Source organism: Hemiscyllium ocellatum, chromosome 3 (genome assembly GCF_020745735.1).
Source record: "Hemiscyllium ocellatum isolate sHemOce1 chromosome 3, sHemOce1.pat.X.cur, whole genome shotgun sequence".
Taxonomy (NCBI): Eukaryota; Metazoa; Chordata; class Chondrichthyes; order Orectolobiformes; family Hemiscylliidae; genus Hemiscyllium; species Hemiscyllium ocellatum.
Genome location: NC_083403.1, coordinates 44,539,352 through 44,661,247, shown reverse-complemented (window position 1 = coordinate 44,661,247; position 121,896 = coordinate 44,539,352). Strand labels below are relative to the sequence as shown.

The window sequence follows — 121,896 nt, the reverse complement described above, 5'->3', positions numbered from 1 at the left end:
CCTAAAGCGCTCTGCTAGGAGGTGCCCAGTCTCTCCAATGTAGAGGAGACCGCATCAGGAGCAACGGATACAATAAATGGTATTGGTGGATGTGCAGGTAAAACTTTGATGGATGTGGAAGGCTCCTTTTGGGCCTTGGATAGAGGTGAGGGTGGAGGTGTGGGTTGAGATATCCGGTCGGCATGGACAAGTTGGACCGAAGGGTCTGTTTTAGTGCTGTGCATCTCTATGACTCTATTTCAATATACATTATAAAAGTCTGTTAGGCTCCTGTAATTCTAAAGTTCCTCAAGGGGGTTTCAATTTAATATGACCCCGGCTGTGACTGCTATCTTCAGCATCAAATAGTTCAACCAATTTTATTCAAAGCCTCAAAATTTATGTTTTTCAAGTAACACATAAAATATCTGCAATATCGCAACAGGAATTAACATCAAAATTTATCTGCTAGAAAGGTTATCTTCAGCTATAGCATTTTAAAAAACACATTTTGGGAACTTTCTTTGGAGCTTAATGCTAAATTTGATCAATCAAGACAACATAAAGTGGAAAAATTGATTTATTAAATTCGTTGTCAGGGACGTTCAGTTTTATGTTTCATCTACTGCTCTTGTCAAATTGTACTTGATCACTCGCGTTGGTTCAGTAATGTTTCCTCCACGCAAACCAGCATAGAAGACCTGTGGTTTGGGCACATTGCTGGAATTGTCTCGTTTTGTTTGTATTGACTTGTTTTTTGGTAGGTAGACTTGGGAAGTGTTGTCTCTTCTCATGTGACTGAGGTTTGTCTGGATATAGCGTGTTACCTTCTGTCGCAGGTTCGCCTGGAGAAACCAAACAATTTAAAATGCCACTTCTCTCAATCACAATCTTGTTGATAATATTTTACATGGAAACAACATTTGTCTGACAAAAGATCACATTCATTACTTTGTAGCTGGTTTTGCAATTGATATTTACCATCACTCACAAGCAGTGCTTATTCCTGCTTACAGCAATAAGGATCTACTTGTATTTTCATAAACATCAATGTAAGCCAATCAGTTGTCAGTAAAACACTTATATCCTGGTTCAGTAACCTTCTGAGACACAGCTGCTGCTGCGGAAGTTGTTTTATTACAGTTGGACTATGACAAGATATGTCAGAAAAAGTGTGTCAGATAAAACATTAGGGTGCACAGACAACATGAACACATTATAGATATTATTTATTGTTCTCCCACTGTGTCTGGTAGCATGCTATTTTATAAAATCTGGAGTAGTATAGAAAAATGTATTATACAGTCTGCTAAAGCCAAATAAGTCATTTTGCTGCTCAGCAAAATCAAGTAAAATCCACCTTGAGATTATCTGTTTTGGAAACAGACAATGGAATGTTGCTTGTCAGTTTCAAGCTGCACCCAGGAAGTATTTGGTTTTTTAAGATGACATCTATGATAAACTGACATGTGAGTACAGTGTAGCTAGTCACCCGAACAAAAAACCCCAAGCTCTTTGGATGCTGGGAATCATAAACAATATCAGAAATTGCTGGAAAACCTCAGCCAACTTCGGCAAGGGGGTCTCCTAAATGTGCGACTTCTTCCTCAACCAGGGCTTCCCCACCACAATAGGGGGCCTCAGCCACGTCTGAGACAGCTCCCATACTTCGGCACTCATCACTTCTCTTCCCTCGCACAACAGAGATAGGGTCCCCCTCATCCTCAGCTACCATCCCATCAAAATCCACATCCAGAGGAACATTATCTGCCATTCCTGCCAACTCCAGTGGAGGCTACCAGCAGACACTAGTCCCCTCCCCTATTTTGTCAGCCTCCCTCTGGGCCACCTTGGTCCACTCTTAAACCACTCCCAACATCTCCCTACATCCCCTTGGCACCTTCCCATGCAATTGCAGAAGGGGTATCACCAATCATTTACTTCCTCCCTTCTCAGTATCCAAGGGCCCAAACACATCTTCCAGGTGAAACTCAATGTAGTCCACTGTATTCACGGCTCACACTGCATTCTCCTCTACACTGGGAAATGATCACTTCACAGAACACTTACATTCTTGCTGCAAAAAAGACCCTGAGCTTCCTGTTACCTTCTGCTTCAACACAGGACCCTGTTCCCAGGTGAACATCTCTGTCTCAGGCTTGCTGCAGTGCTCCAGCAAAGCTCAGTGCAAGCTGGAGGAACAGCACCTCACTTTCTGCCTGGACACCCTGCAAGCTCCAGGATTCCATATTAAGTTCAATAATTTTAGGGCCTGAGCAGCTTTTCCCACGTCCCTACCTCAACCCCACACACCAAGCCTTGTCATCACATGGGCTGCTACCACACACAACCCATTACCAGCCACTAATATGTTAGCTGCTATTCATTCTCTCAGGCTGATGTTTACCCATTCCTTTGTCTGTCTAACTGGTTTTCCCTCCTCTGGGCTCCATTTCCACCTATCACGTACTCCCTCCCCTCCCCCATCCCTTCTTGAGTATACGGTATACATCCTTTGCCTAGCTACAGTCAATTCTGAAGAAGGGTCGCTGGACCTGAAACGTTAACTCTGCTTTCTCTCCAGTGATGCTGTGTTTTTCCAGTAATTTCTGATTTTCTAGCCAGTCACCTGTGTGAGCCTGGTGTACCTTTAAAGATGTAGATATCATGAACTGATGTTAGCTTTGGTTGGAAGGTTACAACTTTAAAATATTGGCAAATAAACTTTTCTAAAAAGGCACACCTACCAATTTAATTGCTTTTCTTCTTAACTCCCACTCATTCCATTCATATGATTTAACTATATTCGGTTCCAGGATGTGAGTGTCAGTTTGTGTGCAGTTGTCATACTTTTCAATGGGTTTTAAGCATCTGTCTGCCTAAAGTGTAGAAAACAAAGAAAAAGACTTAAGCAACACATTGTTGTTTAAAATGATTTGTTCTGCAATATTTGAATACTAAAAAATGGTTTACTAGTCTTCTTCCTCAACAAATTTCCTCCCCACCACAGAAAATATTATTTTAAAAGAAAATGTTGTAGAATTAAGTATATTAAAAGTTTCCTCCTGGCCTGAAGGATTATTTTGGCAGTACTTATAGTACATTGTGAGCAACTAGGTAGGAATAATGCAAGATTCTTATCTTTCCTAATGCTGATGCAATAAACTCAAATACGCACCCTATCTGCTAACATAAAACTTTATTGTCGAAAGCTACCTTAATCAGTTTATTAGCATGAAACACTTGCATTATGGTAAGAATGAGTTTTCTTTGGCATCAGAGTTGAATTCTGCTGGAGCTGCGATGGTTTAAAGGTTACAAAAGGTAAATGTTGTTCTATGCTTTGGAGTTTGGACTGTTTCTGCCTGCATCTCACCACTCCTCCCAATTGACATTCTGAGCTGGGAGAACCACCAGGCAGAAAGTTAGGTATTTTGTAAAATATGTAAAGGAGTAAGCCACTCAGTCACTTTGGATCTGTTCCATCACTGAGTAAGATTACAGGAGATCTGTATCTCAATTTAATTCAATCACTTTGACTCCGTTTTAAAAAATATCCCTGATTCGCAACTACCTAACACTTAATGTTAATTGAGCATCTACTGTTTGTTGGGGATGAGAGTGGAAGCACACATCCAACTCTGCTTTCTCCCAACTTCTCTCTGAATAAAAAGAAAAAAATAGCTGGAGAATTTCATCAGCTCTAGCAGCACCAGTGGAGACAGAAACAGACATAACATTTCAAGTCAGAAATGGCTTCGTTATGCTGTTGACTGAGTGGGAAGAAGGGAGGGATCCAGATCAAAAGAGAAAGGAAGCGCTAACATTGAAGGTTAGAGATGTAAAATTGAAAGTACATGTTAATGATAGGTGTGCAAAGGAGAAAATGGGGTTCGCTATGCTGAGAGTAAAGCCAACAAGGCACAAACAAAGTATGGTTTGCAATCAAAATGGTTTTATAACCATCACTTCACTTAATGGAGGAGCAGCGCCCTGAAAGCTTGTGATTTCAAATAAACCTGTTGGACTGTAACCTGGTATTGTGTGACTTCTGACTCAGAGGTCATTCCCTGAAGTTGTTAGACATAACTTTGAGTCCTCTGGGCTCTAAGGTGCTTAAGAGGAAATTGAGGGGTGGTCCTTCAGCTTGAGTTGAGCTTTGTTGGAGCACTGAACAAAGAGCAGTACAGCACAGGAACAGGCCCTTTGGCCCTCCAAGCCTGCACCAGCACATTGTGCCTTTCCATACTAAAACTATCTTCACATACAGGATCTGTTTTCCTCTATTGTCTTCCTATTCATGTATTCGTCCATAGTGACGAAGGATGTAGTAGGTTGCAGAGAGACATGGATAGGATGCAGAGCTGGGCTGAGAGGTGGCAAATGGAGTTTAATGTGGACAAGTGTGAGGTGATACACTTTGTATAGAGTAATCAGAATGCAAAGTACTGGGCTAATGGTAAGATTCTTGGGAGTGCAGATGAGCAGAGAGATCTCGGTGTCTTCTTCCACCACATCGCCTGGCAACACAGTCCAGGCACTCACCACCCTTTGTGTGAAAACCTTGCTTTGCACATCTCTTTTAAACTTACTCCCTCATACCTTGAACCTGTGTCTCCTTGTAATTGACCCCTCCGCTCTAGGAAAAAGTCTCATGATTTCCACTCTATCTATTGTGAGCAGCGAGTACAATAGGCTAGATTGAGTAAAGTATAGGTAAATCACTGCTTCATCTTGAAGATGTGTCTGGATCCTTGGATAGTGAGGAGGGAGGAAGAAATGGGTAGGTGTTACACCTTCTGTGATTTCAAGGGAAGATGCTGTGGAGCAGTGGGTAAGTGTTGGGAGTGAAGAAAGTGAGGAATGGGATTGTGGAAGACATAGCAGTTTGGATCAATAATTGGCTTGCTGAAAGAAAACAGAGGGTTGTAGTTGATGGAACATGTTCATCTTGGTGTCCAGTACTAGCAGCAAGGGTCGGTGTTGGGTCCACTGCTGTTCGGCATTTTTATAAATGACCTGGATGAGGGCTTAGAAGGATGGGTTAGTAAATTTGCGGACAACACTAAGGTCGGTGGAGTTGTGGATAGTGACGAAGGATGTAGTAGGTTGCAGAGAGACAGATAGGATGCAGAGCTGGGCTGAGAAGTGGCAAATGGAGTTTAATGTGGACAAGTGTGAGGTGATACACTTTGGACGGAGTAATGGGAATGCAAAGTATTGGGCTAATGGTAAGATTCTTGGGAGTGCAGATGAGCAGAGAGAGTCCATGTACACAGATCCCTGAAAGTTGCCACCCAGATTGATAGGATTTTTAAGAAGGCATACAGTGTTTTGGCTTTATTAATAGAGGGAATGAGTTCTGGAACGAGGGGGTTATGCTGCAGCTGTACAAAGCTCTGGTACAGCCATACTTGGAGTATTGTGTACAGTTCTGGTCACCGCATTATAAGAAGGATGTGGAAGCTTTGGAAAGGGTGCAGAGGAGATTTACTAGGATGTTGCCTGGTAAGGAAGGAATGTCTTATGAGGAAAGGCTGAGGGCCTTGAGGCTGTTCTCGTTAGAGAGAAGAAGGTTGAGAGGTGACTTAGATTAGATTAGACTTACAGTGTGGAAACAGGCCCTTCGGCCCAACAAGTCCACACCGACCCGCCGAAGCGAAACCCACCCATACCTCTACATTTACCCCTTACCTAACACTACGGGCAATTTAACATGGCCAATTTACCTGACCCGCACATCTTTGGACTGTGGGAGGAAACCGGAGCACCCGGAGGAAACCCACACTGACACGGGGAGAACGTGCAAACTCCACACAGTCAGTCACCTGAGTCGGGAATTGAACCCGGGTCTCAGGCGCTGTGAGGCAGCAGTGCTAACCACTGTGCCACCGTGCCGCCCACTTAATAGAGACATACAAGATAATCAGAGGGTTAGATAGGGTGGACAGGGAGAGCCTTTTTCCAAGTATGGGGACGGCAAACACGAGGGGACACAACTTTAAAGTGAGGGGAGATAGGTATAAGACAGATGTCAGAGGTAGTTTCTTTACTCAGAGAGCAGTAAGGGTATGGAATGCTTTGCCTGCAACGTTAGTAGATTCGCCAAGTTTAAGTGTATTTAAGTTGTCATTGGACAGGCATATGGGCATACATGGAATAGTGTAGGTGGGATGGGCTTCAGATTAGTATGACAGGGCAGCACAACATCGAGGGCTGAAGGGTCTGTACTGCGCTGTAATGTTCTATGTTCTATAAAGAGTGGACCAAGGTGTCCTGAAGGGAATGGTCCCTGAGGAAGGCTAACAAGGGAAGGGGAATATATGTCTGGTGATGGCATCCTGTTGGAGGTGGCTGAAATGGTGGCTCAATTTTCTTTGGATGTGGATGATGGTGGGATGGTAGGTGAAGATAAGGGGGACCCTATCGCTGTTGTGGGAGGTAAGAGAAGGAGTGAGGGTCAAAGTGTGGGAGATGGGTCAGACCGAGCTGAAGGCCCTCGGTGAAAGTGAGGACTGCAGATGCTGGAGATCAGAGTCAAGATTAGAGTGGTGCTGGAAAAGCACAGCAGGTCAGGCAGCATCCGAGGAGCAGGAAAATCGATGTTTTGGGCAGGAACCCTTCATCAGGAAAGCTGAAGGCCTTGTCAACCATGCTGCTGGGTATTCCTCAGTTGAGGAAGGAAGTGGACATTTCAGAAGCCCCCTTGTCAAAGCTGGCATCATCAGAACAGATGTGACGGAGACAGCAGAATTGGGAGAATAGAGTGTTTACAGGAAGCAGGGTGTGAGGATGTATAGTCAAGGCAACTGTGGGTGTCAGTGGGTTTATAGTGGATATTGTTAGCCAGCCTACCCTCAGAAATAAAAACAGAGATGTCGAGGAAGAGAAGTGAGGAGTTAGAGATGGACCGGGTGAAGGTGAAGACAGGGAATTGGAAGGAAAATTGATGAACTTTTCCAATACCAGAAAAGAGGGAAGCAGCACTGATGATATCATCAATGTCTTGGAGGAAGAATAGTGGGTGGGGACCGGATTAGAACTGGAACAAGGAATGCTCCATGTACCCCACAAAGAGTCATACGGTACCTATGGCCACCCCTTTTACCTGAAGAAAGTGAGAGGAGTTAAAGGAGTTCTTCAAAGTCGGATGAGCTTGGTCAAATGGAGATGGGTGGTGGTGGATGGGGTAAGTTCTTGGAAGATGGATCCACAAGAGACACTTAATTCCCAAAACATCTGCATTAGCTGAATATTTTTTGTATTTGGCTCATTTACTACAATATTAACGTTATTTTCTGTTTTGTGGGCAGAACATTGAAGGTTGGAATCATGAACTGCCTGAGCTACAATGAGACTGTGAGCAGTGTGGGTCGTTGTCACTTTTGTTTTGAGAATCAGCTGTACCTGTGTGTAAGGAGTGATTGTGGAAAACTGCTGGTGGAGCTCTAGCAACTGAATGAGTTCTGCAGAGTGCTTAGCTTCCTGTGCTGCCATAGCAATGTAACATTCAGGCTTTTGAGCAAAAGCAGTTGCGGCTTCCTTTGAGGAGAATGTGTAGTATTTTTCTTGATATTTAAGTATACCAATATTTGGATTTCCTGGAAAAAATAAAGGATAGATTAATTTTTGACATTCGTATAAAATAGTTTACATCTAATTATTCTGCTGTGTCTGTGTGATGCTGTCTTTTTAATCCACAATGTGGAGATGCTGGAGTTTTGACGTTTTAACCCACAGCATCCCCATGTGTGCTGAAATGGCTAACAGTCCATATTACTTCCTTGAGAGAATCGTAGCACATTAAGGTCAATAAAAAGAAATTGTTTCCAATGGCTGAACCAGAGGACACAGATTAAAGATAACAGGCAAAACAACCAAAGGCAACTTGAAGGAAATCTTCTTTAATGGAATCTCTAGGAATGAAAATACATTATCTGATGGAGTGGTGGAAACAGCTTCAATCATAGCTTTCAAAAGCAAGTTAGAGACATACTTGAAACAGGAAAAAAATTGCAAGAATATGCAGAAAGAATTCAGGAACATGACTCCTTGGATTATTATTCTATAATTCGATGATATCAAAAGAGAATGATAGAGATCTAAAGCACAGAAAAAGGTCCTTTGGCCTATAATGCAGGCTCAAGTTAAAAACAATCACCGTTATAATTCTGTTTACCAGCACTTGGCCTGTAGCCTTGTGTGTCTTGGCATCGTTTTGAGAATCTGGATCAGTGGTGCTGGAAGAGCACAGCAGTTCAGACAGCATCCAAGGAGCAGTAAAATTGACGTTTCGGGCAAAAGTCCTTCATCAGGAATAAAGGTTGACAGCGTGGAGAGATAAGCTATAGGAGGGTGGAGGTGGGGAGAAAGTAGCATAGAGTACAATAGGTGATTGGGGGAGGGGATGAAGGTGATAGGTCGGGGGCGGGGAGAGGGGGGAGTGGATAGGTGGAAAAGAAGATAGGCAGGTAGGACAAGTCATGGGGACAGTGCTGAGCTGGAAGTTTGGAACTAGGGTGAGGTGGGAGAAGGGGAAATGAGGAAACTGTTGAAGTCCACATTGATGCCCTGGGGTTGAAGTGTTCTGAGGCGGAAGATGAGACGTTCTTCTTCCAGGCGTCTGGTGGTGAGGGAGCGGCGGTGAAGGAGGCCCAGGACCTCCATGTCCTTGGCAGAGTGGGAGGGGGAGTTGAACTGTTGGGCCACAGGATAGTATGGTTAATTGGTGCGGGTGTCCCGGAGATGTTCCCTAAAGCGCTCTGCTACGAGGCGTCCAGTCTCCCCAATGTAGAGGAGAACGCATCGGGAGCAATGGATACAATAAATGATATTAGTGGATGTGCAGGTAAAACTTGGTGGATGTGGAAGGCTCCTTTGGGGCCTTTGATGGAGGTGAGGGAGGAGGTGTAGGCGCAGGTTTTGCAGTTCCTGCGGTGGCAGGGGAAGGTGTCAGTATGGGAGGGATGTAGGGGGGTGAACCTGACCAGGTAGTCACGGAGGGTACGGCGTTTGCGGAAGGAAGAAAGGGGTGGGGAGGGAAATATATCCCTGGTGATAGAGTCTTTTTGGAGGTGGCGGAAATGTCGGTGGGTGATTTGGTTTATGCAAAGGTTTGTAGGGTGGAAGGTGAGCACCAGGGGTGTTCTGTCCTTGTTACGGTTGGAGGAGTGGGGTCTGAGGGCGGAGGTGCGGGATGTGGACGAGATGCGTTGGAGGACATCTTTAACCACATGGAAAGGGAAATTGCGGTCTCTAAAGAAGGAGGCCATCTGGTGTGTTCTGTGGTGGATCTGGTCCTCCTGGGAGCAGATACGGCGGAGGCGGAGGAATTGGGAATATGGGATGGCATTTTTGCAAGAGATAGGGTGGGAAGAGGTGTAATCCAGGTAGCTGTGGGAGTCGGTGGGTTTGTAAAAAATGTCAGTGTCAAGTCGGTCATCATTAATGGAGATGGAGAGGTCCAGGAAGGGGAGGGAGGTGTCAGAGATGGTCCACATAAATTTTAGGTACCATTGTTTTGCGAATGTTTGCCTCTGTCAGCCTTACAGACAGTGAGTTCCAGATTCACACCACCCTCTGGATGAAAACATTTTTCCTTACCTTAAATCCGTGCCTCCTGGTTATTAGTGCTTTCATCAAGGGGCATCTTCTGTTGCTCCTGATGTGGTCTTCTCTAACTTGGGGAGACTGGATGCCTCCTAGCAGAGCGCTTTAGAGAACATCCCCGGGACACACGCACCAATCAACTCCACCCGCACCCGCCCTGTGGCCCAACATTTCAACTCCCCCTCCCACTCTGCCGAGGACATGCAGGTCCTGGGCCTCCTCCACCGCTGCTCCCTCACCACCCGACGCCTGGAGGAAGAATGCCTCATCTTCCGCCTTGGAACACTTCAATTCCATGGCAGCAACATGGATTTCACCAGTTTCCTCATTTCCCCTTCCCCCACCTCATCCCAGTTCCAAACTTCCAGATCAGCACTGCCCTCATGACCTGTCCTTTCCACCTATCCACTCCACCCTCCTCTCTGGCCTATCACTCCATTCACACCCCATTCACCTATTGTACTCTATGCTACTTTCTCCCCACCCCCACCCCTCTCTCATTTACCTCTCCACTCTGCAGCTACCCTGCCTCTATTCCTGATGAAGGGCTTTTGCCCCAAACATCGATTTTCCTGCTCCTCAGATGCTACCTGACCTGCTGTGCTTTTCCAGCACCACTCTAATCCAGAATCTGGTTTATAGGATCTACAGTCCTTCTTTTTACCTAATCTTTTCTTCCTGTCTATCCTAACTTATGCCCCTCATAATTGTTTACATGTCAACAATGTCTTCTTTCAATCTCCTCTTCTCCGAGATAAACAATCCAGACTGTACAATCTTTCTTCATAATTGAAACCTTGCAACATTCTGGTAAATCTCCTCTGCACTGTCTCCAATGCTATCACATCCCTCCTATAATGTGGATTCTAGAAATGTTATAATACTCCTTTAAATTCTTTCATAATCCCTTTGAAGTCCTCCTTATAATTGACGATGCTTCCAAGTCCTGTATATTATCTGCAAACTTTGAAATTGTTCCTTGTATACCAAAGTCTAGATCATTAAAATATAAATCAGGAAAAGCAAGGGTTTTACGGCATGTTAAATCAATGGAAAAAAATAATAGGGAACCTAGGAATGCCAGGAAATTAAACTTTCATATATGAGCAATAAATTTGTTTTGTCTTATAATTGCCGATTCACAGGCATCCGATACAATTGGCTCGAACAACTACAGTTAATTAGAAAGGGAAGAATTGAAAAGTAGGAGGAAGTGGGAATCTTGCCCAGCAATCAGTTACTTTTTTTTTGCCCGTTTTGTTTGAAGTCTGTTAATAGCAAGGAGCAATAGTTATGAGCTTTCCTTTGTTAAAAGAATAATAGCACAAGGGAAAATTCTAAGCTAAATTTTAATATTACCACATGTCCACAACCCAATGATCTCAGCTAATACAGACAAGCACATTCCAAACAAAGGAACAACTGAGCTTCGGAAACATTCTCTTTTGATGCGTACATGTAGCTCCTGATACTTGGTTATAAAGTTATATCAATAACTCCCCCTCCCACTCCACCGAGGACATGCAGGTCCTTGGACTCCTCCACCGGCAGAACACAACTACACGACGGCTGGAGGAGGAGCGCCTCATCTTCCGCCTGGGAACCCTCCAACCACAAGGTATGAATTCAGATTTCTCCAGCTTCCTCATTTCCCCTCCCCCCACCTTGTCTCAGTCGGTTCCCTCAACTCAGCACCGCCCTCCTAACCTGCAATCCTCTTCCTGACCTCTCCGCCCCCACCCCACTCCGGCCTATCACCCTCACCTTGACCTCCTTCCACCTATCCCACCTCCATCGCCCCTCCCCCTAGTCCCTCCTCCCTACCTTTTATCTCAGCCTGCTTGGCTCTCTCTCTCTTATTCCTGATGAAGGGCTTATGCTCGAAACGTCGAATTCTCTATTCCTGAGATGCTGCCTAACCTGCTGTGCTTTGACCAGCAACACATTTGCAGCTGTGATCTCCAGCATCTGCAGACCTCATTTTTTACTCAATAAAGGTTTTGTCAGCTCAGCTGGGAATAGTGTGTCCTATGTTCCTATGTCTTTGATAACCCATGCTAGTGGTTCTGATCACTTTTCCATGGTGAAACATCTGAACTTTACTCAATGTTGAATTTCTCCATCTTTTTGCTAGAGCTCTATTAAGTATCTTAGACAATTTTGTAACAAGTTCTTCTCAATAGAATTTGCTTGTCATATTTTTGGATTGGAGCAAAATTAGGACCCACAGAATGTTTTAATGCATAGGGCTATCAAGGCTGGGACATGAAGTATATTCAAGGCTCGAGTACACAGTTTTCTAAGCATTATGGGAATGAGGATAAGGGAGAAAACTAGAGTTAAGGATTATCAGATCAGCCATGATTTTATTGAGTGGTGGAGTGGACATAATTGGTGGAATGGCTTCTGCTGTTTTGTCTCACGGTCTTAAATATATAAGTTTAAAATCACACTGATCACCATAAATGCAGTAGATATTTAGCCCACTTATATCTTCCACCTAAAGTATAAAGTACTCTAATAATGCACTCATTGCAATCAAATCAGTGACAAAGGATCACGTTATTGGTCATACTTGTTAAGGTCAGATTTTGAAACAAGAGACAAGAAACACAGGTCAGGAAAATTCCCAAATTCACAGCCACGTCTCTGTGAAAGGGGCCCCCGCTGGTATAATTTTGGTCCAGGCACACAAGCCCATCTGTAACCTCAATAGCTAGGCTCACAAGGTCTTAACCTCATCCCCCTAGCCAGCCCTTATGCTCCCTCCAAGACCTCCTTCAGATACCCCAGAGCCCTTCCCTGTGCCAGCCACCCCTCCTCGTGCTTTCTTCACATCACTTTCGGTATCCACTAGGCACAGAACCAATGGAGCCAATGGTCAACAGCTTGAAACTACGTGCTGGCTCTGTAAATGCAGTCAGCCAGATGTTAGCAATACCTAATATTCTGGCCCAGATCCTTGTGGACAGCACAGACTGAGAAAACCATAAAAGTGCTGAATTAAAATTGGATATGGCATTTTTATGCATGATTTACAGGGTACCTCATGCCTGCACCAGAAACAGTTTTTGTAGAAACATAGTCCCAATAAAATGACTGTTTTTCTATGATAAAAATCAATCCACCCAATGCGTTGCCATTCTCATATTAGAAGAGCAGAAATCCTTACACAGCAGGGGTATGCTGTCATAGAACATAGAAGATTACAGCACAGTACAGGCCCTTCGGCCCTCAATGTTGTGCCGACCTGTAAAACCAATCTGAAGTCCATCTAACCTACACTATTCCATTTAGATCCATATGTTTATCCAATGACCATTTAAATATCCTTAAAGTTGGCGAGTCTACTACTGTTGCAGGCAGGGCATTCCACGCCCCTATTACTCTCTGAGCAAAGAAACTACCTCTGACATTGTCCTATATCTAACACCCCTCAATTTAAAGCTGTTAAACAGTGTATATTAGACAGCAACCTTTCGATTTCTATGTTTAATAGGGCACAGCTGCTGGAAATTGCGGCCCAATTTAGATTCACCAACATTCCCGTTACAAAATCTAGCCCATTATATTTCAACCCTTTCAGAAGGCTATTGGATCTTCTGAGGGGGATAACTCAATTTACAGATTTTTTTTGGCAAAGTGGAAAGTACATTCCCTTTGAATTTAACTAAATGATAGGATCGTTATTTGCCAGAACAAACTGAAGGAGGCCTAAAAAGATAAGGATCAGCACAATTAAAGGTGACATCCAGTGACATAGTGACAAAATGTTTTGTAGCATCACCCCTCTAGCATCCCTACATTGCCGAGTTTCCAATCTCTAATGCCTTCATGGGACGATGCCAAATAAAGTTCAGGCTTTCCCTAAAGCACTGGCAACATGGACCGTTGCTCTCCTTTGCCCTACTTGCTGAGGCATTATGCTGTGGAATTCCCTCCCTAATACTTTCTGACCCTCTATTTTCTCCTATAAGACAAATTACAACGTTAACTTTTCACCAAGCTTTTGGTCAGCTCTGCTAATATTTCCCCAGATTCCTTGGTGTTAAATCTTATCTGATTACAATCCTGTGAAGTACTATGGAATCAATGTACAGGACATTGGTTAGGCCACTTTCAGAATATTGTGTGCAATTCTGGTCTCCTTCCTTTCGGAAAGAATATTGTGAAACTTGAAAGGGTTCAGAAAAGATTTACAAGGATGTTGCCAGGGTTGAAGGATTTGAGCTATAGGGAGAGGCTGAACAGGCTGGGGCTGTTTTCCCTGGAGTGTCGGAGGCTGAGGAATGACCTTATAGAGGTTTATAAAATCATGAGGGGCACGGGTAGGATAAATAGACAAAGTCTTCTCCCTGGTGTGGGGGAGTCCAGAACTAGAGGGCATAGGTTTAGGGTGAGAGGGGAAAGATATAAAAGAGACCTAAGGGGGAACTTTTCACGCAGAAGGTGGTGCATTTGTAGAATGGGCTGCCACTGGAAGTGGTGGAGGCTGGTACAATTGCAACATTTAAGAGGCATTTGGATGGGTATATGAATTGGAAGGGTTTGGAGAGATATGGGCTGGATGCTGGCAGGTGGGACTAGATTGGTTTGGGATTTCTGGTCAGCATGGACAAATTGGACCGAAGGGTCTGTTTCCGTGCTGTACATCTCTACGACTCTATTTACAACGTTACAGAAGTTAGTGAAATGCCAGCTGTTGGGGTTACCACTACCATCGAAGCAGAGCTACTAATAACCAGCTTTTCTGCACCACCGAGCAGTCTGTTCATGTGGCAGGAACTGAGCACTGGCTATCTGCTTTCCTTGTCAGACACTCAGATGTGCAGCTGAAAATGTGTTGCTGGAAAAGCGCAGCAGGTCAGGCCGCATCCAAGGAGCACGAGAATCGACATTTCGGGCATGAACCCTTCTTCTCCCTCCACTCAGATATGCAGACCAAGGAGAAGGTTTTTCATGAATTAAGCAAATTGTTTCAACTGAGCAGATGACTGGTGAATCTTACATACCTCTCAGAAGGAGACCATGTCTTGCACCAAGTGTGTAGGCACAGAATCCTCGATACTGTAAAGTTGGTTGACAGTATGCTAGTCTGTCTTCTGGGAAGACCCACTCTCGGTTCTTGAAGTCTGATGGGTTAATTCTTTGCCCTGAGTACCAAACAATTCAAGGAACAATTGGTGCTTTTGCTCATCACTAAAGATACATAATTTAGTAATCACCTCAATTACATCAATACAATCAGAACGTTTTTTTTCTCTTACTATTCCTGAACATATACCTGAGCAAAGGAGAATCAGATAGAAAGGACTGTACATCTAATAAGGGAGCCTGACTCAATTTTCCATTCATTAAATAATGACTGCACAGAAATATCAGGACACTACTATTGTTCATTCATAGGACATAGGTATCACTGGCCAAAACAGCACTTATTATCTATTTATTGTTAAGAGTCAACCACTCTACTGTGGGTCTGGTGTGATAAGTAGACCAGACTCCTTCCTTAAAGGACATTAGTGAACCAGATGGGATTTTCCTGACAATCACCAATGGTTTATCGGTCATCATTAGACTATGATTCCCATTTTTTTATTGGATTCAGATTCCACCATATGCCGTGGTGGGATTCAAACCCAGGCCCCCTGAACATTATCTGGGTGACTGGATTAATGCCTAGCCACTGGGCCATTGCCTCCTCCTCTATCATTATCCATGTCTCTAATTCACTGTGCCTGAGCAATATAATGCTCCTGGATGCAGGAAAAATAAAACCTGATGACAACATTTTTGGTTGATCTCCCACTGTACCTCCCCTGGTGTTGCTCCTGGGCAGACCAGACATTGACAGGGGCGTGGAGCAGCTGAGAAAGAGATTAGCACAAAGAGCCAAGACGTCCAACAGTTGTGTAGGTGTTTTCTGAAGAGGGACACCAGTTGAAATGGGATTGATATTGGATTGGTTTCTCATCCTCTGAGAATACTGAATACAAAACCTGGAGCAATAGAAGGCAGAGATCTCCCCATACAGGCCTGAGAGAGGAAGCTCAGGACACTGTAGAGCAGGCACAGAAATAAAATTACTGTTAATTGGCAAATTTAAGACATCTGGTATTTAAATTTAAAATTGATGAAATTTAAGCACCCTGAATGCAGAAAGAATAAAATCTGATGATCAAATTATGTATGACAGTTATTGAAGAAAAGGAATCAAATTGAATCTGTTCTTTTAAATTGGGCATGATCATTATTAGGCAGGGGAGTTTGATAAATATATTCCTTCGTGAATTAGTTGTGAGTAATTATCATTTTCAGACTGATGAAGGATAATATTTGTAAACCGTGACAGTTAATTTTTATATTGGTCATGTTAACAATTACATGATTGCTAAATTGGGCATGATACCTACTAAGGATTAAACTTGATTGTTAAACTTGGCTGGAAAACAAATTATTTGAGGGAAAAACTTTTTTGTGATAATTATGAGATTGGACATGATTAAAACCAAAGGGAAAATAAAGTTACTGTTAACTGTGAGCTGGCACATAATGGAAGGTGCAGGCATGAGGGTGGGACATAGAGAATTGAAGAAAGCCAAGTATTTTTTAATGTTTATAATTTTCACACCAATTATCTCCACCAATTGACAAGATACGATTCCAAAGATACCTAGTATTTTCTGGTACCTAAATGAATGGCCTTTCTTCAGATGTGAACCCAGACAATGAGAGTTGGCAGCCTAAGTGATTATGGCAGGATTTTCAGAAAAAAGCTTTAATTAGATTAGATTACTTACAGTGTGGAAACAGGCTCTTCGGCCCAACAAGTCCACATCGACCCGCCATCCACCCATACCCCTAACCTAACACTACAGGTGTAGGTAAGGGGTAAATTTAGAATGGCCAATTCACCTGACCCGCACATCTTTGGACTGTGGGAGGAAACCAGAGCACCCGGAGGAAACCCACGCAGACACGGGGATAACGTGCAAACTCCACACAGTTAGTCGCCTGAGGTGGGAATTGAACCCGGGTCTCTGGCGCTATGAGACAGCAGTGCCAACCACTGTGCCACCGTGCTGCCCACAAATTAGGCATCACCAATATTCACATGCAAGTATTTTCTTGGCAATGTGAGTGAATTAACAATCAGAATGAGCTCATTACAGCATCCCTTCTACAGTTTCACACTTGGATTAGCTAATTCAGCAAAGACTGGAGCTTAACACTTGAGGGAAAGGAAGTGTTTTATACCAGCACCTAGAATGCCTCACACCATCAAGTAGATCTTGGTGTGTTCACATATCGGAGTTGACTTCAAGTTCTGTATTTAATACCACCTCTACAGAATTCTGTGTAATAACTCCTTAGGAACAGTTTTTCAAAATTGTTAATCCCAGTGGGGAGTACTGTCAAGAGCTGTGAATGTGCGACCCTGGATTTATCCATCCATAATGCCCTGATGGTGTTATGGGCACGGTGGCTCAGTGGTTAGCACTGCTGTCTCACAGTTCCAGGGTCAATTCCAGCCTTGGGTGATTGTCTGTGTGGAGTTTGCACATTCTCCCCCTGTCTGCGTGGGTTTCCTCCGGGTGCTCCGGTTTCCTCCCATAGTTCAAAGATGTGCGGGTCAGGTGAATTGGTTATGCTAAATTGCCCCAAAGTATTAGGTGAAAGTGACGACTGGAGATCAGAGCTGAAAATATTGCACGAAAAGCATAGCAGGTCAGGCAGCATCCAAGGAGCAGGAGAGTTGACGTTTCGGGCATGAGCCCTTCTTCAGGAATCCTGAAGATTCATTCTTCATTCCTGAAGAAGGGCTCATGCCGGAAACGTCGACTCTCCTGCTCCTTGGATGCTGCCTGACCTGCTGCGCTTTTCTAGCAACACATTTTCAACCATAGTATTAGGTGCATTAGTCAGAGGGGAATGGGTCTGGGTGGGTTACTCTTCGGAGGGTCGGTGTGGACTGGTTGGGCCAAAGGGCCTGTTTCCGTACTGTAGGGAATCTAATCTAATCTAATGATAAATGCAGCTGACTAGCGAGGCTCCCTAATAGCAGTATACACTTGTACAACATTAAAATAAAAATTAATCTTATAGGCTGATAGATGTACAACCTCAATCTTCTTTCTACTTACCATCACTCTCCTCACTCCCCAACCTCTACCCTCATCCTCATCCTTTCGAATTGATTTGGGATACCTTTTGTCTAATTTGTAATGTTGCATGAAGCCAAGGAGTGAACAGATTCAATATTCAACATAGACTTTTAAAGATTACTGTCACTGAGAAAGGGAATCTTCAGGATGCCATAACTACTGAACACCAAGAATGGACCTTGAACCCAGTCACTGGTAAACTAACAGGACTGGATCAGCTACCAGAGTTAAATTCTGCTAATTATACACCTAAACAAAGCCAATAGAGAGTACAAGTGAATATAAAACAGGCCACCAATCATGTTCTGTTAGTGGTCCACCAGTAGTTTGCCTCAAGAAAGTAAATTTTATTCTGTTGACCCATTTCGATTTCATTTGCTGTCACATGCTGACATTGCAAGTTGTGATAGCTGAGATGTTTCCATAGATTCACATTAGCAATTCTCAAGTTACTTGCTCGGAAAGAAACAAGAATCAAAACTCCGATAGGATTAATTTTATGAGTTCATTCTCCCATATTCATGAATGGAAAGTTTTGGTACACTCACTGACTCCTGTTTGGTGATTGATGTTTCACAATTAGTTTAGTTTACTTATAATCATAAATTCATTGATTAATCTAATACTATGTAATTCTGCTTAATTGTAAAGCCTATGTAGATGCAATATTTTAATATCACACAATCTGTTTAACCTCACTTGACAAAGAAATGCACCATGGGATTATTAAACAGAGTGAGTGTAACACACTAACGAAGTAATGTTGAGAGGCCCCTAGCTATAATTTATTTTCACCTTACAATGCCAGATTGTGAGAACTTATAATCTTTACTATTGAACAAACTCACACCCTCTCAACTTGTAAAATAAAAAAAATTGTTTTATCAATTGAATTGAATTGGACTGAATTAAATTTACTGTCATGTGTATCGAGGCACAGTGAAAAGCTTTGTCTTGCGAACAATACAGGCAGATTACAGAATTACATAGCACAGATAAGTAAATAATAGGTAAACGGTGGCAAAACCAAAACACAGGTATAGGCGAATGTTAACAGTTTGTGAGTCTACTCAATATTCTCACAACAGTAGGGTAGAAACTGTTTCGAAACCAGCTGGAGTATTGTTCAGGCTTCTGTACCTTCTCCCCAATGGTGGAGGTTGTAGAAAAGCATTGCCAATTTTCTTGACAGTGGGCCTGGTAGATGGATTCTGTAGATGGGAGGTTGGCCTTTGTGATTGTCCGGGCTGAGTTCACCACTCTCTGTAACCATCTCTGATCTTGAATGGGACAGTTGCCATACCAGGTGGTGATACATCCAGACAAAATGCTCTCGATGGTGCACCTATAAAAGTTGGCAAGGGTATTCGCCATCATGCCAAATTTTCTCAGCTGCTTGAGGGAGAAGAGATATCTTAGGGCCTTTGTAACCAGTGCGTCCATATGAAGAGTCTAAGAAAGCTTGTTGCTGATGACCACTCCCAGGAGCTTGACACTCTCCCCTCGTTCCACCTCTGTGCTGTTATTGTGTAGGGGGGCATGAGTAACATCCTGCCGGAAGTCAATAATGAGTTCCTTGGTTTTGCTGGCATTGAGAACTAGGTTGTTGTCAGTGCACCATTTTTCCAGGTCTTCCACCTCTCATCTGTAGTCTGTTTCGTCACTGTCTGAGATTCGACCAGCTATGGTGGTGTGATCAGTGAACTTGTAAATGGCATTTGTCTGGTATTTGGCAACACAGTCATGGGTATACAGTGAGTACAGTAGGGTGCTGAGTACACACTGACTGTGGTCTGTGGGGCAGGAAACTGAGGATCCAGTTGCAGAGAGTGGGGCTTAGTCCGAGATCACTAAGTTTAGTAATCAGTCTCAAGGGGATAATAATGTTGAAGGCTGAACTGTAGTCAATGAGTAGGATTCCTAGATAGCTGTTCTTGGTGTCAAGATGTTCTAGGGAGAAGTGAAGGGCAAGTGATATCGTACCTGACGTGGATCTGTTAGTCCAGTGGGCAAATTGGAGTAGATCAAGAATAGTGGGGAGGCTGGAGTTGACTAATGCCATGACTAGCCTTTCAAAGCACTTCATGACCCCCGAAGTTAGGGCCACTGGGCGGGGTAGTCATTGAGACATGCTGCATGAGCCTTCTTAGGCACAGGGATGATGTTGGCCCTTTTGAAACAGGCAGGGACAGTGGCCTGCTGCAGGGAGGGGTTGAAGATGTCCAAGAATACCTCTGCCTGTTGATCTGCGCATGCTCTGAGTGCATGGCCTGGTATTGCGTCTGGCCCCCATTGCTTTCCTTGGACTCACACGAAGGAAATCTGATCTGACCTCTGATGCAGTGACTGTTGGGATAGGTTCGTCAGGACTTGTCAGAATAGATGTTACCGCTCTACCAAAATTCTGCTCAAAGTGAGCATAGAAGGCATTGAGACGATCTGGGAGGGATGTGCCATCGCCTGCTATCTTGCACTGTCTCTTTTTAGAACCTGTGATGTTATTCAGTCCTTGCCATAATCGCCGGGTTCTGTCTGGGTCTCTAGTTTGGATCGGTATTGGTCCTTGGCTGTCTTTCCAGCCCTGCGAAAGTCATCAATTATGGAAAGATAGGAGTTTTACTGCACGATGGGAGGGGGAGAAAATAGCCATTGTGTTCCACATTGAACTTGTTTTGGGAGTCAGTGTTTAAAAGAGAAACAATTACATTTGGATTTATATTAGAGTTAACAATACAATATTTTAGACTTTTATAACCTCAACACTATTGACTGAATGTGTAAGGATATATCTCAGTACCCCCATTTATACACTATTCATTGTGAATTTATAATATACACACACTCTGTATAATCTTTACTACCTACTTTATAATTTCAGTAATAGTAGTTTGTGATCTTCTGTATTAGCTCCATATAGTTCTACGCTTCCTTCATAACGAGTAAGGTTTGCTGAGTTACCTCACCCATAAAAATACTGATTGTGGGATTTGGGTTTAAATTGTAACCAAAAATCTACACCGTGCTCAAATTCCAACTGTGCCTTTCTGAAAACCAAAGCATCTCACCAGTGTTTCAAATTTGTAATTTTGTTTCAAACTTCTGTCCCTGCTGGGCATACCTGATACTTCACTTAACCTCTGCTCATCCGTTTTCACAACCACTCCTTCCAGTAAGGGCCCAATGACCCCATCTGGAAACAGCTGTGAGTGAGTTGCCAAATATGGATCCAAGTTGGTTACTAAGTTGCTGAAGACACTGAGCAGTACCAACTCATCTTGGAAAGAGGTCCACAGGTTGGAGAGAGCAATAAAATGAGGCTGTAACATAGGTAAAACAAAATTTACAATAGGTTTAATATAGATTCGAAGGATTTTGCAAGCTTATAGATTATGTTTTAAATGTATATAATTTGCCTGGAATGTGTAGAATTTGCCTGGATAGCACCCAGAACAATACTTTTCCACTGTATTTTGGTGCATGTGACAATAATAAATCATTAGTGTTAGTGCTATTGTTAAAAGCTTCATCTGCTGTTTAATAATCCTCTTTCTGCTACGTTAGTGGAGGCATTACTGTTTTACCTTGATTTGTAAAGTAGAATACATTGGGCTGGATATTCCCAAAAAGAAGTCAATTTGGGGTCTTAGCCTGATGCCAAAGTGAGTGTCTGTGTAGAATGTGCTGATGTGATCATTTCTAAATTAAAGCTTATTTGGTGCCATTGGCATTTTCCCAATTTATCACATTTGGGTATGTTGGGTTTCGAAGAACATTAGCAAGGGAACAATCCTCCTTCCACCCAGCTTTGCCATTTTCAACGGTGTATATGTTAGGGAAAGGGTGAGGCCTTTTCCACTCTTTGTCAGGGGCATCGACGGGAGGGGCCTGACTTTCTGAGCTGTGGCGGTAACACATGTGGCTCCTCATGGCGATTGCTGGCAGCAATGGAGGCAGCAAAGGGGATTGGATGGAGCATGCCTCAGGAGGGGACTCACTGAGACCTCAGGCCAGTGCTAGGCCCAGTGAGATAAGACTTTGAGGTCTGGATGTTTTCCTTTTCATTTGGCTCGGTTTCTTTTATTTCTTCCCCTGCTTTATTTTTAGAAATTCTGGCTTTGCATTTTAAGATGTGGCCAGAAAATGTCAACTTTGTAAACTTCTCACTGCACTCCTGTGTTTCTGTACTTGAGTACATGTGGCAATAACATCTAATGCTAATTCCATTAACATTTTCCTGTCTCTCTCACCATTCTGTACCATGGCCAGGAGTGAAAAATTTATGATGACAAACTATCATTCTCTTTTTCACATGATTCTTTTCTTCCTTTATTCCACAAGTTTAAAAATGGGAGAAACAAATTTCATAACAAATTTCATAAACACTCACATAGACTTGGGCGGTGGGTACAGCTGCCTTTGATTTGACTATATCATTCAGCTCCAATATTTGTCTCTCTAACTGATGCTCCAGCATTTCTACCTGTTTAGCGCATGTGACAATTTCAGTCTGTGGAGGAAACAAGCACCACATAAAATTATTAAAAGTCAGAAGGGTCTATACGATTGTACGGTACTTCTAATCATACACCAAACCAGCAAAATCTTTGGATATATGAAAGGGAAGGGGGAGGTATTAGGTTTTGGGCAGTGGGTGGGGAACAATGTCCAGCTGAAAGGCTTGCTGTGATGTTCATGCCATATTCATAACCCGACATTACACCACATTAATTCAGAAAGCTGACAGTGTAAAACATGCCCCTGTTGCCAGCTTGGTATTTCAGAGAGTACAAAACCCAGCATGGCAGCTAGTATTGAAGGGCAGGCTAAGGCAATCTGAAAAGGAAAAAATTAAAGCGTTTCAAATGAAAAAAAAACATCAGCTTTATGAAAAGAGCAAAATTATAGCTGTGCTTACATAGATAAAGCTGGACATGTAAACAGTTGATCTACCCACTTTTCCCCGACTACACGCAAGACTCCTTCTCAATATTCAAATACTGGTCTAATGTTTGTGACGGGTGGAACCTGATTAAATGTTTGAAGATGGAAAAAGTGCCAAATGCATTGGGGTGGCAGCCATGATGTAATTTGATGATAAGGGCCATAGTTATCACTGATGGTTTGGATACAGAAAAGTGTAATTGGGTTGTTTTAGTCAGGGTTAAGCATTATGATCTGTGAGCCTGGTCTTTATCAAAGTTATAATGTAACTGGAATCAAACAGATGATTGTAGATGTCTTGCCAAGTGGACTGACCAGGGGGTGCGTATCTAAGACTTTTTCTTGGAGAGCAATGCAGTGCTTTTTGTTGAGGTTCATTTCGAGAAGCTCCGTGATCCAGTACTCTGTGCTCAACAGGTTGTTCCCTTGGAATCACATTAAGACAAACATCAATTGCACCTCAAGGACCATCAACTCATTGAAAGATGGTCTGTCTTCCAGTGCAAGGAGCTGTTCTTGATCAAGTGTTGCAGGCTGCCATATTTCAAGATCCAGAATTATATGCTGAGGGACTAAAGCCGGGGTGATCATGACCAAGAGGCAGTAGAGAAAGGCCAGAATCTGAGCTCTTTCTGCCAAGATATTCCTGAGACGCTGTTTCTTTTGAGAATCCCTCAAAGTTTCTATGGGAAAGGCTGTTGACAAGGTTCCACATGGGGCAGGTAAGGAAGGTAAAAGCTCATGGGATCCAGGATAACTTGGCTAGATGGATCCAGAACTAGGATAGTATTAGGACATAGAGGGTGGTGATAAAAGCTGTTTCTGTAACTGAGCCATCTGCGCAGTGCGGTACTATAGGGATCAGTGCTGGGTCCATTGAAGATGATAAGTAAGTTTGGGATGACACAAAGATTGGCTGGATGGTTGACAGCAAGGAGGAAGGTGTTAGGTTATGGGAGGATATAGATGGATTAGTCAGATGGAATTTAACCCTGATGCACCTTGGAAGGAGGAATGAGACAAGGGAATACTCAATGGATAGCAGGACTCTAGAAAGCCTAAAGGAACAGAGGGATCTTGGGTGTTACTTAACAGATCTTGGAAGGTGGCAGGACAGGTTAATAAGACAGCTAAGAAGGCATACGGGACAGTGGTGGCATAGATTATGTGTGCAGGGAGGTCATGTTGGAGCTGTGTAGAAGTCTAGTTAGGTCACAGCAGAGTAAATGGCTGTGGTTCTGGTCACACACTAAAGGCTGGAGGGGGTGCAGAGGAAATTCACTGGGATGCTGCTTGGGATGGAGCATTTCAACAGTGAAGAGAGGTAGGATGAGCTCAGGCTGTTTTCTTTGGAGCAAAGAAGGTTGGGGGGGGAACTGATTGAGGTGTAGAAGGTTATGAAATGTACGGACAGGGTGAATAAAAGAACTGAAGGGTCATGAACAAGGAAGCATAATTTTAATTGGAAAGGCAGGAGTTTCAGAGGGGAGTTAAGGACAATAAGGAAAACACTTTTCACCCAGACTTGGGTTGGGAGCTGGGGTGTTTGCAATGCATTGCCTTGGATGGATGTTGAGATAGAAAACTTCATAATCTTTTAGAAATATTTCGATTAGTACTTGACATTCAAGACTATGGGCCATGTGCTGGAAAGTGGAACTAGTCCAGGTATTTTTTGGTTCAGACTCAATGGATCGAAAGACCTTTTTTGTACTGTATTGACTCACTGATCTATGATCTATAAAAAGCCTTTTGCCATTAGGTGGAAAGTATATGAAGATCTCTGCCCGAGGGTAGATTGCGACCTTTATTAAGAAGGCAGAAGTAAAAAGAATCAAATGTCTCTCATTGAGGAGAGAGAAAAAACAAATCAACACTTCCCCACTGACTTAATTGGACATGAAAGGAAAGACCCTGAATATGGGACAATCAGCAAAATTGACAATTTCTTTTGCTTAGAGCCAAGGAGAAAGCTAGAAAAGGTGGGGAATGGCATAACAGAGCAATTACATACGTTTTACAATTTATCTTAATTTTGATTTAAGTTGTACATTATCATCTTCATTTCCTTTGGAGAATCTCAATAGGTGCCAGAGTGGAAATCCACCCGCCTCTTCAAAGGTAGTTCATTATATCTCCTGGGAGATCCCCAACCTTTTTCCAGGTTCAAGAAAAGATACTTCAGAGAGAGATTCAACTCCAAAGGGAGACTGTGAAGGCATGCTGCCTTTCAAAAGACTTTGAGAATGCTGTTGAAGCCTATACAGGTGGAATGAAAGCAATTCAATAGACAATAGGTGCAGGAGTAGGCCATTCTGCCCTTCGAGCCAGCACCACTATTCATTATGATCATGACTTATCATCCTCAATCAGTATCCTGTTCCTGCCTTATCCCCATAACCCTTGATTCCACTATCCTTGAGAGCTCTATCCAACTCTTTCTTAAATGAATCCAGAGACTGGGCCTCCACTGTCCTCTAGGACAGAGCATTCCATACACCCACTATTCTCTGGGTGAAGAAGTGTCTCCTCATCTCTGTCCTAAATGGCCTACTCCTTATTTTTAAGCTGTGTCCTCTGGTTCGGGTCTCACCCATCAGTGGAAACATGTTTCCTGCCTCCAGAGTGTCCAATCCTTTCATAATCTTATATGTCTCAATCAGATCCCCTCTCAGTCTTCTAAACTCAAGGGTATACAAGCCCAGTCACTCCAATCTTTCAACATAAGATAGCCCCACCATTCCAAGAATTGACCTCGTGAACCTACGCTGCACTCCCTCAATAGCCAGAATGTCTTTCCTCAAATTTGGAGACCAGAACTGTACACAATATCCCAGGTGCGGTCTCACCAGGGCCCTGTACAGCTGCAGAAGAACCTCTTTGCTTCTATACTCAATCCCTCTTGTTATGAAGGCCAGCATGCTATTAGCCTTCTTCACTACCTGCTGTACCTGCATGCTTGCCTTCAATGACTGGTGTACAAGAACACCCAGATCTCTTTGTATTGCCCCTTTACCTAACTTGACTCCATTTAGGTAGTAATCTGCCTTCCTGTTCTTGCCACTAAAGTGGATAACCATACATTAATCCACATTAAACTGCATCTGCCATGCATCTGTCCACTCACCTAACCTGTCCAGGTCACCCTGTAATCTCCTAACATCCTCCTCACATTTCACCCTGCTACCCAGCTTTGTATCATCAGCAAATTTGCTAATGTTACTATTCATACCATCTTCTATATCATTAATATATATTGTAAAAAGCTGCGGTCCCAGCACTGATCCCTGCAGTACCCCACGGGTCACCGCTTGCCATTCTGAAATGGAGCTGTTTATCATTACTCTTTGTTTCCTGTCAGCCAACCAACTTTCAGTCCAAGTCAGTACTTTGCCCCCAATACCATGCGCCCTAATTTTGCTCACTAATCTCCTCTGTGGGACTTTATCAAAGGCTTTCTGAAAGTCCAGGTACACTACATCCACTGGAGCTCCCTTGTCCATCTTCAAATTTACATCCTCAAAAAATTCCAGAAGGTTAGTCAAGCATGATTTCCCCTTCATAAATCCATGCTGACTCTGACCTATCCTGTTACTGCTATCCAGATGTGCCGTAATTTCATCCTTTATAATTGACTCCAGCATCTTTCCCACCACTGAGGTCAGACTAACTGGTCTATAATTTCCTGCTTTCTCTCTCGCTCCTTTCTTAAAAAGTGGTACAATATTAGCCACCCTCCAATCCTCAGGAACTGATCCTGAATCTATCGAACTCTGGAAAATAATCATCAATGCATCCACGATTTCTCGAGCCACCTCCTTCAGTACCCTGGGATGTAGGCCATCAGGCCCCGGAGACTTATCAACCTTCAGACCTAACAGTCTCTCCAATACCAATTCCTGGCAAATATAAATTCCCTTCAGTTCAGGTCCTTTAGCCACTGTTATCTCAGGGAGATTGCTTGTGTCTTCCCCAGTGAACACAGATCTGAAGTACCAATTCAACTCTTCTGCCATTTCTTTGTTCCCCGTAATATATTCTGTAATAATTCCTGGCTGTCTCTTGCACTGGGGGGGGGGGGGGGGAAGATGAACTACCCCCTCCATTTCCACTAGAAATCATTAACCTCCAGAAGTGGAGTAAGCAAATTTAATTCTGCCCTAAATTCCAGCCATTGGTAAGAGCTCTTCTTTGCAAAAAAAATCAAAACAACAGCAGTTTAAAAGTGAGAAGAGCAGACAAAGGAAGCACATGGTGAGGACAGTGCAGGAGAGAGAGAGTGCAGTTACTGCCTTTGCTGTTTGAATTTATGTATCGCTGGACATCGGAGTGCATCTGGGAAAATTAACAAACAGTGAAATTCACAACTAATCTTGGAGGAACTGTTGGGCGAAGTTCACAGCACAGAATCAGATAAGTTAATTGTTGTTTTAAGTCTGTCCAAGAGAAAGGCTGCAGTAGTGAGTATAGTGGATTCTTTCTTGATTATATGTTTTTTGGAGATAAGTGTCTTGATTAAACTTAAAATATAAGCCATAGCTATTAATTTAACCTGGGCCAGTGTTTGTAGAGGCATAAGACGGTGTTATTTTCTGGGTCTGTAGATTGTGAAGGAGCAAAAATGGCCTTTGCAGTGATATGTACTTCTTGTCAGATGTGGGAGTTTAAAAAGAGTTTAAGGGTTACTGCGGATTATATCTGCCATAAATGCTGTTGGATGCGAATCTTATCAGATTGAGTGGATCGGTTGGAGAGACAGATAGAAGTGATGAGGAATTTGCAACAGCAACAGTATGTGATGGATGGCAGTTATAGGAAGAGGGGAAAGTCTCAGATACAGTCACATAGATGGGTTAAATCCAGGAAGGGTAAGAGAGGTAGGCAGCTAGTGCAGGAGTCTTTTGTGGATATACCCATTTCAACAGGTATGATGTTTTGGAAAATGTAGGGGGTGATGGATTCTCAGGGGAGCGTAGCACGAACAGCCAAGTTTCGGTATTGAGACTGGCTCTAATGCAACGAGGGGTATGTCAACTTCAAAGAGATCAATTGTGTTAGGGAATTCTGTAGTCAGAGGTATAGACAGATGTTTCTGTGGCCAGCAGAGAAAAAGCAGAATGGTGTATTGCTTCCCTGGTGCCAGGATCGAGGATGTCTCAGAGAGGATGCAAAATGTTCTCACAGGGGAGGGGGGCCAGCAAGAGGTCATTGTCCACATTGGAACCAACGATATAGGAAGGGAGAAGGTTGAGATTCTGAAGGGAGATTACAGAGAGTTAGACAGAAATTTAAAAAGGAGGTTTTCAAGGATAGTAATATCTGGATTACTCCCAGTGTTACGAGCTAGTGAAGGCAGGAATAGGAGGATAGAATTCTATTCATTTTAAAATAGTGATGGAAAAGGATAGACCAGATCTAAAAGTTGAATTTCTAAATTGGAGAAAGGCCAATTTTGACGGTATTAGGCAAGAACTTTTGAAAGCTGACTGGAGGCAGATGTTCGCAGGTAAAGGGACGGCTGGAAAATGGGAAGCCTTCAGAAATGAGATAATAAGAATCGAGAGAAAGTATATTCCGGTCAGGGTGAAAGGGAAGGCTGGAAGGTATGGGGAATGCTGGATGACTGAAGAAATTGAGGGTTTGGTTAAGAAAAAGAAGGAAGCATATGTCAGGTATAGACAGGAGAGATCGAATGAATACTTAGAAGAGTATAAAGAAAGTAGGAGTATACTTAAGAGGGAAATCAGGACGGCTAAACGGGGACATGAGATAGCTTTGGCAAATAGAATTAAGGAGAATCCAAAGGGTTTCTACAAATATAGTAAGGACAAAAGAGTAACTAGGGAGAGAATAGGGCCCCTCAAAGATCAGCAAGGCAGCTTTTGTGTGGAGCCACAGAATGTGGGGGAGATACTAAATGAATATTTTGCATCAGTATTTATTGTGGAAAAGGTTATGGAAGATATAGACTGTAGGGAAATAGATGGTGACATCTTGCAAAATGTCCAGATTACAGAGGAGGAAGTGCTGGATGTCTTGAAACGGTTAAAGGTGGATAAATCCATAGGACCTGATCAGGTGTAACCGAGAACTCTGTAGGAAGCTAGAGAAGTGATTGCTGGGCCACTTGCTGAGATATTCGTATCTCAGGTGAGGTGCCAGAAGACTGAAGGTTGGATAATGTGGTGCCACTGTTTAAGAAGGGTGGTAAAGACAAGCCAGGGAACTATAGACCAGTGAGCCTGACCTCGGTGGTGGGCAAGCTGTTGGAGGGAATCCTGAGGGACAGGATGCACATGTATTTGGAAAGGCAAGGACTGATTCGGGATAGCCAACATGGCTTTGTGCATGGGAAATCATGTCTCACAAACTTGATTGAGTTTTTTGAAGAAATAACAAAGAAGATTGATGAGGGCAGAGCAATAGATGTGATCGATATGGACTTCAGTATGGCGTTCGACAAAGTTCCCCATGGGAGACTGATTAGCAAGGTTAGATCTCATGGAATACAGGGAGAACTAGCCATTTGGATACAGAACATGCTCAAAGGTAGAAGACAGAGGGTGGTAGTGGAGGGTTGTTTTTCAGACTGGAGGCCTGTGACCAGTGGAGTGCCACAAGGATCAGTGTTGGGCCCTCTACTTTTTGTCATTTACATAAATGATTTGGATGCGAGCATAAGAGGTACAGTTAGTAAGTTTGGAGGTGTAGTGAACAGCGAAGAGGGTTACCTCAGATTACACCAGGATCTGGACCAGATGGGCCAATGGGCTGAGAACTGGCAGATGGAGTTTAATTCAGATAAATGCGAGGCACAGCATTTTGGGAAAGCAAATCTTAGCAGGACTTATACACTTAATGGTAAGGGCCTAGGGAGTATTGCTGAACAAAGAGACCTTGGAGTGCAGGTTCATAGCTTCTTGAAAGTGGAGTCACAGGTAGATAGGATAATGAAGAAGGCATTTGGTATGCTTTCCTTTATTGGTCAGAGTATTGAGTACAGGTGTTGAGAGGTCATGTTGCGGCTGTACAGGACATCGGTTAGGCCATTGTTGGAATATTGCATGCAATTCTGGTCTCCTTCCTATCAGAAAGATGTTTGAAACTTGAAAGGGTTCAGAAAAGATTTACTAGGATGTTGCCAGGGTTGAAGGATCTGAGCTACAGCGAGAGGCTGAACAGACTGGGGCTGTTTTCCCTGGAGCATCGGAGGCTGATGGGTGACCTTATAGAGGTTTACAAAATTATGAGGGGCATGGATAGGATAAATAGACAAAGTCTTTTCCCTGGGGTCGGGGAGTCCAGAACTAGAGGGCATAGGTTTAGGGTGAGAGGGGAAAGATATAAAAGAGACCTCAGGGACAACGTTTTCAGGCAGAGGGTGGTACGTGTATGGAATGAGCAGCCAGAGGATGTGGTGGAGGCTGGTATAATTGCAATATTCAAGAGGCACTTGAATGGGTATATGAATATGAAGGGTTTGGAGGGATATGGACTGGGTGCTGGCAGGAGGGATGAGATTGGGTTGAGATATCTGGTCGGCATGGACGGGTTGGACCAAAGGGTCTGTCTCCATGCTGTACATCTCTATGACTCTTGCCAGTGCCCCAGACCAGAATTTCCAGCATAAACATTTCTTTCTAAAAGGCAGATTTCCATAACACCACTTTACACAGGAAGAGGGATGCAGGGATAAAGGCAAAAGAGGTTGGGGGGCAGTGAGTGGTGAAGACAAAAATAGAGAAAAAAAAATTTACACAAATTTTCATTTATATTTCTTCCATTACAATGGTAATAAATGTATAATAACACTTAGAATAATAACCTACCACAATAATATGTAGAAAGACCTCATGTTGCCTCACATTGTATAAAGCCTCCTTCAGTTTATCATGTAACCCATTTTCTTCATACCACTGTGCTCTGTTTTTCTCCAGCCTCTCAATAATAGCCGTATAGTGGTAGATAAGCTGCTGCGTGGCTTGTAGCTCAGACTCAACATTTTGTTTGGTTGCTGGCACAGCTTCATTTAGAATGGCAGGCACTGTGTTTGCAAATGTATTTCAATTACACAGAAGTAACTTAAGATAATGTCAGTGAGAGTTAGCATGAGATGAACAATTTGGAATAAGTTGCAGCTGTCGCGAGTTTACAATTTATAATAAACTCCTACCTCAGAACTTGATTCTAAAGGAGAGGTCAATGGGTTTTCGGTTTTATGCGGATGACATTTTGTTCAAAGAGAATCGGAAAGTACCTTTTAAATTGTGGGTTAAACAGCAATTTCCAAACTACCATGTGACTTAAGCTAAATGACCAGCCAAGCTATTTGATGATGGTTGATGTGTTTTCTGAGCTGAGATTTTACAACCCAGTGGGAGACAGATGGAGAGGGCAGAAGCAGAACCAGGTCCAGTTCAGAAGGAAAGATCCACATCAGCCGGGTAAGTTGTTTAGCCTAACAGTATTCAAAGTAGGGGGACAAGACCTGAGATTTTCTTAGAGTTAGTGAGGAAACATCTGTGTGTGTCTTGGGAAGGAAATGATTATAAACAAAATCATAGCTGGTGAACGTGCAGAAATTCGTTGAAAGAACACTGTTTGCGACTTTGTCAGTTGAGTCAGAAATTTTAGAGTAGTGAACTTGGGTTTGATGAGGTTGAGTATCCATAAAGAACATTGTTGGGGATAGAGGGTTGAATCTTTTGCTCATTATGATAACAGCTTTCCAAACCATCTCAAGTGGAAATGACTTTATATACTTATTGATTTTTTAAAAATTAATTCATTCACAGGATATGTGCATTGTTGGTCAGACCAGCATGTATTGCTCAGAGGACAGTTTAGAGTCAGCCACATTACTGTAAACTTGGGAGTTACATATAGGCCTGACAAAGTAAGGATGCAGTTTCCTTCCCCAAAGGATATTAGGGAATCAGATGGGTTTTCCCCAACACCAACAATGGTTTCATGTCATTATTAGCCTATTTATTTCAGAATTTTGTTTAAATTGAATTCAAAATGCCACCATCTGCCATGGTGGGATTGAAACCAGATGTACCAGAATATTACCTGGGTCTCTGGATTAATAGTCTAGTGATAACACCACTTGGCCATCGTGTCTCTTTGTTCTTTTATTAAAAGTATATTTGCAGCTCTTGTGTCTATCAAACCAGATTTCACTCTTGGAGCTGACTTGTCCAATATTATCACCAGCCAGGATCATAACACAAGCTCACCGAAATACAGAAGGATCAAGTTAAAATAGATGCACTTTACCGCAACCAACAGATCAGATTAATGCTTCACGATCTGATCACACTCAGTTATGTGTAATGGTAGACAATTCAAACAACGATAAGGAGCAGGCACCTCCATAAATACTCCCTCCTGAAAGCTGGGGAGTCCTGCACATCTGGTTTGTGTCGTGTAGATCTCGCTCTGGCTTTGGAGATACAGGAGTTGAGTTACTTACTGCCAAACTCCAAGCTTTTGGCCTACACAGTATCTATACAGCTGGTCCAGGTCAGTTTCTGATCAATAGTTACTCCTAGGATGCTGATGTAATGAGATTCAGCAGTGGTAATGTCATTGAATCTGAAGCAGAGATAGTGGGTTTGCTATTGTTTTCAGAAGGGAATTGTCTGGTGCTTGTGTGGCATTGATATTGCTTGTCAGTTATCAGCTCAGGCCTGACTGTTGTCGGAGACTAACTAATTGTAGACACACAGATTGCTTTACTGCCTTAAAGATGCAAATGGTACACAAGCTACCTCACTTCTGACATTATGATGGAGGAAAGGTTACTTATGGAGAAGTTGCAGATGGTTTAGCCATGGACCCCTGCAGTGATGTTGTGTGCCTGAGGTGATTGATCTCCAACAACCATAACTATCATTCTTTATGCTAGGTATTGTGTTACAATAGCACACAAAGTTTTGTTATTTAGGGTCTCTTTAAAATCAATATTTCCTAGTATTTCCCATGTAACATGAGATTTTTCAATGCTTTTACAGCAGAAATTAGTTTTAATCACCACGATTGCCAAGGGCACAATATTGCATTAAGATGACATCAAAGAACTATGTAACTCTGTACATATCCTATTATTGATGCAGTGTTTTGGGAAAATAGGAAGTTTCGTTCTTAGAAGAAATGGCAACTAACAGTCAGACATAGGTGGGTAAGGGGACAGCACTCATCTGATGTCATGTGGAACATGTGATTGACACAGCCCCTAGAAATAGGGTATTGCAACCCAATCACCCCGTGGCTCAACACTTTAACTCCCCCTCCCACTCCACCGAGGACATGCAGGTCCTTGGACTCCTCCACCGGCAGAACACAACTACACGACGGCTGGAGGAGGAGCGCCTCATCTTCCGCCTGGGAACCCTCCTACCACAAGGTATGAATTCAGATTTCTCCAGCTTCCTCATTTCCCCTCCCCCCACCTTGTCTCAGTCGGTTCCCTCAACTCAGCACCGCCCTCCTAACCTGCAATCCTCTTCCTGACCTCTCCGCCCCCACCCCACTCCGGCCTATCACCCTCACCTTGACCTCCTTCCACCTATCCCACCTCCATCGCCCCTCCCCCTAGTCCCTCCTCCCTACCTTTTATCTCAGCCTGCTTGGCTCTCTCTCTCTTATTCCTGATGAAGGGCTCATGCTCGAAACGTCGAATTCTCTATTCCTGAGATGCTGCCTAACCTGCTGTGCTTTGACCAGCAACACATTTGCAGCTATTGCAACATGTGCTCAGAGTCAGAGGGCAGTCCTAGTCACGGAACAGTCTTCTTCAGTTGCAAGGTGAACCAAAAGTAGTTGAGGGTGTTTCCCAGCTATTTTACTTTACAACTTGAAAGAGTTGCTTTCATAACTTGAAAGAGATTGACACATTCTGTGCCAATTTCAAGTTTCTCCCTATCGTGGGTGGCATGGTGGCTCAGTGGTTAGCAATGCTGCCTCACAGCACCAGGGACCCAAGTTTGATTCCCACCTCGGGCGACTGTCTGTGTGTAGTTTGCACATTCTCCCTGTGTCTGCGCGAGTTTGCTCCGGTTTCCTCCCACAATCCAAAGATATGCTGGTCAGGTGAATTGGCCATGCTAAATTGCCCGTAGTGTTAGGTGCATTAGTCAGGGGCAAATATAGGGTAGGGGAATGGTCTGAGTGGGTGTCTGTTTAGAGGGTCGGGTTGGGCTGAAGGGCCTGTTTCCATACTGTAGGGAATCTAATCTAATCAGTGAGCCATACTCAAATATCGCAGGTTGTGTACTTTCTTTGCTTAATTAAACTTATGTATCATATCAAATCACCGCTGCTCGATAAGCTTAAGAATCTGAAAATTCCTTATAAATGATCAATTGCATATACTTGGACAACTGTGATCATGGAGCCTTAAATTCAAACAAATGAAATTTTACATCAAAATTGGATACAGGGTTGACCTATTGATATTCAAAATGTGGAATTTAGGGAAAATTTTCTTTAGAATTTTAACAGTCAAATCTAGAAGCCTAACTACATGGTTTGGAATCTTTTTCACAATACAGTACTTACAGTCATCAATGCCTTCACCACCCTTCTTACAGTTCTTATTGAACAGCCGAATGCCAGTGACAATCATGCTTAGTTCATTCAACTGTCGCTCCTTATCCTTTTTTGTGAGAGCAAGAAAGGTACCCAGTTCCACTTGTGGAAAAACACTTTGCAGAGCAGCTAAGTAAAGAAAAGTCGACAGGAAAAATAAGGTGCATTATGTCATCAGCAAAAATACTTCATGAAGGATACTATTAGCAGAGAGAGAGAGTGCAACAAAATCTGCAATCTGGAGTCTGCTCGTTGTTCAGTTCCTCGTCACTTTGAGGATGATGGCATTGCCAGCCGTCTGGTCGAGTGGAAATCTTACCTTTAGCCTGCTAACACTCTCGGAGCACAAGCAGTTTTGTTCACTATTGGACAGCAAGCATAGGTGGCAATTGGTGTTCCCCGTCAATGCTTTGAAAAGTGTGCCACCTAAAAAACGTCTGCCCTAACTTGTCAAATCACAACCTGGAAGCAATATTTGAATAAGATTGCAGCTTTGTAGTTCTCACTAACTGTCCAGTATTCTCAGTGAGTGGCTTCTCTCAGTTAAGGATCATCCTTCCTACTTGCTCACGGTGGACCTGTGAGCACTTTAAAACTCCATACTTGGAACACTCCTTGTCATCCACATGTTGCTCCTTGAGCACATTGTCCATTGATGACATCCAGAATATTTTTCCAACTAGCCCTGACCTCAGGATTCGCACTGAGATGAGTCATTGGACATTTGATCAGGCCCCAAAGTCACATGTAGGTAAGAATTTGCTCCAATTCAGTCTCCACACTTTATCTCATCCCAATCCTGGCATGTTTGTTTCAGCTGGACACAGCAGGGCACAACCTTAGTGTCCTATATGACTCCAAGTTAAACTTCAAAGCTAAACTCAGCCAGGATTGGAGGTTCTTATTAGGCAAAACTGCTCACTTCGAATATTGACTGATCTCAAATTCTACCTCAACAACTTTGGTGCTCAAATCCTTCCATTGTTCTTTCATCACTTCTGGGTTTGGGTGATCTAATATTTTCCTTATCAGTCCCTCATATTCTGCAAATGTCTGAATAATTAAAGTTCTTCTGAAATGACACTAAGTTTCATCACCTCCAGCATTAATTCCCTATCCATTCAGTGCATCCATAACAAAATCCTTAGCTTCATTTAAAATGCTGCAAACGCCTCAGATTTCCCCTTCCACTGCAATCACTGCAATTACGTTAATACATAAAATCCATTCTTTTGACCATAGCTTTCCCTTCATCCTGTGACCTTTGCCTTTGCTTCTCATGCCTTCATCTAACTTGATCCAAACTTTGAAATGCTTCCTGTAAACCACTGCTTCTGAAACCTTTCCCTTTGTGACCCTCATCTCATGGTCAAAAAGTTGGTGTAAACTCTGCCTTGGAAATGTCAGAGCAGGGGTACAGCTGGGATTACTTGCTCAGGATTCCATGTCTATCATTGCTTCATCAGAACCTCCAAACCACCCCACTTGAGGTCCTGGCCTGAACTTGAGGAAGCACTGCCCTAAGCCTTTCTGCGTGCCTACCTATCTCACTCCTTTCAAAATGCACCACTTTGGGCATGCTTCCAGTCACCTCTCTGAATACATGGTTCCATGTCAGTTTTCACTTCGATGGAGGGGGTTAAGAATATTTGATTACATTCAAGTTTTTGTTACATATTAAAAGATGAAGAGAAATTACATCACCTACCGGTTGCCTCTCTCACTACACTTAGTTCAGTGGGAGAGCCAAGGCCTGAATGGAGCAGCATGTAGCTTACAATTTTACGGTAAAGACATTCAAATTCATCCCGTGTCCTAGCGCGACTGTCTGTGATTTCTCTGCATACTGGGGCCAACCTAGATTCCAAGACACTGCGATGCTCAGCGAGAAATTCCGCTGTAGTGGGGTAATGAAAACAGTTCAGTGCTAATTTTTAATTCCACAAAAACATAGGAATGATATATAGAAAGATATTTGCAACTTTTTAGTGTCATTTCTCATGGTCTCTTTAGTTATTGTGTGGAAAGTGCGAACATTAACCCAATAAGTTTGAGTGAATTTTTTTTTGCGCTCAGCCAAGGATTCTCTGCTACTGTTGTTGACAGACTCCTCAACTGTGACTGTGTAATTTCCCACATTTCTGGTCTCACCATCTTCCTTCCTTTCCAGAACTAGGATAGGGTTTCCTTTGTCCTCATCTTCCATTCCCATAAACCTCCACATTTATCAGATCTTTCTCTGCTATTTCTCCTGCCTCCAGTGTGATGCCAACACCCAACACTGTTCCTTTCTTTTTCCACTCAATATGTTAAATGCACAACTTCCTCTGTGATAAGTTGACTCCTCAGTCACCCCTGGCACCTTCCTGTGCAAGCGCAGGAGATACATCATCTACATTTTATCCATTTCCTTCTCACTGTCTAAGGCCTAAACATCCCTTTCTGGGTGACACAGCTACTATTTGTACTTCTGTCAATTTAATATACTTTATTTGATGCTTATGGTATGATCCCTATATCCCAGGGAAGACCAAATCCATATTTGGTGCCTGATTTGCAGAACACCTATGTTAAGTCCACAGCTCATGTTTGTAATGGCTGTCACTTTAATTCTCCCCCACATCCTCACCGTGCCCTCTCTGTTCTCAGCATCCTACATTGTTCCAATGAAACTCATTGCATGCTCAGAACAGTACCTTCAGTTTTGATTGGACACTTTTCAGCTTTCTTGAGTTCAACAACTTTAGATCTTAACTTCTGCCACCATTTGATTAGAGAGCATCTGCTGGTGATCATACTGCTATTCTAGTTAAACCTCCTCCTGACTCATCTTTTGTTTCTCTTTTGGCTCCTTACCACACTCTTTTGCTTGACTGTGGGTGGACTCATGTCTGCTACTCCCCAGTGGGTAGACAAGTGCCAATGTGGGTTGGTTAGAAGGTCCACTTTTATTCTCTGGAACTTTTCCCCAGTTGCTTAGAAGATTTTAGATCCTTTACACTTCCCTCACCTCACTGGACATACCCTATATCAACCCCCCAACCCCACCCCAACCCACCATTTGTCCATTCTCCATGGCCATTTATACTTTCCAATATACGCCATATCATGCACACATTCCCCTCATCTCTGCCCTTCCCATTAAATACCTCCATGGCCCCTTGTACTCTCCATGCCAACTCAATGCTGACTGAAGTCTCCCTAAATGTCTACAATGGTCCCTTATCCTCTCAAAATGAGGCTTGGCTGTGAGCCCAAGCCAACAAAAGAATTTGCTCATCATGGGTATCTGTTTAGAAAACTAAAGTCAATTGTTGACTTTTCTTGATTGACATCTCCAGAGGTATGAAATTGATGAGGCCGCTGTTATTGATGTTTCAGTGGACTGTCTAATTGGCACTTCTATCAGGGTGTGGGCACAGCATTTTCAAAAGGAAGATTAGTGAATGAGTGTTTTTGTTTTGTTCCACACTTGCCATTTTTATTACATGGTTCACTGCTTACACCTTAATGGGCTTGGAAAGATTGGGCATTGGCATTTTGTATCAAGTAAAAATTATATTCTAAAATTCTAAAAATAAAGACTCTATGACCTGGAATAACTTCACAAGTTTGTACCCAGGTCCTGTAATGGCCCTACACTGTATACTTTAAGCAAAAGGGCTATTTACAACTGATTTGTATTACATCTGAAGGGGCATGCATTCTTGTATATAATTCTTAATTGAAAAACTTTAGCCCAACCTGCTTATACACACTGATGGGAGTATTTCCCATATTTTCCGACATGTCACATTTGAAAGTGAGTCACAGGCAAATTCAATATAATTTTTAAAAGCTTTTAAAAAATCCCTCCTGCTTCATTTTGTTATTACTTCCTGTAGATTTATAGAATATTTAAATCATCTTTATCTCTTTATGACTTTTCTTCTTATTCTTTTTGCTCAGATTTAGACAATTATTTCCAAGTTTACCCTCACACCAGCCTTATAACATTCTGAAGAACTTTGATTGAGTGAATACAGAAAGTCAATTCCCTGTGACGGGGGAGCCTTGACTGAGCAATTGTCAATGAGACAGTGAGAAGAGGTTAAGAGAATATTCTTTCCAGAAAGAATCGTAGCACTTTGGAAGACACTGCCACAGAGAATGGTTATAAGGGACTGGTAAATCTTTAAAGGGAAGAATTTGAGGTAAAGGTAGAAGCAGGGCTCAAGAGAGTGAAGGGAGCATTGGGATTTATTCTCGATCCCTTGTGCAAAGATGTGACTCAATACTTAAAGGGATGAATGAGCTCCTTCTGTGCTCTAACCATCTACAGTTTCAAAGTCTTTTAAAACCTCCTTCAAACCATGCTTGAAACCTCACTGCAGCAGATGCCTCTGAAAGCTCACCCATTCTACCAGGATGTGGAATAGGTTATTTGAGGATTAGATTGTTATTATTAGACTGTCAGAGTGGCAGAGAAAACAGTTGAAGCAGAAAATGTCACTGGGTAGACATTTTGTTTGTGTCTGTGCAAAAGGGTATGTTTAAAGGGGTATCAGAATGTGGTGTTCATATCCAACCACAAGGTACAGGTACAAGTTCATGACAAGTTCACTGCAAAATTCTCTTGAGAGAAGGGACAAATGCTTGACACGTTTACTGCTGATGTTTCTATGGATGTCACTTGACCTACTAAGTACTTCATAGAGATAAGGTTTTCTTGGGTTTCTGAGCAATTTGTCTCTAACTTGTCTGGTACAGTCTGAAACAGCTAAAAGATATGGGGAGTACATTTCTTTTCAAAATGCTTGACCTTTGCAAATGTAAAATGGACAGATCAGAATGCTGAGAGAGCCCAAAAAGATGAGATGTAAAGAAAATACAGTCCAATGGAAGGTTGACTTCAAGCTTAGCAATTTCGATCAACCTAACTTTTTAAAGCAGTTTGCCTGAAAAAGGTAATAAGGGAAACTGACCTCTACTTGTGTAATTCATATCGAAGTAAACTTGCATCTTGATTGTGTCAAGAGATGACCGTTGTGTTTCAAGCAATCTGTCCACACAAGTCTAGAAAATAAGTGTTGATGGTCTTGTTAAAAAGCAAAATTGAAATTAAAAATATTCTGAATTATCCATTTAGGACAGAAAATCCACAGTTGTACCTCTAAAGTTCTGGTTTATGGTTCAACATAAAGATGACAAGATGCCGGGAACATGCAATAGAAGGACACAAGGTTAGTTAACTTATTCCTCGCTGTGTGACAAAAATGGCCAACTATTACATCCAGGCTTGTGAGTTCAGGTTTTATGATGAGGGGGCCCATAACTTATAAGCATTTGATGGACCGAATGTTATCCTTTTATATCATTATGAATACATCATTCTATGTATGCACCAAAATCAATGACTTGCATTTTTATAGCACCTCTAACATGGTAAAAGGTCAAGTGAGTGAATAAAATTTAACAAGCAAGAGCGCATTGACCCTATTTGAATTTCTTTCCCACTTTGTTATTGCAACCCTCATAAGACCATAAGAAATATGAATAGGAGTCTGCCCATGAGTCTGCTCCATCATTCAAGAGGTTCATGGCTGATTTGACATTCCTCACATCCAATTTCCTGCATTTTTCCCCATAATTCTTGATTCCCCTATTGATCAAGAATCTATCACCTATCTCACCCTTAAATACACACAAGGACTCTGGCCCCACAGCTGTCTGTGGCAAGGGGTTCCAAACACTCTGAGAGAAGAAATTCCTCCTTGTCTCAGTCTTAAATTAGTGTCCCTTTATTCTGCAACCCCTGGTGCTGGACTCTCCCATGAAGGGAAATCTCCTCTCAGCAGTTACCCTGTCAAGCCCCTTAAGAATCCTTTATGTTTCAAAGAGTGCAAGCTGGCAATCCCTGTGGGGTCCTCAATGGTTTACAACAAGTGAAAAGTGTAGTTTGGTTCTGCCATTCTACGGCAAGCAGAAAGACGGTAATCTGGGAATATCGATTTCTGCCTCAACCACAACATGTCTCACTTCCCTGGTCAGCTAATCAGAATATTATTGGGAAATAGAACACCAGTAAAGGGAAGGGAACTCCTCAGGGCTAAGTGGGGCAGCACGGTGGCGCAGTGGTTAGCACTGCTGCATCACAGCACCAGGGACCCACGTTCAATTCCAGCCTCGGGCGACTGCCTGTGTGGCGTTTGCACATTATCCCTGTGTCTGCGCGGGTTTCCTCTGGATGCTCCCGCTTCCTCCCAAAATCCAAAGATGTGCATGTCAGGTGCATTGGCCATGCTAAATTATCCACAGTGTTAGATGCATTAGTCAGAGTGAGTTGGGTCTGGGGGGGGGAGGGGGTGGTGTTGCTCTTCGGAGGGTCGGTGTGGACTTGCTGGGCTGAAGGCCTGTTTCCACACTGTAGGAAATCTAAGCTAAGTGTTCCTGAATCAGAAAGGGAAGAGACAGCCTGGGAAAATGAATGCAGTAGGGACTATTTAGCTGATTTGGCAGGAAGGGCTGATGTTAGGAAGGAGGATGTGCTGAAAATTTTGAAAAACATAACGATAGATAAATCCCCTAGTCCAGACAGGACATACCTAAGGTTGATATAGGAAACGAAGGAAAAGATTGCTGCGCCTTTGGGTATGATCTTTGCGTCCTCATTGCCCACTGGAGTAGTACCGGATGATTCGAAGGTGGAAAATTTTATTCCCTTGTTCAAGAAAGGGAATAGGGATAATCCTAAGAATTACAGACTCCTATGTCAGTGGTGGGCAAAGTATTAGAGAGGATTCTGTGGGACAGGATTTATGATTACTTGGAAAACCATAGTTTGATTAGAGATAAACAGCATGGCTTAGTGCGGGGCAGGTCAAGCCTCACAAACCTTATTGAATTCTTTGAGGATGTGACAAATCACGTTGATGAAGGTAGAGCAGTGGATGTGGTGTACGTGGATTTTAGCAAGGTGTTTGATAAGGGTCCCCATCATAGGCTCATTCAGAAAGTAAGGAGGCATGGGACACAGGAAATCTGGCTGTCTGCATACAGAATTGGCTGGTCCATAGAAGACAGAGGGTGGTCGTAGATGGAAAGTATTCAATCTGGAGCTTGGTGACCAGTGGTGTTCTTTGGGGATGGTTCTGCGACCTCTGCTCTTTGTGATTTTTACAAATGACTTGGATGACGAAGTGGAAGGGTGGGTTAGTAAGTTTGCTGGTGATACAAAGATTGGTGGAGTTGTGGATAGTGTGAAGGGCTATTGTAGGTTGGAACAAGACATTGACAGGATGCAGAACTGTGCTGGTAAATGGCAGATGGAGTTCAACCTGGAAAAGTGAAGAAATTCATTTTGGAAGATTGAATTTGAATGCAGAATACAGGGTTAAAGACAGGATTCTTGGCGATGTGGTAGAACAGAGGGATCTTGGGGTCCATGTCCATAGATCCCTCAAAGTTGCCACCCAAGTTGATAAAGTTGTTAAGAAGGCGTATGGTGTGTTGGCTTTCACTAGCAGGGGAATTGAGTTAAAGAGCTGTGAGGTTATGCTGCATCCCGATAGATCCCTGGTTAGACCACACTTGGAATATTGCGGTCAGTTCTGGTTGCCTCATTATAGGAAGGATGTGGAAACTTTAGAGAGGGTGCAGAGAAGATCTACCAGGATACTGCTTGGACTGGAGGGCATGTCTTATATAGAAAGGTTGAGAGAGCTAAGGCTTTTCTCATTGGAGCGAAGATGGATGAGAGGTGGCTTGATGTTGAGAGGCATAGATAGAGTGGATAGCCAGAGACTTTTTCCCATGGCAGAATGTCTTTCATGAGGGGGCATAATTTTAAGGTAATTGGAGGAAGGTTTGGGGAGATATCAGAGGTAGGTTCTTAACAGAGTGTGGTGGGTGTGTGGAATGCACAGCCAGCGGTGGTAGTAGAATCAGATACATTAGGGATATTCAAGCAACTCTTGGATAGACACATGGAAAATAGATCAATGAAGGGTATGTAGGTTAGTCTGATCTTAGAGTAGGATAAAAGGCCGGCATAACATTGAGGGCCGAAGGGCCTGTACTGTGCTGTACTGTTCTATGTTCTATGGAACTAGAAAAGGTCAGTAATCGCCAGAAAAATGGCCAATAATTACTTAACATTAATTCAGTGGTTTGTATAGCATAGAGGCAGGAAGGCCATTTGGTCTACCTGGTTCATGCTGTTTCTCTGCACAAGCAGTTTAGCTAATTACACACCTCTGTTTTTAAACAAGGGTAATGTTTCCAGGTACTGTAGCAAGGTGATGGAGATAAAAGTTACTTGGAACCACACCCACGTGGGCTGCTCAGTGACATATCACTTCATTTCATCCTCATAATCAGAATGTCTCACCACAAGTACTGTACCTGTCAGAGGTAACTTAGAGCAGTCGGGATTGTGAGGATTGGAAAAGACTGGTTCAAAAATGCTGCATTTTTGAGTGGGCTAAGTCAACAGTCAGGGAACAGTCCAGACACAATCAGTTTAAAAAGCTAGAGCAGAGAAAACTCAAAGGATACATTCAGCCTCAAATATACACTGCCTGCTTTTTACTCTTCAATGCCAAACTCAATTTGCCCTCCCTATACAGGGTACCTGCTAGACAGGTTAAATTAAATTTAGCCCCTGAGAAGTTAGGCAACACCAGGCATTCGACTGTTCATTCTTATCAATGACCAAAAAAAAGTGTGACAGTCATGTGTTTATGGACCTGATATCTTAATTAACTGGTAACTCTGGATTTCTGCACTTTTTTGATTTTACCCGTGTGATGTAGGAACCACTAGCTGGATCAGCAATCGTTACCCTTCTTGAACTATTATAGTCCACGTGCTGTAGGTAGACCCACAATGCCATTTAGGGAGGGAATTCCAGGATTTTTACCAAAAAGCACTAAAGTGACAATGATAGATTTCCAAATCAGGATAGTCTGTGGCTTGGAGAGCATCTTACAGGTGGTATTGTTCCCATGTATTCGCTGCCCTCGTCCTCTGGATTGATTTGGTTGTGGGTTTGAAAGGTGCTGTCTAAGGATCTTTGGTAAATTTCCACATGCATCTTGTAGATAGTACATACTGCTGCTACCAAGTGTCAGTGGTGTAGGGAGTGGAAGTTTGTGGATGTGGTGCCAAACAAGCAGATTATTTTGTTCTGGATGATGTCAAGCTTCTTGAGTATTGTTAGAGCCGCACTTATCTAGGCAAGTGGGGAGTATTCCATCATATTCTTGACTTGTGCTTTGTAGATGGTGGACATGATTTGGGGAGACAGGAAGTGACTGTAAGATTCCCTGTACTTAATGCCTCGTGCAGTTCATTTTCTGATCAATAGGAACACCCAGAGTTGATGGTAATGCCATTGAATGTCATGGGACAAAAGTTAGATTGTCTCTTGTTTAAAATGGTCACTGCTTGGATTTTGTGTGGCTCAAATCTTGGCAACTTTCAGCCCAAACATGGATGTTGTCCAGGTCTTGCTGCATTTGGTCAAGGATTGCTTGCTATCTGAGGAGTTGTGAATGATGCCGAACATTGCGCAATTATCAGCAAATATCCCAACTTCTGACTTTATGATGGCCATTCTTGAAGCAGCTGACGATGTTTGGCTTTTGGGCTTTTTATGTTTCTACAAAAGGCTACAGCACATAAACTTTGCAAGCACAAGCTCTCTTTTTAAAAGGTTTTAAAAGATTCTTGCTTTTAAAATACTTTGAACTCATCTGCTATCTTGGTTAGTAAAATCACTCTGTTGTGCTGTACTGCTGAATGTACACCCGACAGTTATACCTTTGGTATGCATTCAGTGAGTTGAACTCAATGGAAAGCAACAGCTGACATGCTAAAATTGCCCTTACTGTGATCCTGCATACAGTGACCTACAGTGACCTCTGGTGGGACTGGAAGCATGTCAACCAGGGAAAAGGTCAGCTGTGTTAGCTTCTTGGGTGAACAGTTCATCTCCAATCATTACTTAAGCTTACATACAAAATGATCACCTAAATAATGTATGAAGGAAATGGGACTGTAACTCCGCATGAGTTACCACTTTATTGTGAAGGACAAGAAAAGGAAGAAAACCAATGTGGGCAAAATACAGATCATTGTTTAGTTTTCACACAGACAACATTAGCATAGTTAAACAGTTACCGTGATGAGTTTGCGAACATCAGTCTTCGTGAGGGTTCTGTCAACATTGAACTCATATCTTGGATCCAGAACAACGGCTTTAACCTATTAGAAAATAGATTCATCATATAACTTCTAGGTGTTTGCCATTCTGTTTATTTACAGAGTGCATTGTTTTCTGCATATTAGCTTTTAAAGAGACAGCAGGCTGCTTTGTAAAGCAACATAAAGAAAGATATGTAACTCAGAAAAAAATTTCAATCACCAGAGGAAATTTGCATCTTTAGTGCTCCCAATGCCCAGTGTATCTTGCCAGGATTACATATTAGGAATTCAGGGGCATTCCCGTAACTTGCTTCCACAAACACATACAATATACACTTGATTATAAACATGTTGTTATAGCTGTTGAAGATAGCTATCTGTAAGAAAAATAGGATGGTTATGGTAGGGGATTTTAACTTTCCAAACATAGACTGGTGCAGCCATAGTGTTAGGGGTTTAGATGGAGAGGAATTTGTTAAGTGTGTACAAGAACATTTTCTGATTCAGTATGTGGACGTACCTACTAGAGCAGGTGCAAAACTTGACCTACTCTTGGGAAATAAGGCAGGGCAGGTGACCATAATTCTATTAGATTTAAAATAATGATGGAAAAGGATAGACCAGATCTAAATTGGAGAAAGGCCAATTTTGACGGTATTAGGCAGAACTTTTGAAAACTGATTGGGCACAGATATTTGCAGGTAAAGGGACGGCTGGAAAATGGGAAGCCTTCAGAAATAAGATAACGAGAATCCAGAGAAAGTATATTCCTGTTGGGATGAAAGGAAAGGCTGGTAGGTATAAGGAATGTTGGATAACTAAAGAAACTGAGGGTTTGGTTAAGAGAAAGAAGGAAGCATATGTAAGGTATAGACAGGATAGATTGAGTGAATCCTTAGAAGAGTATAAAGGAAGTAGGAGTATACTTAAGAGGGAAATCAGGAGGGCAAAAACGGGGACATGAGATAGCTTTGGCAAATAGAATTAAGGAGAATCCAAAGAATTTTTACAAATACATTCAAGACAAAAGGGTAACCAGGGAGAAAATAGGGCCCCTCAAAGATCAAGGCAGCCTTTGTGTGGAGCCGCAGAAAATGGGGGAGATACTAAATGAGTATTTTGCATCAGTATTTACTGTAGAAAAGAATATGGAAGATATAGACTGTAAGGAAATAGATGGTGACATCTTGCAAAATGTCCAGATTACAGAGGAGGAAGTGCTGGATGTCATGAAACAGGTAAAAGTGGCTAAACCCCAGGACCTGATCAGGTGTACCCTAGGACTCTGTGGGAAGCTAGAGAAGTGATTGCTGGGCCTCTTGCTGAGATATTTGTATCATCAATAGTCACAGGTGAGGTGCTGGAAGACTGGAAGTTGCTAACATGGTGCCACTGTTTAAGAAGGATGGTAAGGACTAGCCAGGGAACTACAGACCAGTGAGCCAGACGTTGGTGGTGGGCAAGTTGTTGGAGGGAATCCTGAGGGACAGGATGTACATGTATTTGGAAAGGCAAGGATTGATTAGGGATCGTCAACATGGTTTTGTGCGTGGGAAATCATGTTTCACAAACTTAATTGAGTTTTTTGAGGAAGGATTGATGAGGGCAGAGCAGTAGATGTGATCTATATGGACTTCAGTAATGCATTCGACAAGGTTCCCCATGGGAGACTGATTAGCAAGGTTACATCTCACTGAATACAGGGAGAACTAGCCATTTGGATACAGAACTGGCTCAAAGGTAGAAGACTGAGGGTGGTGGTGGAGGGTTGTTTTTCAGACTGGAGGCCTGTGACCAGTGGAATGCCACAAGGATCGGTGCTGGGTCCTCTAATTTTTGTCATTTACATAAATGATTTGGATGCGAGCAAAAAGGTACAGATAGTAAGTTTGCAGATGACAAAATTGGAGGTGTAGTGGACAGCGAAGAGGGTTTCCTCAGTTTACAACAGGATCTGGACCAGATGGGCCAATGGGCTGAGAAGTGGCAGATGGAGTTTAATTCAGATAAATGCGAGGTGCTGCATTTTAGGAAAGCAAATCTTAGCAGGACTTAAACACTTAATGATAAGGTCTTCGGGAGTGTTGCTGAACAAAGAGACCTTGGAGTGCAGGTTCATAGCTCCTTGAAAGTGGAGTCGCAGGTAGATAGGATAGTGAAGAAGGCGTTTGGTATGCTTTCCTTTATTGGTCAGAGTATTGAGTATAGGAGTTGGGAGGTCATGTTGCGGCTGTACAGGACATTGGTTAGACCACTGTTGGAATATTGCATGCAATTCTGGTCTCCTTCCTATCGGAAATATGTTGTGAAACTTGAAAGGGTTCAGAAATTATTTATAAGGATGTTGCCAGGGTTGGAGGATTTGAACTATAGGGAGAGGCTGAACAGGCTGGGGCTGTTTTCCCTGGAGCGTCGGAGACTTAGGGGTGACCTTATAGAGGTTTACAAAATTATGAGGGGCATTGATAGGGTAAATAGGCAAATTCTTTTCCCTGGGGTAGGGAAGTTTGGAACTAGAGGGCATAGGTTTATGGTGAGAGGGGAAAGATATGAAAGACACCTAAGGGGCAACTTTTTCACACAGAGGATGGTACGTGTATGGAATGAGCTGCCAGAGGAAGTTAAGAGGCATTTAAGAGACATTTGGATGGGTATATGAACAGGAAGGGTTTGGAGGGATATGGGCCGGGTGCTGGCAGGTGGGATATTGTGTTGGGATATTTGGTTGGCATGGCTGGGTTGGACCGAAGGGTCTGTTTCCATGCTGTACATCTCTATGACTCTGGTAAATGTTAGCTGCTGTGCTACAGGACCGAGGTACAGAAGGCCCTGATTTCAATCTACTAATTGAATCTTAGCAAAGGTGCTCTCGAAGTTCTGCCTTCCCTCTGCAGATAAGTGGTGGCTGGATTGGAAATTGAGTTATGTTTTGAGGTAGGATCGCGGGATCTAAAACGTTAACTCTGATTTCTCTTCACAGATGCTGCCAGACCTGTTGAGCCTTTCCAGCAACTTTTGTTTTTTTTTGTGTACTTGCTATCCTGTGTTCACTGTGGGCATGTGCAAGTCAGAACAGGTTCTGACTCACATATGTATTAATATTCAGGGGCCTGGTTTCGTGGCTGGTGAAAAAAACATTGAGGATAGGATTTGTAATTTCTCTCATATCTCATTAAAAGTCCCTTCCACGGTCTCTTACATTAAGATCATAAGACAACAAGATGTCAAAATAGACCATGCCTTTATTGGTCAATGCATTGAGTATAAGAGTTGGGATGTGATGTTGCGGCTATACAAATCTTAGTTAGGTCACTTTTAGAATTTTTCAATTCTGGTCTCCCTGCAATAGAAAAGATATTATTAAACTTGAAAATATTCAGAAAAGATTTACACGGATGTTGCCAGGGATTGGAGGGTTTGAGCTATAGGGAGAGGCTGAATAGGCTGGGTTGTTTCCCCTGGAGGAGCAGAGGCTGAGGGGGTGGCTTTATAGAAATTTATAGAATCAAGAGGGGCATGGATAGGGTGAATATCCAAAGTCTTTTTCCCAAGGTAGGGGAGTCCAAGATGAGAGGGCATAGGTTTAAGGTGAGAGGGGAAAAATATAAAAGAGACATAACTTTTTCACACACAGGGTGGTGCGTGTATGGAATGAGCTGTCAGAGAAAGTGGTGGAGGCTGGTACAATTACAACATGTAAAAGGCATCTGAATGGGTACATTAGGTGGCACAGTGGTTAGCACTGCTGCCTCACAGCACCAGGGTCCCAGGTTCGAATCCAGTCTCAGGGTGACTGTCTGTGTGGAGATTGCACATTCTCCCTGTGTCTGTGTGGGTTTCCTTCCTCAATCCAAAGATGTGTAGGTTAGATGAATTGGCCATGCTAAATTAACCACAGTGTTTGGGTTAAGAGCATTAGTTAGGGGTAAATGTACAGTAACGGGGTAGGGGAATGGGTCTGGGTGGGTTACTCTTCAGAGGATGGTGTGGACTTGATGGGCCAAACGGCCTGTTTCCACACTGTAGGGATTCTATGAATAGGAAGGGCTTTGAGGGATATGGGCCAAATGCTGGCAAATGGAACTAGATTAATTTAGGTTATCTGGTCGGCATGAACAAGTTGGTACGAAGGGTCTGTTTCCGTATTGTACATCTCTATGACTCTAAGTAGGCCATTTAGGCCATCCTCTCTACTTCACCATTCAATGAGAAGATGGAAAATAATTGTAATCCAAGTGGCATTCCACTAGTTACAGGTTGCCACCTTAAAGGTGCCTCCTTTATCTCAACTCTCTGTCTTCTATTAGTTAGCCAGTCTCTACCTGTGCAAATGTACTTCCTCCAATACAATGGATTCTTTTGTTATTAAGTAGGTGTTAAGTAGGTTAACATGTGTTACCTTATTGAATGCCTTCTGAAAATTCATATATATTACATCAACTGCTCCCCCTCTATCTGTCCTTCTTGTAACATCTTCAAAGAATTCTAAGAAATTTGTCAGGTATAGTTTACCGTGCATGAAGTCATGCTGACTCTGCTTGATCATGATGGGCATTTTGAAATGCTCTGCTATCACATCCTTTACAATACGCTCTGATGTGTTCCCAATAACAGATATGAAGCTAACTGGCCTAACGTTGCCTACTTTTTGTCTCCTTCCCTTTATAAATAAAGGTGCTACAATGGCTGTTTTTCCAATCCTCTGAAACTTTTGCAGGATCTAAGTACTCCTGAAAAGAGTGTCCCCAATACTTCTCTCTCACTGTTTCTTTTAAAACCTAGGACGCATCCCATCAGATTCAGGGGACTGACTATTTTTAGCTCCATTAGTTTCTCTAATGATAGTTTTTATATTTAATGGCATTGTGTGAATGCAACTCTTTACAAGTCACATTTTGTACCAATTGATTGAAACGTATAGTACTATATTGATAAAGACACAAAAAGAAAACAGTTTAGAAGTGATTTACTCACCCATTTAGCTTCATGGTGGGAGAAGTCTAAAATTATAGAGATTTTGCCTTAGTAATTCAAAAACTGAATAACTGTTCAGACTGGTGCAAAGAACTATTGCTTTGGTGGTATACTAGATCCCACGGCAGAAAAGCCCCAGGCAGATGGGGAGGGGGTGGTGAAAGACCTACTGTAAATTAATGAAGATTGCTCCCAGCAAATTAGTGCTGTGGGGCAGTTGGCTTTAGAGTTGGCAGCCTCATCCTCCTCACTCAGGGGCTGGCAAATAGTTTTTCACATAACATGCAGCAGCTCACTGAACCTAACAGACAAGGGTCTTTTCAGATCAAACAAACTGTATAAGGAGATGCAATTCTTCAAGTGTTGTAAAAGAGTATTGGATATATAGAGATGAGGTGTTAACACAAAATGGCCAAGTGAGAACCCGCAAACAAACAAGAGCCATTTTCCCTGAAGACATAAGGAAGGATTCCTGAAGCATATACATACAAGCCATCAAGGAATTGACTCCACCTTGAGGAAGGCAAGAGAGTGCTCAATTGGTCAAAGAAACAACGAGATGAAGAACCATAACAGCCAGTGCTGCACTTGTCATAGATATCAACAGACCTTCCCCGGATGGGAATAAACCACTTTCTGGAACAGCTTATCTTTTCACAATCGACGATTCATGTTACTGAGCAGCTGACCTTAATAACTACCAGTCAGTTTGTAGAAAGGCTGAAAACACATTTCCGATGTCAATGCCTTCCTGAAATCCAGTTTCATAGAACATCAACCCTCATAGAAACATAGCAAATAGGTGCAGGAGTAGACCATTTGGCCCCTCAAGCCTGCTCCACCACTCAATATGGTCATGACTGAACATTGAGCTCAATACCTTAATCCCACCCTCCCCCTATTTCCCCTGATCATTTTAGCGACAAGAGCCATATAAACCTTCTTGAAAACACAAAATGTTGACAAAATTATCTGTATTCATGAATAATTAGGAGGTTCGGCACTACACATCATCTCTATATTCTTTTTTCTTCATTCACAGGGTGAGGACCTTGCTGGCTGGGACAGCTTTTATTGCCCATCCCTAATTGCCCAGAACAGTTAATGTGGTGCTGGAAAAACACAGCAGGCCAGGCAGCATCCGAGGAGCAGGAGAATCGACGTTTCGGGCATAAGCCCTCGGATCTGCCTGGCCTGCTGTGTTTTTCCAGCACCACATTTTTCAACTCTGGTACTCCAGCATCTGCAGTCTTCACTTTCTCCCAGAACAGTTAAGAGTCAACCACATTGTTGTGTATCACTGTGGGTCTGGAGTCAAATATAGGCTAGACCAGGTAAGAATGGCAGTTTCCTTCCATAAAAGACATTAGTGAACCAGATGGGTTTTTCTGACAATTGGCATTCCCTTAAGAAACCCTGTAGAGATGTCTGATCTCATGGTCAGCATTGGATTCTTATGTCCAGATGTTTATTTGTGGGTGGCATGGTGGCTCAGTGATTAGCACTGCTGCCTCACAGCGCCAGGGACCCGGCTTCAATTCCCGCCTCGGGAAATTGTCTGTGTGGAGTTTGCACGTTCTCCCAGTGTCTGCGTGGGTTTTCTCTGGGTGCTATGATTTCCTCCCAGAGTCCAAAGATGTGCAGGTTAGGTAAATTGGCCATGCTAAATTGCCTGTAGTGTTCGATGCAGGGGAATGGGTCTGGGTGGGTTGCTCTTTGGAGGGTCGGTGTGGACTGGTGGGGCCGAAGGGCCTGTTTCCACACTGTAGGGAATCTAATCTAATCTTTATTGAATTGAAATTCTTCCATCTGCTGGAGCAGGATTCTAACCCAGGTCCCCTGGGTCTCTGGATTAACAGTCGAGCAATAATGCCACTATGCCATCACCTCCTCATATACTATCCCAAATCAAATTGAAAAGGCCGAGGCAGCAGTGAAAATTGCCAATGGGATCATTGAAATTGATTAAATCCAGCATTGGTGTTTACAAGGCAATCTTAATAACAAGGGATATCAAAATCAGTTCCAAATTCTTCATACCATTGCTATTAGAAAAAAAAAGGGAGGCCAGGGGCACATTGAGCACTGTTGGAAGCTGATAACAACAAGATTGTTGCTGAAAATAATGCAATGCTTTAGCTCAGTTGTCTGGTTTGTTGGTTTACAGAGCAGTGTGATGCCAACAGCATGGGTTCAATCCCATCCCTTGCCTGAGTTATGGTGGCCCGCAGATTAAATCACCACCAGTCACTTCTCTGTAATAAGTGAGCAGCCCCTATGGTCTGGTAAGACTATGGTGACACACACAATGGTGGACATTTTGAATCATTACTTTACAAGAGTATTTACAGTAGACGATGTTAGCATTCTAAAGAAATTAATGCTGGATCATGGGTAGGAACTAAAAACATGAACACAAGCAAAATAACAGAACTAGAGAAACACAGCTCCTTGCGGCATGGAAAGTAGTCTAACCCAGTGACTAATGCCACTCTGCACTTACACCACCTTTCGAATAAATGAAAATTTACTGAACCATAACTAGTAACAGAAGTGAGTGGCAAGATCAAAGTGAAATGACAGAAGGCCAAATTCCACTTTGACAACACAACCAAATTGTTGAGATTTGGATAGCTGGTGAGAGTGCAAACACTCAACATTCTCAACAAATATCAGCCCACTTGATAACTTGGGGACCTGTGTAAAGCAGTTATCATCTCGATTGTACACAGTGAAAGTGAACAACAAGATGTATTGTTGCAAGTGTGGGGTATATACATGAAACAAAAGAAGCTTTACTTTCCCAGCAGACAGCTGCAAGGCAAATTTAATTTCACCAAAAAGAAACTTAACAATCAATCACAAAAACAGGGCGGACTTGGCAAGATGGCGGCGATTTTGTAGAACTGCTGTGGACAGCTCTGCTTAACAGCCAAGGCATACTGGTGTTTTCTGCCATCCCTGGCCAACTTATGTGGTGGAATTATTAGTTTAAAACCTAACAGAACACATATTTGTTAATATTTGGGAGTAGGAAGGATGCCAAAGGGAAAAGGAGCAAGCAAACAGCAGCAGTGAGGACACTCCCCTGCAGCACCTACCACACCAGAGACTGCAGCAGCAGCAACCTCTCCTGAACTCCCTGGGGACCTGACAGACTCACAGGAATTGGCTGCGGCGATGGAGAGACTTACCTTGAACGTTGGGCCTGCGATTGAGGAAATCTGTGGGGAGATTCGTGCCCTGGTCCCACCTATCGCATCCATGCTGCAGGAACATGAGGAGGAGATCTAGGGCCTTGGGGAGCAGCTGGAGGAGGTGGAGGGTCAAACTAAGGCCTCAGAAGCTGCAATGGAGTCCTCATCCGGTTGGATCCAGGTGCTGGAGCGAGAGGTGTGGGCCTTGTGAGACCATATCGATGACCTCAAAATCAAGGTCAGAGGATAAATCTCCGAATTGTCGAGCTCCCTGAAGGTGAGGACGGTGAGAAGCCAGTCAGCTTCTTTGAAAACTGTCTGCCGAAGTTTTTGGATCTTCACATCAAATCCAGCAGGCTACAGATTGAAAGGGTTTATTGGGTTCCAGTGCACAGGTCAGGGCTGGTGCAGCACCCCTGCTCGATCCTAGTGCACTTCCACTCACATCAGGACAAGCAAAAAGTCATAGAAGCCTCTCGATTACTGGGAAAAGATCCACAGGTGCTGCTGTACAAGGGGTCAAAAAAATCAAGTTTTTCCAGGATTTCCAGATTTAATTCGAAAGAGCAAGTCCTTCGATGAAGTTAAAAAGAGGCTGAGGAACCTGGGCATCCAGTACTCTATGAGGTACCGCGCAGTGCTCCATTTCAGCCACGAGGACTCAGATTATACATTTGATTCAGCGGATAAAGCTAAAAACTTTGTAGACACTTTAAAATAGATGGAGTGGCCTGAAGAATATTGTTAATGTTCATTCTCTTTTCCTTCTTTCCCCACGTTTTCCCTTCCTTTTTTTATTCATTTCTTTCTCCCTAATAATTTCTTTTTTTGGAAAGGGAGGAAAAAAACTTGGAATAAGTTTTTTTTTAATAACTGGGAAAATTTTGTGGATGTTCTTTGTTGTCTCCCTTTTTTGTTTCTCTTTTAGTCACAAGTAGGGGTGACATGAAGGCAGGGATGGGTGGAGTGCTCATCCTGACTTTGTCTTTTTTCTGTTGATTTAAGGATCATCTCCCTGTTTTTTTTCTGGCCTAAGGCTGGGACACGGTCTGAGTTTGAAGGAGCTGTGAAGGAGGGGATGGGTAGGGTGAATGCCCCCTATAGACAAGGGGAAGAGTCTTCCATTCAAGGTTTTATAGTTGGTTTTCTTTGTAGGTTCTTGGTAGTAATAGTTGTTTATAGTTATATAGAGTAGTTTTTGTATACATAATTCTTTGAATCTATGAGTCTTTACTTTCTTGTGCTCAGCGCGTTGGAAGCAGGGTTCTCCCTCCCAGGGATTCATGGGTCTCTGAAAGAGGATATGGCTAAGTGGCTTATTAAATGGTGCTCCTGGAACATCAAGGGAAGTCATTCACCTGTTAAAAGGAAAAAAGTGCTTTCTATCCTTAAGAGGGAAAGGGTTGATATCGTTTTATCACAGGAATCCCATCTTGATGATGGGGAACACCTGAAGTTACAACAGGGCGGTTATGACCGAGTATTCTTTTCATCCTTTACTACTAAAAGTAGGGGAGTGGCTATACTTATCCAGAAAAATCTTCCGTTCACATTATTAGAGCAAGTGAAAGATGAGCAGGGATGGTTTGTGATCCTTAAAGACCTGCCACATGGGGAAGAATATGGCATTTTAAATGTCTACTGTCCTCCGGCGCATCCCTTCAAATGTTTGATTACTGCTTTCTCTAAGCTGAGTGCCTTTGGAACACGACACATTATTATGGGGGGGGGGGATTTTAATTGTCTTTTGGATTCAACAGTGGATAAGAAGCCTTGTGGGCCCCCAACTATTTCTTCGCAGGCCAAGCAGGTGGCTGCCTGATGCAAGGAGTTGGGGCTGGTGGATATTTGGAGATGTCTTCACCCTATTGGCAAGGACTTCACCTTTTTTTCAAGCCCACATAAATGTCACACAAGGATTGATCTCTTTCTGGCTCCCTCGGCTCTTCTGGATTCGATTATGGAGTTGCAAAATTGGGAACACAGCTATCTCTGATCACGCTACAGTATATTTGGAAGTTAAGGCCAAGAGTGAGGGGCTAGGTTTGTGGCACTGGCATTTGGACCCTTTTCTCCTTGAGGATTCCAAATTTGTGGAATACTTTTTGAAGGAGTTTCAGTAATTCTTGACTATCAGCTCAGGCATGGCTAGTAGTCCGCCTATGCTATGGGAGGCCGCTAAGGCCTTTGTTGGGGGATTAGCTATTTTTTTATTCGGCCGCCAGAAAAGACAGAAGGAGGAACAGCAGTGTCTACTTGAGACGCAGTTGAAAGCCGCGGAAGTGGCACATTTTGCACGGCCTTCAGTGACTAAGCTACAGCGGATCATGGCCCTTTGGGCTGCCTTGAATTCAATACTGACACAAAACACAAAGAAAGAACTTGCTTTTGCTAGACAGAGGCTGTTCGAATACGGGGATAAGCCAGGGAAGGTTTTAGCATACCTGACTAGGAAAAAGCGTACTTCCCAATCCATTACTGCAATCAGAGATAGTGCCAGGGTCCTTACATACGATGTTAAAAAGATTAATGAGGCTTTTCGGAGTTTTTACTCTGAATTGGACCGGTCTGAAGGTTGCGAAGACAGGAGGGCTAAAATGGAGACCTTTTTTAAGAACCTGGACCTCCTGGGGTAACCTTGGAACAGGCCTCTCTCCTTAATGCCCCCCTTGACAGTTTAGAAAATACAGGAGGCAGCTCGGCAACTTCAGAGTGGGAAAGCGCCTGGCCCTGATGGTCTCCCGGGTGAGTTTTATAAGGAGTTTATAGGGATTCTGTCAGGGCTGATGTTGGAGATGTACAATCACTCCTATATGCATGAATGCCGACCACCATCTTTGATAGAAGCTAATATTTCCTTAATTCTTAAGAAGGGGAAGGTTCCTGTGGAATGTGCCTCTTACAGGCCTATCTCTCTATTACATTCAGATTTCAAGATTCTGTCTAAGATCCTGGCGCTGAGATTGGAAAGGGTGTTGCCCCATATTATTAAAGGGGACCAGACAGGCTTTATAAGGGGTCGTAGGTCCTCTAATAATATTAGAAGGTTGCTGAATATGGTCCAAGTTTGTCAGCAACGATCGATTCAGGGGTTGGTAATTTCCGTAGATGCAGAGAAAGCATTTGACTGGAATGGCTGTATCTTTTTTATGTCTTAGAACAGTTTGGGTTGGGTGGGGTCTTTGCGAGGTGGGTGGAGGTTTTATATCGCCACCCTCTGGCCGCGGTCATCACCAACGGGAGGAGTCTGGGAATCTTACAATTGGTAGGGGTAGTTCCACAAGCTTCCCCCTCTCACCGTTATTGTTTATGTTGTGATAGAACCGCTGGCAGAGGCTATTCATCAGAACGTCCACATAACCGCTCTGGAAGTGGGATCGAGGGCAAACAAGATTACGTTGTACGTGGATGATGTCCTTCTGTTTTTATCGAACCCGATCACCTCCGTACCCATTTGATACAATGTATCAATTCATTTGGGACTATTTCAGGATATAAAATTAAGTTTGCAAAATCTGAAGCTATGCCTTTGGGAACCTTAAGGATGTACCAGAAGTTGAAGGTGGCTCTAAGTTCCCTTTTAAGTGGTCACGGGCAGGGTTCTGGTACCTCGGCATTTTTTATTACCCCCAAGTTTGATCTGTTATTTCAGACTGACTTTGTTCACTTGCTCGACAATATTAGGCGAGATCTCCAGAGATGGGAGGCTCTTCCAATTTCATGGCTGGGCCAAATATCTCTCATTAAGATGGATGTTCTTCCTCGTTGCTTTATCCCATGCGTATGCTCCCTATAATGTTTCCCAGGTCAACGCTGCGGTAGCTTATAGGGTGGTTTGGTTCCTTTGTCTGGCATCGTGGGAACCCCTCATCAAACTTACTCAATTGCAGTTGCCTCAAGGAGGTAGTGGGGGAGTTGATGTCCCAGACATCAGAAGGTATCAATTGAGTTCCCTGCGGTTGGGTGGGTAACGATCCAAACTCAATATGGCTGGATATTGATGACTCCCAAGCAAAGTGCCCTCTTATTAACCTATTGTTCATGGATAAGATGAGGACAGATATGGACCACTGCCGGAACCCCATTGTCATTAGTACAGTCAAGGCATGGTGGGCGATGTGTCAGAGTGGGGGTTGTTTATCCAAGACTTTGCCACTTAAACCTATAGTTGGCATGCCAGGGTTCCGACCAGGGATGATTGACTCAGGGTTCAAACTATGGGCAGTGAGAGGAGTTTCTAATTTGGCAGACTTGTTTGAGGGGGGGGGAGGGAGGTTATGATGTCTTTTGAGCAACTGAGCCACAAATAGGGGTTGCCCAGCAGAGACCTTTTGTGTTTTTTTCAGATTAGGGATTTCATCCAGAAGAAGACTACACTTCTCACTAATCCCTATAGGCCCGATACAGAGAGGGTGTTGCTACGTTCCACAAGCATCATTTCGGTTAGTGCTCTCTATCACCTGCTGAGCGGCAGGGCCTGGCAGGATATTAACCGGCTATGTGAGGTCTGGGAGCAAGAGCTGGGAGTGGAGATCTCTTCTGAAACATGGGACAACATATGGGAGAATGCTCGAAAGTTCTCAATCTGTGACAGGACATGTGCCATGCTGTTAAAAGTTCTGCACAGGGCTCATCTGGCACCGGACCATCTGGTGAAGTTTAAAAAAGGGGCATCTTCAGTGTGCCCCAAAGGTAAAGGAAGTGTAGGTACGCTTACTCATTGCTTCTGGACATGCCACAGGCTCCATGTTTATTGGAGCGCTGTGGCGGGAGAGATCGGGAAGGTATTGAGGACTGAAGTCAAAGTAGACCAAATATCTCTCCTCTTAGGTCTACCGAATTTACCATCTTTAGACAGGCATGGGAAGAAACTATGTAATATTCTTGCACACTGTGCACGGAAGAATATTCTGATGAATTGGGTGTCTGAGAACCCGCCGGGCTTGCTGGGATGGCAGAAATTAATTATAGAGCACATTCCCTTGGACATTTTTACAAACATGGTGCACCACACAACAGACACATTTTATAAGACATGGCAGCCCTACTTGAGTTATTTGGATATAGATTTGTCAGTTATCTTAACTAGGGTGTTTGTTTAACCAGGATGGTTGGGTTTGCCAAGCCCTGGAGGGGGTCTCCTGAGTTAATATGGGTATATATACAATGCTCCCATTCCTTTGATTAGGAGCTTTGCACTGAGCATAGCTGTTCTGTATTCTGTGTTTTTTTTCCTCTTCTTTCTTTTTTTATTAGTTATTTACTTATTTATTGGTGTTGCTTTCCACCATGTTAGGGTTTGTTTTGAATTATAGGGTAGGTTAGTAGTTAGTAGACAGTAGTTGTATTGTAATTTGTGTTTTGTTTTCTTTTTATTATACTGATATTTGTGATTGATTGTATTTTTCAATAATTTTATATGTTTGTAAAGTTAAAAACATTTGCTAATAAATACAACAAAAAAGGTCAAATATCTCGTGACAAATGCAACAGATCAACAGCAACAAATACCACAGCAACAACTCTGCATGGCGACAGCATTACTCAGAAAGGTAATGTCACTCTGGAAATGAGGAGACACCACACCAACAGCCAAGTACAAGTCAAGTGCATATGGTTAGAAGAACTGAACATTATGTGTGAAATGGATATGTAGGCATGGTTGAAATTGGAAGAGCTGATAGAACAAGCTGATGTTTGTTCATGCAAGAGAATGTTCTTTATAGACTATGTATGATAAGTAATCTGCAAGTTATGGTGTATACAATTATTTTTTTTCTAAAAAGGCGGGGGCATTTGAACAAATACTTTTATTATTTTGGCTTACATATTAATGCATTCTCTGATGCCATTTATGTAAAGTAGTCATTTTAGACACCAAATTGGGACACTATGCATAATTTAATTCAGCTTGGGTGTTTCTGGTGATGCAGTAAGCCGGACTACACAGCAAGATTTTGCAAGCTGTGCTCCTTTCTGGTTGAAGACGAACTGAGTTGAGGTATTTATACAGTACTGTGATCTGTACTGCTTGTCCTAAATCAATGGGAAGGTAATAAGGGCGCCAGAGGCCAGAGGCCAGCACCCAACCTCCCTCACCGGCAACACTGATCAACACAGACTGGGATCGCCGGCGCCACCACCTGGCAGTGCTCTTCATAGCAATAACCAGTTTGAAAGTTGATGTGTTTTACGCACCGTCGGAGTATGCGCTCCTGCCTTGTGACGCTCTGCGCCAGGGTTTGCAATAGCACAGTTACATTTTCTTTAGCTTTATGAAGTTTAACTTGTTTTTCATTGCTGTTGTCCCAAACAGTAAGCAACCGTTGCTGCAACGAAGAATATATTAACTTGAGTAAAACGCTAATAATAACTCATCGGATTTACAATCTCACTGCACTCACCATGAACGCTACAAGAGTCTCAGAAATGGAGTGTCCTCTATCAGCGCACTCCTGGGCTATTTCCCGAATGATATTCTTAATCACACATTCGGCCTGAGTGTAAGCCATTCTGCAGGTTTCAAACAAGAAAAAAAGACATGTGAGGGTTTGGATAATGGAAACATCAAAAAGAGGACACACATTAACTGTAGGTAGCAGTTTGCTCAGGTCAGGTCACAACCTGCTTTACAAACAGTCACATTGAGTTGACAATGTTCCCAGTTTCTGCTCCTTTCCCGGGGGGATTTTACTCCTCTTCGTTTCCCTCTTCCTGTTGTTTAATGTAACGATCCCGTTACCCTGGAAACAGACATCAACCGACCGGCCTGATTGGTTGACGTCAATCCCCTGACGTTCTTACGCACGCGGGACCTTCTGTGAAAGATGTTGCTCTCAGTTCACATTCCAGCATTCACAGGAATTTGCTTTTATTCGGTGTTTAACCCACTGCCACCTCTCCTCCAACCCTGAAGAAGTACTGCTCTTCTACTCCGACCAGCTTTGATAAAGGGTCAGTTAGACTCGAAACGTCAGCTCTTTTCATCACCTGACAGATGCTGCCAGACCTGCTGAGACTTTCCAGCATTTTCGTTTTTTTGGTTTCAGCTTTGGCTGTGCCTGTCTCTGAGCAGCGGCGAATATACACTTACTGGATAGGTCTTCAGTCAGAGCCAGTGGTGAAGTGTCCGCAATGGTTAGCCACCTGACAGCAGCAACAACAACAAAAAACTAGCCTAAAGTTTGCTTGCTCTTTTTCAGAGGTGGTCAATTGAAAGAAATACTCTGGAGCGCATAGTTTTCTTGCCTGACTTAACGGAAAATGTGAACAATCTAGCTTGCAGTTCCAGTAAAAAGGGTTGTAGATAGGTCAGTCAACAGGAGACTTTTTGGAGCCGACAAACCTGCCTAGCTGCTGAAGTGAAGCTAGTTTACAGAGTGCACTGAATTAGATGCTCAATTTTTCTAACCAAACAGAGTTGGCCACAGAAGTGCTACCTTTCATTCATTTGTGTGAAATGCACGTTACTGGGGGGGAGGAACCAGCATTTATTGTCCATCCTTAAATGCCCTCGAAGTGGTGGTTGTGAGCTACTTCCTTGAACTGCTGTGGTTAGACTCTCAATGCTATTAGGGAGGGAATTCCAAGATTTGACCCAGTGACACTGAAAGTACCGTCTTATACAGTAAAGCCAGGATGGTGAGTGGCTTGAAGGGGAACTTGCAAATGATGATGTTCCCATTTATCAGTTGCTTTGGTTGGGACAAAGACTAAGAGCCTTGGTGAATATTTGTACTGCATCTAGCAGTTGGTACACACTGCTGTTACTGAGCATCAGTGATAAATGAAGTAGATGTGATGCCTGGTATAGTACATCCTTTACTACTATCAGCAAGGAAAGAGATCAATGTGTCCAATGTGCTCCAGGACAGAATGCCAGGAGCAGCACCAGGCATACCTAAAAGTGTCTACCTGGTGAAGCTACTAGATATAATTTTATGTAAAACAGCAGAAGCAGATGCAATAGACAGTGATCCAAAAATCAGGTCTGCATCCTTGCCACAACCAGTCATGAATGAGGATGGAAAACTAAACACTGGAAGAGGATGCTCCACAAATATCCCCATCCTTATTGATGAGGCCAGTACATTAGTGTAAAGAACATGCTGCAGTCTTGAGACAGTCTTCACAACATGTGCCACATAAGTGGATCCATCTTGATCTCCCCTGAAATCTTTAGGTATGTCCTGTTCTTAAAAAGCAGAACAAATCCATCCCATTCAATTAACAGCTGACCAGTCTACTCTCAACGATCAAAGTGATGGAATATGCTATTGACACTGCTACTATGTAGAAATAATCTGCCCTCAGATCCTCAGTTTGTGTTCCATCATGACTACTGCTGACCTTTTTGCAGTGTTGGTGGATCAAGTGAGAGTGACTGCTGTTGATATTGAGGCAGAATTTTACCAAGTATGTCATCAACAATATTGAATTAATGAGAATCAAGGGTAAAATTCTTCAATTGTTGGGAGTCATAGCCCACATAAAGCAAAATGGTTGTATTTGATGGAGGCCAATCATCTCAGTCTCAGACATCTCTACAGGGTTTCTTAAGGGAATATACAAGGAATAGAATAGAATCACTACAGTGTGGAAATAGGCTCTTCGACCCAACAAGTCCACACCAGCCTTCCAAAGAGTATCACACTCAAATCCAATCCCAGTTAGTCTACATTTACCCCAACTAATGCACCTAACGTACACATCCCTGAATATTATAGGCAATTTGGGATGGCCAATTCACCTAACCTGTACATCTATGGATCTTAGTTGTGTGAAGGCTCAACTATCTTCAGTTGTTTCTTTGATGACCATCATAAAGGTCATAAGTGGGAACATTTGCTGATGATGGCACATTATTCAACACCATTATGACTCCTCAGATACTGAATCTGATGGTGTCCAGTAAGACTTGGACTGATGTGTGTTATGAATGTTACTCCCCATTTAAGTGTTAGGCAATGGCCATCTCCAACAAAAAAAATTTAATCATTGTTTTCCTGAGTTTATCTTAATGGAAGGGGTAATGTTTTAAGGAAACTTTATAAATATTTCCCAGTTAAACATGAATATTGCAACAAGGAGTCCACACAGGTATCACTAAAAGCAATGTTTAATTTAAAAATACTTTTATTTAGAAGATAAACTTATGCATTGTACAATATTTCAGTCTTATTTCAGATTATTGTACAGTCTAATATTTTACAGTTTTAAAAGGACAAAAAATACAAAGGTTCTGCTAATTATGCTTTTCTCACAAGCACACATTTTTGTACAAACAATCCAACACAATGAAACAATACATCAGGTCAAGTAGTAAAGCCATCAACAATACTGGGACTTATGAAATTGTGATAAACACAAATGGAAAAGGATGTTGGGATTTCTACAAATGAGAGATATTAATGATAGTTATTCTTCTCTGCAGATCACACCCATGTGTGCATTTATAATAAATACCAGTGACCTTCAGTGACTTTGCTTATGGCAAGTTGAAGAATATACTGACTTACAATGGCAGTACATATTACAGCAGTTCATCTCCAGTACTTTGCTCCTGAACAAATAAAATGTCTTTACATACATCATTCCTCTGGCTATGTTTACAGTTACCAATTTTTTAAACTTGTTTGTATTTCTCCTTTTATCAGACTGCCTATTCCTCCTTTACCCTTGTGACCCAATGTCCCGACATGGCTCTTGTGCATGATCCTTTAATAACAATCTATTCAGCATCTCATCAAATTGCTTTAGCCATGTATGCAGATAAGAATGAAAAATGAAAGTCACGGCTAAAAGCAGGTTGAAATAAAACAGTTGAGGGATTCAATGCTTTATTTTGTAGCAGTTCCTTGTTCCTGACAAGTAATTAAAATGATTGGATTGGTTCATATCAATGCTGATGAGCAATGCTTCTGCCAGATATCGGAGCACATGAGCATGGTTAACCGAACAGGAAAAATTTAAACACTGCTGAAAAGAGAGACACGTTTTCAAAGCTTTTATCTTGCACTCATTGGGACAAGTACGAGAAGGCTAAATTTCAAACAGTCTCAACAATTCAAGCTGCAGAAGGTGCTGAGTGGTTGGTAAGTTGACTCGGTTTGCCAACTAATCAGCAGCCTTTTCTCCTGTAGCGTAAACGGTTGTGATCTTCAAAATTTGTTTTTTGTGTCATTGTCCTGCTGAGTGTAAGACAAAAAGCTTTGCAAAGTGTGAAGACTTGCACTTGGGTAAGAAGAATCAAAAAGCATACTATTAATTAAATGGAGAGCGCTTCCCAAAAAAAGTGCAGAATGGCTGTTTGATGCATAATATGTAAAAAGCACGCGGGTGCAGTGAATGGAATTATGGCCTGTATTGATATATGGTTGGAGCTTAAAGGACAGGAAAGTCTTGTTACAACTGTACAGGGTGTTGGTGTGACTGCATTCCAGGAATCAGCCCAGTGAACCTCTTTTGAACAGCTTCCAATTCCAGTATTTCCTTTCTTAAATACAAGGCCCACCACTGGACGCAGTCCTCAGGAGGAGCAAATTACTGCAAATGCTGGAATCTCTGCTGAAGCCAAAAAATGCAGGAGATCACAGCAGGTATCCAAGGAGAGAAAACAAGCCAGCTTTTCAAGTCTAAATGACTCTTCATGTTTCACGTCAGCTCTGATGAGGAGTCATCTAGACTCAATGTTAGCTTGCTCTGTCTCCATGGGTGCTGCGTAACCCGCTGTGATCCCTAGCATTTTTTGGTTTCAGCAGAGATTCCAGCATTTGCAGTAATTTGCTCCTCCTGAGGACTGCGTACAGTCGTGGGCCCTGTATTTAAGAAAGGAAATACTGGAATTGGAAGCTGTTCAAAAGAGGTTCACTGGGCTGATTCCTGTGAGAAAGGGATTGACTTATCAAGAACGGCATAGTAAGTTAGGTCTTTATTCATTAGCACTTAAAAGGAGGAGGGATGATCTTAATGAAACGTGCAAGATTCTAAGGGAGATTGACATGAAGGATAGAAGTGGTTTCTGAGAGTGGAGAAATCTGGAACCAGGGAGTCATAGTTACAGAATATGGAGACACGCATTAAAAACTGAGACGTGAAGGAGTTTCTTCTCTCAGAGGGTAGTGAATGCCTGGATCTCTGTACCCCAGAAAGTTATGGAGGCTAGATCACTGAAAGTATTTAAAGGGGAAATAGACACATTTTTGAAATATCAAGGGGTTGACAGCTATGAGGAGCTGCCTTGAGCGGACGTGATCTTCAAATGGCCTTGAGGGGTAAAATGGTATACTCTTATTTCTCATGACTTTATGTTCTTGATGTTGCTCTGTTCAGGCTCTGCACTAAAAATGACTAAAATAATTTAAGCCAATTGTCAAAATAATCCAACTTTGCCTCCTTTGTGTCAGACTTGGTTTGATAAAAACAACACATTAACTATTGCATTTAAAAATATAAACAGATGGATGTGACTGGCAGAGAACTGGTTCCCATTCATTGCATTTTCTTTAGCATTACCTCACTGACGATAGCAAACGGTATCAACCCTGTCGACTGGAATTTAAGAAAATGTAAACCTATTCCAAACACTCCTGTGATTCAGCGGTTCTGTTTCAAGTAGGTCTCTTCGCAAATCTGATTCACATTTAACAGGTTTTAACGGCAATACTGATGTAAAAGCAAACGAGACTGAAATGTTGGAACAAGAATTGTAATAAAAAGCAGTTCCCCAAATTATGATCATTGCAAATTTCACATTATCTTTTAATAATTCTTTCCAAAGGAGTATGAATTTCATCATGTCAATGGCACATAAAAACACATCCTAAAATGCTCTAAGGCATGTTTCTTTTAGAATCAGCTATTAGCTTAACGCAACATTACAAAGAATTACAGTACAAAGTTTCAGGGCAATTTATAAGAAATAAAACATTTCATGAAGTGAATCTCCCAGAAAAGGACCTATTATTCCTGATCTTAAAAATCAATAAAATATCTTTTGTTTTAAAATTTGAACTGATTTTTTAAAAAAAAATGTTTTTACATATGACTGGCCTCGAAGAGAGAACCAGTCTTTTGCACAGAACTGAATTCATGGCACTATCTCAATACTCCTAAATTAACCAGTAATTGTATCTCTGACAATGATACATAATGAGGGCAGAAAATATTTCAAAATTGTTTGTCATACTACTTAAAATCTGGGACAAGGTTTAATAGACAACACTATGTATTCGTGTAAACAAAAATTATTTACTACTCATAACAGCTCAAGTTCCTTTCAATGTAGAAACAGAATACTCAAAAGATGCATTTTCTTTTTATTCACTAAAAATTCCTTCAAAATTATTGAAGATATTTAGTTCAGTTAATAGCAAGTCTCTCCTTTGCCCTTATAATGAGTCAGATGAGTAGCTTGCAATTTAATGTTCCAGCAACTCATCTCCCTTTGGATGGCTGTCCAAATTTGTTTAACATATTTAATTTTCATCTGCTTCCATCTCTTCACTTAACGTAGATAACGTCAACAGTTCCAAATTTTCAAAGTTTGTTATATAATATACTATTTATTATACTATTATAGGACAAGCCAAATAGAGAACAGCCAGGGAATTCCTAGAGGCATGGCACTCATCCACAGATTCAATCAATAAGCACATCGACCTGGACCCAATATACCAACCACTGCAGCAGACAGCTGGAATTGACAACTGGAAGTGGCAGATTCAAACCACTACAAATGCCGGAAGAAAGATCACAGAAGCGCTTCACACATATTATATAACAAACTTTGAAATTTTGGAAGCTCCCAAGCACTGAGGATGTCACCTAGACAGGGACGAAACATCTGCAACACAAATTCCCAGCTGGGCTAACAGAACCACAACAGTTCCAAGTTTAGCAGCTTCTCCTGTTCCTTTGCCCCCATCCACAAATACAAAATTAACATATGGGGGATCAACATTATAACCACATCCTCCCACTGAGACCAGTGCTTAAACATACAGTATTGTTAGGATGCAGCATTTTTTTCCCCTCTATCTGCAATACATAGTGGGAATAGAACTTCCAGTAACAAACATCCAACAGTAAGCTTCAGGCATTGGAACATCAACATTTATATTACCCCTTGCAAAGAAGGACTAGGTAAAAAATTATTGTTCTGGTCATAACATAACTGACCAGAAGCTAAAATAGAAAAGTCCCTGCTATGTAGAAGTATAGGCCTTATTTGGGAATATTGCTTTCAATTAACACTGGGGTTACATCATTACTGCATTTATGATTAATAAAATAAAAGTTTTTAAAAACTTTATCCAGGAGTGTAATTTAAAAACACTTCCTATGAACAATTTTTGGACCAAATTCATAATAGTCTTCTCGGCTGATCCAGGCATGGTCAATGACAGATGAACTTGCCAGGGCAGCACCCCCACTCCACACTGTGAAGTCCCGGTTTGCCGGGCTTGAAATGTGTACATACTTTGACAGGTCCAGGGGCAACATGGAAGAGATTTCTTTTTGTACTCTTGCTCCAAATCCAGACAGCAGAGTGTTTCCTCCTTTCAGAAAATAAACATAATTAAAATGCAATTTTTATGGCAACAGCAATTCCATTTTAAGCATCGTTTAATCCTAACCCTAACTCAAGTAACTTTCACCTTCCTGAAACAATTTGGGAAACACTGACTGAGGTCGTGACTAGAATCAGTCAGCCACCCAAGCAAGGAACCTGGAATGTTTTTGAATCTTGGAATAGTTACTTATTGGAAAAACAGTAATTTCATATCCCAATGGGGGGGGGAAAAAGCCTAGAAAATTTCTTTTAATTGTACTTTTATAACAAAATACTACTTTTACTGACACCAGAAAAAACAACTGAACACGTACTGAAGGTTATGAATCTTCTAAAATGAGAGATATGAATGAAGATTGTATGAAGCAATCAAACAAGAGTGAAGAAAATACTCTTGAAAGCACTATTCTTTTGGGTTGTCCAGTTATTCAATTGATTTCACCTATTCCTTCAAATGTAACCACATTTCACAATGAGTTACCATTAAATCATATAATCGCTACCATTCAACCCATTGAGTCCACAGTGACCCTCCAAAGAGCATCCAACCCTGACTCAACCACTCCGAACTTCTGTAACCCTGCATTTCCCATAGTTAATCCCTTTAGCCAGCACATCCCTGGACACTATGGGCAATTGACTAGTCCACCTAACCTGCACACCTTTGGACTGTGGGAGGAAACCAGAGCAGTGTAGGAAAACCATGCAGACACAGGAAGAATGTGCAAACTCCATGCAGTTGCCATAGGGTGGAATCAAACCTGGGACCCTGATGCTGTGAGGCAGCAGTGCTAACCACTGAGCCACCCATCCTCAGTAAAGTTAAGCTTGTCAATATTCCATATTTTTTTAATTTAAATAGCTAATAGAATGGCTAAAGAAGTGGCAGAAGTATGGCAACTTAATACAGCAAAGTATGAAGTGATGCATTTTGGCATGTGCAGTATTTTGCTTTTGGTACGGAATAACGAGTATTCCACCACAGAATGAGGGATTTTTCAATCACTTCTATGTGTTAATGAATCAGTTAGTACCTCGGGAAAAATAACTTCCGCAACCACTTTGCTACCCTTTACTGGAATGTTTTCACAAACTGCCAGCTCTATCAGGGGATTCTTTTCCCAAATACATTAAGATGATCATTAAATCTTGAAACACGACAATGATATTCAGTGGAGCAAGGTGACATTTCAACTTAGGTGTCAATCAAGCTCACTTTCAGACTGTCCATAAAATGTATTGCTCTTCACTTTGCTCACCAGGCCATTGATACCACAAGCTGCTGAAAAGTTATAACAAAATAAACCCATCCACTGCCATATTAGGATATACAATTTCAGTTCCAATTTATTTTGAAGTAGTTGGCCAGTCAATTTACCTGAGAGAACAATATTTCCAACAAAGGTTTGTCTCAGGTCCACATCACAGAGAATAATGGCACGGAGAAGACTCTCATGAATTCCATAGTGATCTCTTCCGATCACCTCTGGTTTAAACAAAAGCTCTGGAGCTCTGGAGATTTGGGAAAAAAAACACAATTAGTTTTTAAGTGGTCACAATACAGTCAGCACTCTGCCTAAATGGGTCCCAGTATCAGGAACGGGGGAAGTGTCAACAACCATATAAGTCAGGAACAATAGTAACCCATTCAGCCCATTGAATCTGTTCTGCCATTCAATGAGACCACGGCTGATGTGATAATCCTCAACTCTAGTTTCCTGCATTTTCCCCATAACCCTTCATTCCCAAATCGGTCTATCTGAGCCTTGAATATATTGAGTGGCCCAGTCCTGACAGCCCCCAACAATAAAAACAATCCCACAGATTCACCACCTTTCGACAGTAGAAATTCCTCTTCGTTTGTCTTAAATAGCCTACGCTTTATTTTGAGGTTATGCCCTCCAGTCCTGACACTCACACAAGCAAAACCACTCCTTGCCTATGATACCCCATCCCCTCTTTCCTGTGAACACCCCCAACCCACCACCAGTTCGTAACTTGCACCCTCCCCTCACCCACTTTGCTTTGGTGCTTCACAATGTTCCTGGGCCTGTGCTGAGTACAGTGTCACCTGCAGCCACTGCTCTCACTGGCAGTGCCAAAGAGTTATCTATGTCTAATTCACCAGCAGCTCTCAGTGGGTTGGACTTGTGCTGCTGTGTGTCTCAATCACAAAGAGACTCCACAGCAGTCACTTAAATATCTGAAAGACACTTGGTTCCACTGGGCATCCAGCACTGCTTCTCCAAACTGTGGGTGACACCCCCACTAGCCCAACAAAATCCAGTCCCTCATTTCCTCTCTCAGTTGGATGTAAAAGATCCACTTCATTATTTTGAAGTGGAGCAGGGATATTATCCCTCATTTCTAGACCAACAGTTATTTCACAAATAACCACCTTGAAAACAGATGATTTGACCATTTTCACAGCGCTGATTATGGCAGCTTGCTGGGCAGTTCAAAAGTGCTTTACTATGACTCTATAGCTTTATTCTGTGTACAGCAAACTGCTCATTCATAATCATTAATAATCCCAGTCACCTGGCGATTCAGTGACAATGCCACACTCTTGTTTTGAGTTTTTTGCAGGTATTCTGCAACAAATGGATGAGCACCTTAATTGCCTTTATGTTATACAAGAGAATCAGGAGGCCATGCTTCTCAGTTACTGCCAGATAGCTGTGCCTAACCTGATGGGAGCTTCATAGGTGCAGATAAAGTTCCATAGTCCCAGAGGACCATAGAGCTACTCCCTCATTAGAGTTTTCAATAGCAGACCATGTTCAAACGCAACAAGATTAGGACAATATCCAGGCTTGGGCTGACAAGTGACATGTAACATTCACACCACATCAATGCCAGGCTATGACCATCACCATTAGGAGACAAATTAACTATCTCCCCTTGATATTCAATAGTGTTACCATCACTGAAACCCCCACTATCAACATCCTGGGGGTTATCATTGAGCACAGAACAATGGCTATAAGAGCAGATCAGAGGCAAGGAACACTGCGGTGAGTAAGTCACCTCCTGACTCACAAAGCCTGTCCACCATTTGCAAGGGACAAGTCAGGAGTGTGATAGAATACTGGATGAATGCAGCCCCAACAACACTCGAAGCTTGACACCATCCAGGACAAAGCAGCCCGCTTGCTTGGCACTACATCCACATGCTCCATTACTGATGCTCAGTAACAGTAGTTTGTACAAGATGCAACGTAGAAATCACCAAAGATCCTCAAACAGTACATTCCAAACCCACGACCACTTCCATCTAAAAGGACAAGGGCAGCAAATATATGGGAACACCACCATTGTCAAGTTCCTCTCCAAGCCACTTGCCATCCTGACTTGGAAATATATCACTGCTCTTTCACTGTTGCTGCGTCCAAACCTGGAATTCCCTCGCCAATGGCATTGTGGGTCAACCCACAGCAAGTGGACTGCAGCGATTCAAAAAGGCTGCTCACCACCACCTTCTTGAGGGCAACTAAAGGATGGGCCATAGATACTAATAACCAGCACTGTCTACATGAATTTTTTTTAAAAAAACATTACAGTAGGAATGGACAGTACATTCCTGATTCCATCAACTATCTCTGATGATTCATATTCGCTCAATCTCAGTACACATTTGCTGTGGACATAATGTTTTATGGCATCATTTCTTTCTAGATTTTGAGGAATTAGGTACTCTGAATGGCTACTGATTGTTAAAAAGGATCTGATATGATGCTGCAATGTTACGAGCCTCAGACAGTGCATTGTCAGCAACATCCAGATGTAAAGAACAAAAACGCATGAAACAATACCACATACTGTTAGAATAAGCTCCATGTCTCTACTATCAAAGGGTCTAACAGAGGCACCAGTGAAAAAAAACTCTTACCTCATTCAAAACCTTTCAGAGCAAACTGACAATATAACTATAATCTTCTGACTCATTTGGCCACATGATGGCAGGAAGTAATTTACTAATTACTGGAGAGGATTCATTGGAGATAAACTTCAGTCCCAGGAATGAAAGATGGCTTATTAAAAAAATGGCCTTTTTTCTTTGGAAAACGCTATCATCCCATTTACTGCAACTGAAATGGGCATTGCCCACAAAAATTAAATTACTGCATAAAACAAAGTATAATTTTTTGCAAAAATTAGTTACAGCACCACAATTTAAAAATTACGAATGTTATTAGGAAAATTTGTTAACCATTTGCATTATAATGTAAATTGTTTTCCCATTTACAGGCTAATCATTGCGCAACTTCATTTCAATCAAACCAGGACTTTATAAAATACAATTACATTGCTTTTCAAACATAGGCCTGAAACGGAAATTGGTCTCCTAGCTTCCATGTTGAATTTTTCCAGACTGGGTAACTTTAAGTTTCTGGCAAAAACCTGCATTGAGGGCTTATAGAACTGGGAGTTGGTTAGCTCAGTTGGATGGATGGTAGTGATATCAACAAATAGGTTCAGTTCTCAAACTGGCTGAGATCACCATGAAGATCCCCTCTTCTCAACCTCGCCTGAGGTATAGTGACCTTGGGTCAAATTGACCATCAGTTGTCTCTCTCTCTCTCTAATGACACAGTGGGACTGGAACTTTACTTTCACCTATAGAACTAGAAGCAAGTGATGGGCACACCACTCACCTGTGTAAACACAGAGTCGTAGAGATGTACTGTATGGAAACAGGCCTTTCGGTCCAACCTGTCCACGCCGACCAGATATCCCAACCCAATCTAGTCCCACCAGCCATCACCTGGCCCATATCCCTCCAAACCCTTCCTATTCATACACCCATCCAAATGACTCTTAAATGTTGCAATTGTACCAGCCTCCAACACATCTTTTGGCAGCTCATTCCATACACGTACCACCCTCTGCATGAAAAAATTGCCCCTTAGGTCTCTTTTATCTCTTTCCCCTCTCACCCTAAACCTATGCCCTCTAGTTCTGGACTCCCCGACCCCAGGGAAAAGACTTTGTCTATTTATCCTATCCATGCCCCTCAATTTTGTAAACCTCTATAAGGTCACCCCTCAGCCTCTGACGGTCCAGGGAAACCAGCCCCAGACTATTCAGCCTCTCCCTATAGCTCAAATCCTCCAACCCTGGCAACATCCTTGTAAATCTTTTCTGAACCCTTTCAAGTTTCACAACATCTTTCCAATATGAAGGAGACTAGAATTGCACGCAACATTCCAACAATGGCCTAACCAATGCCCTGTATAACCGCAACATGACCTCCCAACTCCTGAACTCAATACTCTGACCAATAAATGAAAGCATACTAAACGCCTTCTTCACTATCCTATCTACTTGCGACTCCACTTTCAAGGAGCTCTGAACCTGCACTCCAAGGTCTCTTTGTTCAGCAACACTCCCTAGCACCTTACCATTAATAGTATAAGTCCTGCTAAGATTTCCTTTCCCAAAATGCAGCACCTTGCATTTATCTGAATTAAACTCCATCTGCCACTTCTCAGCCCATCTGGTCCAGATTCTGTTGTAATCTGAGGTAACCCTCTTCGCTGTCCACTACACCTCCAATTTTGGTGTCATCTGCAAACTTACTAACTGTATCCCTTATGCTCGAATCCAAATCATTTATGTAAATGACAAAAAGTAGAGGATCCAGCACCTATCCTTGTGGCACTCCGCTGGTCACAGGCCTCCAGTCTGAAAAGCAACCCTCCACCACCACCTTTGAGTGTCTTCGACCTATGAGCCAGTTCTGTATCCAAATGGCTAGTTCTCCCTGTATTCCATGAGATCTAACCTTGCTAACCAGTCTCCCATGGGGAACCTTGTCGAGTGCCATACTGAAGTCCATACAGATCACATCTACTGCTCCGCTCTCATCAATCGTCTTTGTTACTTCTTCAAAAAACTCAATCAAGTTTGTGAGACATGATTTCTCACGCACAAAGCCATGTTGACTATCCCGAATCAGTCCTTGTCTTTCCAAATACATGTACGTCCTGTCCCTCAGGATTCCCTCCAACCATTTGCCCACCACCGAGGTCAGGCTCACCTGTCTATAGTTCCCTGGCTTGTCTTTACCGCCCTTCTTAAACACATAGTGCTGCAAAGAAAAACAAGTTACAGACTCCACCGTTTGAAAATCACTAGTATTGTTAAAAAAATACTTACCGATCTGCATTTTATATGTATATATACACTTGGATTACAACAGAATCTGGACCAGATGGGCTGAGAAGTGGCAGTTATTGCTCCTCTGTTGCTATATGAATGTTTCAGATGTAATTTTCCCACCTGTGTGGTTTGATCAACAGCTAGCAACTTGTGGGAATTGAGAGCATGAGGCATTTATCGCTTGAGTAAAATCCATACTACAGCACTGTCTTGTGCTACTGGCCATCAAGTTTACACACAATAGCCAGGGTTTTGTTTGGTGGTAGTGGTGGTGGTGGTGGGGGGGGAAGGGATCTTGCCCATGTTTGGAGAGACAGCAATTCCATGATGGAGGCTCTTAGAATCAAGTGCCCTTTGGACACCAGGCCTTCTCTGAAATTGTCACAAGCTGCCATTCACCCCTAGGGCAGTAACTCCTTATGCAGCGTGCACAGTGGGAGAGGTGACTGCTGGAGGCACAGTACCCACCTGACTCCCAGAATTGTGAACAGACCCCAGGCCAGTGAAGGCAGGATTGGCACCACTAAAGGGGTCAGTGGAGGAGGACAAAATGCAAGGGGAGGGGATGGCTTTCAGCATTTGCTTCAAATGGACACAATAGACCTGGCGGAGGGATCCCTCTTCAATGCCAATGATGAGTCGACAGCAAGTTCAGCAGGAGACCCATGCAGATTCCATTTCATCCCCAAGTCACCACTGATGGGGTCAGGGATAATGTGTGTCAATTGGCTCCTTAAAGAGCCCTTTCCGATCCACTACTGGAAACAGATCCATCCACAGACTTTAGAGGGAGGCATTTTTGCAACATGAGGAGACTGCCATGAGACTTCTCACATGATCTCCTTGTCATGTTTCCATGGTTATCACAGCAGTAGGCCGCATAAAATATTATGCAATCATTCTGCTACAACTGGTAGAGATTGCCCATGCATCTCACTGCATTTTGTTTCTATGCTAGCAAGCGCCACCTATTTACTTTCACTCTGCCTGAATGTGGTAGTGGGTACTTCTTCGCTAAACTATTCTCTGTGTCTCGATAGCTGTTTTCTAATAAACATAGCAGACAGAATCATTCGCGTCTATGACGGTCGGGAGATCTTGACATGTGGGCGAGATGGGGAGCCTGAACCAATGCAGAAGCTGCAGGACTTGGTGAACAGGTCAGTATTTGAATATACTACTATTTTAAAAATTATGTTTTCCTGGAATGTGTGCGCTTTTGGCAAGACCGGCATTTGTTGATCATCCCCAATTATCCTTGGAAAGCTTGCTGGCCATTTCAGAGGGCTGTTAAAAGTCTGAAGCCACATGTCGGCTAAAGTAGTGGTGACAGCAGACTTCCTTTCCTGAAAGATATGGTTTATATGACAATTGACAAGTGTTTGCATGGTCATCATTACGGAGACTCGCTTTCAATTCTAAATTTATTAATTGAATTTAAATTTCACCAGCAGCTACAGTGGGGTTTAAACCAGTTTCAGCAGGTACTTAACTGGACCTCTGGATAACATCTCGACTGCGCCATTACCTAGTTAGAAACTGTAACAACGTCATAACTCTGTGTGGTACAGACATAGCAGTTAGCGGGATCATCAGTGGTTATGTTGCTCTTGGCCTGAGCATTTTCACAATGCTGAGGCTGAGGAGAATGACTGGAATCTCTCAAGGTGCCAGATCACCAGTTAATGGTTAATTTAATAGATTGTGAATTCACCAAAATAAAAGGGAGAATGAATGAATAAGGGATACGGAGAGTGTGAGTCAGGGGTGTTGAAATGCCCATCAGCCATGATTAAGTGACGGAGTGGACTCGATGGGCTGAATGGCCTTACTTCCATTCCTATTTCTTATGGTCTTATGCAGAGTTTTAATGAAAATACTTGCAATTATTATAAAAGCTAAAACTTGTCAGGTTTAGAGTGTACAGTGTAACACAGAATCACAGCATCATTGCTACTGTGTTGTTACGTGTCGCGACTTATACAGAATTGACACATGTTCAGAATGGGGCAAAAACCAGATCAAAAGACTACTTTGAACCCAGTAGAAAATCTGAAGCTTTGAGGCTTTTAAAACAAATACGAAACCATGATCATCGAGTTGTGGGTGGGAATACTCATCAATATCACATCCAAGTGAAATTGCACAGAGCTGTCAGTTTCACCTTCAATAGAAACACTGCTCATCATCTTTTCAATAAGGTTTCTCAATTAATTTAACTAAGCAGGAGCAAATTGACTTTGATGTAAAATTCATCATGCAGAACACTAACATAGTCTATTATGTGGGAATGTTGGAAGGTGGAAGCAGGCCATTATAATCTGCATTACATGATCAATCAGTTTTTTTTTAGACCTGTGAATAAGGACTGCTACATAGTTTTTAAATGCATATTCAAACGGGATTCAAATTCATAACATTAGTATCAAAGCCTCAGAATAATAGAGCGTACAGTTCTTTGGATGGAAACCAGAGATCCAAACATGTGGACCAAAACCCTGCATCTGACTTGCACCCGTGATATGGGTGTAACAATATGGGTACAGGTAGCTTTGCAGGTGTCCCGGAGAGCTGAGGAAAAGATGGGTTAGGTCCCAACACCAAACACTTTTTCGGAGCACTGCAGGTTCTCTCTCTTCAGGTGTTAATTCAATCCCACAATGAATCTGACTTCACTGCACTCTCAGGTAGTGCATTTCAGATCCTAACCTGTCGCTGTGTTGGTTAAAAAAGATTCCCATTACATGTCACTAAAGGGCCTAATGCCTGTGCTTTGTCCCCTTGCTGCTCGCACAAATGTAAGCAGCATTGTAGTTGGAAAGGTACAGGCTATTAACTGAGCAAGGGAGAGGATAAAATTGTGGCAAACAGATATTTCAGCACAGGTAAGCATCAGATCATCCACGCTGGATTGAGCCCGTGTTCTTAAAAAAAAGATGGTGGAGAGAGAGAGTGAGAGAGAGAGAGAGAGAGAGAGAGAGCGAGAGAGAGAGCGAGTGAGCGAGAGAGAGAGAGAGAGAGAGAGAAAAGCAGTGGAAGCCCTTGGAGACTTGGAATTTCGTGGTCATAGATCATTAAATGTCATGTACTGATGGACAAAATAATGTAAAAGATTAATGGAAAGTTGATGATGGATAATGAATGCTCGTTATGGTTCTGAATACGAGCTATAACAAATTCCCAACTCCTATCTGCTTTGTGTCATGGGGAAAGTCCATTTATTTCTTCTCCTTGTTTACACTATTTACTGCGTTGAGGCCACTCCTGGAGTGGTAGAAAGCTATTAACTCAAAATGATTCCACCAGCTTTCTTTCTCCATGTTTCTGAAGAAAGTGGGAAGAGAAGACACGAACATGTTTAGCATTTTACAAACCTGAATCGAGATTACAGCTGGCCACATCAGCATGAGAGGATTGGTGTATCAGAAACATGACAATTTATAGTTCCTAGACACATGGGATTCAAATAGCCTTTGATCTATTTCTCTAATTTGATGTCAGATCGCAATACTACAAACAGCAGAGGTACATTTACATACACGGTACTTTACCTGACCCTCTCATTGCCTATTGTAATTATTTGTCCATCAGGCAATCTGTAGTTTAGTTCGCCACAATTTTCCAAGTGCCCCACTTCTCTTTCATAGTCTTCGGCAACATAACAGTGCTTCTCTTTGATATCTCGGACAATTTCCTGTTCTGCTGAAGTATTAAATGAATAACCCCTTTCTTTCAACAGCTGTAGAATGAAAAAAAAAGATTTTGCAATTAATTTGATTGACTAAGTTAAACATGAAACTGCCAGGAGAACAAAAGCTTAATAAATGCAATACAATCTCAAGATTTAATTGCCATTCACTCCAGGTGCAGATGCATACCAGTATGAACATGTTCTTGATATCAAACCAGAATAAAAAAACATTTCACAATATGGCATTCTGTTGCAGAGAAGAAAGGTTAATGGGTTTCTCCAGGCACCATTGCCACTGGGTGCAAATGTAAATGGTAATGATGAGACTCAGCACTCAGTGCACTCACTGGATTTTCACAAAGTGTCTCAACTTTTCTAACTCAAATAAAATCTCAGAGGTAGTGATCTCACAACATGGATCACCTCAACCTGTCCACACCGCTCACCCACTCCAACTTCTCACCCTCATAACATGTAGCCCTCCACTTCCTCAGCTCCAACCCCCAACCTCCCCATCAAACCAGCGGACAAGGGGGACACAGTGATAGTTTGGCACACTGACCTGTACACCGCTGAAGCCAGGCGCCAACTCACGGAAACCTCCTCCTACCACGACCTCGGCCACAACCTCACCTCCCATCACCAAACCATCATCTCCCAGACCATACACAACCTCATCACCTCAGGAGATCTCCCACCCACAGCTTCCAACCTCATAGTTCAGGAACCCCGCACCATCCAGTTCTAGCTCCTACCCAAGATTCAAAAACCTGACTGCCCCAGCTGACCTATCGTCTTCACCTGTTCCTGCCCCATCAAACTTACCTTCTTATATTTCAACAACGTCCTGTTCCCCTTGGTCCAGGAACTCCTCACATACATTCGGGACACCACGCATGCCCTCCACCTCCATCATGACTTTCGTTTCCCCAGCCCCCAACACCTCATCTTCACCACAGACATCCAGTCCCTGTACATATCCATCTGCCATTACGAAGTACTCCAAGCCCTCCATTTCCTCCTCTCCTGCCAACCCAACCATACCCTTGCACCGATACATTCATTCGATTGGCTGAACTGGTCCTTTCCTTCAAATCCTCCCACCTCTTTCAGACCATGGGCACCTGTATGGACCCCAGCTATGTCTGCTTCTTTGTTGGGTATGTGGGATAGTCCATCTTCTGCAGTTACATTGGCACCATTCCCCACCTTTTCCCCAACTACATTGATGACTACCAGCGACACCTTGTGCTCCCATGAGGAGGCCGAACAGTGCATCAACTTCACAAACACCTTCCACCCTGACCTAAGTTCACCTGGATCACCTTGGACACCTCCCTCCCCTTTCTGGACCTCTCCATCTCAGTTTCTGGTGACCACCTCAACACAGACATCTAGTTCAAACCCACCGACTCCCACAGCTACCTGGACTATACCTCCTGCCATTCCCCTTTCTGTAAAAATGAACAGGTAGGACAGGTTCTTATTCCCAATTCCTCCGCCTCCACCATATCTGCTCCCAGGAGATGCAACTCCACTCCAGGACATCCCAGATGGCCTCCTTTTCCAAGGACTGCAATTTCCTCCCACATGGTCAACAATGCTCTCCAGTACATCTTCTCCACTTCCGGTACCTCCACCGATGAACCCTACTCCTCCAACCCCAGCAAGGATACAACTCCATTGGTTCTCACCTTCCACCCCACTAATCTCCGGATACAGCACATTATCCTCCACCGTTTCTGCCAGCTACAAACAGACCCCACTACCAGAGATATATTTCCCTTCTATCTATGTTCCGCACAGACCATTCCCTTTGCAACTCCCTAGTTAGTTCCACACACCCCATCAACCCATCCTCCACTCCCGACACCTTCCCTTGCAAGAGGTGTAAAACCTGTGCCCAGACTTCCCTCCTCACCTCCAACCAAGGCCCCAAAGTAACCTTTCATATCCAGCAGAGATTTTTCTGCACCTCCAAACACCTCATCTACTGTGTCTGTTGCTCTCAATGTGGTCTCCTCTACACCAGGGAGACAGGATGCCAAATCGCGGAGCGTTTCAGGGAACAACCCCACTGCCCTGTGGCTGACCACTTCAACTCCCCCTCACAGTCCACCACAAAATCTAAGCCACTTGATAACTGGGGAAAGAACGCCTCATCTTCCCCCTTCGGATCCTTCAATCACACGATATCAACATTGCCTTTATTAGTTTCCCAATCTCTATTCCCCCCACCTCATCCCAGATCCAACCCTCCAACTCAGCACAACCCTCTTGAACTGTCCTACCTGTCCATCTTCCCTCCCACCTATCCGCTTCACTATCCCTACCAAATGCATCTATCACCTTCCCCAGCCCCACCTTGACCCTATTTATCTCTTCCCTCTCCTTCTCCCTGCCCCCACATTCCTGAACACGGACTCTCTGCTCCTCAGATGCTGCCTGACCTGCTGTACTTTTCCAGTGCCACACTGTTCAACGCAGGATTACCACCAGAGCTATGTGCTAGTCAGAGTAGAAATAGCAGGATACAATCTGTTGTGTGTGTGGCTGGAAAAGCAGTACAAGTGGGAAGGTTTCAGATTCCTGGGACATTGGGAACCATTCTGGGAGAGGTGGGACCTGCACAAAGTGGATGGGTTACACAGGACAGGACAAGGACTAAAGTAGGTATTTGCTAGTGTGGCTGGGGTGGATTTAAACTAGAACGGCAGGGCAGTGGGAACCTAAGTAGAGTGACAAGGGAAAGAGCATCAAGGACGGCAATAAAAGGAAAAACAATTAGTAAATTGTAAAATTGTAGCCAGGGTAATCAAGGGCAAGAGACAAATAGGATGATTAAAAATAGCAAAAGGGCAAACCTAAAGGGTTTGCATCTGAATATGTGAAGTATTTGAACGAAGCAAGATGAACTGATGACACATCAAGATAAATGGTTATGAACTTGTAGCCATTATGGAGACACAGTTACAAGGTGATTAGAACTGCGAGCTTAACATTCAGGGATATTTGATCTTTCAGAAAGGCTGCAGGGATGGAAAGGGTGATAGGGTGGCACTGTTAAAAAGAGATGAAATGAGGACAGTTGTGAGAGATGGCCTTGGCTCGGAAGATGTAAAAGTCATTTGGGTGGAGATAAATAACAGCAAGGGAAAGACGACACTGGTAGGAGTAACGTGTGGATCTCCAGTAGCCTACACTAGTCACACTGCAGGGAAGGGTATAAATCAATAAATAATAGGAGAATGTAAAAAGAATTGAGCAATAATCACAGTGGCATGAATCTTCATGGTGGTTGGGTCAATCAAGTTGGAAAAGGTAGCTATGACAACGAACCCATAGACTGCGTTCATGATAGTTTCCCACAGCAGTGAGTCATGGAGCCAAACAGGGAGCTGGTAATGGGTAATGAGACAAGTTTAATAAATCTCCTAGGAAGCAGTGATCATTACATGGTAGAATTTATTATTCAGTTGAACGTAAGAAACTTCAATCAGAAACGACCATGTTTAACTTAAATAACGGGAACTACATGAAATGAGGATAGAGTTAGCTAAAGTGGATTGAGCAGATAGATTAGCAGGAAGCAAGCAGTGTCAGACATTAAAGAAGGTAATCCATAACACTCAGCAAAAATATATCCTAGTTAGGAGGAAAGATTTTAAAAGAGGGATAAATCAATCATGGCTAACAAAGGAAGATAAGGAGAAAATATACTTGAACGAAAAAGCATGTAAGGTGTAAGTCAGCGATAGCCCTGATGACTGGGGTAAATTCAGAATCCAGCAAATGGGGACTAATTAGATAAGGACAAGCCTTCCCTGCAGCCTTTCTGAAAGCAAAACTGACAATACGAGCTTCTTTAAATATATAAATGAAAGAAATAGGTCAAAGTGAATTTAACCACTTTAGAAAGTGAATTTGGGGAGACAGTTATGGACAAGGAAATTACAGAGGACTCAGGCAGACATTTTGCACCGATCTTTACGGTGAAGATACCCTGTGTACTCAGCCCTTCTATACTCCTTATACACTCACAACTGTGTGGCCAAATTCAGCTCCAAATCCATTTAAAAAGTTGCTGATGACACCCCTATAGTGGGTCAGATCTCAAACAATGATGAGACAGAGTACACAAAGACAGCCAGCTTAGTGCCAAGGTATGAAAGCAATCTCTCCCTCAATGTCGCAAAGTGAAGGAACTGGTCATCGATCTCAGGAAGCAGAGTGCAGGACACCATTGGCCAGGTTAGCATTTATTGCCATCCCCCAGTGTCTTTGAGAAACTGGAGGTTATCGCTATCATAACCTTCACACAACAGGACTCCATTAACACACTGGCTGCATTACAATCAGCTGTAAAGCACTTTAGGCTATTCAGAGGATTTGCTAAAAACAATAGATAGGCTGAAAGCATTTAAAAATATTTCGAGAAAGTCAACTGTCACTTACAAATCTGACTATAAAATGAAAATGATTACGTGGGAATAAAGTTGTGATGAAGAATTGTTGGAAGAAACATCAATACTGGAATAGGCCATACAGCCCCTCACACCAGTTCAACCATAAAGTTACATCATGACTCATTTGTGTCTTACAAATATGTGTTTCTGAAATGTAAGAAGAGCCAAAAGTCTGAATACCCTTTGGTATGTAATACAGTTATGGATCTCCCATCCAAATTGCTGGATTTTAGCTATTTTAAAATAAACATTTTACACACCTTTCCAAAATATTCTGTGAGATCTCGGCCAGCCAGATTTAGGCGTTGTATGGCATGAGGCAGACTGTATCCTTCATAGACCGGTACAGTGTGCGTCACCCCATCTCCAGAGTCCAAGGTTATACCTATAATTTTAAAGCAAAGGTAATGCAAATGGTGCTTAAAATATAGTCAGTTATTCTTGAAACAGAACATTAGTGAGCTACTGAAAGGTTTTGATATTCTGATAATTAGACAATCTATAAATTCAAGTTGTTGTTGTTGAGCTGTCAAAACTCTGACTGTATAACCGAGGAAGCTTGAAATAATTTATTCAAATAGTGAACGTCTTACAACAAAATAACACTCTACACATGTCGTTCCCAACTATTCATCCTGCAAACTGTCCTCCTTATGTTGACTTTCACGCATATGCTGTGTAGCCTTGCCAGAAGATATGGTAATATTGCCAAATCACGAACATCATTCTTCTTAAATGTGTCCATGGAAAAACACAACAGCATGATACACACACCTGTTGTTCTCCCAGAAGAGAAAAGTGCTAAGACAGCTTGAATTGCCACGTAAGTAAAAGGCACATTAAAAACTTCAAACATGATCTCAACCATTCGCTCTCGGTTCCGGTGTGGGTTCATGGCTGCCTCTGTCAGGAAAACTGGATGATCTTCAGGCTCAATGCGGAGCTGGTGATAAAACGTATGATGCCAGATCTGGAATGAATTAAATCATTAATACTTTATTCCTTTCATAAAAACATTTTCAATAAAATACTCACTAGCATTAACATGGTTCCATGTCAACACGCTTACCTCGGAATCAAAATATTTCAAGTTCAACCCTGCTATGAGTTTGCAAGTTTAATCTAGGTTGACAATTTGTTGCAGTACAGACAGAATACTGCATCATTGCAGATTACGCCTTTTGGGTGAGATATTAGATTGTGCTTTAGTTCAACATGTATTTTAGTTTTGATGTTTTTTCAAAAAGAACTGGGATATCCTCCCTGACACTTGGTCAACATTTATCGCTTAACTAATAATTGGTCCTTTAACTCTCTGGGTATTTGTGGGAACTTGTCGTCCACAGACATTGCATTAGGCCTCATAATAATAACTTCAATGTCTGTGACCCACGAAGGAATATCCTGAAGGACGTATATTATATAAATATATTCTTTCTCTTTGTGCCAAGAATGAGAGCAAATCCCAAATCTATTACTCATTCTTAGTTGTCCTGCAAAGGTAATGTTGAGCCTTATGTTTTTGTGGTGACAATGAGCTCACATTGCAGCCAGATAAAGAAATTGCAAGTTACTGACCCAGCAACAGCGAAGGACTGACAGGACTGTCCAAGGCAGGATGCTGGGTACATTATAAAGGAACACCGTGTTCTTGCAAAACTCTAGCTCTTGCCCTTCACAGATTTGAATAGGATGGGATTGAGTGAGAATGTCAATACCAAAAGAGCAAAAACGCATTTGCACATTTGATCCATGTCCTAAAACATGTTTTTTTAAAAAGTCTGGAATTGATATGAATGCTTTCTAAATGACAACGAAACCAATTTCTGTCCATCGTGTCAAATTATATTAATTAAGGATATCACAGAATTCCAGAATACAGTAGTTCTCAGTGCCAGGGTTTGATTCTGTACAGTTACTTAATTTTATGATTCAATGAAACTGTGTATTCTACAGAACTTACAGCACAGAAGCAGACCATTCAGCCCAACTAGTCTGTGCTGATACTAATGCATTCAAGTCTCTTCTCACTCTACATCATCTAACTTTACTGGATTTGATGAAGATTGTTTAATCTTAAACTGAAAAGGTGGATCTAAAAAAAAATATGAATCATGAGATACAAACCAGTTCTTATAAGGTTTTGTGGTTTGGAGGTTAATGCAGGACTGGAGAAAGAGAGATGAATGGCTTGAAATGTACTTGGATACAAGGATAAAAGGCTCTAAAGCCAAACTTGCGGGACAACACAAAAAAAGGCATGGATAGTAAATTGTAATTTGGAAATAAGAACCTTACAAATGGATATAGATAGGAGAGTAGGTCAAAATGTGGCAGATGGAGTTTAACATGGATACGTGCAAGGTCATGCATTTGAGTCAAAAAATTGGAAGGTGGCCTATTATCTTAATGGGGAGAGATTTTCGGGTGCTCCAGTGTAGAGTGATCTGGGTGTACTCGTTCATGAGTCACAGCAACTAATAAAGAAAGCAAATGGAGTATTGGAGTATTGGCTTTTATAGCCAAAGGAATAGAATATGAGAGTAAGGAAATATTGATGCAACTATACACGGCACTGGTGACATCACACCTGGAGTATTGTGCACAGTTTTGGTCCCCTTATTTGAGGAAAGGTATAATGGCATTGGAGGCAGTTCAGAGGAGGTCACCAGATTGATCCCTGAGATGAAAGGATTGTCGTATGAAGAGAGATTGGACAGTTTAGGCCTATACTCTCTGGAATTTAGAAGAATGAAGGGAGATCAAATTGATATATTCAAAATGAGAACAGGTGTGGATAAAATAGACGTGGAGTGGATGCTTCCCCTTGTGGGGCGTTCTAGGACGGGAGGTCATAGTCTTATAATAAAGAGTAGCAAATTTAAAACAGAGTTGAGGTGAAACTACTTGTCCCAAAAGGTTTTGAATCTGTGGAATTTGCTACCCCAAAGTGCAGTAGATGCTGGGACAGTGGGTAAATTTAAGGAGGGGTTAGACAGATTTTAAAATCAGTAATGTATTGAAGTGTTATGGAGAGAAGGCAGGAAAATAGGGGTGAGCAGCATATCAGCCACGATCAAGTGGCAGAGCAGATTTGATGGGCCAAATGGTCTGATTCTGCTCCTCTATCTTATGAACTTTTCATCCAGTTATACAAAAAGTCAGCTGTACTTGACATGATCGGATTAATGTAACCACCAGAGAGAGAGAGAGACACACTCTGGAGCACATTCAAGTGGCTTTGGTTGAACTGCTGACTTCAAGAGGACTTCGACAAACACAATGCTCTCCATAAAAAGAAACTGCCTGATCAGCAGACTCTTAGCACTTAGTTTATAGACACACATTCAACATTATAAACCAGTTTGTTTTGCCTACTGTATTAGTATCATTTAATAAAATGTCAAAGCCACTGAAAAGGCATTCAATGTATCAGATAAACAAAAAAGATTAGAACCTTGATTTGATTTTGGAAGTTTGTGTTCAAATGTTTAAGTAAAGAGTAACATCCTGAGAAAGTGTTGGAATATGTTCAAAACCTGCTCAGAAAGGAGTCATTCAATGGCTGTGGCAGGTAAAGGATTTCAAAATCATTCCACAATTGTTAGGCATTAACTGAAGTCAAAACAAAAAAGCTAACAAGAATATTATTGATGATTTATTCAAGTTATATGTAGTGTTATCACTGAAGCAATATGAAAGAAAGTAATTAGTAATCACGGGCAGCACAGTGGTACAGTGGAAAGCACTGCTGCCTCACAGCGCCAGAGACCCGGGTCCAATTTCCACCTCAGGTGAGTCTCTGTGTGAAGTTTACACAGTCTCCCCGTGTCTGCGTCGGTTTCCTCCGGGTGCTCCGGTTTCCTCCCACAATCCAAAAATGTGCAGGTTAGGTGAATTGGCCGTGCTAAATTATCCGTAGTGTTAGGTGAAGGGGTAAATGTAGGGGAATGGGTCTGGGTGGGTTACACTTCGGTGGGTTGGTGTGGACTTGTTGGGCCGAAGGGCCTGTTTCCATACTGTTAGTAATTTAGTAATCTAATCTAATCTGTTAGTAATCTAGTAAGTCGACCTAAATGTTAAAATGTTAAAATACTCCCAAAATCAATTGTTCACTCGGGCCAAGGCTCTTTCAACATTTCAGAAACTCTTCCTTCCCTTCCCCTCTTCAGTTACATTTACCCTACAGCATCAGTATCAGTGAAACCTTCGGGCGAGCCACACTTTTAATAGTTTATTATGTAATGTAATCCGAGTGTTAAGTAAAGCAGTCTCCAACATAAAAAGCGAGAAACAAATCTGACTTTCAATTGGTTATACATCACATTCTTTCCATTTCTCAGAAGTGCTGCCTTTGACTGGGTCATAGTTCAGTTGGGTGACCGCACAGCTATGCTTTGAGATGAGGTTTGCCTAGCTATTCCACCACAGTGGAGTACAATCCCAGCATGTAGAAATTTCAGTTGGAAAAGTTCAAGAAGGCTGATTTCCCATCTGAACCCTAGTTTTTTTTTTACACAGTTCTCAACCGATTTAAACTTAAGTACATTGGTAAGTAGCATAGAATAGCTTCGGGATTGTACATGCACCTTATCAACCTTGAAATGCTTCCATCCAAGTATAATGAAATCATTGCGTGCATCCAGCAATCATGACCGGAACCCCTAACTGGTTTTACTCAGCTTCATAACACAGATCACTTATAATTATAGAGTTAGAGAGATGGACAGCACAGAAACAGTCCTTTCGGTCCAACTCATCCATGCCAACCAGATACCCTAAATAAATCTAGTCCCATTTGCCAGCACTTGGCCCATATCCCTCTAAATACTTCCTATGCATGTACCCATCCAGGTGCCTTTTAAATGTTGTAATTGTACCAGCCTTCACCACTTCCTCTGGCAGCTCATTCCATACACGTACCACCCTCTGCATAAAAACGTTGACCCTTGGGTCCCTTTTAAATCTTCCCTCTCTCACCTTAAATCCATAGCCCCTAAGTTTAGACTCTCTTACCCTGGGGAAAAGATCTTGACCATTCATCATATCCATGCCCCTCATGATTTCATAAACTTCTAAAAAGTCACCCCTCCTCCCCAGATGCTTCAGGGTAAACAGCCCCAGCCTATTCTGCTTCTCCCTGTCGCTCAAACTCTCCAACCTTGGCAACATCTTTGTAAGTCTTTTCTAAACCCCTTTCAAACTTCTTAACATCCTTCCTATAGCAGGGAGACCAGAACTGCATGCAGTATTCCACAACTAGCTTAACCAATGTCCTGTGCAGCTACATAATAACCTCCCAACTCCTATACTCAACACACTGACCAATTAGCCAAGATCAGTTTGCCAAATATTTGGGGTCCAAGACAGGAGCCTAATGGTTTGTGCTATGTTTAGTGTATATACTTATATTTAAGGATAGTGTGGAACAATTAGATGATATAGAATGGTTTGGATATTTCTGAGTTTAACAGGGTCTGGCCAAGGAGTGAGGTCAACAGCAATGCACGCTGTAAATCATCTGGCTACAGAAAAATTAAGTGCCTTTGGAGAACACAATCAAGTAAAGCTTTCAAAGAGAGAAGAGTTTTAGATTAGATTAGATTAGATTAGATTAGATTAGATTAGATTAGATTACGTACAGTGTGGAATCGACCCTTCGGCCCAACAAGTCCACACCAACCCGCCGAAGTACAACCCACCCAAACCCATTCCCTTACACCTAACGCTACGGGCAATTTAGCATGGCCAATTCGCCTAACCTGCTCATTTTTGGACTGTGGGAGGAAACCGGAGACCCGGAGGAAACCCATGCAGGCACAGGGAGAATGTGCAAACTCCACACTGACAGTCGTCTGAGGCGGGAATTGAACCCGGGTCTCTGATGCTGTGAGGCAGCAGTGCTAACCACTGTTTTATTGCCTTAACTATTGGAACATAATTAAAGGACCTGTCTACTGATGGTTGCCGAGCAACCCTTGTCTGTACTTACCCAGGAGTCAGAAGGAATATACCCAAAAGCTGCAAGTCTCTCTTATAAAATGCTGTTCTCAATAAAAGTTCTTGTGAACATGATATATCCAAACATCAGTATTTCTAATTTGTGAAACCTGAAAATGTGGACCCTACTCATGTTCTAAAGACTGGAATCCAGATTGATTCCAATCAGAACTGAAGTTTGTCGCTGTCCACAGTTTGACTTCACGTACAGTAAATCCAGTGGATGTGAGAAGTCATTACCTTCCATCTCTGGTTTCCAAACCCATGGCCAACAGGGTTTTCTGTTCCCCCTTTTGCCTTTATATTTAAAAAAAACAGTTCTACAGAGACTTGTCTTTGTGTTGTGTGAATGTTTCTGTGCTAGAATTAAAGTAGTATAGTTTAAATTCCATGTTGTAACTCAGATGTTAACCAAGCTTGCGACTTGTTTTCAAAATAAGTTTTGTTTCTAATAAACAGATTATTTTGAGTTCATCAAAGAATGCTGGTAAAAATCCTATATTCTGAGGTAATACAAAAGAGAAGTAGTTGACCATTTTGGTAATCGATTCAACACATTTACACTGACGGTAGGTCTAGAGGAGGAGTCGAGTTCTATTCTACATTCCTCCTGGTAAAGTCATAACAACTGGTAAAGTTCCTAAACCTTTCAGCTTTGGAGAAATGTTAGTAAACATTCTGTAATCTTTAACTTTCTACGTTGAGTCCACTTCAATTAAGCATACCTTTTCTATTTCATCCCAGTTTGTCACAACGCCATGTTCCAGTGGGTAGTGCAAGGACAGAACACCTCGCATATGTTGAGCATCGTGCCCAATGTAAACATCTTTTTGATTCCTCCCATTACAAACTCTCTGAAAACAGATAAACAAATTGTACAACAAGTTCGCTTTGGCATTACAGGCAGCCCATTAGGTTCGGGGTAATTATCCCAATTCCCACTGTCAGGATTATCCGTCCACCTGTACAATTGTGGGCACAATGTGAATTTGGGAAAATTCACCTTCCTGCTACCCATACGCAGTTATATTGTGCCCCTCCCATAAAAATTGCCTCAGCATCTTTCATTAAGGGTACACAAATCAAAAGTGATAATAAGAGAGAGATCAAAAGATAAATTAAACATTTATCAGAAACATCTAAAATGAGGGAGATGAAATTCTTCTCAGCCAAAGCAGGCCATTTTACATTCCACCCAATTTTCCTTCTGAAATCATCAACCCTCCATTATACACAATGTGAATTTCACTCCCAAAATATTCAAGCTGGGCATTTCAGAGGACAGTCATTTCCTCCAATTCCTTCTGACAGGCCACATTAGCCAATAAGCAGCCGGAGCTGGAGGAAGTGAACAGCAGTGGAGTGTCCATTTCGGGCATGCACTTCAACAACGACCGGCCTTTGAAATGGATGGGGCTTCTCGCTGACAGAAATGGGCAAATATTCTGCTCACTGTCCCATGCCTGGTTTTAAAGTGAGGAGAGAACCCGAAAGAGAAGGCGGAGGAGTCATAGGAGGCTTAGCAGGTGGCCTCGACCACGGAAGAAACAACTTATTAGAACCTCACATCTTGAATCAGAGCTGAAGTAGCAGAGGAAGGGTGGAGGTGGGGAGTTTGATGTGACACTTCCTGATTGGAAATAATGTTGACCAGATTGGGGCAAGTTTTAATCTCCCAAGAGATGTTGGAGTATTCAGCCATGGAGAATAGGAGCTGATGGTAGTTCGGAAAGATCCGGAAGTTAATGCAGCTGTTCATACATTCATGCCTTCTTTCTTCAGAGTTGACAGCATGGCGCTAACTATCACATTAGGAACCGCTGGGGCTAGGAGCCTTTAATATGGTGGGAATCAAAGGTGGAGGCCAATCGAATTGAGAGTTATTGAGCAGATTTGATTCTGATCAATAGAAATATGCATGCAATAAAGATAAGGTGACTGGGCTCTGGTATGGAAATTAATAGCTTCCCCACCAAACCCGAGGTACAGGTAGGAAGGATAGAGAGGTTAGAAGTAGACAAGAGCATAAAACATGGTAAAAGAGTTGTTGAAATGAATTGGAGAGATCCTGTGATCATTCTGAAGCTGTAGTTGACAAGTCCTAAGGAATAGCCAAGACAAAGAAATGGCAGGAAGTGTAGATGGAATGCTTTCTATGCAGGATGAAGAATGAAGGGAGGATAAAGAGATATGAACAGTGGAGAGGTTGGGATATGGTAAAGTGAAATTTATGTGGAATTACTCAAAATGTGGAGTCAGCCTATTGTTTTTTTATTCAAAGTCATTTTCATTTAAAAACAAATTACTTGCTCAAATTAAATGATTTTGATAAAATGGTGCAGGTTTTTTGCAGAATTTCTATGCAAATTAATGGTGAATTCAATTTAAACAACTTTTTAGTTAAAAATCAGAACTTATTAATGGTACTTTCTTTCAATGGCTAGATAGAACATATTTCTTAGCAAATTAATTAGTGGATTCAAGCTAGAAAGTGCCATATCATATGACATACTACATTTGTATATTTTTGTTACTCAAATTACTCAAATGCCACTCGAGATTGACTGTAGAGTAACTAGAGTTTTATTTAACATAAAATACAATTTTCTAAAAGGCTAATGTCTGGTATGTTGCAAAATCAGGCATCAAGTAAAAGGCTTGATTTAATAAAATATACTAAAAGCTCCTAATAAGCTAATATTGAGGACTATTTACCTCATATTTAGGTTGTCCAATTACTGTTGGAAATATAGTCGTTGGTAGGTCCTGATTTGCAAAGCCAGCTTTCATCAGACCAGAGCCTGTGTCCAACACAACTGGTATGTTATAGTCACATACCTGTCAGTGACAAAAATACACATGTTAACAGCCTGTCCTCAATTCCCACTCTATTGATAATAACATTTTGAGCCTGTCTTAAATGTCCTTAATGGAAAAAGCAGACAATTAAACATGGATCAATTTTGCAATTCACATTTGAAAAATGAAGAGACTGTGTGTCCAGAATATACACATTGTATAATATTGGATACCAGGTCCTATATTAAAAAAAAAGCCAAATGCACTGAAGAGTGTTTTCTGTCTAAAAGCTGGTTAGGACAAAAATGTACATCTAAGTAGACTAAGACGACCAAGGGAATTCATTTGTGGGCAGGGAAAGGGGAGGAGTCTCTGTGGACAAAAATGTTGCTGGAAAGCTAGACCCTTGACTGTTCCTCTAAGCAAAATCAGCATGTAGCAATTTCAAGCTATGGATCCAAGATTAATTAGACAGACGAGAAAAAAAGATAGCTGCCAGGAAAGGAGTGACTGGGAAGAGATCTGTCAATGGAGCAGCCAGGGGTCATGGGGAAGTGACAAGTGTTACGATCTTAGGTGATTCTAATAAAGAAGTCAGATCCCAGAATTAATCCTGGCTGTTCACATAAGGTCACGGATGTTCCCTAACAACAGAATATAAGTTTGTCTCTCTCACACACAAAATAAACGCACGTATACAATAGAGTTATAAAGATATTAACACAGGCATCAAAACAAAGTTTCAACCTGTTTTATAACACCATGCATACAGAGACTCAATTCCAGAGAAATTTAATTCCTATTTCGGGTTTTAAAATCTTTTCTCAACTGCACTTACCAGTTTCTTTCCATTAGACTGGTGAGGCCATTTTTCATGATTTCTTTCCAGGTCCGCTGGCAATAAAACCTCATCACCACCATGCCCTAACCTTTTAGTTTTAACAAGTTGAAGAGTTATATTCCTGTATTTGAAGGTCCGCACAGAAACATCTTACCTCAGGTGACTGGTCCCCATTAAGCAAATGAACTCTCTTGGGAGAAATTTTTCCACCTTCTGAACAGAATTCTGGATTCTTCTGAAGTAAAAAACTTTGAACCTTCTGTTCAGGAGGACTAAACTGATTGCTTTAATATATTTACTCTGCCACAGACCTAACAGTATAAATATTTCATCCATTAACACAACAGCAGTTGAAGCACTGTAAAGAGATTTCAGTTATCTGTAAGAGTAATAGGGTGGTTATGGTAGAGGATTTTAACTTTCCAAACATAGACTGGGACCGCCATGTTAAGGGTTTAGATGGAGAGGTATTTGTTAAGTGTGTACAAGAAAATTTTCTGACTCAGTATGTGGATGTACCTACTAGAGAAGGTGCAAAACCTGACCTAATTATGGGAAATAAGGTAGGGCAGGTGACTGAGGTGTCAGTAGGGGAGCACTTTGGGGCCAGCAACCTTAATTCCATTAATTTTTAAATCATCACGGAAAAGGTTAGACCAGATCAAACAGTTGAAGCTCTAAATTGGAGAAAGGCTCATTTTGATGTTATTAGACAGAACTTTCAAAAGCTGACTGGGGCAGATGTTTGCATGTAAAGGTACGGCTGGAAAATGAGAAGCCTTCAAAAATAAGATAACCAGAGTCCAGAAAAAGTACATTCCTGTTAGGGTGAAAGGAAAGGTGAGTCGGCGTAGGGAAAGCTGGATGACTAGAGAAATTGAGGGTTTAGTTGAGAAAAAGAAGGAAGCATATGTAAGGCATAGGCAGGATAGATCGAGAGAATCCTTAAAAGAGTATAAAGGCCGTAGGAGTATACTTAAGAGGAAAGTCAGGAGGACAAAAAGGGAACATGAAATAGCTTTGGCAAATAGAGTTAAGGAGAATCCAAGGGGTCATTACAAATACATTAAGGATGAAAGGGTAACTAGGGAGAGAATAGGGCCCCTCAAATAACAGCAAGACAGCCTATGTCTAGAGCTGCAGGAGATGAGGAGATACTAAACAAGTATTTTGCATCAGTGTTTACTGTGGAAAAGGACATGGAAGGTATAGAATGTAGGGAAATTAGATTAGATTAGATTACTTACAGTGTGGAAACAGGCCCTTCGGCCCAACAAGTCCACACCGACCCGCCGAAGCGCAACTCACCCATACCCCTACATTTACCCATTACCTAACACTACGGGCAATTTAGCATGGCCAATTCACCAGACCTGCACATCTTTGGACTGTGGGAGGAAACTGGAGCACCCGGAGGAAACCCACGCAGACACGGGGAGAACGTGCAAACTCCACACAGTCAGTCGCCCGAGTCGGGAATTGAACCCGGGTCTCAGGCGCTGTGAGGCAGCAGTGCTAACCACTGTGCCACCGTGCCGCCCATAGATGGTGACATCTTGAAAAATGTCCATATTACAGAGGAGGAAGTGCTGGATGCCTTGAAAAGGATAAAAGTGGATAAATCCCCAGGGCCTGATCAGGTGTACACTAAAACTCTGTGGGAAGCTAGAGAAGTGATTGTTGGGCCTCTTACTGAAATATTTATGTCATCGGTAGCCACACAGGTGAGGTGCTGGAAGGCTGGAGGTCAGTTACCAAGGTGCAACTGTTTAAGACAGCCAGGGAACGATAGACCGGTGAGCCTGACGTCGGTGGTGGGCAAGTTGTGGGAGGGAATCCTGAGGGACAGGATGTATATGTATTTGGAAAGTAATGGATTGATTAGGGACAGTCAACATGGCTGTGTGTGTGGGAAATCAAGTCTCACAAGCTTGATTGAGATTTTTTGAAGAAGTAACAAAGAGGATTGATGAGGGCAGAGCAGTAGACGTGATCTATATAGACTTCAGTAAGGCGTTCGACAAGATTCCCCATGTGGGACTGGTTAGCAAGGTTAGATTTTATGGAATACAGGGATACATTTGGATATAGAACTGGCTCAAAGGTAGAAGATAGAGGGTCGTGGGAGAGTTGTTTTTCAGACTGGAAGACTGAACTAAAACTAAAACAGTTTTAGTATTTGATTCCTACTTTGAGGAGACACTTAGAGGAGTTCAACAGAAACAGAAAGATGGATAAATGGAAATATGTTATATACTTCAGTCTCTTTATCTCTCCAAATGACAACAGCAAGAGAGAGCAGGAGCACAGCCTTCACCATTTGACACTGGTAGCAGAAAAAGCCCACTCCACCGAGTTCTGTCACTTATACTCATTAGCTCAGACAAGTTAATTCAGGGTGATTGGGATATTCGTGATGAAGAATTGATACTACTGGGTAATTCAAAAGCCTTGAGGACATTAGTAGCAATAACGTTTCACAAAACGTATTCATTCATGGGATATGGTTTGGCCAGCACTTACTGACCATGCCTAATGGCCCTTGGAGAAGGCAGCTGTCTCTCTGAACCAACAGTATCTTTGTGATGTGCATTCAGACAATATTTTTGCAAAGCTCTCATCATGAAAAGGTGAAAGCTTGTAGCAAAATACAGTTATATGAAGGCACAGGAAGGAGACTGAAGGTGGTGATCATATAGCAGTAAGGATGGCTGAATCCAATGTCAGCCATTTGTCACTATCAGAAAGGAAGCTCTGCAAAGCAATCGTGTGGAGTGGATTGACAACTCCAGGAAGTTATGCAGATATCCATGAAAAATATCATAGGAACAATTATTTGTACCTACACTCTGGTAGCTGGCTATCTACAGGAGAGTTAGGAACCTCTACAATGTTGATCTTATTTTTAAAAGGCTTGGTGCTTGCTCTTGTTTCAAGACAATGCTGTTTCAAGAATGTTACAACATCATCATCATTAGAAGGAGGCAGAAAAATCAGTTATCATTATCTTGAGAAAAGTCCCCTATCTTGCCTCTCAGGGGCATAGTTTCTTGTAGGGATCCTAGCATATGTGGAGGTGACACGCTGTTAGAAATTGAATCATAAACTCATTCTTCATAAAAATCTTCTCTTGCTATCCTTTGACATCCTAATTCCAAAAAAAACTGACTAAAATCCTTTCAGTCTTCTGAGAGACTTTGTTCCTGTAACTGAGATCACCAAACAAAACTATCACAACAATGCGTATGTATCTATCTTACTAAAATTAAATCTTCAGTTACCTTCATAACAGATACTTGAAAAACATGAGCATTGATTGGTGGATTACATCCCACAGATACGTTTACATGACAATCTTCAATTACAGCATTCAACTCTTGTTTTGAATGATTGTGTATCTGGCTTGCAATATTGATGATCTGTAAAGAATCCTTCTGTGTCTCAGTGCTTCTGGATTCATCAGATTGCAACATCTCAAATGTGTAATCCTCTCTTGATTCTACATTGCTGCTAATAATTGCACTACTTTCCAGTATTGCTTCATTAAATAATGGAATGCCTTGTGCATCACATTTACTTTCAACATATGGATTTGACTTTACAACCAACTTGGAATCTTTTTGTTCAAGACACATTTCTTCATTCTCAGAGTTTACTAAACAGCTTGTTTCAGTGATAGAACCACCTTTATCATACTTGACTTGACTGTTATGCACGTTTGTTAAATGTTCAGACAAATTAGAAGAGATTTTGCTCACATGGTCCTTTTTGACATCTTCTGGTTTATTCTTGTTCCCTGTCTGTGAATTTGGTTCAAGAATTGCATTAACGATCATGGATTCCTTTGAAACTGGACAGTTCTCTAAAGACTCTAAAAACTCTTGCTGTTCACAAGGTTTCCTTGCAGCACTAGGATTTTCCAAAAACAGCTTTGGGTAACATTTGGTTTTGACATAGTTTTGGGGCACTGGAACCCTCAACTGCTCGCTCTTTACACTTTTTGTTACAACATCTACAAGAGATTCAGTGCAGAAGTGGTCAGAGCACGCAGATGTCAGACTCTTTTCCACTTTGGCAGGTACACTGGTACAAAGTGCTGGTATTGGCTTGTCTTTGGTTTGCTCAGTTAGGTCTTTTTGACTTTGATAGCCAGAGGTATAAACTTTATTTTCTTCAATTGTTTCCTTCTTGGAGGAGTAAAAAATCTGTTCAGGAATTTCATTATCTAGATAAGTAATAGATGTTTGGTCATCTTTTGAACCTGTTGGGTCATTTTCTTCATTCACAGCAATAGCAGTATTTATAACTTGACCAAGCACTTGGTCTTGATCTTTATTGGAACATACTTCTTTGGTGGCCTTTTTTTTTAAGCTACATACTCCTTTTACATATGAAGGTGGTCTGTCTGGGATACGCTTGTTGCAAGATCGGTCCTGACTAGAGGTGAAATTGAAACCATTTGCAGGGGACCTTAGTTCATTGGACTTTACATGTGCATCTGGGAACCCGGATTGGCCTTTTGTTTCAGCTCTTTGGCTGTATTTTGAATGAGAACTCAAAACTCGTGTTGACGATTTTACTTTTCTGCTCTTTGGATTACTACATCCTGTCTTAGAAGATATTTGTGGTAGCTTCTTTACATTCTTGTGCTTCATTTTTTCTTCTCGAGCAAGACTCTGCTCCATTTTCTCAACTTCCTTTCTTTCCTTCTCCAGCTCAGCTAAAAACTTGATTCTATCTTCGCTCGGCTTTGACTTGCCCAAGACTTGTACCGGAGCATTCTGCTCTTCCTCAGAGGAACACAACTCTCTTATCTTCAAGTTCTCTTCCAGAATTCTGTCCTCAATTTGATTTAGTTCTTCCAATTCTTGCAGTAACCTGGGATTATTGTGTACACCCCAGTTTGTCCCGAGCGCAGCAGTAGTAGTGTTACAATTTATTGTATAAAAGCCACAGTCAGACCTAAAGCTTCTTTCCTGTTGCATGCTCTCGATATCACAAGACAACTGAGAATGGTTGCAACTACAATTACATTCCTGCTGTTCCCTTTCAGACCATTCATAGTCTTCTAATCCAATCACTCCAGCTTCTGAAAGTTCACTCAGGGACATTGTGACCTAGAAAATAAAAGATTTAGTAAGAGAGTTACTTAAAATGCTATATATCAGGATATCGAATGTTTTTGCTTGTTTATTCAGTTTTTACAGCATAGAAAAAGGCTATTCATCCCATTTTGACCACACAGGTCATCAAGTATCCATCTACTTGAATCCCATTTTCCCGAATTTGGTTCATAGTCTTGAATGCTATGGTGATTCAAGTGATCGTCTAAATATTTCTTAAATGTCTTGAGGGTTCCCGCCTCTAACACCTCATTGGGAAGGGATACTAACCGAGGGATGTTTCCTCAAATCTCCTCCAAAATTCCTGCTCCTTACATAAAAACTATAGCCCCTGGTTATTGACTCCTCTAACAAGAGGAAAGATTTCTCTGCATCTGCCCTGTCTATGCTTCTTATAACTTTGTACCCCTCAGTCAGGTTCCCTCCTCAGTCTTCTCTGTTCTATGGAAAAGTAACTGAGCCTATGTCGTCTTTCTTCATAGTTGAGTCACTCCAACCTAGGCAATATTCTAGTAAATCTCCTCTCCGCCACCCTCTTTAATGCAATCACATCGCTCCCATTGTGTGGCGACCAGAACTGCACACAGTACTCTAGTTATGTCCTATACAGCTCCATCACGATTCCTTTGCCCTTTTGTTTAATGTCTTGTCTAATAAAGACAAGTATCTCAAATGCCTTCTTAATCATTTTATCTACCATTCCTGTTTCCTCCAAGAATCTATGGACATGATCCTTTGTACTCATTGCATTATTAGTCCTTCCAACCAGCATCACCTCTCACCTTTCAGGATTGAATTCCACTCGCCACTAATCAGCCCATCTTACTAATTGTCTATATGATCCCTGTGAATCTAAGGCTTTCCTCTGCACTATGTAACACCTCCAATTTTTGTCATCTGTAAACATACTGATAATACCTCCTACATTCATGGTTCTCTTGAGAAATGGAAAATTAGGAAAAAGCCTAATTCCAAATCAAACAAGGTAGTATCAAAGAATCAATTTTAACTGTGGCATCTCAAAACAATTTATAGCAGACGTGGATCAGAACAAAAACCAGGCACACCGAACACCTTCTGACATAAAAACGCCGGTTAGTTGGACATGGATGCATCAATATTTTGTTCTTTTTAGATTGAAGATTAAAATACTTCACTGGGTAGCAAAACTGGCTTATGCTTTGCCAGACCTAAGACAACTTGGTGCAAGTATCAAAGTAGAAAAGGGCTCAAACTACTAAGGACCCTCATTGCTTAAAGAAAAATCTTAATTGGAATATTTTCCACACTACATTGTCTCTGATCTATTGCTGGCCCCTGCAAAAGGAGACACTATTAAAACAAAACACAAACTTTAATTTCTATCATATAACAACACTTTACAAAGATCTTTAGCTGGAGAAACATTTTTGCCTTCAGTGATCTGATGAATGAGTGATGATGGGAGTTGACAGATGTGTTTTTGTGCTTGAAGTCCTGACATGCAGAGCTCAGTATCATAAAAGGTACAGATGACAAACATCTGTTCATGGCTTTTAAGAACCGATCAGGATTTTTCCAATTGAGGGCCAATGTATTGCATGTCAGGAATTTACAGACAAAATCCTCAATTTTCTTTCCATTAATTCTCATTGATGGTGAGTGTTATCTGCAGTTGTTTAACAAAAAGATAAAGGTGCTTGCGGGAAGCATGCATTCAGAAGGTTATTCCTACAAATGTCCATCACAATCCAAAAAGGACAGTGCTATGAATGGATATCAAACACGTTATGAAACTATTCAAGTAACGTTTGTAATTCAACAATGCATTCCTGTTGTTGAATCAGATCTACATTACAATGAATCAAATATCTGGCTACTGAGCATCACAAAAACTCCTGCAAAATTATTTGAGATGACTACCTTCTCATTGTGCAAGTCAGAGACTGTGCTGTTCACTTCAGTATCATAGCACTTGCTGTCTTCCAACTGTAAAAGAAACTCTAGCTCTTCTTCTTGTCTAAGCACATCCTCTTCTTCCTGGATTCAAAAGATGACATCACGTTAAAACCTGTAAAACTGGTGTTATCACTCAGCTTGTTGTTACTCAATGGAGAACAAACAGAAAGGTGCTGTCTTAAAGGATGTAACTATTTCAAATAAAGATGAGAGTGCACAGTAGGTCAGTCAGATTCGGTAAAGCCAAAGCCTTAAACTTCACTCACTTCCACCAGATAAGAAGGGTCACATTGCAGCTCCGTGTGGATTATAGTTATGCCCATCTTTTATGGGCATGTTTGTCCCAGTCATCTTCAGGTCACCTACCTATCCGCTCGATTATACCGATTGGTGTGACAATGCTATCTAGCTTAATATGGATAGTGAAGAGAATATTTCAATTTTCTATCCATCCTTTCATTTCATGTGATCCCTTTGACCCTTCGTGAATCTTGTGTAATCATCTTTTCACAGATATCCAATATAATGCCACAGCATCCTTGATTACCTGGATGGTTATTATTCCATCCCATTTCCTGTAAGCACCCATTCTCTCTTCGCAGTTTGGCCACCTCTATTGCAATCACTCTGATGTCATTATTCACAAAAGAGCTTCCAAGAGATTTCCTTTTATCCTCAGTCAATGTTGGAGGGTTTTCTGATCAGTGACCCACCCTATTTCCACCCTAATTATATCCCCCTCAAAATTGGCCTTCAGGTTGAATGGAATTGAAATGAGAAACAGCCAGGTTTTCTAACATGATCACAATGCTGTTTGTGGGATTTTGATATCCACAAAATAGCTGTCATGTTTTCTTCATCAGAATATTTCAAAAATAGTAAACGTAAAGTGTTTTGGGATGTCCTGGCTATGTGCTACAGTGTGCCTCTTTAATCTAATTTTGATTTCTGGTCAGGAGGCCCTGCTGGGAACACCCACACTTAGACAAGATCAGCCCTTGCTAAGAAAGGCTCTGACCTCACATGAACTGCGTGCAGCCACACTTTCTGATTCATAAAACTCACTTGGCTAAAGTACTAGGCACAACCAGGTGGCCATGGAACAACATTCAGGCAATCAATCTCCTGCAGAAGTAGAGAGGATCAGAGAATATGGTAAACATTGAATTAATGCTGTTGACAGGTTAGTTGGTAACAGATTTGTTGCATAATCTGTCTTTCACATTGCTGAAATCATCAGTTTGAACCAGATCTAAACATCCTTTGAAAACCATTCAGGCTGTGATGCGAGCATATCCCATTCAAACTTATTTACTTCTACATATGCAACATGGTCCTTCTCTACTTCCACATTATCTCCACTACAGTCAAACCCCTTAATCAAATCATCATCATCACATTGAGACTACACTTCTACAACACTTACATTCTCTGCTGTTAAGCCCTTAACTGTCATAAGTCGCAAATTATTCAAAGCTCAGATCCTGACATCCCACTCACATCCTTGCCAACCTATCTTGACCCTCACCTTAATCCTGTTTGCAACATTTTGGCCATCATCTACAAATCACCGTATGGCCTTTGAGAACTCCAACTTTGCAACTTCATTCAGCCCTTCATTCTTCTCCATGCTCTCCTACTTTCAGGTACATCCAGCTCCTCCACTCCAGCCTGCAGCATCTTAGCCTTCAGCTGCCTCGTCAACATTCACATGAATTACACAGTAACAATAAGAAAGAAATAACTCAATCACACAGAAATGCTTCACATTTACCTTTAAAATCTTTGCTGTCCTCAACAGAAGATTCTCGATATCGTCCTGCAGCTTCTCCTGATCCCTCATGTCCCTGTCACACAGCTTTAATGCAGCATGGTCTCTGCACATGAGAAGTGGAACAAAGTCGGGGTTGTGATTGTAAAGAAGTTCTGCACACTATGTACTGTATATTAAGATGTCAAAAAAAATACTGGATCTGGCAAAGGGTTCCCACCTGAAATCGCAAGTTCTCTCACAAATGCTTCCCAGGCTAAGTAAGCTTGGTACTTTCTGAATCATCTCTCACTCCATTCCTTTTCATTAAGCTAAAGACTGGAGGGACTTAACCACTCATCTGCTTCTTACTCTGTCGCAGATGTGTGCTGACTGCTTCGGATTTTAATTCTCTGTATAAGACGCATTACCTCACCTTCCAAATAACATCGCCTCTTACCAGATCAATGGGAAGCAGCACTGGACTTGGATGGAGAAAATGGTGGAGCTAAATCATGTGCTATCATTATTCTGTGGTGCACATCAGTAGAAAGTTAATGCACGTTAATTATCTACCCATTTTAAAAAGATAATTGACAATCTTAAGCCACTTTTATATTAAATAAGCAAAGTAAAGTAACAAAACAAGATTTTGGTGTTGTAGGTTGAGGCACTCTTGCAAAATTCACTCAAATTACATTATCCAAGGACCACACTTTAGCATCGTTATGAAAGGTGTGTGTGTGTGTGTGTGTGTGTGTGTGTGTGTGTGTGTGTGTGAGAGAGAGAGAGAGAGAGAGAGAGAGAGAGAGAGAGAGAGAGAGAGAGAGAGAGAGAGGTGAGAATTAACTTGAATGGTTACAGAGGTGAAGAAATGCTGTTAGAAAGAATGGAGTGTTTTTTTTTGTTGGATAAGGTGAAGGTGAAATTTTATAGGAGCTGCGCAAAAGCACAAAAAAAATTTGTCAGCATGTCAAAGGAGAGGCTCTTCCCAATGGCAGAAGAATCAGAAATCAGATAACAGATTTAAGGTGACTGGCAAAAGGCTGGCACGAGGAGATATCTGTTAGCACAGCTAATTTCAGCGATGGTGAATGCAATACTTGAATTAAAATAAAGTGATGAAAACAAATGTATTAAGCACTTTTAAAAGTGAATTGAAGAACCATCCCAGAGGGAAAGATGTGCACATTTTGCAGCGACAATGAAATGAAGTGGGTAGCTCTTATTGAATGCCCTCAGCCTGCACTGCATTAGAATTGTTGGGTCCCACTTGATTAGGAAACGAAACAGGGATTTTATTCCATGAGGTAAACTTCCAAAAACTGAGAGTGGTTCAGCAGAAAGTGGGATGGAGATTCATGTAACAATTTAATACCTTGCATTTTTACTCCCTTCCAGTAACATTTTGGGTCCACAAAGTTCCTGATTGTCATACAGAGTTGCTGGGATCTCCCTTCCAATGTCTTCATCAAATTGTTCGTTAGGATTCAAACACTGGTCCTTGTTGAACTGTGCACATTCAATTTTTTCGCCAGATGGCAGATCAAAGTCTTCCAAAATTAAACGTTGTTCCTTTTCTGGAGATTTCATCCGGACTGAGGTTGCCCCATAGCTGTTCTGTCCTGGAACCATAACAGTAAGCTGGTCTGCATCTCTTCCTTCAATTTGGTGCACCGCATTACAGCTTCCAGCTTTTTTATGTTTGAGATGGGTTTCCAACGTTGGCCGTTTGGGGGTGATTGTGACCATATAAGATTGTTCGAGATTCTCAATAGGTAGACCAATCCAAGGATTCTTAGGTAAACTCGCTGAACGGCTCACTTTTATCTCAAAGTTTAAAGCCTTTGTATTAGACCCTGATAGGGGCTGTACTTCACTTGATATGGACTTGAGATCAGCAAATCCAAATTGTTCAAACTTCAGCCATTCATTTGACTCAGTTGTACAAACTTTATCCACTTCATTTTGTTTTGCTGCTTTAGTTTTAAATGATAGCTTTGAGACTGTTTTTACCCCGCAGTCCCTATTGGCTACTTCAGACTTGAATTTTATGTTTCCAGTCTCTAAATTGCAACTCCCAGCCCCGTCAATTCCAGAGTCAAAAGAACTTAAAGATGGGTTTTTTTTGGTTAATACCCTGTCGGTTTGGTCAGTTTGAACAAGAACAGATTGATAGGTGGATAGAAAAGTTGTTAGTTGCAACTGGTCACAGTCAAGATTATCCCTATTCTGTTCAATTTTCTCATTTGCATGAGAGCGCTTTTCTACGGAGGACACACCTGGTTCAGAGCCATTTTTTTGTTTTGCGTCCTGCAAATTGCTTTCAATGAACTGTTCCTGAATACCATGTGCATCGCTGACAGTTTTCAGTGCTTTATCAGCACTTGCACTGATCTTGGTATCAACAGATGAATTTGCAGGATGATCCATTGCATTTTGCAGTCTCTCTAAGTACATTTCTTGCCAGTGAATTGCTTGTTCTAGGTCAATCAGGAACACTTTCCCCAGAGAAGTCAGCAGCTTTATTACAACGAAGCACCTACATAAAGGAAAAATTAATATCATGGCAAAAGGTCAAAAGTTACAGTTGATTAGGTTAAAGCATTGATGAATCTTAAGCATCACATATTTCCACACAAAATAATCTCTCTCCATGAAAACTTTCAGTAGCTCCTCCTATCCATTTCCTTTCTGCTCCCTTTATTCCTCTGTGCCTCAAGATGTTTTCCCACATGTAAATTAACCTTACATTATTGAAAGATCTATTAAAGTTGTAGCTTTCAGGGAGAAACAGCTGATTATTTTGGTCTACTGGAATCACCACAGCTTATAATGTAATTTTAAGTCCCGAATGGTAGGAAAGGGGAAGACTAAACTTCAATCATTTTAAAAATTGTTTGGGGCAAGGAAAGAATTAAGTTTTCATAGAATCCCTACACTACAGAAGCAGGCCATTCAGCCCATTGAGTCCACACCGCCCTCTGAAGAGCATCCCATCCAGACCAATTCCTCTGCCCAGTTCCTGCATTTTCCATGGCTAATCCACCTAGACACTATGGGCCATTTAGCATGGCCAACCTACCTACCCTGCACCGTGGGAGGAGGCAAGAGCACCTGGAGAAAACCCATGCAGAAATGGGGAAAATGTGCAAACTCCACATAGTCGCCCAAGGGTGGAATTGAACCTGGGTCCCTGGCAGTGTGAGGCAGCAATGCTAACCCCTGAAATAAACGTACAGTCCATATAGCCCTTCAGCCAGCTCTGCCTTTCAATATGATTATGGCTGATTCTTGGATTCAATTCCACTTCCTTTCCTACTCTACATGTCCCTTGAATGCCCGAGAAGCCAAAGATTGTAGGCTTGAATTTTCTCAACAAGGAATCATCCTCAACCATCCAGGTATAAGAATACAAAAATATTTCCAACCCTGTGAGTGAGAAAATTTCTCACTTCATTCCAAATGATTATCTTCTTTATGTTAGGACCATGCACTCATCCGTAGCCCAATGATATTACCACTCATGTTTACCCTGTCAAGCCCCTGCATAAACTTATATTTTCAACGAAATCATTTCTCATTCTTCTCTAACAGATGATAGGCTGAGTAAATTGAACCTTTCATCATAGAATAACCGCTCATCCCATGAATCAACCTAATGAACCATCTGCTTCCATGGTGTATATATTCTTTCATAAACATGGAGATGAAAACCTCAGATAATACTTTAGTGTGCCACAATCCTGCACAATTAAAACACGACATTTCTGTCCCTGTATGACTAAATACTTTGCGAAAAAAGTTACATGCTGTATTCCTTCCTGCATTCACATCCATTTCTTTGCTCCTTATGAATAAATACAAACTTTTCTAACTATGAACATTTAAAAATTTCACATTTTAAAAAAGATTCACATTTCTGCACACCAAAATTTGTCACATAACCTGCCGATCCCACTTTGCAGCTACTTGGTATAATCACCACAGTTGTGCTTTGCATTATTAATAAACGTGTACACAATACTTAAAAGATCTCCAAGTTAATAACAAGACTTTGTAAAAAGCAGAAGCTGTAGCACTAATCCTTGAATTATTTCACAACAATTACTGCTTGCCAACTTTGAAACTACTCCACTTATTCATATTTTCTTCTTGTCAGTTAACTAACTTCCTATCTGGGTAAATATTACCCCTAAGTCCACGAGTCCTTTTGTAGCACCTTAATAAATGCTTTTGTAAGTTTAGAAAAGCATAATCAGCATATCCACTATCTCTTTTAGAACACCTAGCTCTTCATCTTTATCAGCCCCGTTTGTGACGTGAATTGCGCCTTCTGTTGTTTGAGACCTATCACTTTCCCATTCTGTGGAGTCATTCTTGGAATTCTCTAGACATCACAATTACTGGACCAATAGTTGTTGGATTGTTCATGCAAGAGACTACTGCTGTAGAAGCAGGGGGTGGGTCTGTACAACTGATACGAACTAGTATCAGCAAAAACGACTGTCCAGGCCAGAACAGAACAGTAACAATTCGAAGCAGTTTTCTCAGGCATAGGAAGAAATGCAACCTACTACAAAACTGGCCAGAGGAGGGGAAACCAACATGTATTTTTGCTGCTGAGAGCTTAAATGTAGGTTCAGGATGACTGAAGGGGTCAGATGAACTGCACATTTTAGAGCCCCGCCCAATGTTAATCACAATTAATCAATACACCAAACAAATGGATTGGATTTCACTAAATTTCCTGCTTGGTGAACTGACGGAACTTTTCTCTCTGATCTATTTGAAAATACAGCAGGATACCAATACTTACTGATGGGCTAGTAGTTTTCCCCTTCTCCTCAGCAGCGTTTCTGGAATGTAATCAGCCAAATCCCTGAGTTGTACCAATTCTTCAATGACTGGAACAGGAGCTTTTTTCAGGAAATGATTAACCTCGTTCTGCCAGCTTGGTTTAAGGCAGATTGTTGCTTCGTGAGGCATCGCCAACATTAGTGCATCATGGGTATCTACTGCCTCCTTAAAAAATACTTCTTGCAGCAATAAATTATACCATCCAGCAACCTATAAAGGAATAGTTTTGCAAAAATCCCTTTTAAAAAATCTAGGTGGACATTCAACTTAAAAAAAATTAAACAAAGCATCCATCTTGAACATAACGGGATCAGTCCTGACTTAAAGGAAACCAAAGAAACACACTGCTGCTTCAGCAGTAACTACAGCTAGGGGACAGTCTAATTGTTTAGTGTCAGCCTCATTGACATTGGGTTTGGTGAGGGTGCATAGTGCCAGACAGCTATCCTGTTGCAGCCAGCATTTATTACCCATCCCTAATTGTCAAGAGGGCAGTTGAGAATGAACCAGAAAAACATGTCTGGAGTCACATCTAGACCAAACCTCCAAGACAGCAAGTTTGCTTCCCTAAAGGACATTAGTGAACCAGATAGGTTTTGTTTTACAAAATCAATAGTGGTTACATGGTCAGCAGTAGGCTAGTTTTTTTTTAAAATTGTCGGATCTATTTTTACTGAATTTAAATTTCACCATCTGCCATGGCAGGATTTGAACCTCAAAGTCCCAGAATACCAGCCTGGGAATCTGGATTAGCAGCCCATTACCATAATGCCACTGTCTCCCTATGGGTTTGAGAAGATAAGCTGTCTGGTTTGAAGCTCTTACAGCCTGGGTAATGCTGAACTAAATGTCAAAGCTGACCCTCAATTGTGGAGTTTCTGAACAAGCTGATGCAAAATATCTGCACGAAAAAACTTATACACTTGTCATTTAGATTGCAGTGCTTTAAGAAATGTGAATGTACATTATGGTTCAGTGTGAAATCACCTTAGAGTTCTTCTGTCTTGAAATGCTTTGGATAATTGAGTGTGCCTGCACTGGGATTGGCCTTTGTAGCATCATAGTCTTTGTCTTTACAAAGCTCCCGTTGGAGAAGCTATAATTACTTTGTCTTAATTGGTTTAAGTGAGATCTATAACAGAAATGACCTTGAGTATGAAGAACTGGTTCACAACCAGTAAAAATGGAACCACTGGGTCAAAATCCTGGAACTCCCTCCCTAATGGCATTGTGGGTCAGCCTACAGCACATGGTCTGCAGTGGTTCAAGGTGACAACTCACTGCCACCTTTTCAAGGGCAACTAGGGGTGGGCAATAAATGCTGGCCCAGCCAGCGATGCCGATATCCCACAAATGAATTCAGAAAAAGAGAAAAGAAGATTTGTGGTGAATTAGTAAAACTACTTTGGCTGTTTGATATTGCTGGATAAAAATAAAACCAGCTAGTTAACATTTAAAAGTTATAAGAGTAGTAACCAGGCGTCTGAAGTAAACATAGAAATATGCATAAAAATCACAGACACCCAAAAAGAGAAAATTTTCAAAGGACTTCAGAGAATTGCTGAGCATCTGAAAGAGAAAGCCAGATTTAACACTCAAGATGAAATCATTAAGAGTTGAACCAATTCCTCAATAAATTACAGAAAGAAATTTATGTGCACAAGAGAGCTCATTTACTTCAAACCAGACACACAGCCAGCCCAGTCAGATTCTATTCCTGAGATGCTGCCTAACCTGCTGTGCTTTGACCAGCAACACATTTGCAGCTTGATTATACATTACCTACTTTTTCAAAAATGTAGTAGAAATCATAAACTGCTTTTAAGGTTTGGTGGGGCAGCTCTACAGCTATGTAGAACATATCTTTTAATTTGTTCAGTTTCTCTTTGCAATCCTCCTCTTTTCCTCCAGGTCTTTCCTTGGTTATTACATCAAGATCCTGCAGCACTCTCTCAGATTCGGCAATCAACTTCTATAAATAGCATGGACAGTACAAACAATTCCATTATAAACTTAAAATACAATCAAAACAACAAGTCCACAAGATTAAGAAAAACAGCAATCATTGTCATTAGAGGAAAATTGTCAGCTTTGTCAGAAAAATCTTTATTGGTTGAAGTGAAGCATCTTGCAGATGTTAGCAGCAAGGCCAAAGACCTGGAAAAGCTGTGGGCTGGATTTTATCTAGTCCACAGTGACAGGAACCACGACAACCAGAATGAGGCCAAAGGTCATCACTAGTGGAGAGTGGCTGGGACCTCTCCCTGATTAAGATGGAGGCAAAAGGTGCTGGGATGGAATTCCCAGTTGCCACCAGTAGGATGCCAATTAGTCTCACTAATGAGACGATGACACTTTATAGCTTCAATCCGAAAGCAATTTAGTGGTAACTCAGGAATTAAGCCTGATCAAGGGTCCTGGCATCAGGAAGGGTAGGGCCACTGAAAAATCCCCACTTGCGCACGACTCCAATTCTCCTTATCATTCCTGCCTTTTCTCTTCCATGATTCCAACTGCTCAATTCCCCCATCCCTTGCTCCCTCACTAGCGTCCCGTAGTGACCCAGGAGCTCTGGTGGATGCATGAAGAGCTGCCAGCCTTGGGCTGCTCGAAGCTCTCGTCAGGCGGTATTTCTGCAGCCAGGGGCCTCAATCATGGGGGATGCCTGGTGGCCACTGAAGACCCTGTTGGGCACTTGACCCACTGGGCACCCCCGCAGTGAACTGACAGAGGGTGTCTGACCAGCAGGTGAGGCCTGACAGAATGCCAGCCTGTACACTTAACACAAATGTAAAATAACTGTCCTAATACTGCAAACCAGTCCGATACATAGAACAATTTACACTGCATTTAAACACAATCCGTTTTATAACTGTTATGCAACATTACATTAAATATGATCCTAAAATAGTGAATATTTCATAATGAAAAAAAGAGAGAGAGGGGTAAGAAACTCACCATTGCAGGATTATAAATGGCAACATCATAATCCAGTTTTAGAATCTCTGCTTGGCTCAAATTACTTGCAATTTCTAATTTGTATGAATGGACCTTCCCCATTCCTTCATGGGTGATCAAATCAATAATCTACAGTCAAAAAAAAGCATTGATCTGTACTTTTCAAATCCACTATGCAAAGACATTCACACTGTGTGTCCTCAATGTATAAAGGATCTAGACAATATCAGATTGCCCCTTCTCCATTATATATATTTTAAACCAGAGGCCAATAGTTTGTTTAATGATGAACATTCTTAAAATAAATCACTTTGTATTCAAATAACTGAAAACATACTGAAAAATCTGAATGGTGATGATGAATTCCAAAAGCCTAGATGTTGTATAAAAGCGAGATGAGGATGTCCCGGTTACCTTTGCTGATAAAATAAATATTCTGCATAGACTAGGGTTACAGAAGCCAGGAACATCAGTTGTTCAAACCATAGAAATTGCTGGAGATACTGAACAGGTCTGGGAGCAACTGTGGGGTGAAAGCAGAGTTAACGTTTAAGGTCCATAGACCTTGTGTTACTGCTTTCTCTCCACAGATGCTACCTCATTTGCTGAGTTTCTCCAGCAACTTTTCCAGCATCAGCAGCTCCTTCTTATAATATTACCAATAGTTCAATCGTGTGCTATTTAGAAATAAGCTGGTCTCAACTGAGATGCCTATAGACCTCTATGATGGACTTCACTGCACTAGACTGCAGGAGAAAGATGAAAATTAAACAACCAGGCTCCCCAAAACTGAGCTTTATCCAACTCCCAACTGGAAATTGTTAGATGTTGAGTAGATAATGTAGTATGCTGTGCAGACAACCAACAAGAGCTAATGGATGAGGTAGGGTATAACCATTAATCTACTTTCTACACTGAATCGTACAGCCTGTTGGCTAACAGTTGAAGATGATAAACCCCTAGCGAGAAGAGGGAGTTTTCTTAAGATGCTGTATATTGCAAAATAGCAATAGGTAAAAGTTACATTGGCTATTTAGACATTTTAAGTAAAACTAAGGCTATCAGAGGACACTGATGAAACATGTGTCTCCAATGGGATCTCAAGCTAGACTCTACTTTTCCCTACGAAAATATGTATGGCATCATCAAAGTGGTTGGAGTTTAATGTAGTTTCCAATATTGACCCTTTCAGTAACTTACACAACTGATAGATCAGGCATCCACTGTGACTCCCACTCCAAAGGAATATGAAGGAGAGTGTAGCAGAGGAGTCTGTGACCCTGGAGAAGTTGCAGAAATAGGGAATAGCAAGGCCATGGAAGAACATAAGTACAAAGATGTAAATGTTAGATTTGAGGCCATTGAATACAAGATGCCAATGAAGATAAATGATAATGGGCGTGGTAGACAACCAGGGTCAACCTGTGGTGGATAACTACATGATGAGATACTGGCAACAGAGCTTTGGACAAACCGATAATTTCTAAGGGTGAAAGATGTGGGGCTAATATTATGCCAAAACTCACAATGATAAGTTTGCAGAAAGCAAAAACATGGATGAAGGTTTTAGCACCATGGGGCAAGGGGAAATTAAAAAACAGGTAGTGTCAAAAAATTAATATATATCACATATTTAAAAATATAGCCTATAACAAACAAAGCAAATCAATTTCTCAATAAAGTACGTGGATACATTCTAGTTCTGGAATTTTATAAAAACGTGTTCATTTGCCCATCACCAAAGGCAGTTAAGATAGAGTGCTCAACACACATATTACTATGGGTCTGGAGTTACATGTAGGCCAGACCAGGCAACGACAGTAGACACTAGGGTTTTCAAAACAACAATAATCATTTGTTACATGGTCACTAAAAGGATAATTTCAGCAATATTTATTGAATTAAGGAGTTGAACTCCTATCCCTAGGTCCTTCGACGGAGAGTCTGGATTAATAATCTAACAATATTACCACAAAAACGCAAGTTCTGCCCATAATTGAGACAGATTTATACCATACTCAATAACAGTAATAACATTTGTAGTTACCAGTTATCATCAGAATCAATGCTTTCAATCAAACAGAAGAGTGATGTCTTCGATTGTCTGTCTCACTAAGCTGCCATATCAGATCATCATGTGCACAAAAAAAGAGCAATGTAGTGATTTAGTTTCACTGTATAGGAGGCGGCCGGTAGCTCGATTGACTAGCAAATGACCGTGTAACACCGACGGTGTGAGCGTGATTCCCATTCCAGCTAAAGTAAGTTTGGGATCTGCCTTCTTCTCTTGTCCCTGATTGTGGTCAAAAGACCTTTAACTTATGAAAAACTGATCACGATGAAGCCGACAATGAGCCAAGAGCCTGTCTTTGGGCAGAATTCACAACAATTTGTATTAATTCACAGGTTAGGCCAGCATTTATTGTCAGTCCTTAGTTGCCCAGAGGGCAGTTAAGATCAACCCCATTGCTACGGGTCAGGAGACACATGTTGGCCAGACCAGGTAAGGACAGCAGTTCCTCTCCCTAAAAGATACCAGTGAACCAAGTGGATTTTCTAAACAATCGTCAATGGTTTTGTGATCACCAAAAGTCCGTTGATTCCGGATTGTTTTAAAAATTGAATTCAAATCCCACCACCTGCCAAGACGGGGTTCAAACCCAGGTTCCCAGAATATTACTTCGGTTTCTGGATTAATATTGCTTTGATTTCTGGATTAATATTACTTTGGTTTCTGGATTAATACTTTAGGATAATACCACTAGGCAAGTATCTCCCCAAGCAATTAACTAAAACAGAAAGAAAAAAAAACATTTAATCAAACCTGTTATTAGAATATACAACATTGAATAGACAGAGGGATAAATCAGAGTAAGGTGAAATTAATCTGCAGGTCAGAAAGTATGGAAGGAAAGACAGCACTTGCGTTTTTAGCTCTGTGATCTTTACAAATCATTAAATCTCTTTCTCCACAGATGCTCCAGACCTGAACATTGCCAACATTTTCTGTTTAAGTTTCAGATTTCCAATATCAGCAGTGTTTTGTTCTTGTACAAGTAGGTATAAGTAGTATGCCTGTTTCCATCGCACTTCAGCAAGTTGTAGTCAAGATCTATTCAGTAAAATTAACTCGATTGCAACAAATTAATCTATACCAAGAACAAGTATTTCCACTTGCCATTTGTCATTCTGCTTAGTAAGTTAGAGAACAAAGCAACTATACTATGTACAGTTAAACACTTTGCGTTTATGAATTTTACCTGCTCAGCCTTTTCCCTGCACTGAAGGTCCTTCTGCAAAAGCTGAGCTCTGGCAAGAGCCTGTTGCCACTGTAACTCCACTTTCTCCACAGCGGCTCTTATCCTATCCCAAGCAAATGAAAATAAGCAAAGTTATAGACATGGTTAGATGTTTAAAAAAAGCTTTCTACACAAAATGAATAAGTACAGAAGAATCTTAACATAAAGGGTTTTTAATCAGAGTGCGTTGTGACAATAGGATACATGCGATTATTCTAGGGAACTCTGGTGGTGCACCGGTAGTGTCCCTGTTGTGAGCTAGGAGGCCTCATTTCAGGTTCCGTCTGCTCCAGACATGTGACACAACAGTTTGATTAAAGCCATCTACAATGGTGAGAAAGCAGTGAGGAGAGGAAGCTCTGGGCCTTTCATTGAAGAATAAGAGTGTTGGTGTGTAAGGGAGTGAGTGGTTCTCACTTGGCCAAACTCATCTGAAATATCACAGGCAAGGTGGTGCACCAACACTTGAGCGAGAATGCACAGGGTTTTTCTTTTGCCTGAGGGGTATAAACTAATTATCCATTTACCTCTGGTTTAATGCCCACATCTTAGAGTTTGCGAAGGTCAAGAAATGTTTTCAGGCTTGGGCTTCTTTTGAACCCAAACCAAGTTTATTACATATTCATACAAACTATTGCTATACTTGGTAATCTGAGTCTTTAATCTGATTGTTATATTATTAAAGACTATTCTCTACATGCATTTCTCTCTATTAAGCTAAACCAATCTCACCTTACCTATTGATCCCCTTTCTAACTCCATTTACTTTTTGAGAAGATTTGTAGCTCAGGTTGAGACTCTGGATGTAGATTTGCTCGCTGAGCTGGAAGGTTCATTTCCAGACGTTTCGTCCCCCTACTAAGTAACATCTTCAGTGAGCCTCTAGGTAAAGCACTGCTGATGATTCCTGTTTCTTATTTACATATTAATAGAAAGTAGGAATCATCATCAGTGCTTTGCCCAGAGGCCCACTGAAGATGTTACATAGTAGGGGAACGAAACGTCTGGAAATGAACCTTCCAGCTCAGCGAGCAAACCTACATCCAGAACTCCATTTACTCTGTGCTAATAACCAGTGGGAGCAGCTCTGTGAGATCATTGTAAAGTTGCTCCAAGGTCCTAGAGACATTGCAGAACAGATTTGGCATCACATTTCATCATTTTATGAACACATCCACTGATTTGTCCTCACACCCACAAACAGATTTGCTCAGAAACATAAATCAAATTGAGAGAAAAAAACCCAGTGGGTCTTGCAGCATCTGTGGAGAGAAAGCAAAGTTTACAATTTCAGGTCCAGTGACCTGTCTTCAGAATGGATTTGCTCAGTTTACTCAGTTTGTTGAAATTAGCTTTACTCAAATCTCCAAGCCAAGTAACTATTTTGTTTTCACATTTCAAACATTACTTTGAACTCTATACTATGATTACTAATAGAAAAACAATATGTACACTAAGGCTATCTGGCTCACTGCTCGAATATGCCATGCCCAATTGGTCGTTCCAAGAAATAATGACAAAGAAAACTACTGAATGTTCAAGAAATCCACCATATTTATGATACTATTGATTCAGCAAAGCAGAGAAGCAAACCTCCCTGTTTCAAACCATGTTGTATTTGTTACATAATTGTTCAATTCTCATCATATGACACACAAAGCAGCTAAAATTCTAAATTTAAGGTAGGCTGACTTCAATATGATAATATGAAGGCTTGCTGTGTTATGTATTGCTGTCAGTACACCTTTAAAAGACATGGCCATATCACTGCATTACAGCACGAGGCAAGTATAAAGATCTCATGCTCCATCTTACCTTAGATCACTAAAGCCTGGCATTGCTAGAAGTATTCAGCTCTGTTGTAACTTAATATTAACCCAAACACTTACATATCTGAGGAATATAATGTTTATACATAATAGCTTGTTGTAGTAAATGTCTGCCAGAACCTTCAATGCCATGCTGTCTATGCCCAGTTTTGTTTAAACGTCACAGGAGATAATAGAAGCAATCGAGCATCAGATAGAACATCCTCAGTTCTGAAGAAAAGTCACTGCACCCAAAATGTGAGCCCCGCCTTCTCTCCATAGATACTGCCAGATCTGTTCAGTTTCTCCAGTATTTTCTTTCTTTTGTTTGTTTCAGGTTTCCAGCAGCCAGAATTCTTTGTTGGTTTTTTTTTCTGTTCAGGAAAAATTTAATGGAAGCAACTGCACATCGTCGTAGCAGCAGTGGCCATCTATAAAAGAGTCCGATAGCTTGTGGTAGATATTTAAAAAAAAAACAACTGAAGACCAACTGCACAACACTTCCTGCCAACAGGGAATTTGGTCAAAAGGGAGGGATTTTCACTTTCCAGCAATATCAAATGATGCTGCTTGAAAGTGAACATCTCTCCCTTTTGTCCAAATTCCCTGTTGGCAGGAAGTGTTGTGCAGTTGGTCTTCAGTTGTTATTTTTTTAAAATCTACCTCAAGCTACCGGACTCTTTTATGCCTGTGAGTACAGACAGTTGTCCATCATACCATAAGATATAGAGCAAAATTAGGCTACTCAGCCAATTGAGTCCTCGCCACCATTTGATCATGGTGATATGTTTCTTGAATCCATTTTCCTGCCTTCTCCCCATGATCTTTGATTCCCTTACTAATCAATGACCTATCTATCTCTGTATTAAATATACTCAATGACTTGGTCTCTACAGCCTTCTGCAGTAATGAGTTCCACAGATTCACTGCTCTCAGGCTGAAGAAACTCCTCCTCATCTCAGTTCTAAAAGATTGTCCCTTCAGTCTGAGGCTGTGCCCTCAAGTTCTCGTCTCTCCTACTAGGCGAAAACATCTTCTCCACCTCCACTCTATGCAGGCCACTCAGTATTCTGTAAGTTTCAATGATACTCTCCCTTTATCCTTCTAAACTCCAATGAGTACAGATCCAGAGTCCTCAACTGCTCCTCATGTAATAAATCCTTCATCCCATTCTTGTTAACCTCTTCTACAACACCCTCCCAATGCCAGAACACCGTTCCTTAGACACAGGGTCCATGAACTGCTGACAATATTCCAAATGAAGTCTGATCAGAGCCTTATACAGCCTCAGCAGTATTTCTCTGCTCTTGTATTTTAGCATCCTTGAAATAAATGGTAACATTCCATTTGCCTTCCTTACTGCCAAATGAACTTGTACGTAAACCTTAAGAGAATCCTGAACTAGCAATCCCAAGCCCCAGGTATTTCAGATTTCCATTTGGCTAATACTCTATGCCTCTATTCTTTTGACCCAAGTGCATAACCTCACACTTACCCACACTGTATTCTACCTGCCACTTATTTGCCCATTTGCCTAGCCTGTCCAAGTCCTTCTGCAGCCTCCCTGCTTCCTCAACATTACCTATCCCTCTGCCTATTTTTGTGTCATCTCCAAACTTAGCAACAATGGCCTCAGATCCTTCGTCCATACCCAATTTAGTACCTTGCCCCTAACCCATGGGACATAAGTGCCATACTTATGCTACGACCATAAGTAGCAGCTTCCAGTGAGGGATCTTGTGAAAAGTCTTCTGGAAATCCAAATGTATTACATCCACTAGCTTGCCTTTGTGCTCATTACCTCCTCAAAGAATTCTAACAGATGTGCCAGCCATGACCTTCCCTTGATGAAGCCATGCTGACTCAGCCTTATTTTGCCATGCACTTCCAAATACTCCACAATCTCATTTTTAATAATGGACTCTAAAATCTTACCAACGACTGGGGTCAGGCTCAGTGACTTGCAGTTTCCTGTCTTTGTCTCCTTCCCTTCATAAAAAGAGGTGATACACTTCCATTTTCCAGCCCTCTGGGACCCTCCCTGACTCCAGTGCTTCCTGAAAGATCACCACCACAATCAGATATCCTAAACCCAAACACCAGGCAGGTGACACAGCATTCAGGACTCTCAAATCTGGCCACAGTGTCTATTCCCCTGACTATACTATCCCCAATTACAATTACAATTCTCTTCGTTCCCCTCATGATCTTGAATGGCTGCCTATATCATGGTGCTACTGTGTGCTTATCGTCCCTACAGCCCCTGCTCTCATCTAAACAGGGAGCAAGAACCTGTTAGACAGGGGCTGAGGCTCCTTCAACACTACCTCCTGGATCCCTCTACTTTCCTCGATTGTTGTCACACCCTTCTGTCCTGACGATGAGGCAGTCAATCTCCCAGATTGTATTTTTTTTGGCATTAACAATCCAGAAAACAGAGATAATTTCTTTTTGCTGAGAATAAAAGTATGCTGATTAACTCCATTAGGAAAGATCACTTGAAAAGAAAAATAGGGCACTACCATTGAAACATTATTTGAGGATGAATGTAAGTATGAAGCCATAGTGGCTTTCCACTGTAATAGTCTAGGCTCCAAAGACAGTGTAGTTACAGTCAGCAAACTACACCAAACCAACAAAATCTGCATCAGAAGGGATTCACCTCACCTACTCAAAAGCAGTCTAACTCTTCATGATGATTGGAAAGCGTGTAGCACCAAAGGATAATGGACACCCACACACACATCCAAAGATCAAACCAGACCCAAATCAAAACACAAGTGACCAATAACATAGTACAATACTACAAAACTAGCAGTTAGGAAAATGTTAAGATGGTGCACAAATACAAACAGACCAACAATGTCCACTAGGAGAAAGTGAGGACGGCAGATGCTGGAGATCAGAGCTGAAAAATGTGTTGCTGGAAAAGCGCAGCAGGTCCTGAAGAAGGGCTTATGCCCGAAACGTTGATTCCCCTGCTCCTTGGATGCTGCCTGACCTGCTGCGTTTTTCCAGCAACACATTTTTCAGCAACGATGTTCACTGTCAACAGGGTACTGCAAACATGACAATACAATAAGGAGATCAGAAGTTTTTTTTATATACAGTCATTAATATATGTCCTGAAAAGGCAAAATGACACACATTGAAAGCTAAGGCCAACATAGGAGGTAATGTCAACACATTACCACTACACATCCTGAAAGACAGGCAACTCAGCTATGAGAGAATGTCTCACAGCTTATAAGGATCATCAATTTTGTGCTTTGGCAGTATTACACAGTAAAGCTAATGTGTAGATTTGTCTTGGCTTCCCAAATTCTACGAGCAATAGTTAACAACAGTCTAGCTGTGGCAGGACTATGGTATTCACAGCTCTCAGTCTAGTCACAATCATGAGATTCAATCCACACATACAGTGGTAGAACAGGCCATATTAATTGCAACCAAATCAGTCAATAATCTCACGTTGAAGTGAGACAAAAGTCAAATACCAAGATAAGTGCATCCGACACACTGAACAAATTACCCAACATATATAAAGACCAAGATATTCCTCTTCATTTACACATTATTCTTATGGATGATCCATTACACTTCGGCCAAAGCCAGTATGAACTGTTGCAAAAAACAACTACTAAAAGTAAGCAAAAACAAGAACTGCAAAAGGTCATCATTCAGGATGGCCTGACAGTATTACAGAAGTATCTGGAGAGGATTCATTCATTGGGGTGACATGATGGATCACTGGTTAGCATTGCTGCCTCACAGCGCTAGGGAACAGTGTTTGATTCCCGCCTTGGGCAACTGTCTGTGTGGAGTTTGTACATTTTCCCCGTGTCTGCGTGGGTTCCCTTTGGGTGCTCCAGTTTCCTCCCACAATCCAAAGCTGTACAGGTTAGATAAACTGGCTGTGCTAAATTGCCTGTAGTATTCAGGGATGTGTAAGTTAGGTGCATTAGTCAGGGATAAATGTAGAGTAATGGGGAATGGATTTCAGTGAGATATTTTCCGGAGGGTCGGTGTGGACTTGTTGGGCCGAAGGGCCTGCTTCCACACTGTGGGGATTGCATGATTCTATTTACGATGTACTGGTATAACAAGACAAGTCAAGAGCAAAAAAGTTTTATGACCAAAAGCATTACACCAAGCTATCATGCTGATGTTATACCAGGGACGCAATGCACAAAGCAGCTAGCACGGGAATATGATTCAGATACACAACACTTAGACAGAGCTGCCAACTGGTCCTCTGGGCAGACAGTGCATGTTAGAAATACAAATACTTGGAAAGCAGAAGTTTTAGAATAGAAATACTGCTCCTACATTGCGAAGGAACCAAAGCCAGCTCCGTCCAGTGTACAGCACAGCAATCATGCACTAAGTGGGAAAGAAGAACACTCTGACCGTGATGACGATGTGCTGATGTTGAGTGACAGCAATCAGAAGTTCATCAACCAAATTTCAAAACCAGTATGACAGAGGACAATATGTACATCTTCAGATAGGTATACAATCGTAAATACTAGACAATTAACAGACTACAAAAGGTATTATATTGAAGCTTGAAATGTTTACCACACAGATTCTGTTTTAAATTTGTATAACAATGAAATTAATAACATATGCCAATATACAACTTGGCAGAGATTTTTATCTTTGGAAAATGTGTGTTATGATCAGTAACCCTTTAAGAGACTTGCTTATGATATCATCATTGTACCACAGCTTGCAAGGTGAGCATGTAAAAATCCCACACTCCATCTTATCCCAGATCACTTGATGCATGACACTTTATTGGAAGCATGCTTCTGTTATAATCTAAGATTAATATTAGCCCATGTGCTGAATGAGTGTAATGTTTGTACATATTGTAATGACTGTCTTTTGGATTCTTGAATACCATGCTATCTGCCCAATTTCTTGTTTTAGGGGAGATAATATATGAGCACTATTGTATCAGGTGAAACATCTTATTGAATGCAAACTCACAACAAGACTGTACACAGCAAACTGGGCAAATCTCTTAATACCACAATGAAGGAACATCAGTAGCTGATGTGCAATATATGAACTTAAAGTGATACACAACCAGTTTAAATTAAGAACTCTACTTGCTATAAAAATCCAGGGATGACTGAAGGGATCAGAGACAAGCAAAAACTAAAAGGAACATTCAGAGAAATGCAAAGGTAAATGTAGCCCTGCCAAATGGGGGAGATACAAAGAACAGCACAAAGTAATAAAGTAGTTGCTATGAGGTGCAAAGAGGGAATGTGAGAAACAACTGACATGGAATACTATCTGACATCTGCTACCACAGAGCCAAGACATTTGGGCGGCACGGTGGCACAGTGGTTAGCACTGTTGCCTCACAGCGCCTGAGACCTGGGTTCAATTCCCGACTCAGGCAACAGACTGTGTGGAGTTTGCACATTCTCCCCGTGTCTGCGTGGGTTTCCTCCGGGTGCTCTGGTTTCCTTCCACAGTCCAAAGATGTGCGGGTCAGGTGAATTGGCCATGCTAAATTGCCCGTAGTGTTAGGTAAGGGGTAAATGTAAGGGTATGGGTGGGTTGCGCTTTGGCGGGTCGGTGTGCACTTGTTGGGCCGAAGGGCCTGTTTCCACACTGTAAGTAATCTAATCTAATCTAAAAAAAACTCTTGCTACAATCCATTTTCACTTTCTAAATCTTACTCAAAGAATCTCCACAATCTTTTAAATTCTTATGTCTTCTCTCATCATTGATATAATCCTTAATCATAAATGCATGACATTCTACATTGCCATCCCTGAAACACAGCAAACATCTTGTGATATAATTGGTTCTTTCAGCATCAGAACGTTTGTCAGTGCTACTCTCCAACCTAACATTCCATTACTTGGACTTTCCTTTACTCTACTATTGACAGTTGCGGCATCAGCCCAACGTTCTGGAATTCCCTACACACATCCCATCTGCCATCTAAAAGGCGCAAATCAGGAATATGATGGAACATTCCCCACTTGTCTGAATGAATGTTGCTCCAACAACACTCAAGCAGCTTGACACCGTGCAGGCCAAAGCGACTCGCTTGACTGGCACTGCATCCACCGACTCCATCCACCACTCACACTCAGTACACAATACTGCTACCATCTACAAAATGCAGTGCAGCAATTCACCAAAGATCCTTAAACAGCATCTTCCAAACCCACAGCCACCTACACCTAGAAGGCCAAGAGCAGATACAAGGGTACACCATCCCTACAAGTTCCCCTCCAAGCCACTGACCATCACGACATGGAACTATATTGCTATTGCTTCACTGTTTCTCGGTCAAAATCCTGCAATTCCCTCCCTAGGAGCACTGTGGGTCAAGCTATAGGACATGGACTGCGGCGATTCAAGAAGGCAGCTCACTATCACCTTCTCAAGGGCAATGAAGGATGGGCAATGACTGCTAGCCAACCAGCAACAATCTCATCCCATGAGGAAATTTTTAAAAATACACACATCCTTTTCTATTTAAACCCTCCAGAAAAATTGTAGAAGAACCTTCTTATTTCTCTTCTAACGATATCTACAGAGCTCCCAGCAGCTTCCCAAATAAATCTCAAGTGTAAAGATTTTCCGGATTAGTTTTGAAATGATTCTTGGAAATTTTGCTGGGCACTCAATGTCACAAATCATTCTCTTCTTTCTTTATTTTGACAACTGCTCAGGAACCACAGTGAAGTTTCCAATTCGGTATGGGGTAAAATCCCTTTTTCTGGAGATTGGATGCACCCTTGGTGAGGTACGTAACCCAGTGACACCCTGGCTCCCTGACTGGTGGCAACGAAGAGACAAATGGTACAGGGCAATGTTGTTATTGGAGTAATAATTCAGAGGATTCACATTATTTGGTGAAATATTAATTCAATAAATAAAATCTATAAGACCATAAGACATAGGAGTGGAAGTAAGGCCATTCGGCCCATCGAGTCAACTCCGCCATTCAATCATGGCTGATGGGCATTTCAACTCCACTTACCCGTATTCTCCCTGTAGCCCTTAATTCCAAGAATCTATCAATCTCTGCCTTGAAGACATTTAGCGTCCCGGCCTCCATTGCACTCTGCGGCAATGAATTCTACAGGCCCACCACTCTCTGGCTGAAGAAATGTCTCCACATTTCTGTTCTGAATTGACCCCCTCTAATTTGAAGGCTGTGTCCAGGGGTCCTAGTCTCCTCGCCTAACGGAAAAAATTTCCTAGCGTCCACCCTTTCCAAACCATGTATTATTTTGTAAAATCTGGAATTGAAAGTTAGTCAAGGTCAATGTATTCTCAGTTACAATAAAAACTCACCTAATATCCCTTAGGGAAGAAAATCTGCTATACTTACCTTATCTGGCGACTCCAGACCCGCAGCAACCTGGCTTACTCTTAAATGCCCTGGAAATGGCACAGGAAACCACTTAATTCCAGGGTACTTTGGGATGGGTAACAAAATGCTGGTGTTGCCAGCAAAGCCTGAAGAGAACTGAATCAGTTTCAGTTAGTTAAGGGTTAAAGTTTCAGATGCAGTAAAATCAAAAGGGAACCTCAGATGCACAAAGCCAAGCTCGAAGTGCTGGAACCACACCAGCAGCAAGATAACGTTGGCCTTGGCTGAAATACAGACAATTCCTCTTTTTAAACTTTGGGCAAACAGTACATTATGTAAGACACTTGGATGAAGAAATGTGGGAGTTAGAACATAGAAAAATACAGCGCAGTACAGGCCCTTCGGCCCTCGATGTTGCGCCAACCGAAGCCTACCTAACCTACACTAGCCCAATAATCTCCATATACTTATCCAATGCCCGCTTAAATACCCATAAAGAGGAAGAGTCCACCACTGCTACTGGCAGGGCTTTCCATGAACTCACAACCCGCTGAGTAAAGAATCTACCCCTAACATCTGTCCTATACCTACCACCCCTTAATTTAAAGCTATGCCCCCTCGTAATAGCTAACTCCATTAGCGGAAAAAGGTTCTCACCGTCAACCCTATCTAAACCCCTAATCATCTTGTACACCTCGATCAAATCTCCCCTGAACCTTCTTTTCTCCAATGAGAACAGCCCCAAGTGCCTCAGCCTTTCCTCATACGATCTTCCTACCATGCCAGGCAACATCCTGGTAAACCTCCTCTGCACCTGTTCCAATGCCTCCACATCCTTCCTAAAGTATGGCGACCAAACCTGCACACAATACTCCAGATGAGGCCGCACCAGAGTCTTATACAACTGCAACATGACCTCAGGACTCCGGAACTCAATTCCTCTACCAATAAAGCCCAGTACACCATATGCCTTCTTCACAGCACTATTTACCTGGGTGGTAACTTTCAGAGATCTGTGTACATGGACACCAAGATCCCTCTGCTCATCCACACTACAGCCTACCATTAGCCCAGTAATCCATCTTTTTGTTACTCCTACCAAAGTGAATGACTTCACACTTAGCTACATTGAACTCCATTTGCCACCTTTCTGCCCAGCTCTGCAACTTATCTATATCCCACTGTAACCTGCCACATCCTTCTTCGCTGTCCATAACTCCACCGACTTTCGTATCATCCGCAAACTTGCTCACCCACCCTTCAAGCCCCTCCTCCAGGTCATTTATAAAAATAACAAACAGCAATGGTCCCAAAACAGATCCTTGAGGTACACCGCTAGTAACTGCACTCCAAGATGAACCTATACCATCAACTACTACCCTCTGTCTCCTTCCAGCCAGCCAATTCCTAATCCAAACCTCTAATGCACCCTCAATGCCATACCTCCGTAGTTTTTGCATTAGCCTGCCATGGGGTACCTTATCGAATGCCTTGCTAAAAACCATATACACCACACCTACTGCTTTACCCTCGTCCACTTCCTTGGTGACCTTCTCAAAGAACTCAATAAGGTTTGTGAGGCACGACCTGCCCTTCACAAAACCATGCTGACTATCCTTGATCACATTATTCCTTTGTTGTGGTTCTGCTCGCCGAGCTGGATGTTTTTGCTGCAAACGTTTCGTTCCCTGGCTAGGGAACATCATCAGTGCTATTGGAGCCTCGTGTGAAGCGCTGCTTTGATGTTTCTTCCGGTATTTATAGTGGTTTGTTCTTGCCGCTTCCGGGTGTCAGTTTCAGCTGCAGTGATTTGTATGTGGGGTCCAGGTCGTTGTGTCGGTTGATGGATGTTCTTGCCGTTTCCGGGTGTCAGTTTCAGCTGTAGTGGTTTGTATATGGTGTCCAGGTCAATGTGTCTGTTGATGGAGTTTGGGGATGAATGCCATGCCTCTAGGAATTCTCTGGCTGTTCTCTGTCTGGCTTGTCCTATGATAGTGGTGTTTTCCCAGTCAAATTCATGTTGCTGGTTGTCTGAGTGTATGGCTACTAGAGATAGCTGGTCGTGTCATTTTGTGGCTAGCTGATGTTCATGGATGCGGATTGTTAGCTGTCTTCCTGTTTGTCCTATATAGTGTTTTGTGCAGTCCTTGCATGGTATTTTGTAAACTACGTTAGGTTGGCTCATGCTGGGTATTGGGTCCTTTGTTCTAGTGAATTGTTGTCTGAGCGTGGATGTTGGCTTGTGTGCTGTTATGAGTCCTAAGGGTCGCAGTAGTCTGGCTGTCAGTTCTGAGACGCTCCTGACGTATGGTAGAGTGGCTAGTCCTTTTGGTTGTGGCATGTCCTCGTTCCTCGGTCTATCTCTTAGGCATCTGGTGATAAAGTTGCGTGGGTATCCGTTTTTGGCGAATACCTTGTATAGATGTTCCTCTTCCTCTTTTCGCAGTTCTGGTGTACTGCAGTGTGTTGTGGCCCTTTTGAATAGTGTCCTGATGCAGCTTCGTTTGTGTGTGTTGGGGTGGTTACTTTCATAGTTTAAGACTTGGTCTGTGTGTGTTGGTTTCCTGTGTACCCTTGTGGTGAATTCTCCGTTGGGTGTTCTCTCTACTAACACGTCTAGGAATGGGAG

At 41.9% G+C, this 121,896-nt stretch overlaps 2 protein-coding genes across 2 annotated transcripts; both read right to left on the bottom strand.

The window, feature by feature from the left end:
• Positions 1 to 554: 554 nt before the first annotated feature.
• On the bottom strand, positions 555 to 59,352 carry cfap206 (cilia and flagella associated protein 206). Its single transcript, XM_060856906.1, has 13 exons — positions 59,267 to 59,352; positions 59,047 to 59,155; positions 44,448 to 44,531; positions 39,251 to 39,341; positions 35,995 to 36,183; positions 34,257 to 34,415; positions 30,524 to 30,738; positions 22,141 to 22,260; positions 20,872 to 21,070; positions 14,601 to 14,741; positions 7,387 to 7,580; positions 2,727 to 2,858; positions 555 to 824 (listed from the first exon to the last, which is right to left on the bottom strand). The coding sequence occupies exons 2-13, from the start codon at positions 59,152 to 59,154 to the stop codon at positions 591 to 593; spliced, it is 1,866 nt and encodes a 621-aa protein (XP_060712889.1). The 5' UTR covers position 59,155; positions 59,267 to 59,352; the 3' UTR covers positions 555 to 590.
• Positions 59,353 to 65,968: 6,616 nt separating this feature from the next.
• si:ch211-241j12.3 (uncharacterized protein LOC566552 homolog) lies at positions 65,969 to 93,498 on the bottom strand. The gene is made up of 8 exons (XM_060849743.1): positions 93,459 to 93,498; positions 89,253 to 89,375; positions 87,263 to 87,391; positions 81,312 to 81,507; positions 80,798 to 80,922; positions 75,932 to 76,119; positions 67,594 to 67,727; positions 65,969 to 66,201 (listed from the first exon to the last, which is right to left on the bottom strand). The coding sequence occupies exons 1-8, from the start codon at positions 93,462 to 93,464 to the stop codon at positions 65,969 to 65,971; spliced, it is 1,134 nt and encodes a 377-aa protein (XP_060705726.1). The 5' UTR covers positions 93,465 to 93,498.
• Between the last annotated feature and the right edge of the window lie 28,398 nt (positions 93,499 to 121,896).

Excerpts from the sequence above, each read along its gene's own strand:
- cfap206 (XM_060856906.1), bottom strand. The coding sequence starts at position 59,154 with ATGGCTTACACTCAGGCCGAATGTGTGATTAAGAATATCATTCGGGAA. Across the intron at positions 39,342-44,447 it reads ATGTTCGCAAACTCATCACG|ACTTGTGTGGACAGATTGCT; the intron begins GTAACTGTTTAA and ends CTTATTTTCTAG. Across the intron at positions 7,581-14,600 it reads ACATGGTCTCCTTCTGAGAG|GAAATCCAAATATTGGTATA; the intron begins GTATGTAAGATT and ends TATTTTTTCCAG.
- si:ch211-241j12.3 (XM_060849743.1), bottom strand. Across the intron at positions 81,508-87,262 it reads ACTGGGATGAAATAGAAAAG|ATCTGGCATCATACGTTTTA; the intron begins GTATGCTTAATT and ends AATTCATTCCAG. Across the intron at positions 76,120-80,797 it reads TCACAGAATATTTTGGAAAG|CTGTTGAAAGAAAGGGGTTA; the intron begins GTGTGTAAAATG and ends TTCATTCTACAG.